Below are 121,064 nucleotides of genomic sequence, written 5' to 3'. Positions count from 1 at the left end.
ATTTCTATAATTATTCAGAAGTAGCTTCTTCTGGAAAGAGGCTTAAGATTGAGATAATATAAGAAGATGAAATAAAAACAAAAAGAAATAAAAAAAAAAAATAAAAAAAAAAAAAAAAAGAAGTAGCATTGAAATTGACTAAAAACTCAATTAATGATAAACAAAAAAATACCAACATCCTTGCATTTTTCCTGTTTTATAAGATACCCCTAAAGAAATTTGACCTAATTTTAGAAGCTGAGAGTTTGACATTTTCTCATTAATTTTAAGTGTTAACTTTAGGACTGTCAATAAAAACTTCTCTCCTTCAAGACATTAGGGAACAAAAGCCAAGAAAGAGGATGTCATTAGCTGATGGTAGTCAAGCTTTAATTTCTGCCTCAGGAGGTGAATTATGGAAATATGCTTTAATTCATTAAACACAAGTATAAAATATTTGAAATGCATTTTATTTTTGAGACAGGCTCTCTCTCTGTTGCTGACATAGAGTGCGGTGGCGTTATCATAGCTCACTGCAACCTCAAATTCCTGGACTCAAGCGATCTTCCTGTTTCAGCCTCCCCAGAAGCTATGACTATAGGCGTGAGCCTGGCTAATTTTTCTATTTTTTGTAGAGATGAGGTCTTCCTCTTGCTCAGGCTGGTCTCTAACTCCCAACCTGAAGCGATCCTCCTGCCTCGGCCTCCCAAAGTGCCAGGATTATAGATGTGAGCCACCGAACCTGGCCTTGAAGTGCATAAAGGATATTTATAAATACTTCAATACTTTCCTTGGTATTAGAACAGAATATATTAAATAGAATTTTGCAATTATGGTTCCTGAGACCTGTTACTATTTTAAAATAGCATCCCCAAATAGGTAACATGTTTAATGTATAAATAGCTCTACCTTTAGACAGAATGCATTTCAAGAGTATATTAACATTGATTTCCAGAAGGTAAAGTGTTATATTTTTTAATTATTCATATAGCCTAGGAAATCATTAGCCTGTCTTTGATAATCTTTATTTTTAAGCTCCTTGCAGTTTTCCCAAGTTTTAGATTTTGCATTAAAATAAAACTGGGTTTCATCTCTGTATCCTTAGAGTATAGTAAGCCATAGAATGGATGTTCAGTTTATTGAGCTTAGTAAACCTTAAATCATTTATTTTTCTTTTCAAATAATCACTGAGTACTTTCTATGTTCTAGCCATTGTGCTTCATGTTGGGCTCCGAATGATAACTAATGTAGAATTATAACTCTGTAAATGCTCCAATGGAGTTTCACAGAGTTCCATGAGGGACTATGGTAAGGAGATCTGGTCTAAAGGACCAGGGAAAGCCCACCTAAATAGTGAAAAAGGAAATATAATACAGACTCATTTTTAAGAAAAAGTTAAAGTCCATACATTTTGTATTGAATGAAGCTTTGAGTTTTGCCAAGCAGTTCTGATATTTTTAGGGTTTGAATTTGTAATTAGTATGCTTACCATATGTAAAATAAATTGGTGACTTTCTTAAATATCTGTCTTTTTATAAATAGGACAGAAATAAGCTTTAGTTCTTTTAATGGCTAAAATTTTCAAATGACTGGCTATATGTAATATTCTGGCATTTGACAATGACTAGGAAAGTTTCTATTATTGCAGAAATAGACCGCAGAGTCTACCACACCTGTACAATAAATACTGGTGAAAAAATATTTTACCCTGTTTGTTGGGTCTTCATTAGGACTTGAAGAATAGAGCCAGCAATTCAGCTCACTTCAGCTTCTTTCATTTAACCAAAGCTAACATCATTTACCCACTTACTCCCTCCCCAATTGTTAAAGCTAATCATTACCTTTCTTCACAAAAGCATTTGTGTACAAGAAAATATCTCTTTTATTACTTCCTAGACAATATTGTTCCCGTCATGAGGGACAACCATTTACTGGAAGATGAATCAGTCATAGTGCCCACCAGATGGTGTGATGGATTTGGAAGGTGTGTGGCCCCCAGTGTTCCATATAGAGTCTACTCCATTTCCAAGGGCCTTCTATTCTGAGTCATTTATCTCATGTGGTTAGGTGGTGGTTGAACAAGGGCAGTCAACAGTTGAATGAGAGTAAGTACCACAGTAATATGTTCAAGAACAGGAAGAGTCTTGTAGCCACAAGCTACACCCATCAATGGGGATAAATCTCAAAAACATAGTGTTACAAACATCAAGTTACAAAAGATTAGAAATACTAGGATTCCAATTATATAAAGGTCAAAACAGGCAAAACTAAGGAGCATATTAAGATACACATATATAACACTATAGAGCTAATTAAGAAGATGACTAACATAAAATCAGGAGGGGAGGATATGGCAGTGGCAGAGTGGGGTCTGATTTGGAGGGGCCGGCAGTATACTTTAGTGATACGGGTAAAGTCCTCTTCTGAAGCTCTATAAAATTCTCCCTAAAATGCCTCCAGAAAAACCTGTTGATAGTGCCTTATGTATTACAAGGAAATATAACATCTTAACAGAATTTTAGTAGTTTTTCAAAAGTTAGGGAAAGGTATTTACAGAGTTTGGGGACATGGCTGGGTGATTTTTAAGGGAGGTAGTACAAGGTGGAGCTGGTTGGGATTAGGCAGAGTTTATAAAATAATAACTTAATAATGGTGGACAAACTGAGGCAAGTGTTTTGAAGCAAATTTTGATGCACAAGATGATTATCAGAAAATTACTAGTGAGCATGCTGTTTTAGTTGGCTTACAAGCTTATCTTCCTAGACAGGAATTCCTGGAATAAATACCTATTTTATTTTTATTTTTAGAGACAAGGTCTCCCTTTGTTGCCCAGGCTGAAGTGCTGTGGCGCTACCATACCTCACTGTAACCTCAAACTCACAGGCTTGAGGGATCCTCCAGCCTCAGTCTCCGAGTAGCTGCAATAACAGGCTCATGCCACTAAGCCTGGCTAATTTTTTAAAATTATTTTTTTGTAGAGAGGAGGTCTCACCATGTTGCCCAGGCTGGTCTCAAACTCCTGGCCTCAAGCGATCTTCCTGCCTCAGCCTCCCAAAGTGTTAAGATTACAGGCGTGAGCCACCAACCCTGGCCAAACAGGTATTATCTTTGCTTGACTGCAGTATTGTTTAAAATAGGGACAAGAAATTCATTTTAGTTTTCAACTCTGTGGTGGGCTTATGTTTTTCATTTAATTATTCTTCTTTAAAGGTTCGTATATGTTATATACTCTTTTATATAGGCAATATATTTCAAAACACAATTTCTTTTTCTCTAGGAAAGCAATCAAACATTCAGTGAGAAATTTCTAGGCTGAAAACTGATAAACTATCCCCTTAAAAATCTAACATAACAATTTCTCCCTTTAATTGTAAATGGACTGTTCTTTAGGTTGAGCACAAGGCATAGTGATTGCCTCTGTGTTGAGGGCAGTTTTCCCACCAATGTGGGATTCTATGATGCATGGATTACAAGAGTTGTGGGACGGTTTTCCCTAGCCCTTTAGCCAACCTCTCTCTCATTAGTTGTCACCAGCCAGAAGCATCCTCTCTTGTTTATCACAGCGTACTATCTTATTTAATGCATTCTACAACATGTAAAAGGTTGGGAAGCCCTGGTTTAGGGGACCGTGTTTTATAGAAAATGACACTTTTTAAACACCAGAATCACATTTGGCCCAGTGGAATAATCATATTTTGAGAAACACACAGGGATGAAGAATCCCTGGGTAGAGCATATATTTGCTTATTTCTGAGTAAGCAGAACTGAATTCCAGTAAGTTAAATGAACCTCTAATAGAAATAGATCTCTAGGTCTTAGAGTTAGTGCTTTGAAGTTGCCTAAAGAAAACCAAAAACTTATCTTTTCTGAAGACACTCAGAAACAAAGGGAAGTCTCTCAAGAAATCACACTCTAAGTATTTATTTCAAACCAGTTCATTTATTTGTCTGAAATACATTTCTCCCTTTTGTACAATGATGAGAAAGACCAAAGTACAGTTAAAACCAACCAAACCAAAAACAGTAAAAATTCATACAAAATTCTATCTTGCTTTATTAGTAAAGACTTCAATACTAGCTCTTTGGCTTCTTTAAAATTTAAGTATAAAATTATAGAATTTTTTTTTAACAAGAAAACTTGTTCTCCATTTTAACAAACCCACAAAATTTGCCACCAATTCAGATGATGTAAACTTTGAGTTGTTTCCATAAGATCAGGCTTTGGGAGGTCAAGTGAAAAAATAATTTGTAGAAACCATTGATTAAAATAAATAATCATCAACCTCTGCTCATTACATCTAGGAGACAATGAGTTCACATTAAAAAAAATTATATTTGGGAAGTTATAAAATGTTTTATGTCATTAGATGCTGGCCTTGGTTCTCGATGACCACAGAACCACCGTTAGCAGCCCTGGACTGCATACTCTGGGCCTCTATCTTATGCAGACCACTGTTATTTTGGTTCTATTATATGCAGTCAAAAACTTAATCCTAATATACTATGGGTCACCCTCATGAATCCTTGCTACCATGTGGAATAGGTATCACAGTCATCCTTGTTTTTACAGTTGAAGAAACAAAGGCTCAGTGAGGCAAGTAATCACTTTGGAAAGAGCAAAGAGACATTGTAACATGAGGATTGGAAAGAGATTGAGGCCAAATCATAGAAGATCCTCAATGTCCTCTGAGCAGTGATGGAAATAATCAGTGTTCAAGAAAGGTTTTCCTTATAGTTCTATGAGGGATTGAGTAAACTGTGATCAATTAAGAAATTAAGTTAATCTAAGCACGAAACAAGTGTAAGTAGAAAGAAGAGAATAGATGAGAACCTACAGTCAGATAAAAGTGAAAAGACTTTGTAATTCATTGAATGTGAGGTGGGAGTCAAGATGAATTATTTTTTGGAGCACTTTATGTAACAAGAAAAGATGTCTAATAGGACTTAGTGCTGAGTTTTGTACTTTGAAACTGTATCAATTACATGAGCCTGGCACAGTGGCATATGCCTGTACATCTCACCTTACTTGGGAGGCTCAAGTGGAAGGATTGTTTGAACCCAGGAGTTTGAGACTAGCCTGGGCAAAATGGTGAGACCCCCATCTCTTAAAAAAAAAAAAAAGTATATATATAAAATAAATTATAATACTTATATTAACATTGAACATTTGTAGAATTAAGTGCTATATTCGTCAGTAAACTTCCATAGATGTAACTTGCTTCCTTTGGTATTAAGCATGCCTGGGCATGGGCCCTGCCTGACTTTTGGCCACAATTGTCTTGTACCAACTTTGACCAGTGGCTATCTCTTATTATGCTTCCTGTTGTCTCATACTTTTCTCTCTCACCTTCCTTGATAAGATAACTTACATTTGCAAATTTATCCCTGCTGTGTAATCTAGCCCCTGCTTGGCCCTGAGTCTGAATATTTAGCCAGGACTACATCAGTAATCTTATTAAGGTAGATAGCTTCAGATACAGAATTTTGACCAGGTGATAATAAGGAGGTATACCTAGATCTAAGCAGAAAAAAATCTAAAGCTTGGCATGGTCAGAGGGGCAACTCATAATAGCAACTGCTAGACCTATGTGTGGGTGGTGGGAGGAAGCACGAGGGCAGGCAGAGAAGCCTGCAGTCCTGAAGTCTGTGAAAGAGGATTTGTGGTAGGAAGATCAGTGATTGAGTCTTAGTCTAGTAATTTATCAGTCGTGTGACTTAGGGCAAGACTCTTTGATCAACATTCTTATTTATAAAATGGGTATAAATACCTTCAATGTGAAATTGCCAATTAGTAGGGGCTCCATGAATGTTTGTTGAATCTGAATTTCTTATTCTGACCAACTGGCTATCAACTTGAACCAAAATGGATCACAGCAACCAAAGACAAAAAAATTAGATAAAATTCCAATAAATAAATGCAAACATCCTATGTTCTTAGATAAGATTAAATATCATAAACATGTCAGTTCTTATCAAATTATGTGAGTGCAAATTTAGTAAAAATGCTAAGAGAATAGCTTTTGGATTTGGAAAAATACTTAGGAAGAACAAATAGGTGGAGATATATAACAAGATTCTGCAAAAGGAGAGCAGGGGATTGGTGAGGGAGAAAGGTGGTGAGGAAAAGCTCTAACAAATATTAAAACAAAAAACTACAATAATTAAATGAGTGAATAGGCACAGAAAACTTCAACAATATATCCTAGAAGTAGACCCTACTAGTTAGGAAAAATCCAGTGATTGAAAAAAATAATAACCATAAATCAGATTCAACTCATGAGTGTGGAATATGACAATTTGAAAAAAATCTAATGTCTCCCTTCATATCAGATGCAGCTATAAAAATATATATAATAAAACCAGAAGAAAATAGAGCAAAATTTATTAAATTATTAAATCAGACTGATTAAATTTTGAAGGGATAGAAGAGATCACAAAGGTAAAGGTAAACCCTGAAAGATCTGATTAAAGAAAAAAGCTTTTGTAAGCTAAACAAAAACAAACAAAAACCTCTAACCAAAATTGCAAGGCAAATATATTAGAAAAAATATTGCAGCCAAAATGACAAAGTATCAGTGCTACTTTATAATTCAAGGCTCATACAAATGGAAAAAAAAAAAACCCTAAGCAAATTCCTTGAGTTTATTATATTGGTACTTTGAGGGTCTATATAAGTAAGTTTGACAAAATTAATTAAAACCATTTGATAATTACAGGTTTGGATTTTTAGGTTAATTATCTTTTTTCTTTTTTTTTCTTTTCTTCTTCCACTTTGGCCAGATTTTCTTTTCTTTTCAGGTTAATATCTTGTATCTGAAGATATAAACATTTGCAGTAAAAATGAACCAGTAAGTAAGGCAAAGACAAAATGGATCAACTTTGGTCATTAGATGTTTTTTTATAAATATGTATATATTGTTCAGTAATTAAAAGTGAAAAAGTCTTTTTGGCTATTATAGGAGGCACATATATACATCACGTATATTCTGGCCTGTAGTATTTGCCTTAAGTAAGTTTATGAAAGATTAGTATGGGAAGCAAAGTCTCAAGAAGGTGACCTGTTCAGGAATTTTCTGCACTAGCTATGCAGAGGAGCCAGATAACTAGCACTGCTCTGGCATTAATTCCAGGAATCACTAGCGGCAGCGGGGTGTCACCAATCCTAACATGAGCACAGATGCTTCATGACAAACATTTCTGGCATGTTCAATGGCATAATGTTCTGGCACTGTAGTTTGAATGACATTAATTTATTAAATAAATTATATATATACACACACACATACACACACACACACACAGAAGTAAACAAAAAGTTCACAGTAGTATAAAAAGTTTCAAGAAATACTAGGGAAGTGTATAATTGCTAAAAGATCTATTTATACATTGAAAGTTTATTTTGCTCCTAAATTTGACATGGCTAATTAAATAAATTCCCAAAGCAGTCTACAATTCTTCCTTCTCTCTCTGCCTCCACACATCCTGCAGTGGGCAGCATTGACAAATTAATTGGCAAATGACTGAATGAAAGCAAAATATGGTCCTTTAGAAAAGTTTTTTATTTCCTTGGCACACAGACATAACTGACATTTGTGCACTACAGAGAGCAGCCTAAGACATATCAGAAATGTATTACAATTCACATGTTACAATATTGATAAACATGATGACAGATCTGATGTTTCCCCAATTATCTTTGAAAACTTATTTACTATTAAAATACCACAGCATACTAGTTAAACTGGCAAGGTTACTTCTCATTTTAAAGGGTAAGATTGATTTGGATCAGTCAAAAACCAATGCACAGACCACTGTCGAAATGTAATATAATACCTTATCTAGCATCACTCAAGAATGAAGCATTCTACCTTAAATGTGTTTTAGTCAAATAATAGTTTTTTCCTTCTAAAGTCTAAAATTGCTATTTTAACTACTCTGGATGGACTAATGTGTAACATGCCTTCTTAAACTTTAAAACAGACCATGCAGAGTGTAACAATGTTCTTTTATTAATATTCCTCATTAGGAATACAAAACACTTAGTTTTCTAGTGTAACCAAATATCCTAAAAGTTTACCAAGGTGGGTCTTTGCCCTACTATGGATAACCCAATATGGCTATATTTTTAAAACTGTCAACTTGTTAATTATCTTTTTGGTCACATTTAATTGTCAGCTATTAGTTCTTGCTTTCATTAAATATGTTTTCTGTTACTGTTCTCACTCCCTTTAATATAAAAGTTAGGGTACAGCAACAAAATAGGTAAACCTTTGATGAACTAATGGTTCTCTCAAGGAAGGTCATTCCTTTTGCCTCTACAGTTTACAGAAGGTTATATATTGAGCAAGGAAGGAACTGCAGAAGGGAAATTTGGAAAGCAATGTGTTTACAGATAGTGATCAGATTACTATCACAACTGTCCTTAAATTTGTAGGATTTCATCTGCTTTAGGTTGGGAAACCAGAAAACTAAGCTAGTTAAAACTACTTCTAAAGTAAGATCAGCTTTGGAGAAGGGTGGGCAAGTAATGTTACAGCAAATTGCAGGAGCTTTCAAGCATGAGTATTTGACAGCTGAAGTATTTATATATATTTGCTGCACACAAGTTTCAGTTTGCTTGTTTTTCGTTTTTCTTTTTATTTCTCAGCCATAGTTAAGGGTTTTGGCATGTGATCTCTCACTAAGAAAAGTGCTACTGTACCATTATTTTATTAGCTATAAATAAACCACTGAATAATATTAAATAGTAATGAAAGGAGTTTTGCAACTACTTTCTTCCAACTGAAAGTATAATGATCAAATTTAAGTGTTTTCTTGAGGGAAAAAACAGTAAAAAAAAACCCCCAAAACAAAGACTTCCGTCTAGGAAATAAGTAGTACTATTCAAAAATGTCAACTCATATAAATGTTAGAAACCTTATTCCTTTTGTGACCTTTTCAGATTTAATTTAAGGTATCTTAACATGTCCCTGGTGGGCTAATGGTTAGGACGCAGTGCTCTCACCACTGTGGCCTAGGCTTTTTCATTAAAAAAACCTGAGTAACTTTTCAATAATTTTATTGAATTCAAGATAATGATTGAACTTATATCTATATTTTTATTTTTATTAAGATTGTTCTCAGTGTTAAACCTGTAAATGTAGGTTTTCGTTAATAGGAAACCAGTATCTACTATGATCTATCAATAGATTTTTTTGTACACAAACTAAAGATAATTTAGTTAAGTTTTTAGAAAATTAATATAACAGTTTTTCTTTAAAGTTCTAATAATTTCCACTTTAAAAATGTAAACTATCTCATATAAGGAAACTAGAACTCAAGACTAATGAAACAAAACCATTTTTAGGAAATTTCCTAATGCTTTGCATTTTTTTCCATATAGCCTCTGTATCATTAGCATAGTAAATTATGTTAAATATCCTGTTGGCATTCATTATGTTAAAAAAAATATTACTATATCAGTGAAAAAAATAAAAGCACAGTTTGAACATCTGTGCTCCATTTATGAACATATATATTGTAGGTGGAAACTTCCATCATTCAATATTCATTAAATATTTATTGAATGCAGTAAGCAAAGTGCATTGTATACTTAGTAAATGGTGAGAACATTAATGAGCTACAGCCTATTCAGTATGTATTGTTACTGAAGATAATATATATCACAATTTAAAGATAACTTTCTATTTCATTATTGCATTTTCATATTTTATTTTCACTTATGTACAAATAGATGATTTTTCCTTTTCAAACTCTGAATTTCTAGGCATTTGAAGAATACATACTGAACTCAAAACATTCCATTAGTAATTATAATGTTTCTTTTTGATTCAAATAGAAAGCTACCTCTGTACACTTTTTAAAAAAATCCCAAAAAACAGAAAAATCAATGCTTTTACAATCTTACCTAATTGGGCATCAATATTATAATAGATGAGATTTTTAAAATGACTTGAGCCTGTGCATATAAGACATTTATGTTATGACCTTGTATTCCATAATACAAGTGATTGTATACTTAATAAATATCCATGAACTAATTATAAATCATAAAGTGTCTCAAGAACAGTAGCAATTGACCAGGCTTGTGTTTCACAGCTAAAAGGACAGTATTGGCCATTCTCATTGGTCAATTCTGGAAGTCCTTTCCAAGGAGATCTGAAAGAAAGAAAGGACATTTTATAAGATATAATCTAACACATATTAACAAAATAGGCAAGACCTGGTGATTTTTACCTTCTAGTATAGAAAACAATCAGATATAATCATTTGCTAAATAAAACAATATGCTCAAGATGCACATATAAAGAATTTAGACTGAAATAATTCTCTCATATTCTATTTTTGGGATTTAAGACTTACAAAGGAATCCCTTCATGTATTAAAATAATAGAAGAAACCACCATTAAAAGCAATATATAAATATGGAGACAAATACCCTCTCAGCCATAATTTTATTCCCTTTGGAGTATGTTTATGAGACTAAAATTGTAATTAGGCAGACATTATGTGGAATCTTGATAAGACTGTAAAACTAAATGAAGTAATGAAGAAACACTAAGAACTATGATTAGGAAAAAAATGCTATTCTGGAGTACTTTCTACTTAAAAAGCCAATTAATTTCTCATTCTACTAAATAAATTTAGTATTTATTATGTTCTAATGCCAAGTACTTTATCTACAGTATCTCATTTAATGTTCCTAGTAACCCTATAATGTAGGTACCATAATTATTCCTATCTATAGAGAGGTAACGGAGATTTACAGAGGTCAAATAACTTGTTCCAAGTCTCCCTATCAGAATATAGCATTATTAGCATATCAAACTTATTCTTAATTTTGACATAATCCCTTAAATATGAAACATAAATTGATAAAAACCAAAAATACAGAAATCTGTAATGTTTCTTTTTTAAGTTGGGTTATGGGAACATATTTGTTTCATTATTATGCTATTTGTAACTCTGGGCTATGTAGCATATACCCTTCTGTAGTTTCCAAATATTTCATGGTAAAAATTGAAAAAAAATTCTACTGGATAAATATAGGATATTTTGGATAATAACTAATAACAATATCAGCTGGGTACCATATTTAAAAAAACTGTCATAGGCCAGGCACAGTGGCTCACATCTGTAATTCTAGCACTCTGGGAGGCTGAGGCGGGAGGATCACTCGAGGTCAGGAGTTCGAGACCAGCCTGAGCAAGAGTGAGACCCCATCTTTACTAAAAAATAGAAAGAAATTATCTGGACAACTAAAAATATATAGAAAAAATTAGCCAGGCATGGTGGCACATGCCTGTAGTCCCAGCTACTCGGGAGGCTGAGGCAGTAGGATTGCTTGAGCCCAGGAGTTTGAGGTTGCTGTGAGCTAGGCTGACGTCATGGCACTCTAGCCTGGGCAACGGACTGAGACTCTGTCTCCAAAAAAAAGAAAACTGTCATAGAGAAATGAAAAATATAGAAAACATTTGTTTCTAAGTATTCAAGCTACCTCAGACCAAAATGCCAAATTTCTGATGTTGGATACCTGGGTACTTGTAATGGGTTGAGTTGTGTCCCCCGCTTAGAATTCATATGTCGATGTCCTAACCCCCAGTACCTCAGAATATGAGCCTATTTGGAAATAGGGTCATTGCAGATGTAATTAGTTAAGATACGGTCATACTGGAGTAGGGTGGGCCCCAATCCAGTGTAAGCACTGTCCTTATAAACAGGAGAAATCTGGACACAGCATGCGCACAGAGGGGGCCACACGAAGATGGGAGTTTTGCTGCCACAGGCCACAGAACTACCAGCAGCAAGGAAAGAAGGCTGGGAGAGACCTTCTCTAGCACCTTCAGAGGGAGCACAGCCCTGCCTCTCCCTTGATTTCAGATTTCTGGCCTCCAGAACTGTGAGACAATATTTTGTTTAATGATTTCTGTTGTTTGTCACTCAGTTTGTGGTGCTTTGTTATGGCAGCCCTAGCAAACTAATGTTATGACCAAAATTAAGGAACAAAACAAGGTTACAAAACCACTAATATGATGCTCATAATTAGATCTGGACACAACAGACAGGAAACATACCCATACTGACATAAGGATTTCTCCATCCCTAAAGTCATTAGGTAGGACAGAGCAAGGTAGGTCACCACAACTGGGGAGGAGAGGAGGGAAGGGTAACAGGTAGTATGGAGTGGGATATCAGAGCCCAAGAGGTATGAGGAGGGAGTTCACACCAAGCACTAAGGGCGAGTGTGGTCCAGAGTAGGTAATCAGAGCCCCGGTGGCACAAGAAGGGCATCCGCCCATGGAGGTGGCCTAGTGTGGGGGATTAGGCCCAAATAAGCTGCACAGAGTTCATGTAATGGTGACAGCCCAGTGTGGGAAGTAGGCTACTCACTGTTGGAAAAGGGAATTACAATATGGGAAGGGAGAAATCGAATTAAATAGTGAGCAAAAGATTAGAACTGGTGTGAATTCAGGTTTTCAATATATAGAGAGAGACAGAACTACATAGAGATGAAGATATGCATGCAAGCATGTATCTATGTGTATGTATTATATATGTTCCTTAGCTCTACTGACTGGGGGGCATAGAATATGCCAAGTGCCCACATCTGGCTTCTAAATAATATTCTTCACTATAAAGAACCCCAGGGCTCCTTCTTGCCTCTGAGTTTTAAAAAACAGAAAGAAAAAGGAAAAAGAAAAAAAAAAAAAAAAAAAAAAAGAACCAGGGTTCCTTAGAGAATTGCCCAATTCTAGGGCTGTGGTTATGAAAGTAAAAGATAAACCTAGAACATCTTGCTGGGCCAGAAAGCAAGGACTTCTATATGTGACAAACAGGAAGTAGTGTGGACAGAATTTCTTTCCTGCCTGATACAATCAAAGAACTAGACAGGTTGAGTGTGGTGGCTCATACCTATAATCCCAGCATTTTGGGAGGCTGAAGTGGGGGGAATTGCTTGAGGCCATGAGTTTGAGACAAGCTTGGGCAACATAGCGAGACCCTATATCTACAAAATAGAAAAATTAGCTGGGTGTGGTGGCACACTCCCATAGCTATTTGGCGGCTGAGGCTGGAGAATTGCTTGAGTCCAGGAGTTTGAGGCTACAGTGAGCTATGATTGATTACACTGCTGTACTCCAGCCTGGACGACAGAGCAAGACCCTGTCTCAAAAAAAAAAAAAAAAAAAAAAAAAAAACCAAAACCAAACCAAACAAAAAAACCCCACTGGACAAAGCATATAAAGAAATAATTTTTAAGACATCAAATAGGCAATGAAGAAGAGTGATCCCTGAAACAACAAACAAATGAAGCAAGCCATATGATTGCTACACTTTTACTACCTTGAGAGAGTTTCCAGGATTTGGTACAGGGAGGGAAACGCAGATGGAGCCTCCTTGAGTTGAACTGAGAATCCAGGAAGACTAAGGCAGATACAATTTGTAGGACAGAGTTCTGGAGAAGAGGGAGCTGTGCCAAGAAAGAACTCTGAAGACATGGAAAGGGTCCCACTCAAGTATTTGTAGCGTACTGATTAGCGAATTCATAAGAGAGAACTACTCAAGAATGAAGAGAGAACCATCCAAAAGGATTAGAGGAAGCAGTACATGACACTTGCTTGTTCCCACTAGCCAGATTTGAAAACTTCTTAATTTTAGGGATATAGGGTAGAGAACTTAGATGGGTCTTGACTTATTAGTGGAGAATAATTAGTCCTAGACTATACACTGTTCTGGTCAGGCCTAACCAAGCTTAAAATCAAGACCTGAAAGGATCAAACTATTTCCAAGTAGTTTAACTGCATTCTAAAACAAATCTCAAGAGTATTTACAGAAATACAAAAACATCTAGCATCTAACAGGGTAAAATTCATATCTGGTGTCTAATAAAAAAATACTAGGCAAAGAAGCAGAAGAATGTGACCCATAATAAAGAGAATAAGCACAAGCAAAACCAATCCAGAAATGAATTAGTGGACAAGTACACCAAAATAGGTACTGGAACTATGTTCCATATGTTCTAAACATTAAGCAGAAATATGTTAGAGATGAAAAAGACCCAGATAAAACTTCAAGAAATGAAAACTACAATGTGTGAAATGAAAAACACACTGGCTGGAATTGATGGCAGATTAGACATAAGAATGACAGCAGATTTCTTGCCAAAAGAATGCAAGAACTTGAAAGCACAAAAAGAAACTCGTCAACCCTGCATTCCATACACAGTGGAATTATGTTAAAAATGAAGATAAAATAAAAACTTTTTACACTTACATTAATTGAAAGAATTCCTCATGAGCAGGCCCACACTACAAGACATGATAGAGGAAATCCTTTAGGAAGAAGGAAAATGATACCAGATGGAAATATGGATAATCATAAAGATATGAAAAGCACTGGAAATGGCAACTGAGTAACTACATAAGACTTTTTTCTGTATTATTTAAATATCCTTAAAAGATAACTGTGTGCTTAAACAAAAATAGCAAGATTCTAGTGGGGAGGTCATACCATATATAAAAGCAAGATGGATGACAAAAATAGCACAAAGTCCTCAAGGGCAGAAATGGAACTACACTATTTTAAGTTTCTCATACTATACTTGAGTTGGTATATTACTTGAAGGTAAAATATAAGGTAAAAATGTATACTATAAACCTAATGCAACCTTAAAAAAACAAAATAAAAATTATAGCTAATTAGCTAGGAAAGGAGATAAAATGGAGTAAAAAATATTCAAAAGAAGTACAAAAAGAGAAGAAGGCTAACAAAGAACAGATAGGATAAACAGAAAACAAACAGATTTAATTGTAAATGGTCTAAATGCTCCAAGGGCAGAGATCATCAGGCTGCATAAGAGAGCAAGACCCAATTATATGCTTCGGTGTATAAGAAACTCACTTTAAATACAAAGACACAAATAAGTTAAAAATAAAAAGATGGAAAAGTAGACACTATGGTAACAACTAATCAAAAGAAATCTGGAACGACTCTATTAATACCAAACATGGTAGATTTTAAAGCAGAGAAATATTACCAGTAATAAGGAAGGCCATTTTATACCAATAAAGGGGTCAATTCATTAAGAAAGCATAACCATAAACATTTATATACATAATATGGTTTCCAAAGACATGAGGCAAAAGTTAATATAACTGCATAGAGAAATAGACAATTATAGTAAGAGATTTCAATACTCCTCCACCTACAATTTATAGAACAAATAGGCAGAAAATTCCTAAGGAATTTGAACAACACTATACATCAACTTGACCCAATCGACATTTATGGAATATTCCACCCAATGACAGCAGGATACACATTCTTTTCAATTGCAAATAGGTTATCTACATAGAGCATATTCTGAGCCATAAAATAACTATCAATAAGTTGTTTATTGGATTAGAATCATACAAAGTATATTCCCTGACCATAATGGAGTTAATTTTGAAAACATTAACAGAACATCTCTGGAAAATTCATAAGTATTTGAAAACTAAATAACACTGTTTTAAATTACCTAAGGGTTAAAGAGGAAATAAAAAGTGAAAACAGTATTTTCAAGTAAATGAAAATAAAAACACAACATATCAGAATTTGTGGGATGCTACTAATTTAGTACTTGGTGGGGAATTTGTAGCATAAAGCACCTTTAGAAGACAAGCAAGGTATTAAATCAATGACCTCAATTTCTACCTTAAACTAGAAAATGAAGAACAAATTAAACCTAAAGTGAACAGAAGAAAGGGAATAATAAGGGGTGGAGTAGAAATTAATGACTAGAAAACAGAAAAACAACAGAGAAAAATCAATGAAACCAAAAGCTGGTTCTTTAAGAAGATAAACAAAATTGATAAAGTTCTAACCAAGCAGATTAGAGAAAAAGGAGAGAAAATACAAATTATCAATATCAAGAATGAGAATGGTAACGTCACTACAGATTCTATAGATAATTAAAAGACGTAATATTTCACTTTAGATAAAACCAGTTAATCGTTACAAGTATTTTTGATCTATCTTCTCACGTTCAACAGCAACTAATGAGATAATAGGATTCTCATTTCACAAATGAAATTCCAGGGAGATTAGATAACTTGCTTAAAGTCATATGTAAAGTAAGCAGCCAGGACAGAGTTTGATATCTAATCTGAACCGGAAGCTCACACCTGAAGCCACTATGCTATCAAAAGTAGCACAAAAGAGACTGTAATAAATAAAAATGGAAAGGCAGTTTTAGAAAAGATCGTGGAAACTAAGGTATGTGGATTTCTTTCTGTAGGCAATGGGGAATTACTGATGATTTCTAAAAATAAGATTAAAATTGTGAGAGTTATATTTCAACAAAATTAATCTGGTTTGGGGTAATATGACAAGGTGGATAGCAAGGACACTGAAGTATGAGGCTACTACCTACTCCAGAGAAAGGTTCTGAGTTACAAACTGGGAAGCGGGAACAGAAAAAAAAAAAGGCGAGCTGTTAGAAGGTAGCAGTGAGAGAATCAAGTCTTGACAACTTATCTGGATGTTCTGAGGAGGTAATGAAGAAAAATTATAAAGTTTGAGCTTGGAGAACATGAATAATGGCAATACTATAATAGAAATGGAAACTATAGTGAGAAAAAACGTGTGGGAAAATGAGTGATGGCAGAAGGACAGCTAATGGCAAGAAGTTCATTAGGTAGTTGAAAAGCAGAACTGAAGCTTGTGAAAGAATGTGAAACTATCTGAATAAGTGAAGATATGAAATATACAGGAGGAAATATAAAATAGAAAAGAAAGGAATATCAAGGACAGATTTTTGGAGAATGAACATATTTAGGTGTTAGGAAGATAAGCCAGAAAAACAGTAAAAAGAACACAGTCTGGGGAGCCAGATTGCCTGGAGTTTAGTAAGAGCTCTCCCAGATCACCTGCCGTTTGACTTTGTACAACTTGCTCAACCTTCTTAGATAATTAATGATAGCTCATATCTGAGTTGGCATCTTGCCCATGTTATATATATTAATATATTAATCCCCAAATCCTAGCTTATCCATTATACAGATGAGGAAACTGAGGCTTGGAGAAATAACTTTTCCATGGTCACATAAGATAAAAAATAGTATTAGCTATTTTACATAGTTATTTAGATTAAATGAGGGATTTTATATACATACATTTAGAACAATGCCTAGGACATAGTAAGGGCTCAATAAATATTATTTAGTATTATTATAGTTGTTACTGTTATTAGGTAAACAAGTGAAACCCAATGCTATAGACAGTATAAGGTTTTTCTGGAAAGCAGGAGAAACCAACAACGTCAAATACAATAGCCAGGTCAAAGAGGAGAATTAGAAGGAAGTTATGGGATCTTGGAAACAGAAGGGATCTTGTGGAAGGACTTCTCCTGAGTGGTGAGGGCAGAAGCAAGACTGAAGGTGGTAATGACTAAGTGAGTGGTCAGAAAGTAAAAGGAATTAGGAGGTCACTGCTATGGGAAGTTTGTGCTGGAAAGACAATGACAGGACAAGGTTTGAGATAGTAACAGTACAAAGGCCCATTTTAAGATGGGCCAACAAATATCTCTGTAGCTTAAGAAGGAAAGATCGAAAGAGGATAATTACTAAAGCAAGGTCAGTCATGGAACAGGTGTGAAGGGATGAGATCATAAGTAAAAGTGGAATGATCCCTGCAGTGCCAGATATTCATACTTTTCATGGTCAAAAAGAAAGAAAGAGAAAATAAATGCAAATAATGAGAAATACTACAGGGCAATGAAGAACATAATATAAGAAATGTTCACATCACATTGACTCAGATTCAATCTCTAGATGAGGTAGAAGAATCGTGGTAGGGTTGGGTTTTCTATGACTACATTTAAGCTAATGGAATCAAACTTTGATACAATATTCACAATGACAGAAGTCCCTTGTGTGCTTGCAAGACAGGAAATAAAATTTATTCTGCTTATGCATAATTACTCTGTACAATAAGACATAGATATATTTAGGTGTAATCTAGGATTTGAGAAAGTAAGATAGCCTTTGACTGAATTTGTACCATCTTATAAAGACACATAACTCTGACACTTGAGCTGCTAATAATTAGGACAAAGAAGGTGAGAGATGGTTCTTGAAATAAAAGGCAAACTCTGATATTTTAATTAAAGCATTTGTGAAGATTATTTGCTGATATATCTTTAAATCAATGAACTCAAAAGGCCCAGCCTGAGTACTTTTTTTTAATATCACCTTTACTAGTTTTATTTTTATTTTTTAAATTTAATTTTTTTTCCAAACTTGTGTGGGAGGGTGAGGTGTCTTCCAGTGAGCACCAGAAAATCTACTAGACAACTTCTAAAAGAGCTGTAATACTACTACTTTGATTTTTAAAAAATTTTTGAATTAAAAATTTTTTTCACATATTTATTTTTATATATTTTTTAAAGAGTACTTTTAATTTTTGTATCTATCCTGTGCTAACCATATCCAAAAATACCAGCTAAGTTTTAAAAAATCAAAGACTATTTCATATGTATAAGTCATACAATATCAAGTCTTCAACTTCAAATAAATAACCTGAATAGTAAGGGAAGGTGAAATTACAATGATAAAACTGGTTGTGTTAAAGAGTACAGGTTTCAAATTTCGTTGGGATACCTAGGGGATACAAAAATGAATCCTAGGAAATTTTATTTATCTAATATCTAATAAATTGACTAAACACTAGTTATGAAAATTACATGCCCCGATGACTTACCTCTCAAGATGAACATAATGTCGGGAAAGAACGTTTTTAACCAGAAATACAGTGTTTGCATTAGTTTCCGGACCCATTAATCTGGAAAAATATAATTTTGCACGAAGAAAATACCCAACAGGCCACAGCCACTCCTAAAAAGATGATTTAAAAGAAAAAAAAAAGAGATATGAATATCTAAAATTATTTGAAAAATAATTTAAAATGAAAACTCACAGGTAAGAAATTAAATTCTTACAGGTCCTTGGTGATAATTGAAGCCTTTAGCAAGATTGTAGTTGTCATTGTCTAAGGCATTGTCATAAATTCCACAGTAAACCATATCACTGCAAAATGATTGAAATTTAAGTTAAATAAAAGATCAGACATTATATAGAAAGCATTTGAAAAATTTCAATAGCAAAGGTAAGAGAAATAAATTATTTTGTCATACAATCTATAGAATAAGCTCAGCATTAGTACATGATCCATTTAAACTTCAATTAGTATATACTGAATTCAGAGGACTTTAACAATGTGTTAGGGAATGATTAACAAATACTGGCTAATGAAAAACAACATAAGATATTCAGACATCTTGCCCTCAATGAGTTAGCCTGACATTAAATATTGGTTGGTTTAAAGTCAATTATTTCACTAGATCTTTAATATATGCATAATAATTAAAATATACATAGAATGATTTTAATTAATAAACATGCTTCTCCATGAAGTTATTTTAAAATTAAAACTGATGTATTATCAGGTTACAAACAGCAACTTTGATACACACATTGTTATAATACACAGAATTTATAATATACATATAAACAATATTACAAACTTACTGCAACAGATTATACAAGACATTTATCTATACTCCATTTAATTAAATTGATACTTTTCTTTTTTTTTTTTTTGAGACAGAGTCTCACTTTGTTGCCCAGGCTAGAGTGAGTGCTGTGGCGTCAGCCTAGCTCACAGCAACCTCAAACTCCTGGGCTCAAGCGATCCTCCTGTCTCAGCCTCCCGAGTAGCTGGGACTACAGGCATGCGCCACTATGCCCGGCTAATTTTTCTATATATTTTTAGTTGTCCATATAATTTCTTTCTATTTTTAGTAGAGACAGGGTCTCGCTCTTGCTCAGGCTGGTCTCGAACTCCTGACCTTGAGCGATCCACCCGCCTCGGCCTCCCAGAGTGCTAGGATTACAGGCGTGAGCCACCGCGCCCGGCCGATACTTTTCTTTTTTTTAGTGAAGTAGAATTGGCTGCATGAGTAAGCTTTAACTGTAGGTTTCAGTTTTGACCAGTGGTTCTTAACTCCTCTGAAAATGTGGAGAACATCTCAGAATGTAGATAAGAATACACATACAAACGTTTGCATCTCAAGACCGAAATGTGTACTCAGTATAGTAGGAAAAGTCTACAAAGGTTGTGGGGGGTGGGGTCCTGATATCCATTGATGTAGAACAAATTGATGATGAATATCAAACTTTCAGGAAAAACAGCTGAAGAAAAACAGGTCATTAGAAACTCAAGAAAAAATGAATTGGAAAAGATAAGAAATATGGTATAAACACAATCATAAGATAAAAACAAAATTATTTTTTAAGTAAAAAGAGTGGTATAATTGCATAGAAAGGATGGAGAGGAATAGTGGTGAGGTGAGAAAGGAATTAAATCCTCATCTGTCATCACAAAAAGTAAACAAATAATGCCTAATATGTAAAAAAAATTGTAAAATAGCTGCATACACACATTTAGAAATATGGAAGGAACTTCTAGGAGAAATACCTTACAAAATAAAGATTGGCTCTGAGGAGTAGAATTTGGGGTGGGGAAATGCAGCAAGAAACAAATTTTTTATATAAGTTCTTCTAGGTATGTGCATGTAAGGTCCAAATTTATACAAAAGTGCACAGAAAAGACTGGGCAATAGGCCAGATGGTAGTGATGCTTATCTATGGATGAAGAGATTTTAAGAAATCGTACTTTTTTCTTTATCTACATCTGTACTTTCCAATGTATACAATAATCGTGTATTACTTTTACAATCAGAAAAAATAGGCATTAGAAAATATTCATTACATACTAGTTTTATAAACTTAAAATTCTTTCATTGATTATTAAATATAAAGCTAAAAGCATTTTGAATACTGATGCTTAACGAAGCTATAGAAGATGTTTTTGAAAACTCAGTTTGAATGCAATTTTAGAGATGTTATTGGTAAGCAAAAAAATTATGGTTGATGTCAATGTATTTGGATTAAATATAATATTAACAACATTCTTAATGCTTAAATTCCAACTTACTCTGGATCTAAAGTTTTCATGCCAAGGGGACCAAGCAATTTTTTCTCTGCAATCTCCAAAGCTTTCCATGCTTTTTCTACAGTAAAGAGCTCAGGGGCCTAATGAATGTTAAAACCAAATACACAAATGTTTAACATCACAGAAGAATTAGTTCCCACCCATACAAACTATTCATAAACTTGGAAAAGAATAAAAATTATTTAAAAATCCAGTGTGAGTCAGAATTTGAGTGCAGATGCCTAACCAGATCTAATCCTATGAGGCTTAGAAGCATGGTTCTTGGCCTTAGAAGTTAGGAAAGCTCCTAAACGTGATTATTTCCCTGTGTCACTTCAAGAAAGTTACCCAGCTCCAAAAGGAGGTTGCCACAGCCACACTGAAGGCAGAATATACCTAAACTTATCTAATTCATTCTTCAGAAGATTTACAATAGCTTTCTTTAAGCATATCTGGTGCCCATTTGTTGCTTTTAGGGTCATAATCAAATATAGAAGAACTTAGTCAACTAGTATTCATTTACTCCAATAGCATGAGTAAATTTACCTGTGATGTGGAGAAGGAGCGACAGTATTATTGACCAAGAACTTCCATTAATTTTAATGGTTAAATGAAATCAAATGCATACTGAACTGAAACTATCTTTGTGTACCTTTGCATTTTTCATTCCACTATAATTTATAGTTCTATGTTTAAAATTCTTGACAATGAGGAAACAGCTAGGTAGGCATGGAAGAACACAGGACTTCTCTATTTTACTGTCCTTATAGTTTATTTTTAGATTAAATTATAGATAAAAAATGAGAGAGTCTAGAATTCTTGGCTAGATAGAACTAATTACAGTAATACTACAAAGGAAACAGAATGTGAATTTAAGCTACCCACTTTAATTCACTAGTTCAGAGCTTTCCATCTAGCGTGCTGAGGCACTGTTTGTGGCACATGGGCTTGAAATACAGACACCCTCAGTTTTCAGGGCAGCCGAGTGAGGGCCTGGGGCTGACTGGAGCAGCTGGATCTGGCACAAGCAGCCTAGTCCATTCAGCCCAGTGTGCTCTAAAAATATCATTTTCTAAGTGTGCTATGATGTGAAAAAACATTGGGAAACACTTCATTAGTTATCATCCATTATTTTCTATTTTTTGGTGAATATTATAGGTTAAAGGTGATATGCACAATACTTTATTAATTAGAAAAGACTATATTACACTATCCGGTAAGCAATACACTACTTTTTAGTAATTAAGTGAATTTGAAAACAAGTGGGAATAAAGAACGAAGTAAAACTCTATCACAACATTTTTTGAAATTTAAAATTAACGAACAAATCACTTACCACAACCATTGCTATGGTAAAATTAGGCCTGAGCTGGTAGTCACACCAAGGACTTGAAGCTCCATAACTATCTTTGTATATGCCACGTTTGTGAACCAGATTTGGATGCTTTTCATTTAAATCTGAAGGGTCTTCTGAAACATGAAACAGCTTTTCAAAGTTGTCTTGTATTTTTCTGTTCCACTCATCATATGAGACAGTTACAATCTTTCCTGAAAAATAAGTTTTAAACATTCAAAGCAATTTACATACCTACTTACAGCCAAAGAGTAATATTTAATTAACTTATTTTTATCTACTATAATAGAAGGCAATAAATTACCTAGTTTTGAAAATGTAGCACATCTGAATTGAGATGTGCTATAAATGTAAAATATACATTGGATTTCAAGGACTTAGTACCACCCAAAAAGAATGTAATATAGATCATGAATCATTTTATATTGATTGTGTTGAAATAATATTTTACATGCATTGAGTTAAATATGTTCTAATTAATTTCACGTGTTTCTTTTTTGTTAGCTGTGGGTACTAGAAAATTTAAAATTATGTATGTGATTCACATTATACATATTGTACAGCACTGTTCTAGAAAATGATTTAAAGAAAAAAAACAGACATAAATATTTCAAAATTGCTCACAGAAGTGCAACTTGCTCATAGTCAAACTGAGGAAAAGGAGAAGCACAATAAAGGCAATAACTATGCTGCTTTTCTTATGTCAGTTCAAAGTTGCTATAAAACTGTGGTTAGAAACCAGATTTGTTACAATTTTTCATAATAATAATTAATGATTTTTCTTTCCTCTTCATCTCAAGGACTTTCTAATATTAGTTGATTGAATCAAATGATGATTACATAGGTTGTGAATATAGACAGTACATTTGAAGTTTCTTTGTAAATAAAATGAACAGCATACCATGTCTTTTAACTGTGACTTCATGATAAGGGAAAATATTTTTTTTGGATAACTCCAGCAACCAACGAACAGCAGATTTACTCAGGCCCACAATTTCCACAGCAGACCCATCTCTAAAATTAAAAAATAAATTTTATTTTCTAAGTTGAGTCATTTAAGCATTAAAGTGAATTCAGCAAACAATTTTGATGAATCACATAATTATTATATCATAAAACAACTCTCTCTCCAAGTAATCCTCACTTTATAAGAATGTATATTGTATAATATAAGAAATCTCTCCTCTTACTGTTTTGCCATTGTCTACCTTCCTAACGTCTTTAAAAAATTCTATGATGTAGAATGGCGATTATGGAGTAAAAGGAGATGGCAGTTGGAAAAAGGTGGGAGTAGCCGACAGAGAATCCTGAGAGCACTAGAGAAAAGACAGTAAACCTGGTATATAGGGCTGGAGAAAGCCAGGGGAGGCGGGGACATTAATTTGTTTATTTTCTAAATTTTTTATTTTTTTGTCTTAGTGGTTTCTTGGTACAGAGACATTAATTTGAAACCTCATTTTTAAGGAAAATAAAAGGGAAGTACAAGATCTAATAATGTACCAAAATAAACAGGGTTTTAAAATAATTTGCAAAGCCTGTAGATAATCATTTTTTGGACAATTCCAACTGAAGATAAAATTTAGAATAAGAAAGTAGCTTCTCAGCTTAATATACAGTATCAGAAGCTGTTTTCTGATAGCTTCTGATACTATATCAGAAAATAGCTTCTGATACTGTATTAAGCATTTAAAATCATAACAATAAAAACCTCTTAAATGACAAATGCTAGGAAAAAAATTAGGGGGAAAAAGGTTCAAGAAGTGAAAGGATTTCATAAAAGAACAATTGGTTGTTTTCCATGTTTGCATAATGAAATGTTTACATTGAAAGCTGTTCAAGTTAAGAAAATGTCTTGGCTGGGTGCAGTGGCTCACACTTGTAATTCTAGCACTTTGGGAGGCTGAGGTGGGAGGATCGCTTGAGGCCAGGAATTCAAGACCAGCCTGGACAACATGAGACTCTGCCTCTATAAAAAATAAAAAAATTATTCGGCATTGTGGTGGGTGTTTGTAGTCTTAACTACTTGGGAGGCTGAGGTGGGAGGATCCTTTGAGCCCAGAAGTTAAGGCTATAGCAAACTATGATTGTGCTACTATACTCTAGCCCAGGCTACTGAGTTAGAAACTGTCTCTTTAAAAAAAAAAAAAAAGAAAGAAAATGTCTTAACTACTGGGATAATGAATTATAAGACTTTCTTTTGAGGTGCTTATAGAGAATCAACCCATGAGAACTTCCAGGAGAGAACAGATAGCTTTACTTGGTAACTTATACCAGGAGGACTGTGTCTGTATAATGAGGGAGAGGAAGGGATGAGGGGAAGGGGAAGTAGGAGGGAGGTAGGGAGATTCTGATTTAATGTGGAGAGTTTATGGATAATAGAAGATAAGATTACACAAGTATGTGTTTTTTAAAAAGGGCCTAATTATATATGTGCTATAAAATAAACAACACTACCTTGGAGTGGCTGGGATTCCTCTGTTTCTAGCTCTGTCACTTTCTCCCATTTTATCCATCCATGTGCCACAATTTAAGCGATTTCCTCCATAAACAAATCCTGTTTCTTCATCAACCCCTGCAGTTATATTAAAACCTAAAAAAGCAAAATAAAACATTTATGAAATAAAATGTTTTATAATAAGTATATGTTATGTATATTTTACCACATGGTAATCTCATTTCTCAAATATACTCTAGCGAAATCTTTATTTATGTGCAGATGGAGATGTGTACAAGGGTATTTATTGCCACATTGCTTGCATTAACAAAAATTAAACTGCTCACTAGAAGAATGGATAAACACTGTGGCTTATTCATACAATGGTAAACTCTTTATACCATTTAAAATTAATGAACTGGATTTACATGTTCCAAAATGAATAAATCTCCAAAGCAAAATGATTGACTAAACAAGTTGCAAAAGGATATGTATAATAAGATATCTTTTTTGTAAATGCTTAGTTATGGATAATACTAATATATACAACTATGTATGTTTACATGGCTAGATCTAATATATTTGTGCAGAATTTTAAAACAAATTCATTATATATAGTATATATATTATGTATACTATGTATACTGAATATATACTACATAATTTATAAGTAATTTACACATATGCAAACACACATAAATACATAAAGTATTATACAAAAACTTCTGGTTATGGACAAGGGGAGAAGACTCATTTCTCCCTGTTCTTCCTAAGTACAACAAAATCCTGAGTGTAATACAACAGACTATCATAAGAGGACTCTAAATGTGTAAAGAGGAAGGCAGATTGGCTAAAAATGTCAAGACTTGAGGAATGACAGGCTGGTGAGTTCTCTGGTTTTTTTTTTTTTTTTTATTCCCCTATATCCCAGTTTGGATGAGATGTTGCCCTGGAGAAGCAACCCACAACCTCCAACAGGTGCTGACAAAAAGCTCTAAGAAAAACTTACTTACCTCGAAAGGAAAGTAGTACCCCAACCACACAGAGACTTTTATGATAACACCCACCCTATCCCAGCCAAATACCATGTGTGTTCACACTCTCTGGAATGTCAGTGGAGACTGAGTGCAAGTTGGGACTCATGTCCCCCACCTGGTGGTGGCAGATGGCCCAGGGCAGTGCTCCCCTCCCTTACTGGTGTGGTACCAGAAGAGACCAAGTAGCAGGTGGCCCTGGGGCAGTATGGCAGTAGCATGCAGCCCAGTGTGGTGTTTCCCTCCTCTGCTGATGTGATGTTAGCAGAGACTGGGGAGTATGGAATTCCACCTGCACCCGGTGAGAGCAAGTAGTTTAGAACAGTGTTCCCCTCTCCTGCCAGCATGTTGTCAGCAGAGACTAAGAGGAAAGTCTGAACTTCCATGCTCTCTCCAGCAATGACACAGGGGTGTTGCTCACCCTCTGTGGTTAAATGTTTTCTGACAAGCATGGCAAGACTATTCATTGAGGAAAGGACTATCTTTTCAGCAAATGGTGCTGGGAAAACTGGATATCCACATGCAAAAAAATGAAATTGGACTTACATCATAGACAAAAATTAGCTCAAAATGTATCAAAGACCTAAATGTAAGAGCTAAAACTATAAAATTCTTAGACAAAAATACAGGGAAAATCTTCATGACATTGGATTTGGCAAAGATTTCTTGCATATGGCACAAAAGGCACAGGCAATAAAAGAAAAAATAGATAAACTGGATTTCATCAAGATTAGAAACTTTTGTATGTCAGGGGACACTTTCAAGCCAGTGAAAAGACAACCCCACAGCATGGGAGAAAATATTTGCAAACCACAGCTAATAAAAGTTTAAAATCTAGAATACACAAAGAACCCTACAACTCAACAAGAAAAACCCAAACAACCCTGTTTAAAAATGGGCAAAGGACGTGAATAGACCTTTCTCCAAAGAAGATACACATGTGACTAATAAGCACATGAAAAGATGCTCACCAACACTGATCATTAGGGAAATGCAAATCAGAACCCTGAGATACTACTGCATACACATTAGGATGGCTACTATCAAAAAACCAGCAAATAGTAAGTATTGGTGAGGATGTGGCAAAATGGAACCCTTGTGTGCTGTTGGTGGGAATGCAAAATGGTGCAGCCACTGTGGACAGTTCCCCAAAAAGGTCAACAAAGAATTATCATGTGTTATAGTAATTCTACTTCTAGGTATACCCAAAAGAACTGAAAGCAGGGACTCAAACAGACATTTGTACACCAATGTTCATAGCAGCATTATTCATAATAGCTGAAAGGTTAAAAACAACCCAAATGTCCACTGACGAATAGATACACAAAATGTGGCATATGCATACAATGGAATATTCAGCCTTAAAAAGGAATGAAATTATCATATATATGATAAGGGTTTAATATCCAGAATATAAGGAACCTCTACAACTCAATAACCAAAAAACCAAATGACCCAATTAAAAAATGGGCAAAAAACTTGAATAGATAATTCTCCAAAGAAGACGTATAATTGGCAAACAAGCATATAAAAAGAAGCTCAACACTGCTAATCATTAGGGAAATGCAAATCAAAACCATAATGAGATATCATTGCACATTCACTAGGATCATTACTAGCAAAAGAACAGAAAATGACAAGTATTGATGAGGATACATAGAAACTGGAACCCTTGCGCACACTGGTGGGGATATAAATGGTGTAGCCATTATGGAAAACATTATAGAGGTTCCTCAAAAAATAAGAAATAGAATTACCAGATCTAGAAATTCCACTTCTGGATATATACCCAAAAGAACTGAAAACAGGATCTTAAAGAGATATTTGCATACCCATATTCACTTATTATTCACAAGAGCCAAGAGGCGAAGTGATCCAAATGTCTATTGACAAATGAATGGATAAAGAAAATGTAGTATACACACAATGGAATGTTATGCAGCCTTACAAAAAAGGAAATTCTGTCATATGCTACTCTGTGGATGAAGCTCAGCATTATGCCAAATGAAATAAATCAGTCACAAAAGGACAAATACTGTATGATTTTACTCATTTGAAGTATATAAAGTTGTCAAAATCATAGAAAGAGAAAGTAGAAAAGTGGTTGTCAGGGACTAGGAGGAGTGGGGAGGGAGGAGGAACTAGTGTTTAATGGGTATAGAGTTTGTTTTGCAAGATGAAAAAGTTCTAGAGATCAGTTGCATAACTATGTGAATATACTTAACACTACTGAACTTAAAAATGGTTAAGATGGTGAAATTAATGTTATGTGTTTTTTCTCACAATAAAAAAAGACTTAAAAAAGAGAAATGAAATTCTGACGTATGCTACAACATGGCTGAACCTTCAAAGAATTATTCTAAGAATGTATATAACTATTATTTATCAATAAAAAAAAATTCAGAAAGAAATTATACTAAGTGAAATAAGCCAGATCCCAAAGGGCAAATATTTATAATTCCACTTATGTGAGGTACCTAGAATGGTCAAATTAACAGAGAGAGAAAGTGGAACGGTGGTCACCAGGGGCTGCGAGAGGGGATAATGAGGAGTTACTGTTTACTAGGTAGAGTTTCAGTTTGGGAGGATGACAAAGTTCTGGAGATGGATAGTGATGATGGCTGCAAAAAAAATGTGAATGTGCTTAAAGCAACTAAATTTGTACACTTAAAAATGGTCAATTTTATAGTAAAATGATAAACATACATATGTATATTTTACCACAATAAAAAAATACCCTCAGTAGTCAAAAAACCAGTATTCTAATTAGAAAATGGGCAAAAGACATGAACTGACATTTCAGGAAAGGGGGGGGGGATGGATGGGAAATAAGCACCTGAAAAGATATTCAACACCATTAGCTATTAGAGAAATGCAAATTAAAACCACAATGTGTAGTGGTCTATGCAACTCACAAAACAGCTTAAAAAAATGTGGTAACACCAAAAACTGTTGAGATGTGGAGAAACTGGATCTCTCCAGTATGCTGGTGGGAATTTAAAATGGTGCAACCTCTCTGGAATAGTTGGTAGTTTCTTATAAAATAAAACATGTACTTATTATATGACCCAATCATATTCTTGGGCATTTATCTCAGAGAAATGAAAACCCACGTGTCACACAAAAACCTGTATATGAATGCTCATAGTACCTTTATTTATGTTAATATTAACCAAAAATGGAAACAACCTGAATGTCCTTCAGTGGATGAATTTGGTTAAATAAACTCTGGTATATGCATAAAAAGGAATAAACTATTGACACATGCAGCAACTTGGATGATCTCAAGGGCATTATGCTCAGTGAAAAAAACCAATCTCAAAAAGTTATATACTGTATGATTCCATTTATATTACATTCTCAAAATGATAAAACTATAGAGATGCAGAACAGATTAGCAGTTGCCAGAGACCAGGGGGTAGAGGTGAAATAGGTAGGTATGACTATAAAGGGGTACACAAAGATATTTGTGATGATAGACCAGTTCTGTATCTTGATTGTGGCCATAGGGTCAAATTGCATGGAACTACACACGCACACACAAACAAGTTAATGTAAAAACTGGTGAAAACTGAAAACACCATACTAATGTTAATTTCCTGATTTTGATACTGTACCACAGTTATATACAGTACCTCCATTCGAAGAAGCTGGGTGAAAGGTTCAAGATACTCTATGTATCATTTTTGCAACCTCTTATGAGTCTCTAATTCTTTCAGAATTATGAAGTTAAAAAAAAACTACAGGCACATAAAATGAGACATGCTTTACAAAATAAATATACAACAAACCCACTGGAATGGTTCTCTAAGGAGAATGGGGAATAAAATGAAATAAATTATTATGAGCTTTGTATTGGCTGGTGATGAGAGTGTGTCATAAGCTGAGGAATATGATGACCTCAAGAGTTAAAGCATATTTAATTCCATATATAAATAATCTTTTTAACAAAAAGTACTTCATAAGAGCCTAGGCTATAGAGACAGAGAGACCATGGATGAAATCCTACCTCTGCCACTTAGTAGCTGTGTGACTCTGAGCAAGCTACTCTGCCTCAGTCTTTTCATTTAGTAAAAATGGAAACAATATAAGTCATTCTCAATGTTCTTGGGAATGTTAAATGGGAATAACACAGGCAAAGTAGTTATGACAATGCCTAGCACCTAGCACTCAGTTAATGGCAATTATTATGATTATAAATGCAACTACCAAAATTACTTTTCAAACTGGTTAAGAAAAGATAAGAAATTTTATCTTTCCTCTAGAAATTATAAACTGAGATCAGGAATGGTTAATCTTTTTCACTGTTATATCCCGAGGGTTTGCACACAAATAAATACTTATCAAGTAAACAAATAATCACAAATCTTTAGAATGTAGTTAAATTTATGTACCTTCATCCTTCATGTTTCGATCTATCTGTGGACCAGCATTCCTTTCTCGGAACTGTATCCCCTGCATGTGTCTTTGCATAGTTTCCTGTATTACTTCAAACAATGGTTGATCCTGTTTGAGATATAATAGATGTTATCTCTGTTAGAAATTACATTTTTCTTATCTTCCCCAAATCCTACAACTGAAGTGATATGAAAATATATATTTTCCTTTGGAGGGAAAAATAAGCATCAGGATGTGGCTGAGGAAAGAAGCAGCTCCTATACGCCACATGATACAGTTTGGCATACGAATATTTAACATCAATAGTTTTGGCTATTCATGTCTATGACGTGAAATAATTTATAATTTTGCTGATACATAAAAACCAATCTAGTGAGCTTATATAGTTTCTATTAGAGTTAACTGTTCAGCTAATAAATGAACCTACCTTGTCAAAATGCTGAACCCATTTTAAATTGGCATTGCTATTCTTACTCTTACTCATCTGCATCTATAGGTAATGGAGATAAACTGTGTGTGAAAGGGGTATCTCAAATTTGAGGATCTATGATGACTTTGGAAAATATCCCCAGTGAATGCAGAGTCCGTCAGTCATTTTCTTTACCCAAATAATTAATAAATGTGATATTCAGGATGACATATAGGGAAATATATAATTATATTCTAAAAAGTAAGGTAAAGAATGTTAAATAAAAGTAAAATGTTTAGAGCCCTTATACATTTATTATGTCTCATTTAAAAAAAATTTTGAATAAAATGAAAACTCTATCATATAAAAATTCTACTAGTAATTATAAAATTATGAAGCTATGGAAAATTTTCTTGGACAAACTGTGAGAAAACAAATAGTTATATATAAAATAAATATTTGTCTGATAGCATGAGCCAATATTCACTATAGCTGAAATGTCAGTCAATAATAGAAGACAGGTAAAAAAATTTTTTTGGATAAATGTTTTTTGAATACTTCATGAGATAAATAAACATCATGGGGACACAGGTATATGCTAACCTTGAAGAGGTTCACATAGATATTATACCATCCCCCCACAGTCATATATACCAAACAAACTATAATACAAAGACAGACCATGAATGGAAAAAGTACAGTATCATTGTACATTCTTGATTAAGGAACAAAACACTAAAAAATGTGTCCATTCTTCACTGTTCATAAGAAAAGCTCTAAACTCTCTGGACTGTTAGTCAAGGCTCTCCATAACCTGCTTCACCCTTTTACCCTTTCCACTATCTCTCACTACCCTGCAGGTGACCTAAACACAAAGCCAAAGCAGGCTGTGTGGTATGTCCTCTAAACTGTGCTTCAGTCTATTATGTACTTTATTATTCCATCCATCTTTTATGTTTCTCCACAACTTCCCCCATCTCTCCTGAAATCCCACTTACCTTTTAAGGCTCATTTAAGTAAACTTTTAGGTACTTTCCAAAGTTCTCCCTGAGACCCACCTCCTAGATTTCTCCCTCCCTTTTAAGCAACTACATAGGACTTCCTCTGTACCTTTTTGCAATGATCACATTTATGTACACATCATCTCTTTTACCATGTTGCAAGCTCTTTAGGCAAGGAGCAAGTCTTATCTCTGCAATCTCTAATAGTACTAGCAGGTGCTAAATAAATACCAACATTTGAATAATTCTTAGATTAGGATTCTTAATTATATTCATTTTTATGTTAGAAGCTAAAAGTTATTTTTCAGGAAAAGGTTATTTGAAGAAATGATCTTTACCAGTGTGCCAGCAGGCAAAGGAACAGAGTCATCTGTAGGATACATTCTGGATACTGGGCACTTGAGAATGTCTAGACCATTTGGAACCATTTTACAGTAATCCTGGATACACTGTAGCCACCACCACACAGCATCCCGGCAATTGTATCTGGCGTAAGTTCCTTCACCGAGGAGATTAGGAATGAGACCATGCCTCAGGGTACCAGCAAATGCTAAAATAATATTCCTAAAATAACAGAATAAGGTGGATCACTTGAAATGAAAACAAACACTTAAAAAATAAAAGACAAAAGCTAGTCACTACTTGGACTGGCTTATACTTATATATACTTATAGATGCATTTTCTCTCCTGCCCTATTTCTTTATATTTTCATGCAGAAAGTTATCATAATATGATAGAACAAGCACTGAACTAAAGTCAGAAACCCTGATTCTAGCCTAGGATTTTTCTCTAACAACCTGTGTAACTTAACCTCTCTGGTACAGTTTTTTTCATCTGTGGAGTGAGGTACTGGACTCTACTTTCGAAATCTGTGGTATTTCAACATCTAAGTAACTACTAAATATGAACTTTATTATTTTAAATAGAAGAAACCAAGAGCAAAACAAACACAAGAAAACAAATTGGTAGAAGCTGACCTTGAAAAACATAATTCATGTTTAAAAACTAGTAGAAGATAGCTTATCTCTGAAAGTGTTATTCTACTATTATATACTAAATGACAACTTATTTTGTAAGAGAGCATGGCATTTTAGAAAGAGCATGAGATCAAGAAATAAGAAGGCTGAAGTCTAAATCCTAGCTTTTCCATCTCAATAACCTTGGAAAAGTCATTTAAAATGTCTAGACCTTACTGCTTTTTGGTTAAACTATTCCGAAATTTTATTAATTTCATGTCTCAGCTTAATACCTTTCTTTTAAATAATAGTGCACCAGGAAACTCTGTTTTCTAAAGTAGAAAAGTGTTAGTATGAACAGTGATACTTCCAATTAAAAAAAGGTCCAAGTGCTACCAATCTTAACTATCTGGAACAATGTTATACACTTGAGTTAAAAGCCCCTCTGATTCATGAATACCTCTGTATAGGGAGGAAGCAGAACCCTCTGTGGTAGAGATACGTGTCCATCAAAATGGGTTTCCTGTATTTCCTAACCAAACTTAACAGTTAGTTGTGCCAAGTGACTGTATTCTAAGCAACAGAATGAGAATAGAACTGATACATGTTTAAGTGTAGGGAAAATAGATATGTTTCCCCAGGCTGTTTCCCTCTCTGCCAGCTGCCTGGAGAGGACTCAGAAGCCATGGAAGATGATAGATCCTCAAGATAGAAGGACCCTATATCCCTGAATCACTATGTGGAAAGTCACCTACTGACTCCAGCAAGAAATAAATTTTGTTTGTAAAAAGCCATTGAAATTTAAGTGTTTATAATTTATAGCAGCTAACACTACCTTAACAAATACATTATCCTCTGGGAATCATCGAGATCAGGGGTAGGCAAACGTTTTCTATAATGGGTCATACAGTAAATATTTTAGGCTTTGTGGACCATATATGGTCTCTGTCACATCTTCTTTTTAATGATCCTTTAAATAGGTAAAAGCTGTTCTTTGCTCACAGGTTATACAAAACAGGTGACCCATGATCTAGATAGACATATGTAAAGCTAAGAAGCAGAAATTTGGTAGTGCATAGAAGTGATAAATGGGAGCCCCCTAGAGTAGTATTCTGAAACTTTAGCCTTAGTCTGCTGATAACCATCTGGAGACCTTGTGAATACACAGATTTCTGCCCACCAATCCCACCCACACATTCCCAGGATTGGATTCAGGAGGTCTGGCATAAGGACTAAAAATCTGCATTTCTAACAAGTTCTCAGGTGATGGTGACACTATTGATTTGTGGAACACACTTTGAGTGGCACTGCTGTAGAGCTTTTCAACCTCTGATAAATTCATTCATACTATTGTGACACAAGAGAACACCATTTTAAGTCTAGAAAACATAAAGCTAGAGCTTACAAGGTCTGACAACAAATAGAAGAAAGCTTGATATTATAATTCTTTCTAAAGACTCAAAGAGCTAGCAGTGGCTTCATTATAGAAGGCATAAAATGGTTATAAAATTTTAGTTTTATTGAAATAGTTAGCCAATGCTAAAGATAACCTGACCTGTAATGTGAAGAACTAGAACTTAGTAACTTTAAAGATTTTCATCCTTTTGAAATTCTATGATCTTACTAAGTAAACATAAAATAAAAACACCTAAAGAAAACATACCTTCCAAATGTTGTTGAGAATAGATGGGTAAGAAGGAAAGTTTGAAGACCATGTAAAAAACATTTAGACATGAACTTGGCATTGGAATACTTTAGAAGGTCTCCTACCTGGCCTCTAAATAGCGTCCAGTAATCAGCAGTGTGCCTCTAAGTGCAATGAAAGTATCCCTTCCCCAGCAGCGGAAAAGACCAGAAGAAAAATGAGGTAACCCTAACAGAAAACACAACAAAGTATATGTTAATTGTAATAATACACACAAATTTATGAACTCTATTACTATAGAAATAGTTGCTCTAAACCTGGAGTACGAGGGTAAGTTTTAAGAAGTCTGCAACCCCCCTAATTTTTTTTTTTTTTTTTTTTTTTTTGAGACAGAGTCTCACTCTGTTGCCCAGGCTAGAGTGAGTGCCGTGGCGTTAGCCTAGCTCACAGCAACCTCAAACTCCTGAGCTCAAGCGATCCTCCTGTCTCAGCCTCCCGAGTAGCTGGGACTACAGGCATGTGCCACCATGCCCGGCTAATTTTTTCTATATATATTTTTAGTTGTCCATATAATTTCTTTCTATTTTTAGTAGAGATGGGGTCTCGCTCTTGCTCAGGCTGGTCTCGAACTCCTGAACTCAAACGATCCGCCCACCTCGGCCTCCCAGAGTGCTAGGATTACAGGCGTGAGCCACCGCGCCCGGCCTTTTTTTTTTTTTTTTTTTTTGAGACAAGGTCTCACTCTATTGCCTGGGCTAGAGTGCAGTGGTGTTTTCACAGCTCACCACCACCTCAAACTCCTGGGCTCAAGTGATCCTCCTGCCTCAGCCTTCCAAAAGTAGCTGGGAGTGTAGGTGTGCACCACCATGCCAGGCTAATTTTTCTATTTTTTTTTTTTTTTTTTTTTTTTGTAGAAATAGGGTCTCGCCATGTAGCTCAAGCTGGTCTGGAACTCCTGGCCTCAAGTGATCCTTCCGCCTCAGCCTCTGAAAGTGCTAGGATTACAGGAGTGTGCCACCACACCCAGCTAACCCCCTAAAAATAACTACAAAATGCATGATTATACTTACCTCAACTTTCGTGCAGTGAGATTCCATAGTCTTATCAGTTTCTTAAAGGAATCCCAAAAGAGATTAAGAACCAGTGCTAGAGAGCATGCTTATCTAAATTGATGTGTGAAAACACAGGTAAACTTTCTTTTATAAACTAAATTTAAAGATTAAAATCAGAGATCAAATATTTAACATATAAACACTCAATATTAATTATGTATTTAAAAAGATTCCACCCTGAATTTAAGGATGATGAATAAGTCTAAACATGAAAAGATTACCTTAATGATACTTAATTAAATATGTCTATTAATCTATCACTCTAGAGTCAAAACATTTACTACCAAATGTTCCATTAATTTAAAACGGGGGGCCGGGCGCGGTGGCTCACGCCTGTAATCCTAGCACTCTGGGAGGCCGAGGTGGGCAGATCGTTTGAGCTCAGGAGTTCAAGACCAGCCTGAGCAAGAGCGAGACCCCATCTCTACTAAAAATAGAAAGAAATTATATGGACAGCTAAAAATCTATATAGAAAATTAGCCGGGCATGGTGGTGCATGCCTGTAGTCCCAGCTACTCGGGAGGCTGAGACAGGAGGATCGCTTGAGCCCAGGAGTTTGAGGTTGCTGTGAGCTAGGCTGACGCCACGGCACTCACTCTAGCCTGGGCAACAGAGTGAGACTCTGTCTCAAAAAAAAAAAAAAAAAAAGAAAAAAAAAAAAAAAAGAATAAAACGGGGGTGGGGAACCTGTGGCCTTAAGGCCACATGTGGCTTTCTAGGTCAAGTGTGGCCTTTTGACTGAATCGAAATTTTACACAGAACAAATCCTTTCATTTTTATTAATACATTTTTGTTCATCTTTCATATTTTTATTTTATTTTTAAAATGAATGTATTTAAAATACCAAAGAATAAAATAAGTTTCAACAAAATAATCCTCCCAGATTCTCTGGCACAATTAGAACATTAGGAAGCCACTAGGGCTAAATTGATTTAGTTCTAACTTCTGCCTGACTGGTGCCACTACTGCAGGAGGCTGGTTGGCAAGAGTTTCGGGGGATTGAGTTCACCAGTCTGTTATCAGCTTTTGACCATAGTGCACTGTTTCTGTTTGAAGTGGAATTTGTGAATAGTTGCACAGCTCTACAGTATTTTTTACTTCTGTCTACTTAGCAGCCCATCATGTCAAAGAAGACCAAGAGAATGCTGAAGGAAGAAAACAGATTTTTAAATGAGGATTGGGAATTGCAATATTATCTTGTTTCTGCTAAAGATAAGATGACTTGCTTGCTTTGTGATACTGCAATATCAACATTAAAGAAATTCAATGCTCATCAGCATTATAACACTCATAAGGAACACAAATATTTTAAATTAGAGTGAGAGGTGCAAAAGGTTACAATGCAGAAATTAAAAAATGAAAAGCAAAAGCAAAGACAATTCTTTCAAACAGCAATAAGACCTGGAAATAATGGCAGTGGAGCAACTTATAAAGTAGTTTATATACTTGGGGAAAAAAGAAAAGCCATTCAGGGATGCAGAAACTGTGAAAGAATGCATTGTTGAAGTTGTAGGATGCTTAGGGCCCAATAATGTGCCTCTTTCAGGGAAAACCATAAGTGATTGACAGCATGAATTTGCCTCAACAGAACAACTTCATGCAATACTTCAAATGGAAAATATATATTATTCAATCACTTTGGATGAATCAACTGATACTACTGACTCGGAACAGGTTTTATACTTCATTCAGGACATAACAGAAGATTTTCTTTGCTATGAAGAGTTATTGGCTTTGGGCACTCTTGTGAACAGAACATGGGGAATAGATATCTTCAACAACTTTCAAGATAAATGGCATGAAGTTGGACTGAATTTGGTAAATTTAGTGAGCATATTAGGTCATTGAATATGAAAGGTCCAATTTTGAATCAAAAGTGTAGTTTATTGTATCTCAAACAAGAAGCAGTACAATTAAAGGGTGCGCCTAAACTATTGATGCAGTTTTGCCATCTTAACATTAGTAGCTTGTTTATGCCAGCAGCAAAGAAGCCTAGAGAGCAAGTGGCAATGAAATTGCAAAAGGTGTTTTCCACAGCTTGTTGAGAATGGAATATTTTTCCTTATAAGAAGTGGTCCAAAGCCTGGAAGAAGTGGTAGTCAGTTGGTGTAAGGTCTAGTAAATACAGTGGATTTCAGGGAGTTTCCAAGTTCAGCTTCTGCAGTTTGAGTAGCATTGTTGGTGCAATGTGTGGTCGAGCTGTCCTGCAAGAGGATTGGACTTTCTCTATTGATTAATTTTGGCTACTTAATTGTAGCACCCTTATCACTTCATCCAGCTGGTTGTAGTAGACATCTGCTGTAATGGACTGACTAGGTTTCATGACCCTGTAGTGAATAATACCAGTGCTGGACCACCAAATAGAAACTATTGGCTTTTTTTGATGAATATTGTTTTGGACTGTGTTTAGGTACTTTATCTTTATCCAACCATTGTGCTACATGCTTTCGATTGTAAAAAAGAATCCATTTTTCATCACACATAACACTAGGGTGTGTGTTCACCTTTATGTCGTGACAGCAAAGAAAGGCAAGCTTTGAGATAATTTCTCTTCTGACATTTGTTTAACTCATGCGGAACCCATGTATCCAGCTTCTTTATCTTGCTGATTTGTTTCAAATGGTCCAATATTGTTGGAATAGTAATGTTAAACCTTGCTGCTAATTCATGCATAGGTTCAGATGGATTTGCTTCCACTATAGCTTTCAGTTCATCATTATCCACTTTGGTGTCAAGTCACCCAAACAGCTCATTTTCAAGATTAAAATCACAAGAATGGAACTTCTCAAACCAATGTACTGTGCATGCATTAACCACATCCTTCCCAAACACTTAGTTGATATTTTGAGCTGTCTGCGCTGCTGCGTTGGTTCCATGACAGAACTCACATTAGAAAATAACGCGAAATTTTGACTTATCCATCATACCATAAAAACTGCTCTAAAAAATTTTGAAAGATAATCACAAGCCAAAACAAGCATTTGAAAGACTGAGCATGTACCTTCACAATAAAAATAAAACAAGAAGTGTCAAAGTGAAATGTCAAAGACATTAACTGTCAAACTTAGTACTTAAGGAAATTGGACATTTCATGCTTAATAACCTAATATATACAGACAGTACACCTTTCATGACAGAAAACATGAAGGATTTATTGCACAGATTTTAAAAAAGGTATTAACAGATCCAGATGCTCTCATTTCTTTTCATTGTATTTTGCATCAGCAAAATCTCTGTGCTAAAGCTGCTTATGTGACACTTTGCAACAAGTTATAAATATTGTTAACTATATTCCTGCAAATGCAACACAGCATCATCCTCAGTTTTGTAACATGCTAAAGCTGAACCATGAGGTATTCAGTGTGGATTTGCCTAACGTTCTAAAGTGTGTTGGCTATTGCAGGGATAGGTGTTAGCCAAAAGTTTACCTCTGTGAGAGCAGACAGTTAAATTATATGAAGAACAGAATCAACAGTGTGAATTATTGAAAGATGATTTCTATAGGAATGCAGCATTTCTAACATCATGTCAAATAAAATGACTTTAATATTTCTTTGCAAGGTAAAACTAAATCTATATATATGTGGCAAAAAAATCCAAGCATTTAAAAAAAAAACATTTTCAAAACATTTCTTGAAAGGGAAATTTAGGATGAACATTTTCCATAGTTAGCAAAGATCACTGATAAGCAGGATGATATATGCAAATCATTTGAAGAATCTGTAGCTGTTATAGACCTATTAATTTGAGAATACAAAGTAAGGTTCACTGACTTTGAGAATCATGACATCACACTCAAATTAGCATTTCAGCCTCACCTAGTTGATATCACCAAGGCACCTAAAGAACTACAGACAGACTTGATTGAGCTCTCAGTAGATGACATTTTAAAGTCATTGTCTGATGCTAAGAAAGATCCAGTTGAAATATGGGAAAATGCTGTAGAATACCCATGCCTGTGGCAACATGTCCCCAAAATGCTTTCTTGCTTTTCAACCCCTTATTGCCGTGAATCTACCTTCTCCTACCTGACGCAAATCAAGATGCCCTTAAGGTCACAAATGACTGATACCCATCTGGAGGATAAACTGAAACTGTGGACCTCCATGCTGCAGCCAAATATTCAAATGCTTTCCAACAAAAAGCAGACACAACAAAATCATTAAAAGGTCAGTTAATTTTAAAATTAACAAATAGTTTTCATTTTTTGAAAGTATTAAGTACATAGTAGTTAGATTTTTACAAAATAGTGTACATTTTAAGTATATCTAATTGAAGTTTCTCAAATGAGGCCTTATTTGATTACATCTAAATAAATACAGCCTTTCAACATGAAAAGGTTCCCCAACCCAATTTAAAACATTTTAAAGTGTTATATGTTGTATACAATATATATAGTTTTTGTCAATTAAAAATGCTATACTGTCTTAGAAACAGTTTTGCAAAGAAACAAGGATTTCATGTACCAAATAACTTCACAGGTAACTGCAACCTTTATGAATGAGATAAAATAGGGTAATCAATGGATAAACTCTAAAGTTTTATTTTTAGATTGAGTTTGGTTTCTTGTAAAACATTAAAGAAATACAACTGTTATATATATTTGTACTAAAAACAATAGTCATAGGAAAGTAAAGCAAAGGAAATCAGGATTTCACTCACAAAAAGAATTATGCTGGGGCCAGGCGCGGTGGCTCACGCCTATAATCCTAGCACTCTGGGAGGCCAAGGTGGGAGGATTGCTTGAGCTCAGGAGTTCAAGACCAGCCTGAGCAAGAGTGAGACCCCGTCTCTACTACAAATAGAAAGAAATTAGCCTAACAACTAAAAACAGAAAAAATTAGCTGGGCATGGTGGCACATGCCTGTAGTCCCAGTTACTCGGGAGGCTGAGGCAGGAGAATCGCTTGAGCCCGGGAGTTTGAGGTTGCTGTGAGCTAGGCTGATGCCACGGCACTCTCTAGCCCAGGCAAGAGAGTGAGACTCTGTCTCAAAAAAAAAAAAAAAAAAAAAAAGGGTGAGTTTGAATTGGTATGTCCTAAAATACAAGTAGTCAGTCTTTGTTAAAAAGCCAAAACTATAAAATCTCTAGCACTAATATGTGGAAATGTTTGTATTAACTTTTTGACCTCTAAGAGTATACAACTTGTAGATCACATATCTTTTAAGTGGTTCCTACCTTGCCAATTATTATAAAAGTTTATAATTATAAATTTATTTTTTACAATACTCCTACCAAAGTAAGGCATTCCTGGTCATTTAAAACAGCATACCAAAAAGCCTGTGTGTAAATCTGAATATAGTTCTATTTTTCGCAAGTAATAGAGTAGACAAAACTGTCCCTTAAGATGCTAGAAGCACATACCAGAACTTCAATTCATATTTATTTATCAACTTTTTTTTAGTTGCTATTTTTGTTTTATATTGTATCTGTTATGTAAGTATATCAGGTATCATAGCTTGCATCAGTATATCATTTATAAACATGTACATTTTGGGGGTATTTAGCAGCAGTGCTGCACAATCGAAAGGTCAAGATCACTATTTTATGTAATAGGCTTTTAAAAAGCAGGCTTTTTTTTTTAGACAGAGTCTTGCTTTGTTGCCCAGGCTAGAGTGAGTGCCGTGGCATCAGCCTAGCTCACAGCAACCTCAAACTCCTGGGCTTAAGCAATCCTACTGCCTCAGCCTCCCAAGTAGCTGGGACTACAGGCATGCACTACCATGCCCAGCTAATTTTTTCTATATATATTTTTAGTTGGCCAGATAATTTCTTTCTATTTTTAGTAGAGACGGGGTCTCGCTCTTGCTCAGGCTGGTCTCAAACTCCTGACCTCGAGCGATCCACCTGCCTCGGCCTCCCAGAGTGCTAGGAAAAAGCAGGCTTTAAAACCAAATTTTCAGCCAGATGTGATGGCTCACACCTGTAATCCCAGCGCTCTGGGAGGTCTGGGCAGGTGGATAAGTTGAGGCCAGGAGTTCGAGACCAGCTTGGGCAACATAGTGAAACCCCATCTCTACAAAAAATAAAAAATTAGCTGGGCATGGTGGCACATGCCTGTAGTCCCAGATACTCAGGAGCTGAGGTTACAGTTAGCTATGATTGCATGACTGCAATCCAGCCTGGGCAACAGGGTGAGACCACATCTTTAAAAACAAAACACTGAATTCTTCACATCGATGTTTTTTTTCCACAATAGCCCAGGTCTGTTTCATGAGCATATACATGTATTCAGAGGAGAACAATAGGTATCAGAGGGAGATCAAACAGTCAAGTGAAAATCTAAAATACAATTAAAGAATTAAAATAGAGTTTTATGAATGTTTTATGATCATTCCAAATGAAAAGGTAATTTCTAGTTTAGTTGTTGGGTACCACTAAGTCTTTTTATCTGGTCTAAGCAGGTACAAATTTAAGGCTAAACGGGATCACATAGATAATACTATTACTTTCTTCCTGCAATTTGATTATTTTTTGGTTTAGTTTGGAAAGTTCTAAATTTCAGTGGCCTTGAATACTAAGTACTTTCTAGAAATATGCTTGAAATTTTTTAAAAAGAAAACAAAAGCCTGTCCTTTAGTCTATTTTGCTTACTTGGATTTGTTACCTGATTCAGATTTTAAATCTACTGGGAGGAAAGGATGCCAATAAATACAGTTGAAAGAATTTGATTGGAATTAGACACATAATAAAAATTATTTAACATTTGCTTTATGTTTTGTAACTTGTAGAGGACCTTTACATGATCTCTTGGTAATTACAAGGTTGGGCTTATATTTAAAAATTGGGGAAAAATACAGGCGAAAGAGTAGTACAATAATTTTGATTTAAAAAAATAGAAAATGCCAAGAGTTGGAAAACATAGAAACATTCAGAAGAAAAGAATTAACCAGCCACAATAAAAAAACACACATAAATCCCTGGTGCACAGTTTTAATTAAATAGTAAGAATGGTTATTATTTTTAGAGTGAATATCTATGAAATTTACTAAGCAGTAACATAAAATCTTGGACATCATAGGCTTTTAACAAGTAATCATTTTCCCTTACCTTGTCTTCTGTGCATATTATTGACTTATACATTTTAACCCTGTACATGATTTCTTACCTGCAGCTAGAGAAACACAACATTGCTCCTTTTCTTTTGTGATCTCATTTAGCCTATATGGTACATCCATAAGTGACGGTGAAAGAAGTGGCAGAGAAGGGACTCTTCCTACTCCACACATTTGAACTGAACCCAGTGAAAGGTGTTTCACGAAGGTTGAACCATTCTGAACAAAGCTGTAACAAAAGTGATGGAGTTTAAAATATTACTTGTAGAAATACAAAACTTTTTAGCAGTTTTATTTTACTTGGTTTCTTTTCCTCAAATGATTTTTCTACACAAATGTGTAACAATGGTAATATTAGTTGAAAAAAACTTTCAATTTGGTTAGATTTCAAAAGTACTTTCATTTCACCCATGATTTTAGCTGGCTTTAAGTCTATGGATTGTTGTAAAACAAATGGTAAAGTTAAGTTTTGTTCTTTCTGAAATTATACCCTAATTAATTTGGTGGCTCTCACTGGTATACTTCAACTGGTGGTTTCATTTTAGGGAAATTCATCATTAAAGGCAAATTTCGTTATAATAATAGCAGAATATTTTTTTCTCTTAATTGATGAAAAATTAGATGAAGAATTGTGCATATTCTAAAAATTGTATCAACTTAAAAAGTTAGTGAATAGAAACAAATAAGATAAAACAATTTAATTTTCCTATTTACATGTTTTATTAGCTTTTAGAACAGATTTTAATGTCTAAATTTATTTTTGTATGCTATAGACTCAGGATGCTAATAAATTTACTATATACTTAAAAACTTTTTCAGCTCTATGAATCTATGGCAATTCCTCATGTTTTAATCTTTTAAGAGCATGTATAAAGCGACTCTGTATATAGTTTCTACACAAACATGACTATATATTCAAGCTTTGCTGGATATACCTTGACATCTGCTTCCACGCCACATCCAGAAGAGTGGTATATGCACCAATTAGTATAGCATCAAAGTAACATGGGATAAGATAACGTGGGATCTGCTTCAGGTAGAAGAACATAGCCTGCAACCATTTACCAACCTGTTATAAAAATAATTTTAAAAGTTAATTTGGTATGTGTACAGGCTAGGTGTGTTTTAAAAGGTAAATCTAAACATGCAACTTTACTACCTAGTAATCTTATCAACCAAATTTCCATTTATTAGAACTGAAAGATGATGAAGAAAGGAGAAAAATGGTTCAGGTTAGAAAATAAGATAAATATTATATATAACATGGTAATATAATTCCTATTATGCCCTTGAATTTTTTTGGACTAGAATATTGCTCCACTTACTTCAGCAATAGTTCCTGATCGTGAAATAAGCCGGCTGCTGACATAGTCAATCATCCAATCTCCAGATCTCAAATTATCACAAAAAGGATGCCCCAAGTCATTCTTCGGTCTTATTTCTGCCAATACGGACATCAATCCTGAAAATTAGAGACAAGTCATGCTGTGGTATTGGGAGTCAATTTGTTCCCAAAGCTTCTAGTCTCTACTCTTCTAGTCTCTATTCCAGTGATTTGGGGTGAACACATAGAGGCAGATACAAGAGCTGCATAGTCCACAATGGCGCTTAACATGGTTGGAGATAATTGTGACAGTACTAGCTTGAACCAGGATACAAAGCCATATTGAAGGGGACTACTGTCACAAGAGCTATGCAGAGCTTTCCAAGATTCATAACTTTTAGGACTGGGCTTATTCTTTTGGATTTTAATGTTATATAATATTCAAAGGTAACTGGCATGGTTTCCCTGCCCTGAGGCATCTAGGAAAAGAGAATTGATAAATCTGTGTCTTTTCATGTTGAAAAGTGGTAGATTCACTAATACTCAGGCAAGATTTAAGGAAATCATAGAATTGGGTTTCAGAGAGGGCAAGAACATCTATGGTGATAAGAATAAAATCTGCTTTGGAAGGAATCTTTGAAATATAACAGGAGGTAATTAGAAGTAAACAAAGTATCAAAATGAGGTATGTAGGCATATCTTCAATCCTTACAGTCCTCAATTAGAAGCATAAGAATTCCTATGCATACCTAGATTTTATTATTTCAATGACATACCAATAGTACTTCTTTCATCATTCAATAAAATAATAATTTCTACCTTTACAAAATTATATGGCTTCACTGACTTCATTTTGACTGAATTTATTTATTTAGAATTTAATGAATTTTACTATTTATGTAGCATCTTTTGAGAAATTAAAAAAACATACATTTAAGATTAAGTTCTTTCCCTCAAGGGACTTACAATCTTCTTTGGGAAATAAAGCTTAAAACATAAAAAAACTGGAAAACAGTATAAAATAATGTTCTACATAAATGTTAGCATTTTTATGGAAGGCAAGTAATGCTTAGTAAATGTTAGTTCCACTGTTGAATAATGGAACATCATGATGAAAACAATGTTTTAGAAAACAGATCTGATGACGACCAATAGAATGGAATAATTTGTGGAAGAGGTAACAAGAGTTAGAAAACCGTTTAGTTTATTTTGTAGACAGGACTTAGTCCTAGAACAGGATGATAACTGTGAAAATAAAAAGGATATGGTATACCAAAGAAAATAGAAGAAAGAATCCATGAATCATAATTACTGATTCAATACTGAAGATGAAGGGGGAAGACCCAAAAATGGATTCCTGGATTCCAAAACATCTAAATATACATTATTATAAGAAGTAGGGAAGTAAATTTTGTTTAGAGGAGAGAAAGGTCAATGAAGTGGTTAAGTTTGATTTAATCTGAGGCTGCTATTAACAGCCTGCAGGAAATATTCTGTGGGCTGTTGAAAATATTAAACTATCAGAGGGAAAAGGAATTGCTATAAAGTAAAAAATCAGGTAAAAAGAATGGGAAGAATCATTTCATTAGGAGGATAAACAGAAACAGTAAAGAACCAGACTTAACTTTAAGAAGACAGGCTAGAAAAGGAGCTAACAAAAGTGTGGTCTTTTCAGTCAAGTAGAAGAAGGAGTTCAATAGCACAAAGTGAAAATGGAGTAGATAATTGCTTAAAACTGGTAATATGTACACTTCTTTATCACTCACAGCACAAAACATTTTGTGTTAAAAATGAGGGTGTTTTTGGCTGGGTGCAGTGGCTCATGCCTGTAATCCTAGCACTCTGGGAGGCCAAGGCAGGCAGATCACTTGAATCAGGAGTTCAAGACCAGCCTGGGCAAGAGTGAGACCCTGTCTCTACTGAAAATAGAAAAAATTAGCTGGGCGTGGTGGCATGTGCCCATAATCACAGCTACTAAGGAGGCTGAGGCAGGAGAATCGCTTGAGCCCAGGAGTTTGAGGTTGCTGTGAGCTAGGCTGATGCCACAGCACTATAGCCTGGGCAACAGAGTGAGACTCTGTCTCAAAAAAAAAAAAAAAAAAAAAAAAAGGATGTTTTAGAAAAACAAATGGTCCTAAGTACAAAAAGAATCTCAAAAAAGTTTATTGAGAGCTTATGTGCTTAGTGTTGTAGGAGGTATAAAAGCTAAAAAACAAGAACCACAACAAAGATAAAACTTACATTCTTCTTTTTCAAGGTATAATCTACTTAGTGGAGTTTCAAAGCTAATAATTTCCAAGTCCCTAGTAGGAACTAGGTGCTAAGTGGTTTACATGTGTTAACTCCTTTAATCCTAACCATAATCCCTTGTGGTAGGAACTATTATCTCCATTTTACAGATGAGGAAACTGAGCCATGGAGAGTTTAACTACTCCAAGGTTATACAACTAGTCGGTGTAACCTAGGGAGTCTGGTTTTAAAGCCTGTTTCTTAACTGCAATGATAAGAATCACGAAAAATTATACTAAATATCAAAATAAGGTGATTTATTTCAAGGGTCAAGTAAGAGGTATAGAAAAAAACAGAATGGGTGTCTGGAGGACAAAGAAGTTACTATAAAAAGAAATAGTTAAGAAAGGTTTTATGGAATATCTATGCATTAAATTGGCCCTTAAAGATGAACTAGATGGACAGAAAAATAAGGAGTTAAAAAAAGAGGCATGATAAGTGGAAAACTTCATGAACCAGGAACACAGGTGTGATAAAGCAAATTTCTTAGATAAATATTTAGGAAAACATTACCAACCAGATGGATTCAATGGAGAGTTAAGTATTTAGTTCCTTTAACTCATGTTACAACTACTCTAATTACATATTTTACTGTAAGTTCTCTTTATAGGATAAAACAAATATGCAGCAAAAAATTTCCAGTTAGATGAAAAAAAAAAGATGAGTGTATTATATTTACAATCTAGTCCCATTTCGGGTCCAAACATGCATATTCTGTTTCTTGTTATATACAATAAACCAGATCAAGAAACATTAAGGTCAAAGTATACATAAAGAGCTATAAATGACCTTAATGGATGACACAGAACTAGTAATTCTAGGTAACACGGACTGATTACTTTGTGCCACATTCTGTTTTTAGTGCTTTACTTGAATGGTCTCATTTAATCCTCACAAAAGCCTTCTCAATTAGGCTAATAATACTATTATAGTATACTAGTATTATTAATACTATTCACATGTTATAGAGGCAGAAATTGAGGCACAAAGAGGTTATGTTACTTGCCAAAGGTCAATCAATGAGTAGGAGGCAGAACTATAATTTGAACCCAAGCAGTCACACTCTGAGCCCATACTGTTATTTCTATAAAGAAGATACCAGAAGACCCTAAAAGAAAAACACAAAGCTTAGCAATCCTTCTACTTGCTTACCTTGAAGACCTGCATATTTAAGGGCTGACCAGTTTGGGATGGTGTAGCACCCTCCACCATCTTCCTGTTCTTCTGATTCACATCGGTAAAGTATCTGATTTAGCTCACCCAAAGTTAATTTAGAGGCAATACTAAGAATTGGAAATAAAGATAAGTGGTTAAATATACTGAAATTTCACTTGCTATCAATAGAAACAAAATAAGAAAATCTGAATTATGATTATAAAATAACTAGCAATGTTTTAGGAACTCAGCATTCAAATACACATATACAACATACATTATAAATAATAATTAGTGGGCCAAACATGCCAAAAATTCAATTAGAAGTAACATTACTCCCAAACCAAGGAATTAATCAAGTGTCAAATTTTATTTTTTTATTTTAATTTTTTTTAGAGACAGGGTTTCACTCTATTGCCCAGGCTGCAGTGCAGTGGCACAATCATTACTATAGCCTTGAACTCCTGGGCTCAAGTGATCTCCCTGCCTCAACCTTCTGAGTAACTGTGATTACAAGTGTACACACCAGGCCTGGCCATTTTTTTTTTTTTTAGGATAATATGAATGATTTTATTTAAAATCTTTCTATATGTTTCTATAAAATTATTTTCATATTTAATAAAAACATTTATTTTTAATTTCAGGATATTATGGGGGTACAAACATTTTGGTTACATGTTATGACTTTGCCACACCCAAACCATGATTTGAGACGTGCCCTTCCCCGCCTACAACGCTCACCGTGTCCATTAGTTGTGAGTTTACCCACCCCTACCCCCCTGCCCTGAAAGAATATTACTACTGTGTGAGCACCTTACTGTTGATCAGTCAGTGCCAGTTTGATGGCAAGTACATGTGGTGTATGTTTTTCCATTCTTGTGATACCTCACTTTGAAGGATGGGCTCAAGCTCTATCCAGGAAAATATAAGAGGTGCTAGATCACCGTCATTGTTTTATAATTGAGTAGTATTCCATTGTATACATATACCATATTTTATTAATCCACTCATGGATTGACAGGCACTTGGGTTGTTTCCACATCCTTGCTATAGTGAATTGTGCTGCTATAAACATTCGAGTGCAGATGTCTTTATTATAGAATGACTTTTGTTCCTTCGGGTAGGTGAGGCCTGGCTATGTTTTAAAATTTTTTGTAGAGATAGGGTCTCACTATGTTGCCCAGGCTGGTTTTGAATTCCTGGCCTCAAGCATTCCTCCCCCACTTTGGCTTCCTGAAGTGCTGGGATTACCGGTGTGAGCCATGACACCTGGACAAGTGCCAAATTTTATTGATTAGAAGTACACTGGAAAAATCTTTTGGTTGCTGTACCTTTTATCTTGTATTTAAAAAAAAAATCTTTCTAGGCCGGGCGAAGTGGCTCACGCCTGTAATCCTAGCACTCTGGGAGGCCGAGGTGGGTGGATCGCTCAAGGTCAGGAGTTCATGACCAGCCTGAGCAAGAGCGAGACCCCGTCTCTACTAAAAATAGATAGAAATTATCTGGCCAACTAAAATATATATAAAAAAAAATTAGCCGGGCATGGTGGCACATGCCTGTAGTCCCAGCTACTCGGGAGGCTGAGGCAGTAGGATCGCTTAAGCCCAGGAGTCTGAGGTTGCTGTGAGCTAGGCTGATGCCACGGCACTCACTCTAGCCCAGGCAACAAAGCGAGACACCGTCTTAAAAAAAAAAAAAAAAATCTTTCTATTTCGGACTTAGTTTTTTCCCTCCTTTGTATTCTCTAAAATGAGACATCAAGAACTTTTTATGCTAGTTCTCTTAAACTCAAAATACTTACAAAAGGGCCAGTAAAGGGATAATCAAAAGTCAAAGTTAACCACCTAAGAAATCATATGGTCTCTGCCTTTGTATTCCCCTCCCAGTCCCTTCTCTCCTCTTCTAAGGTTGCAATGCCTCTCAGTTTTCTTGAATAAGAAACCAGGATTTTCTCAGATAAAAATGCTTCTTGATAATGGTCAGAGGGAAGTAACTACTATGTTGATTTCCCTTTCTTTAGTTAGGAGTGAGATCGTATAACTGACCACACCTGAACAGAACTGAAACTGTATTTTCTTGTGCTTCTAGCTGCTCAGGACATTTCATTTTATGTAACTGCCATTTTATGTGAACACATATACTCTTGTATTTTCTTCTTTTTCTCTTAGTTCCATCTCTGCCTGAAAATTGTTGTCAGCTGTGCTTTGTTCCCACCATCTTAGCCTTGCTCCTTACAGCTACACTCCAGTAGTCTGAGTCACGCCTGAGTTAGATCAATCAGCAGCCTCAGTACCAATGCAATTCTACGTCAATATTTTCAACATGTGGCCAATGGACTCCTTGTATAGAAATTATCTGGGGAGCTTATTAAACTGCAGATTTCTTGGCCTTGCCCCAAGATAATCTGAGGTCTGAGGAGGAATGTGCATTTTATAAGCATTCCATAGAAACACAAAACTGCTCCATCACAGATTTTTGTTAGAATAAAACTATTTACTAAGAATAGTTTGAATTAAGAGTTAATATCCTTAACAACAAAAGGTCTTCTCTTACGTTCTCCTGGATATAGTTGGAACCCATTGTATTAAGTTAGGTATCCGAAGAATGGAAAAATAAGCACCACATGTACTCACGATCAAACTGGTTTCACTGATCATTACTTAAGAGCACATTCAGGAATAACATTAATAGGGTGTCGGGCAGATGTAGGGGGGAGGGGATGGGTGTATACATACGTAATGAGTGCGATGCACACTGCCTAGGGGATGGACACGTTTGAAGTTCTGAATCGGGGTGTGAGGGGCAAGGGTAATATATGTAACCTAAACTTTTGTACCCCCACAATATGCTGCAATAATAATAAAAATAAAAAAAAAGGTCTTATAAAACAAAAAAATTGAACACAATAGAAAAATGGGCCAATACATAAAATGACACAACAAATAAATACAAATGGCCAATAAAAATTTTTTAGCTTAACTAATAAAGTAAATTAAATGTGATATTATAATTTTAAAATGTTTTATATTTACCGATTTGATTATTATTTTTTTTTTTTTGAGACAGAGTCTCACTCTGTTGCCCGGGCTAGAGTGAGTGCCGTGGCGTCAGCCTAGCTCACAGCAACCTCAAACTCCTGGGCTTAAGCGATCCTCCTGCCTCAGCCTCCCGAGTAGCTGGGACTACAGGCATGAGCCACCATGCCCAGCTAATTTTTTTGTATATATATATTTTAGTTGTCCATATAATTTCTTTCTATTTTTAGTAGAGACGGGGTCTCACTCTTGCTCAGGCTGGTCTCGAACTCCTGACCTCGAGCGATCCACCCGCCTCGGCCTCCCAGAGTGCTAGGATTACAGGTGTGAGCCACCGAGCCCGGCCCCGATTTGATTATTAATAATTAATATCAATCATTAAATACCAAACACTTTCTAAGTGTTTTACTTAATTGTCACAACTCTGTGTGAGAGGTACTATAATTTCATCTATTATAGCTTGCCCAAGGTCTTACTTCTTATAGCTAATAAGAGCCTGATATTGAATTCAAACCCAGGGTAATATTAAGATATTTATACATATATATACTGGTTTTTGTCTATGGCTCCTGGCTCATAACTCCAATAGTTCTTGTTATAATTTTGGGGCATCTTAGGCCTCAGGAGCAGACCTCAGAAACTAAATCTCTCCCTCTGACCTGTTGTCCTCCTTTCACCTGCCCAAGGCAAGACTCTAATCTAATTGTGGGTCAAAAGACCCTCATTTCAGAGAGGGTCCTGCCCCATACCCTCTCTAGGTAGGAATACCCTCTCTCAGGAAGGAATGCTGCATAGAGAGGCCAGGAAGAATCTAAACAGACAGGCCTTCCTGGGTTTAGATCTTGCGCTTTTTGTCCAATCACGTTTCTGCATGGTTGTCAATCATGCCTAGGTAATGAAGCCTCCATAAAACCCCAAAAGGACAGGGTTCAGAGAGCTTCTGGATAGTTGAACACATGGAGGTTCCTGGAGGATGTTGCACCCAGGGAGGGTATGGAAGCTCTATGCCCTTTTCCTCATACCTCATCCTGTGCATTGCTTCATCTGCATCCTTTGTAATATCCTTTAAAACTGTGGTCCCCAACCCCCGAGGCCATGGCCCATTACTGGGCAGTGCATCACCACCTGGGCTCTGCACCACACCCACCTGCCACGACGCTCCCACCCCCATCCACAATCCATGGAAAAATTGTCTTTCCTGGTGCCAAAAAAGCTAGGGACTGCTGCTTTAAAATAAACCGGTAAATGTCTTTCCCTGAGTTCTGTCAGCTGCTCCAACAAATTAACTGAACCCAAACAGGGGGTCGTAGAACCCCAACTTGCAGCAGGTCAGTCAGAAATTCCAGAGGCCCAGACTTGCGACTGGTATCCGAAGCGGGGGCAGACATGGGGACTGAGCCCTCACTCTGTAGGATCTGATGCTATCTCCAGGTAGACAGTGTTGGAACCGAATTACAGGACACCCAGCTGGTATCTGTTGTTTGATGTGCACAGAAAAATCATGTCACAGAAACCTTCTTCGGTATTTTTTTTTTTTTTGAGACAGAGTCTCACAGTCTTGCCTGGGCTAGAGTGCCCTGGCATCAGCCTAGCTCACAGCAACCTAAAACTCCAAGCGATCCTCCTGCCTCAGCCTCCCGGGTAGCTGGGACTACAGCCACTCGCCACCATGTCTGAATAATTTTTTCTATTTTTAGTTGTTTGGCTAATTTCTTTCTATTTATAGTAGAGATGGGGCCTCACTCTTGCTGGTCTCGAACTCCTAAGCTCAAGCAATCCTCCCACCTCGGCCTCCCAGAGTGCTAGGATTATAGGCGTGAGCCACCACGCCCGGCCTCTTCTTCAGTATTGATTGTCATGGTTTGAGAGCAGAGGAAGAAAAACCAGTTTGAGTTTTTCCAAAACACCCACATAGTCTGGTTCTATACTCTGTGCTTTTAAATACTACCTCACATAATAACATATACTCAGTATTGGTAAGGTGGAAACTCTTTATATAGAGCTGAAAGTATCAATTAATATAATCTCTCTGGAGGGAATCAGTATGTATAAAAGCCTCAAATATATGGATGTAGTCTAACCAAAAAATTCCATTTCTGGAAATTTTTCCTAGTACTAATGATAGCAAACATATATCCAGCACTTACTATGTGCCAGGTATTGTGTTAAGTGATTTATATGTGTTATCCTATTTAATCCATACAAAACCTAAGAGGTAGTTACTATTATAAGGCTCATTTTCAGATGTAAAACTGAGATGAAGAAAGTTCTAAATAACTTGTCCAAGATCATACTGACTGTGGTGAGGATGAAGTTAAACCCATGTCTAAACTTTAAAACCCACACACTGTGGTACTATGTAGTACCACCTAGTAAGGGAATAATTAAAGATTTATGCAAAGATGAATGTTCAAAAAATGGAGATTGATTAAATAAATTATGGTATAGCCATATAGTAGAATATGTTAATAATTTAAAAAAATGATATGGTAAAAGGTATGATGTCAGATAGTTCAGAGAAGTTGTGTGTGTGTGTGTGTGTGTGTGTGTGTGTATGCATGTAGGCATTCATGTATTCATATCTATAAAAGAGACTGCACATGCACGGGAGAGCACACATCTGAGCACACACAAAAATGATAAAGCAATAGGGTAAAATGTTAACAATAGGTGATGCTGACATTGCTGGTCATTGGACTATACTTTCAGAAACAAGGATATAGAGCACCCTTAAAACTGCTTAAATCAGTCTACTGGTAATTTATCAGTTATTAAAGTGGCAAATCGCTATAAAATAAGGCATACTTACGAAGCAAAAGGAATTTTTAATATAGGATTTGAGTTGTCAACAGCAAGGCTCCCAGATTTAAAGTGAGGACTGAACTGTGTCAGATGATTTCGAAGAATTCCAACAGCAACTTGCGCATGTGGATCAAGACTAACTCTGAAAACATTAATTAAAAATGATTAATTTTTAGGAGTAATTTATTCAAAGTTAACAGGATATGGAAACTATTTTAAATATAAGTAAAATCAATAGTTTCAACTCTAATTAACATACCTGAATATTATAACACTTCCTGGAGACAAGTTTTCAAATTCTATTTCTTGAACATATTCATTCGGCCCTTTTGTGGTAACTCCAGCTTGTTTAACAATTTTACTTTCATTAAGCTTGAAAAAAATTAAATTAAAAAAATTGATTCAACAAATAATTCTTATGTCCTTAAAATATTAAACATAGTAGTAAGCTGAGAGTCCCAAATACCTGAATATGTTCTCTAATTTCTACTGTGATATTTGGCATTCCATTGATTGAATTCTCATCCTTCCTATAAGGATTTGTATTTCTCTCAATAGTTCTAGCTTCAAGAACTATTTCTTCAATTTTGCCTAGGAATATATAAAAATTATAACAAAATTTTATATGGAACCACCTGAAATTAGGAATTGCTAACATGGTTTAAAATCATTTCACTTAGAGTTGAAAATAAACTATCAATTAAAAAAAACCCAAAACAGTCTGAAAGTAGATGATTCTATCCAAGATGTATTTTTCATATAAACTTCTTAAGAAAAAAACAACAACTTAATTGACAAAGCGTTATTTGAAAAGAGATCTTAACAACTAATAATGGCTTAGCTCTGGGGAACAATCTATAATCTTCCTAATTTTGAGCATAGACAAGTAAATTGTTTGAAAGGCTTACATTTTTAAAAAACTAGACTATTTCAGAAATATAAAAAGTAAAGAAAAATTTTTTAAAAACACAGGTCCTGCTACCTAAGAAAAATTTACAAATGCAAGTGAAGATCCTGAGTACCCTTTCTTCTCCTTGAGAGGTACTGCTACTTACAATTTAGTGTTCATTACTCCTGGCATTTTATTACATATAAATATTATATTCTTAAACAGCATATAATATTATTTTCCATATTTCCAAGTTGTATTAAAATGAATTCAAGTTATATACATTTTTCTGCAACTTGCTTTCTACTGGTCAACACTGTATTTTTTAGATTCATTCACATTGTTACATTAACTCTAGCACATTTATTTCAAATGCCAAATAATATTCTACTATATGAATATACCCAAATGCATTCATTCTATTAAAATTGTCTCTAATTTTTTTCTATTATAAATAATGTTGCAGTAAATAGTCTTATGCATAACTTCAAATGGAAATGTATGAGAATTTTTTCAGATATATACCTAGTAGTAGACTTGCTGGGTCAAAGAATATACAAAATTTGAACTTTGCTATTTAAATAACTTAAGCTTAAACTATTAATCTGGAAATAAGTAATAGTACCTTTTGATCCAGAAATTCTACCTCTTGAAATATACACTAAGAAGACTGTTCAAAATAAAATATTCTTAGTGTATAGTCAAAAATGAAATAAAGAACACTAACATACTAAAGAATATTAAAAATGGAATGCTAACATAACAAAATATGAGATATTTAACATAATGAAAATCATAATTTTGTGGATTGACAATTGGAAATTGTTTTAAGACTGATCAATGACCAAATAAAACCTGAGATAATACTGTAATCTTTTTTTTTTTTTTTTGAGACGGAGTCTCACTCTGTCACCCGGGCTACAGTGCAATGGCATCATTGTAGTTCACTATAACCTCCAACCCCTGGGCTCAAGTGATCCCCCTGCCTCAGGCTGCCAGAGTAGCTGGGACTAGAGGGTGCATGCCACCACATCCGGCTAATTTTTAAATTTTTTTAGAGACGGGGTCTTGCTCTTGTTCAGGCTGGTCTCGAACTCCTGAGCTCAAGCGATCCTCCCGCCTCGGCCTCCCACAGTGTTAGGATTACAGGCATGAGCCACTGTAATCTTCAGCCAATATTGTAATCTTCATTCACTCAATCAATCAATAAACTTGGACAGTTGCTGCATGCACAAGCACAGGCTATATATTATATATAATAGTAAGGAAATAAAATATACACATATCTAGAAAAAAAATCAAGCAATAATATGGATATATTTCAGGCACATATTTTGTAACTGTTAAACACGTGACATAGACTATAATTGCTATATAGTCAAAAGAGAGAGATAGATCACTGAGTACTTATAGAAGGCTTCTCAAAGCAGGTGAAACTTTAGTCCTTGAAAGATGTAAACAATTGATATACAGATGGAAGAAAGACTACCTGGGAAGCAGTGAAAATATCTATTTGGCTGAAATGGTGGAGTGGCATAGGACTAGGAGGGTAGATGAGGATGGATTATGAAAAGCCTTAAACGCATGGTTAGAATATTTTCCATCTTAATTTATATATATGCATACACATACACAAATACACACCTATACACATACATATATGCATATACAAATATACAAATAAATATACATATATTGTCCTGAGCATAAGAGAAATACATATTAATCTTATAAAAACTAGGAAATGTATTAAGATATAAACGAAAATATTTCACAACTCAAAAAATGTTAACATTTGAGAGTATTTCTGTCCAGGTTTTGTTCCTTGCAGTAAAAATATAAGTTACCAAAAATTTCTAATTCTTTTTTTCAACTATGTCCACACTTGTACTGTGTTATAATATATATGACACATAACCATGATTTAAAGTAACATTATATTAATATAATTTAATATAATGATATGCTATAATTATAATAATTTTTAGAGTGCTTTACCAGGGATGCACATTTGAGGCACTTCCTTGCTATAAAATGAAGTCTTAGGATTTCTGAAAGCAGTTCTAGATACAGCAACAACAGACTGATGGATACTAGGTGAGTGCCTTGTTACTGCCACTATGTCTTCATCAACTTGATCCACATATACCTGAGAAATAGAAACAGTAACTAGGTTAAGGCTCAAACTGGAAACTTGTGCTCAGATTGGAAAGATTTATTCTGAAATTGGACCTTAAGAAACAAATTTATGAAATTTAGTTTTCTTGCCTGAATAAAACCCTTGGCTCCAAGCTCCTGATGAAGTTTATTGATAGCACACCTGGCTGCAATAATGCCACTTTGGAAATTAACTTCACCTGTGTTTGATGGCAATGCTCCAGGATTCCACTTAGTGTAAAATCGTTCTTCAGAAACCACTGAAATCTGAACAAAGGTAAAATTTAGCCACGTATACATTTTAACTACAATGAGAGCTTTTGATAAAAGTGTTCAAAGTTGTTAGCCATGTAGATTTTAAAAAACAATACATAAACAAACCTGATGAGGTACTAATTCATCATAGCCTTTCGTACTTCCACTAGCACAACATGCCATGGAAACAATTGTTGAACTTGGAAGAGCATCGTATGCTGATCTGTGCTAGAAAGCAACAACAAGGCAAAAGTTTACTTTCTTTCACATGCAAAGTGCCATTCTATAGCATAATGAAGTAAAAAGATAATTACATAAATATATTTTATAAGGTACGTTAATTTGTTTTTAAACAAAACATTATAAAAACTATGTGCTACAATCACTTATAAATCTAAGCATTATTTTGAAGTATATGGATATTATTGCCACTAATTATCAGAGAACTAAATATTAAAACATTTAGCAAAATAAGTACATACATGAAGATGATTAGATGCTTACCACAATAGGACACTCGTTGTCATGGGTGATGTCCATAAACAGGGCGTGTGCGATAGCGGGCATTAAAGGCCTCAAACAGGGCTGAACAAAGGATCCAACAGGTTCTCCCCCATATCGGTAAACTAATCTGCCCTCTTCATGACTATTATAGGCACTCATAGCCTCTGCAGAGCATTACAGAATATTTTAACAATCTCGTTATTTATGTCCAAGAAGAGGTGAGATTTCTTATTATGACTGATTTTCACAATAAAGACCACATCATTGTTATCAAAAATGAAAGTGCTTTCAGCATTTAAACAAATGTCCATTAGTTTAAGTGACAAAAAAGTCTTCCTATAACTTAACTGGAGAAATGGCACATGTAAGCAAAAGGGAACGTATGTTGTTTATTAGGATGTAAGATATACAAAATCCATCATGAAAAATTTAAAGAGTACATCACATATCCGGGTAGGAGATGAAAAACAGATTTGCATATTTTCAACAATTAAAAAAATGGCTTTATGTTTGAGTCATCAGTTCATCCCACTGATCTTTCAATTTGAAATGAGGTATCTTACACCAAAGTAGAGATTTTTACTGATAACAATAGGCAGCATTTTATTAGAAAACTTCATATATACTATTTCAGAGAACATTAACTGTGTTAAAAATTATTAAGCATTGCATATAAAGCTATAAAATGCCTTTTAATCTATTTAAACAAAAGCTAAAGTTTTAGATGGGAAATACATTCCAACAAGCCTACCTCTTATTAAGGAACTAATGCCCAGTCTAGTAACAAAGATATTGTCCAGATCTTCGCTTCCTGTGAACAGTTCAGCTACTACATATAAATTGGGTTGCAATTTCCTAGCAGCATCCAACATGTACTGCAAAAAGCATAGACATAAATGTAACAGAAAGAGAAAAGTAAGATAGGGGAAAAGGAAGGAGACAAAACTGGCATGGTTTTGACAGGAAAATATGTATCAAGACAAAATGGAAATTCAAGAATTTCCAAATATATTTCATTATGCATATGTAAAAAAACATCAAACACACCAATATGCATAGGAAACAATAGAATTTGTAAAGAGAATACAACAGTTCAAACAGTTAAAAAGGAAGATGAGATTTTACAAAGATATAGAGACACAAAGGGAAAAGAGGAAAAATGTTTAGTGTCATATTTAAAAATGTAAACCATACCACTGCAATTCTGTCAGGCTTTCCTTCTGTTTTTTGTTTGATTTTAATACCTCTAATCAGACTGTTAATTTCCAGGAGGTTGACTAAGTCATTATTGATAAATTCTCTGCTGGTGAATTATTTAGCTGTTGCAACGATTAAGTCTGACCAGACTGAAGCCAGCTTTTCCCACAGATAATGAACTCTTAAACTCTTACACCTTGCAGTTTTCACTGGTGTAATTTATGTTTAACACTGGTGCTACCTATCTAGCTGATAATCAGAAAATATTGGTTTATAATCAGGAATCAGGTTGGTTCCAAATTTTTTTAACATAACATTCACACACAGATTAATAAAATATAATAATTAATAAAATAAAATATAAAATAAAATAAAATAGCTAGTTGAAATTCAACTAGCTAACAAGTAGAATCCTGAAAAATTTTGTAATTTAAAATTAAGCAAATTAAGTTTTAACATTCTTTTTTTACCATAATGTTATAACAATCTTACAAGTACATATTTCCTTTGTTGTTGCTAAAGGCACAATAAAAATAAACCCTGCCATCTTCTGGAGCTAAACAGTGTTTTACCAGCTTAACTAATGTTCATTAAATCCCTTCAAATCAAATCAATTTTTCATCACAGGACTTGAAATATGTATATTATAATACTGCTTTAATATTATAGAAGTAGAAATTTTTCAGATAAGCACACATTTCCAAAGAACACCTAAGTGACATTTGTTACTAGGAAGTTGGATGAAATTATGTTTATTTACAAAGTTTTATTAGGTAGAAGTTACTATAAGTACTGGCATTGTTCAAACGTTACTATAAAAAGCCCAAAAAGGAATAGACAACATTTATGTGTACACTTATATTTTTATAAATAATTAATAAAAATTGAATCAATGAGGCTAAAACTGGCTTCAATATGCTATAATGTTAGTGTTTAAATAATTACTATAGGCCAGTGCAGTGGCTCACGCCTGTAATCCTAGCACTCTGGGAGGCCGAAGCATGAGGATTGCTTGAGGCCAGGAGTTGAGACCAGCCTGAGCAGAAGTGAGACCCCATCACTACAAAAATAGAAAAATTAGCCAGGCGTGGTGGCACGTGCCTGTAGTCCTAGCTATTCAGGAGACTGAGGCAGGAGAATCACTTGAGCCCAGGAGTTTGAGGTTGCAGTGAGCTATGACGATGCCACTGTACTCTAGCCCAGGTGACAGAGCGAGAGACTGTCTCAAAAAAAAAAAGAACACCATATATAATAAGCTATTCAACTTCACAGTTGTTACTAATATATGTTGAAAGCAACCTAAAAATTAGATAAATTAATATTTTATATATCATCAGTAGGCAATATGGTTGTGCTATATATTATCAAAGACAATATGATCAACTTCCCTAAATTAAAAAATTAACTTGTTAAATATTTTATAGCCCAGTATTCTACAATAACTGTATCAAAAGATTGTTAAAGTTATGTAAATTATGCAAACATTAAATATTACTACCAAAACAATACTGGCATACAACTAGAAAAGGAAATATGTATCTGAATAACCTACTTAGGGAAAGCTAGGAAAGAATATTGAATTCTTTTCCTTATGTAGATGAACTATTTTTCTGTACCTCAGCAACATGAAGAGGTGTTGAGTGGCAGTTATCAAGACGTACTCCCTGGAAATACGTCGCAGTTAGTTCAGTATATTTTCTCATGTGTCCCCAGAGATAAGGACAGTCCTCTGGTTTATTCCCATAGCGTAATTTAACACTGTCTCCCCAGCAAATTAGTTCTCTCCTTAAATAAACATCTGAACCTGTTAAGAAAGGAAATGGCTTTCAATGGTTCAAGAAATAAAATGAAAACAATTGCTTCGAGGAATTGTTGTTTTTAAGTTGCTTTTATCATTTCTTTCACGAATGATACACTGGTTAAAATTATATCTAAAATGATATGGGATAAAGTTTTAAAAAATTAATATTAATACATTTCTCACACCTATTTTGTGAAAATTCTAGTTTAGAGTCTCTTCTAAAAATGAGTGAATAATTTCAAAAATCCAAGTTGCTTCTTAAGGGAAAAAAAGAAATGGTAATATCATAGGCCTTTTAAAGCTATAGTTCTACCAAAAACATTTAAAGCTTCATCTCTACCTTTCTACCCATTTTTGGCAATAGGTTACATTAATTCCAGGGCATACAGCAGAATGGCTTTTTTCATTTAGAATGGCTACAAAAAAGAGGACAGAGATACTTAAACCCAAAATTATATTATGAAAATAAAGAGCATAAGATTTCTGAATTAACTTTAATGTCACTAAAATAGACTTCTCAGTCTGAAATGGTAAAAAATGTATCAATGGGTCCTCTGCAAAATTCTTCCTGGCAGTGAAAGAGCTTTAGAAAAACAAGACGCTAACAGTAAGTGAGGGAAACCTAAAAACAATTATTTTCTAGTTTAATTGCCACTCAAATATCTTAATACCTCTGGCCAATGAGTGAAAATATCTCTTATGGCAATATAACTGTAATAGCAGTGATTTCAAACGTCTTTTTAAAAAAGCAAGAGAATAATATTTTGCCCAAATAAAAGCTACACAGACCCACAATATATAAAACAGATACATAAAAGCTATTCTGTTTGAGAAGATAAGAGTTAGGAAATAGGGCAAAGGAAAGGAAAAATGAACCCTATCCTTTTTGTCAACTCTTTTTCTCCTCTCAGACTGCATGTACTTCTGGTAGCTCTATGATGAAGCGGTTTAAAAACCACTAGACTAGCGGGAGCAAAAAATCAATAAAACATATTTTGAGCTTGCCATGAACTCCTTTCATTTCCATAGTAAAGTTAAAAAATGATGTACCTGGTTCAGCAAAGTTTCTAAGAGGATCATCTCCCATTACCCATCCATTATGTGCCATCAGAAAACAAGCTTTATTTGGAAGATGAATCATAGATTCTTCTGTTGAGAAAGCCACTTCTTCAAAGGGGAAAGTAAAATACCTATGGAGATACAATTAAATATTAAATCCATAGAGAGAAACAACTTGGAGAGAATTTGATTTAGCAACATTAAAATTAAACTTACTCCTTAATAAATAAAATTAGTTTGACACCATTTACAGGAAATAAACTTCAATATAGAACAAAAATCTTCAGTAGACTTTTTGAGTAAATCTAGGAGGATTTCAGGAATGGAGAGTTAACATTATAGCATATCCAACTAACATTTTAAATAATATTTAAAACCTCATAAAATTATAAGAAAATCACTGAGTTATTTATGTTATTAATACTTTGTAAAGGCTTTTACTGCACTCTAATTGTCCAGTCTATGCTACATGTTACCTATAAAGTAACATGCTCAATAAATGCTTGCTCAATTTGATTAACATTAAATTTATTACTATGTATACAGTCCTCCAGAAATATTAATGTAAATAAAAACTATAAATGGCTTCATACTAATGGTAGTTTCTCTAACTAAAGATTTGCTTAACATAATTAAGACTACTTCCAAATAAAAACTTTTATCTCAATTTAAGAAATGTACTAAAGTCACACATTAAAGAAAACATTTAGGTTAATTTGAAAAGTTAAATACAGTTTTCAATTATTAACCATCAATGAGAAGAAAACAAAAATGGAATACCTGGTAACTAAAGGATGTTTTCTAGTGACAGGTCCTAGTTTAGGACCATGGCCAGCTAGTCGTTCATAAAACACATTTCCCAAAAGGCAATTAACTGCCTGGAAAACATTAAATTATGTTACATCATCATCGACAACAAAATAGCATTAAGACTCAAAAAGACAGCAGTTCAAAATAGGTAAACCTGTTCCTGATGATAGTTCACGAGTCGAAGCTTCTCTGAATTTAATTCCTCAATTCTCTTACGAAACCAATTACAGCATTCTTCAATTGCAGCTGGCCCATTGCTAGAGCAGACAGAGCAACACAAACTTATTATATAATGGTTTTACAAATTTTACATTTCAAAATTTTCTTAAATAGGTCAAAGACACCTTAAATATATTGTCAGGATCTTAATTATGGCCAAAGTTTTCCAATTATAAAATTTTAACATACATGTATAGGAACATGGTCTGGCACACAGAAAAAGTAAGAAAATGTCATGTGTTGAAGAAGTAGAATTATGGTACATTATTTTATTTCATTTTCTATTAAGAGTTTTAATAAGTAATAAGAAAATCATACTAGCCATAAAGGTTTATAAGTAATATGATTCTTTATTTCACAAGAAAAAATAAATAACATACTCATGTGGTATGAAAGTCGCTAGGGCAATGTTCATATCTACAGTACAGCCAAGCCGTCTATATTCAGGATCCTGAATAATCTTAAGATGTTGGTTCGGATCAGACTTGGTTACCCTCCTATTTTCTGAAAGAAAGAAAAGATATCTTAAATGCAAATATCCACAAGCAGATTATAACTGTCACTGCTTTCAAAGTTTTAGCCTACAATTTTTCATAGAAAATAAGACAAATAGGCCGGGCGCGGTGGCTCACGCCTGTAATCCTAGCACTCTGGGAGGCCGAGGCGGGTGGATCGCTCAAGGTCAGGAGTTCGAGACCAGCCTGAGCAAGAGCGAGACCCCGTCTCTACTAAAAATAGAAAGAAATTATCTGGCCAACTAAAATATATATAGAAAAAATTAGCCGGGCATGGTGGCGCATGCCTGTAGTCCCAGCTACTCGGGAGGCTGAGGCAAGAGGATCGCTTAAGCCCAGGAGTTTGAGGTTGCTGTGAGCTAGGCTGACGCCACGGCACTCACTCTAGCCCGGGCAACAAAGTGACACTCTGTCTCCAAAAAAAAAAAAGAAAAAGAAAATAAGACAAATATTTATTTCATAAGCATCCTTTCTACCTCCCCTGCCCATCCTCCTGCACATCACCACAAATGCACACACATACACGGGGTGGGGCAGTGGGGTGGAGGTGAGGGGGAAAGATAAATACAGGGAGAGACAAAATAACATCGTAAAAGAAAATACACAAGGATTCCTATCAGTTCAACCCCAGCCCCACTTTTCTGCCTCAGTCAGCATTTTCTTATTCCATCCTTTTTTTAAGGCATTTATTTAAGACTTTGGTGGCAAACATTTTCTTCTCAGTTGCTACCAAATATTCTAACCCTAGGAGTTCTTTTTCCTCAAAGATTGCTTTCTATTCTAAAGTAAGTCTTAGTAACAATCTGACTTTCTTTGCATTCTCTGAAAGATGCACACACAAGTTTGTTTTTACACTTTTTCCCCCTTTGACAACAACCATATTCCTTAGGTAATAATTTAAAAATTTAAAAGAAAGTAAATGGTTTGGGGGGAATTTTCATTCTTTTCTGGGAACTTGTTTTGCATTGGTGCAGGATTGCCTCCACCGAACTTGATTTTATATTAACTAATTAGTTTATATCTGGCTTATTCTAAAGACTTTGAATGGCTTATAAAAACAGTAACAAAATAATAAAATAGAAATAGATTCTTAAAAATCCAGATTCTAAGGTTCATCTGGAAGAGGAAATATATGAAAACTAAGAGATGTTTGAAAAAGAGAAAAAACTATACCATCAGCATAAATTAATAAATAGTTTTTAGCATTGGTAGAATAAAAGATCACTGGAAGAGCACAGATATCAGGCCAATGTCTATTTAGCATACGAGTACATACTACAAAGTATTATGGTAGTACTTCAGTGAAAAAGGATGGATTATCAATTCAACATCATTGTTTGAATAAAAATAAAATTAAATGCCTTCTTTAAATAATATAAAAAATAAATTTTAGGTATATTAAATGCTCAAATGTAAAAATATAAATAAGATTACTAGAAGAAAATAGAATGCTGATGGAAGGTCTTTTCTAAGCATAATGTAAAATCAGAAGCCATAAAAGAAAAGATTGACAAATTTGACTATATTAAAAAAAAAGTAGCACCAGAAACAAGAGTGAAAAGATCAACAGCATACTAAGAGAATATATTTGAAGGCCAGTATAATAAGGAATCATCAATAATAATAAACCAATATGAAAAAGACAAATAGCCCAATAGATGGGGACAAAAGATTAACGGGCAATTCATGGAAGAAATATAAATGGCTAATTAACATGTAAAAAGATACTTCATTAATAAGCAAGGAAATGTAAATTAAAATAAGGTAAGTTTTGCCTGACTGGCAAAGATTATAAAGATTAATGGTATCTAATGTTGATGAGGCTGTTAGTGATAATGTTAAGTTACTATAACTTGTTGTGAAAGCAATTTGACATATTTGAAATTTGTATACCCTTTGACCCAGTAATTCCATGTCTGACAATTTAGTCTACAGATTTGCTCACATTAGCAAGTAAACATAACATGTGCAAGGATATATTTTCTACAGCACTGGTTTTAAGAATATAAGTTCCACTAGGGCAAGGACTTTTGTTATGTTCACTACTGAATCCTCATGCCTTGGAAGGGTGTCTAGCACACAGTAGGTGGTTCAATAAATATGCATTGAATGAATATAAATGAATGAATGATGTAACAACAGGAAATAAGCTATCAAAAAGGCTACTTAAATAACTTCAAGTATTTTAAAACTGTATTGCTATGTAGGGCTAAAAGAAATAATTAGCTGTAATAAATGTATATTGTCAACTAAAAGAACAAGTTGTTAAACAGTCTATGTTAAACAGTCTTATTTGCATGTGTACCAAATAGATACAAAACTTATGCATATAACTTATGTATTTAGAATGACATAAAACTGTATAAAAAATTTGAATTTCTTGCGAAAACAGTCTGAAAAGAAACACAAGAAACTATTAATTAGTACTTCCCTCCAAGAAGTGGTTTAGGGAATAGGAAATCACACATTCTATTTTATCATATTTTGAACTGTTTAGTTTTTTGTTATAATAAGCATATATTATTGCATATAAATAATATAGCTTATAAATATCAGAGGGAAGGGAAGACAGAGGCCCTTTAGTAAAATGAAACATGAAGGAAAGTTAATATCAAAAATCCCTGTATTAAGGTGTTACACAATTGCTAAAGTTGATGTGTGAATCTGACTCTCAGCTTTTTGGACCTCAAGTCATACTGACTTCTACTTCAAAGGCAGTATTTCTGGGTCCTCCTCTAGTTCTATTTTCTGCATGAGAAAAAAAAATTCCTTATTTTAAGAGCCCGCAAAAGATCCTCACTGCTAAGCTGTCTTATACTAATTACAGATATATTCTTTATAATCCTTTCTAATTTGTCTCCTAAAAACCCTAATTTCCCTTTTAGCAGGTTTTTCCCATCCTACTTTTCTGGGGGGCACACTAATTAACTTCTTGATTAGTTATGTCCTCAACTCAAGATTCATTTCTTTACCTTTTGTTACCAGCTAATATCTGGTTTCGGTCTCACTAGTGGTTACGTCACTGTGATAGGGGGCACTATCAGCTAGAAGCCCCTCTACAGCACTTACGATTCTTACTAACAGGCAGCAGAAAACTATAACATCTCTCAGTTTCAAAGCCTGTTCTGAGCTTTTCTCAGCTGAAGTAACCTGTTCTACCTCCCTCCTATTCATATGTTTAACAAATATATACTGAGTTTCACTTACTGTTGGTTCTGAGCATTCTGCTAAAGAACCAACAGTAAGATACAGTCTCCAAGGGAAAATAATTGTGTTATGTATTATTATGACTTCTCCTTTAGATGTTTCTGCTCTCAGCTTCCAGAATCATAGTTTCAAAATATAAAAAGTAACATAAATATCATATAATATACTTAATAATGATGTTAACCAAGAGAAGAGTTAACCCTTTAGGAGTACTATTAAATTTAAAATTGACAGGAACATTCTAGTGTATACACTTTACCTTGTGTAAGAAGTCCTCTAAATTGTTCAACTGCTTTGTAAACATCTACTTGGAAAAATTCCCAGAGTTGAATCTTCGGAAAAATATCCTCCCAAATTATTTTTCGAATGCACTGAAAAATTTCAATAGTTAAAAAAATATATATTTAAAATCTTTTCACCATATACTGTTTACCATATTAAAATACTAAATAATTTTTGACCATATATTTAATTTGTACTTTAGAAATTTTGTTATTCTGCTTTAGTGTGGTACTCCTCTATACATACTGACATTCATGTGTTGATCATTTTCAATCAAAGCAGGTATTCCTTTTCCTTTGTATTTTCCTTCTGCAACATCACAGGAGAAATGCCAAAGAGCTCTGTCTAAGACCCAGGCAGGTTTTAAGTGTGGAGAATTCACAAGATTATATGCACATTCTGGATGTTCCTGGAGCCATTTACTATTAGCAGCTTAAAGAAAAAAGAAACACAAAGGAATATCTCATAATTAAATTGAAATTGTACCTATGTTAAGTTTAAAAGTGAAATAAAATATCAACACCTACCACTCATTTCTTTTTATAGGAAACATCAATATTTTATAATGATACTGCCATATCAAAAAAATTTTCTTTGGTTATGGTTATCCTATTATCGACTTCATCATACTTTATTTTGTTTTGAGAATGAGTCTCGCTCTGTTGCCCTGGCCAGAGTGCAGTGGTGTTGTCACAGCTCACCGCAACCTCAGACTCCTGGACTTGAGCAATCGATCCTCCTGTCTCAGCTTCCTCAGTAGCTGGGACTACAGGCATGCATTACCACACCTGGCTAATTTTTCTATTTTTTGTAGAGACAAGGTCTCACTCTTGCTCAGGATGGTCTCGAACTCCTGACCTTAAGCAATCCACCTGCCTTGGCCTCCCAAAGTGCTAAAATTATAGGCATGAACCATTGTGCCCACCCTCTTTTATTTTTTAACTTTAATTCTGCTTAGAAAATACCATAGAACAAAAATCAGTTCTCTCTTAGGTAACTCCTTTGTACAGCCAATCCTAAAGGGTTAATAAGATATGTTGTTTTGATAAGACTGATAATGTGAGGCTAAGAAATTGCTGAAAGAAATATACTCAAAGTATAAGGGTGTATCTCATATCTTATTATCCATCTGTATCAGTAAGTCCAGGAATCAGGATCAGGAGTTCAGCAAAGTATTTCAAATATTTATGACATTAAAAATAATGTGTTTTAATTTTTTAAATAAACACAAGTTATACACAATTTGTTTGATGTCTAAAATGGATGAATGCCCTCTGAATTCATATTGCATGAGTCATTAGTGTCCATGAAATAAAAAGTATAACAATTATTGAATATCTACCACATACCAGTTGTTCTAATCAGTTAAATGCACTAATTTATCATTCCTCATTTCCTATCACGTAAAGTAAGTCACGCTATTATGTTCCTTTAACAAATGAGGAAGTGAAGCACAGACAGACAAATAACTCAGCCAAAGTCATACAGCCAGAAATTAACTTGGGCAAGTCTCTCTTCAGAATCTGCCATGTTAACCACTTTGCTCTGTTACTGAGATGAATATGTTCATGCCTCATTTACTCAGAGCTGAGGACTGTTATAGTCTTAGAGTCATTATTATTTATAGTTTCAGTCATTTATTTAGTAAATAATTTATTTAGTATTTATACTCATATTAAGTCTTCCAATGAAGAAAGGATACATAAAGAGCAGAGATGTTATAATAAAGGTTAAATTGATAATTCTTCAAATTTGCATCAAGATAGCTCCCCCTAGATTCATCAACATATTGAAGGAAATTCAAGGTACTTGTTAAAAAAATAAAATGTAGTGATGAAAATATCCAATTAGGATTTTCACTAATGAAGAATAAATACTAAGTCTACCCCAATTTCTTAATAAATTTTTAAATAAATCCTAAAACTATTTCTTTTCGCAACATTTTGAAACATAAATCAATTACAAAATGAAAGAATGCTAAACATTAGGTAATGAAAGTATCTTTTCTAATTCTACATGAAAGAGGAGTCAACCTGAAACTATGTTTTAACATACATCAAAATTAAAAACTAAACATGGACTTCTGGAGTGGCACAGTAAGGAATTCAGAAAACACTGTCCCCGGCAAAACAGACTGGTGAAAATTCTAAAAAACAATCGTTTAAAGTCTCTAGACACTGTCCTAGGGCATTTAGCATATGGAAAAAAATTTATTCAAGATAAGAACAGCAGAGTCTGTGGCATTTGAACCAAGATCTGCTCCAGGGAGATTGGGTTTCCAGTATTTTTGGCCTGCCGCAACTGGGGTAGCAGTAGGGGCTGGGCAGAGGAAGGAAGCTGTGATTTTTCTCTGCCCGCCAACCTGGAATAGAACTCCTATGACATAGGGCTGGCAGTAATGAAAAACCCTAGCAGCTGCCCTTCCCAGAAGGAAACTATAACCTCAGACTGGAGTTACAGGGAGATAGAGTCGCCATCTTGTCCACACCTGCCAGGAGTAGAGGCCCTGGAATAGAGCTTCTATAACGGAGATGTTTGGGTAGGATAATGGAGCAGGTCTTGGTCAAATGCCACAGACTCTTGCTGTTCTAATCAAGATTTAGTAGATTTTCTTTAGATTTTCATGTTTCTCCATATGCCAAATGTTTAGGACAATCTCTAGGAACTTTAAATGGTTGTTTTAAAACAATTTTCACCAAATTATGGTTGTTTTGCTAGGTAGAGGGTATGTAAAGTTCTCATGTCACCATTCTGGACGTTGATTTCCCCTAGATAATAACTTTTTAAATGAAAACCTGTTTCACAGAAAGGACATTATGATTTGCATTTCCAAGTAAGGCTGCGGCAAAGTTCATTTCTTTTATATTGCAGAGAATCTTTTGAATGCTTCAGAAATATAGTCTGGTAGAGGCTATATCCCAATTTTTTTTTTTTTTTTTTTTTTTGAGATAGGGTCTCGCTGTTGCTAAGTGGAGTGCAGTGGCACAATCATAGCTCACTGCAACCTTATACTCCTGGGCTCAAGTAATCCTCCTGCCTCAGTCTCCCAAGTTGCTAGGACTATAGGTATGCACCATCATGCCCAGATAATTTTTTCTTATTTTTTGTAGAGGTGGGTCTCCCTATATTCCCCAGGCTGGTCTCAAATTCCTGGCCTCAAATAATCCTCTTGCATTGGCCTCCCAAAGTGCTAGAATTACGGGCGTGAGCCACCAGGCAGGGCCTGTATCTCAATTTTTATTCTCCCTGTCTTTCTTTAGTAATAAAAATCCCAAGGTTAAGCTGTACACATGGCTGACAAACTAAAGACTACATTGAAAGTTTCCTTTATAGATAGGTGTAGCAAGAGACAAACTCCCATCTGATGCAATGTGATCAGGAGTAATATATACATACCATTTCATGCCCTTAAAAGGCATGACTTTCCTTTCTTTATTTCCACTGGAGAATATAAGAGGAGCTGGAGCAGCCATATTTGATTAAGAGTTGGAAGCAAAGTGTTGGAGACAGCAGGGCAACATTGGAGAAAGAACCTAGTTTCCTATCACCATTGAGCTACTACTCAAGTCCTGGAATGCCTATCTAATCCTTTATAAGAAATAAATATAATTTTATGTTTAAGTAACTATATTTTTCTGTTACAGTTGCGTAAGTCATACGCTAACTCATAATTTATAACTAATACAATACCATTTTATGGTTTGACATATTCAATGTAATATGATAGAAGTCAAAGTAATTGTCAATACTACAAAATTATGAAGTAAAGAATACTGAGTTCATGGATATTACAAAGTTTTCACTATAGACTTTGAAGCTTGGTTTCTAGATGCACGTAGAAATACCAAATTTTAGTATGTACCTATTTCTTTACCTAACTTTGATTGTTTGCCATTGTTGTTGGAGATTATCATCTATATTGATGAACTGTATCTATGAGCTTTTAAGTATCTTCATAGTTCCTATGGTTACTTAGAACTATTTTATGAAACAGCAGATATTTCTTTTAAATGTTTGTGCCACCCAGAATTCTTGTTCTTTACACATGCAAATCAGTGGTTTCCGGACTTTTCTACACTGTGGCACACACACAAGATAATATTTGTAAGGTACACGGGGTTAAACTGAAAGCTGGTCATGGCCAGAGGCTTTACCAAGGCAGGTCTAGCTGCTCTGACAGGTGAGGGGAGCAATCATCTCCTCAGGGATCCTTAGTTGGGAAAATCTGATATATTTTATAGAATTGTGTATCACTAAGGAATCTCAGGAACTAAAGTAGGCTAATTTATAACAAGCTCCTTTAACATGTAAAAGATATAATTTCCAGATTTAACTTCTGAGAGTGTACCAATAATTTTTTCTCTAAATAACAGAAGTCATTCAGTTTCTTCATATATGCTATAGTACCAGAGCTCCTGCTGTATACGATTCATTTGTTAGCCTGAAAGTATTAAGATAGTAGTCCCTCTTATCCATGGAGGATATGTTCCAAGGCCACCAGTGGATGTCTGAGACCATGGATAGTACTGAACTCTCTGTATACTATGTTTTTTTGATCTGATAACCAAGGTGGCCACTAAGTTCATAAAGTAGCATATACAGAGTGGATATGCTAGACAAAGAATGAACTTTGATGATCCCAGTGGGACAGAGCAAGCAGCACAAAATTTTATCATGCTACTCAGTTCGGCCTGTAATTTAAAATGTATATATTGTTTATTTCTGGAATTTTCTATTTAATATTTTCATACTGTGGTTGACTACATACCCGTAGTCAGAGAAAGTACATACCCTTAAACCAGAGAAAGTGAAACCACAGGTAAGGGGGCACTATAGCACTCTAAGTTGAAATATGTGATCATTATGTCCTATCTAGGATCATGCAAAATACTTATAAATTGACTATATCCTCAACAAACACCGATTTCTTTGAAAGAAAAAAGGTGATACTATATAAAGTAACTTTTTAAATTGAAGGACACCTAATTATCATTTGTGTTTTTAAAATTTATGTTATATAAAACATTAAGGAATGAAACAATTAGAATATAATATTCTCATCAAAATTAATGAAGGTAGTTAATGAAGCTCATACCAGTATGATTGTAGACAACGTCAGTAATACAAAGAATATTCCATTCCTTTTTCAATTTTTCCACTAGCTGTCCAACATCAGTCCATGTGTACTTTTTATTAGGTCTTGAAAAGTCAGGATTTAATTCTAACTGGTTGGCAAGAGAATAGCATGACCTAGATAGTCCAAGAGTCTGCAATGGGGTGAAATGAATCATATTGTAACCTGCAAAGCAAGAAGACAAAGACCACTGTAAGAAAAAAACAAACAAGACCAACACAAAACTAAGAAAAATGTAAATTTAAACTTTCTTAATTATAAATAGCACGGCAACCATCCTACTGGAAAGGGAGTCAAAGACTTGTGTTCAATCCTAGCTATACCACAAGAGACTTTTAAGCAAGTATTTTTAAATCTTTCAGGATATCAGTGTCCTCATACACAAGATAGGGATAATGAGATAATGTATTTGAAAAAAGTCACACGCAGTGCCTAGTTGTTATTAAGGGTTCAATTTATAGTTGCTGAATGGATATAATTTACATGCAGAAAATATATCCCATGCAAGTATACGTCGACACATCATTCTCCTACTTTTAATGTTCCATGGTCCTTGTATTCTGTTTTAGTTACATCAGTGAACTTCTTATTCCTTTCTTCATATACTATTTAACTTTAAAGTAGAATGTTAATATTACCCGTAAGTGCAAAATACAACTTAAGTTTCATTTTATTCTTGGTACGTATGGCAGCACTTGCCTTCCACATGGAAGATGGTTAATCAATGTTCACTGAATTAAAATTACATATAATGGTAACATTATTTTCCTACACATTTTAATAGTTCATTTTTAATTTTTCTATGTCAAAATAAAGTCTCAGAAATGATAATGATTTCATTTTATCATAGAGTTCCTGCATTAAGGTAAATCATGTAATTTGCCAGTTTTATAAGTTAAAAATGGTCAATTATCAAAATTTCATATGCTTCTATTTATATTATTAAGTATATTCAGAAACAAAATTAAAAGTAGAAGCAACACCTTTGAAATCTATATCAGAGAGGATAATTAATTTTTAAAAAGAAGAAAAGAAAAATAAAGAAAGATGACATTACCTGATTCTTTTGCAACCCTAAGTCTGCTTTCCCATTCATCAAAAGGTCCCAAACACTTAGCTAAAAATGTCTGGAGAGTAACACAGTCCAGGGGTAACACATGATTATCAGCACCAACATGTAAAATGGGATCCACAACTATGTAACCTCCACCACTTTTCTCATTTCTAAGGAAAAAAAAAAACAAATCAAAAACTTTTCAATTAATAATAGGAAAAAAAATCCTCATCTAACATAGCCTGATTCTAACTGGAAGATTAACTGTCCCATTAAAAAATACATTTATTTCTAAAACATAAAATCATTTAAAAAGTTGTAATAAAACTTAACGGAAAAGCCACTTTTACCCTTTCCCAATCTCTGCATAATTACATAATATAATATACCTAATATCCAATAATATCATTTTAATGAAAAATAAGTATACTCAAATCTTATCAGTGATAACAAGGGCACTCAAATAAACAGCATCTTATAATCAGGTTGCATGAAAAGACTACAGTATTAAGCTGTTACTTAAAATAAATTTACATAATACTTTGTTTTGAATCTGCAATGGGTGATACAATTACCTCCTAGAGATTGAAGAACCATATTCTACTTGCCTTTCCAGTAAGCTCTGTAAAAATTGTACTGCCATGGTTCATACAGTACTTTTTAAAAGTTAGGTAACCTGAGGTTATAGAACACATTTTTGTCCCACATACAGAACACCTGACTTACCCTTGAAGGAAATAATACTGAAATGAACCAGACTGTTGCAGATTAAGTTTACAGTATTTATCAGAATCATCTTCTCTTTCTGTTGGATTTTCCCAACCCAGGGAATGGAATTTTTCTCGATTAAATGTTTCTCCAGGAAATGGGTAATTTGTATACACAGTAACCGCTTTTCCCTGTAAAGTTGGGCCCAGTCGGAACTGTAGTTCAAACCCTAAACAAAAAGCACATTTTAATAAACTCATTGTAGGACTTAAATTACTACATTAAAAAACAGATGTCTTATTTAAAGTTTCATAAAAAACTTTGATTATTTTTCAATTATGTTTAAAATAACTCCACATACCTAACGCTCTTTTGGAACTACTTTGTATTCTAATTTAGCTGAATTTTATGTAAGTACCACGCACTAACACATTGTGCCACTGTGAAGCTGAATTTTATATTTTAACAAGTATAGTAAACATCATAGAACTGTCTTCTCTGTAATGTCCCCTTCTCCTTTCCTTGGAAACTGATTCCTATTCACATGGCCACTTTGGGATATGCAAATTCTTACATGACCCCATTTACCATCATTTCTCACTCCTGCCCCTAGAGGTGGGCATCTGAGCAGAGCCCTTCTCTAGCAATTTTCTAACTGCATCAGAGAAAGCAAGTTTCTCTATGGTGTCAGAGTATGTGGTAGTATGTAAAACTGGGAGGTATCTTGGGACAATCATCTCACCATACAGAGAAAGCTAGTCTTCAGTGAGAGAATTCTATCTTTAGAGAGGCAGAATTCAGACTTGTAACAGGAGTCCTGGAGGCATCTGAGCCCCTGACTGGTGTCTGCTCAAATCTAGTGGTGTGCTAAAAGAGGTTTAACAACTGGCTGGGGTGGTGGAAGCTCTGATTTGTAGTGTATGCTGACCACCTGGTGGAAATAATTCCAACATGGACAATCTTAAACTACCAACATGACATAATTGAAAGTGGAATTGGGAAGAGATGTACATAATCAGCTCTTGTGAACCAGCACAAGTTGCCTCCGACACATTACTTCCTATATCCCTATTCTTCATGGTTTAGTTATTAAAGGCTTTCCTGGAATCCTGAGAGCCAATACATCCCCATCTTTGCCCAAGTTAGGTTATTCCTGTTAAAACACATGAGACTTGTGTACTATGATACAAGTATTTTACCATAAGAAGAAAAAAAATAATAAGCACATTATAGCTAAAACTATACTGTGAAAGAAAAGTTTTGGTTGGTTTAAGTAAGACTTTGAACCTTCTTTATAATTATTAAAATGTTTGCTTAATACTTTAGTATGAAAAAAATTTTTTTAAAAATGTAAAAATTCTGACTATAGTTAAATTTATTAGCTATATAGGGCATATAACTTTTACACAAGAATGTAACTTTCAATTAATGATGGGTGATAATAACTAATGAAGGCAGAAAAATTTAGTTCTGCTGAGAATAATCTTTAATGCTTAAGGAGCTTTTTTGAGAAGAAAGGAACCATACTAATATTTATAATGCTTGATTTATTAAATATCCAACAAAATAATACAAATTATGCACTGAGTGCCTACCATGTAATAGGCAACATAATAGAAAACAATTCCTGCCCTTGTGGAGCTTGAGTTCTAAACGGAGAAGGCAGCCATTAAACAGCGAACACAACAAATAAACAAGAAAAAATAATATGTCAGGAAAGAGCAAATGCTAGGGGAAAAAAGAAAAATCAGAGTTGGGTAAGGAAAATAGGGGAGAGGGGAGGTGGTAAGGAGGTGGTAAGGATCTTAAACAGCATGGTAATTGAAAATCTGAAAGGCCGGGCATGGTGGCTCACGCCTGTAATCCCAGCACTCTGGGAGGCCGAGGCGGGTGGATCGCTCGAGGTCAGGAGTTCGAGACCAGCCTGAGCAAGAGTGAGACCCTGTCTCTACTAAAAATAGAAAGAAATTACATGGACAACTAAAATATATATATACAAAAAATTAGCCGGGCACGGTGGCGCATGCCTGTAGTCCCAGCTACTCGGGAGGCTGAGGCAGGAGGATCGCTTAAGCCCTAAGGAGTTTGAGGTTGCTGTGAGCTAGACTGACGCCACGGCACTCACTCTAGCCCGGGCAACAGAGTGAGACTCTGTCTCAAAAAAAAAAAAAAAAAAAAAAAAAGAAAATCTGAAGGCCTTGGGATAAGTGAGGTAGTTAGCCACACGGCTATCATGGCCACCTAGGAAAAGCATTGACCATGTGAAGAGAACAGAGAAGACAAAGGACATATGGTAGAAGCACATCCAGGATCCAGATGTGGTTCCGGAGATAACAAGAAGCTCAGTACAGCTGGATTGGAATAAGCTGAGGAAAGAGTAGTAGGAGGTGAGGAAATGAAGATAACAAGGGAACCAGATCATATGGAACCTTGTAGACCAGCAGTCCCCAACCTTTTTGGCACCAGGGACCAGTTTCATGGAAGATAATTTTTCCACGGACAGGGGTGAGGGGAGGCTGAGGCAGCAGAGCTCTGCAACCTGGTCCATAACAGGCCACTGACCAGTACCGGGTCCACGACCTGGGGTTTGGGAACCGCAGTTGTAGACCATTGTAAGTATTTTGGCTTCTCTGATTGAAATGAGGAGCTAGTGAGCAGTTTAGAGCAAAGGAGTGACATAACCTAATTTATGTATTAAAAATGTCACTCTGGGCCAGGCATGGTGGCTCACTTCTGTAATCTCAGAGACTTAGGAGGCTGAAGCAGGAGGATAGCATAAGGCTAGGAATCTGAGACCAGCCTGGGCAACACAGCAGGACCTTGTCTCTAAAAAATCAATAATAATATTAGCAATAAGAAGAAAAATTAGCTGGGCATGGTAGAGGGTGCCTGCAGTCTCAGCTATACGGGAGGCTGAGGCAGGAGGATTGCTTGAGCAACCAAGGCTGCAGTGAGCTATGATCATGCCACTACACTCCAGCCTAAGTGACAGACTGAGACCCTGTCTCTAAAAAGAAAAACAATAAATACAATTACTCTGAAAAGAAAAAAAGGAAAAAAAAATCACTCTGGAGATATCTGCTTCTGGCCATGATAGAGTAACTGGTACTAAACTTACTGCTGAAAAACTAGGAGAAATATATGAAACAACTGTTTCAGAAGTAGGTAGTAAAGGACTGTGATCCTTGAGAGAAGGGTGATCGTTAAAACTCGCTAGTGTTCAGAGTGAGGGAACTTTCTGGAATGTGCACAGGGAGCAAGAACAGTGGTCCCACTTAGTTGAGGAGACAGATTAAGATTTGGAGAAGTTGAGAAGAACTCAATTTTAAGGGCAGAGTATGGGAGAGATGAGAGCTATGCAAAGAAAGAGCTCCAGAAATTTACCTAGGATCACGATGGGTTTGTCTGAACGCTAAGCTGTACATGAGTAGGGTTTGACTCCATGAGCCAAGCAAAGAACAACTACTGAAAATTGTAAGGTGAAAAATTCTGAGAGTTCACTTAGGCCTGGGAACCATCTGATTTTTGACTAGTCAGGGTGAATTATACATTGTTGAATTCTTGAAGTATTCAGCAGAGAACCTAGAAGAGTCATGCCTTAAGTAGTAGGACCAAAGTAGGCCTAGAGTTAAAACTACTACAAATGTATCCTATAAAAGCTTAAAAACAAGCCTCAAAATGATTAAGCTGATACACAGATAATATAAATTGCTGCTAAAATAAAACTCACTACTCCTTTAAAGCAAGACAACAAAATTCAAAGATAAAATAACAGACTATTCATGATCTCTACCATCCAATAAGAAACTGATAAACAGAAAGAGGAGGTGAGGCAGTTGACCACACAGATATCTGGGGAAGAGCATTCCACACAGAGGAGACAGAAGATGTAAAGGACTTGAGACTTTTACTTCTGACAAAGATGGAATAAGAAGGACTGGATTTATCCTTCTCCCTTAAAAGAATGAGAGAAAAAATAAACAAACAAAATATATGAAATTATGGTTTTCAAGACCGTAGACATCAGGCAACAAAGAACAGCGATCCCTGAGAGATAGCAACAAGGTAATCCCTACATTTGCCCCTGACTCCTACCTTGAGAGGGTTTCCAGGTTGAGGTATAGGGAGGAGGAACCTAGGCAGAGCCCAGACAACTCCCTAAACTAAGAAGATGGAATTAAAAGTCCACAGAGATCAAGGTGGCTAGAGACTACAGATGAGACAGATGAGAGCAGTGAGGAGGAGAAAGCTGCATAGAAAGAGAACTCCACAGATCTGCAGAAAGCCTCCCTTGTGTGTTCAACAGAATACCAATGAGCGCATGTCTGTGAGGAAAATAACCGAGACCAGGAACAGTGCTTGTTCTTATCCACTAGATTAGAAAAACTCATAATTCATGGAAGGATTTGATAGAAAATTCAGAAGAGTCTTGCCTCAGTAGTGGGAAATAAGCCCTAGACAGAGCATAGTTCTAGACTAGCTTAATAAATCATAAAAATAAGACCCAAAACAAACTACCTCCAAGTAGCTTAACTTCATTCCAGAACAAAGACTACAAACATTTATAAGAGTCCAAAAATACCCAGCACCTAACAAGGTAAAATTCATAATGTCTAGCATGTGAACAAAGATTACCAGATATACAAAGAAGCACAAAAGCACAACCAATAAAAATTGACCTGGAAATAACAGTTGTTAGGATTAGCTGATAAAAATATCAAACAGTTATTGTAACTGTTTTCCATACATTCAAAAAGTTAAATAGAGATATGGAAATAATAATTAAAAAAGATCCATTCTTCTACAATATTAAAACAAAACAAACTGAAAAATTCCAAAGGTCCAAATCAAACTTCCAGAAATGAAAACCACAATGTTTGAGATGAAAAATATACAAGATGGGAGTTAATGGGTGGTGAGATATGGCAGAAAAAAAGATTAGTAAATCTGAAGACATAGCAATAGAAACTATGCAAAATGAAAAAAAGGGAGAAAAAAAAGAATCTAAAATATTGAAAGAGCATCAGTGACTTGTGGAACAATTCAAGTGGCCTGGTAATTAGAGTCCACAAAAGAGAGAAGAGAGATGAGAACTTAAAAATTATGTGAAGAAAAACTGGGTGAAAACTTTCCAAATCTGATAGAAACAACAAACCTAAAGATCCAAGAAGTTCAATAAATGCCCAAAACAAGTAACATGAAGAAAATTATATCAAGGAACATAAAAATCAAATTGCTCAAGACCTGTGACAAAGAGAATATCTTACAAATAGCTAGAGGAAAAAGACACAGTATATACAGAAGAACAAAGTAAAGATGACAGCAGATTTCTCATGGGAAACAATATGCAAGCAAGAAGACAGTGGGAGCAACATCTTTAAAAGTACTCAAAGATTAAAACTGTCAGCCTAGAATTCTATACCTGGAGAAAATATATTTCAAAAACAAAGGTTATTAGAGTTAGGTTTTTCACTGTCAGAGAAAGATGTTACAAATAAGCAAGGGAGTAAAGCTACAATAGGCCCTGTTGTATTGGATATGAATCAGAGATAACAGTATGAACTGCTCTTTATTTATACATAAAAAAGTCAGTTTGGTTCAAGGCAAATCCTGAAACTGGGAGCATGTAGATGTGTTCTAGTCATGTCTAAAATCGCTCTTTGGTAGAAGTAAATCCCCCATAGTAATGTTCAACAGGTGGTAAATTCTTCTATGTCACAGTATTTAATATTGAGTAAAATATTCTCTGTGAAGAAAGATTTCAGTAAAAGACATTAAGAGAACGCTAAACCTTTCCAATTTACTCTATTCCAATTAAATACTTATATAATTGCCAAGAGAAATATGAATGGTCTGTTTTGTATACTATAATACAATATGGATGATATGAGGAAGGAGAAGTTCTAAGCATTCCTAAAAAAAATTATCTACTGATAATACTATTAACCCCTCTTGGACTGGACCAAAGTATGCATATAAACTTATTCACATTAAATGACTTTAGCAAGCATGAAACAAATTATGCAAATGAAGTTAACTAACTAAGCAAAATTCTAGACACTCACTTTTTACTTCTCATACTGTACAGTAAAACTAAGAATTTCTTTTCCAAGAAAATCTTGCACAAATTTTTCTATACAGTAATTTGGTATTAATATATCAAGTGTTCATATTTTTTTACCTAATAATTTTAAGTAGACATGTTTTTTGAGGAAATAATCAGTGATGTAAACATAGATTATGTATAATGATGTTCATCACAGCCGCATTTATTGTAATTAGATAAACTGACAATCTAAATATCTAATGATTGGGAATGATTAAATAAATTATGGTACATCTGTAAGCTGGGATATTATAAAGCCATTATAAATCATGTCATCAAAAGATATTTAAAAGCATTAAATAAGCACTTCTAACTTACTCTATTTTGTTACACTTCATACATCTAGACCTTTGAAAATCTTTTCTGGAAAAACGTATGGCTGAAACATGGCAGTAAGCAGGAAAGAGAATATACACACCATGACAATACTACAAGTAGGGGGAAAAAAGCAGGTTACAAAATTGTTTAGAAAGTATAATACCAATTGTCTTTAAATAAAAAGCATAGAAAAAAATTTTGTATACATTTTTGTAATGGGGAAAATCATTTTAAAATTAGAGCTACAATGAAAAAGGAATAGACTGAGAAATAATTGCACCAAGAATTAAAACTTGAATGCTTAGTGGCTGCAAAAAACATAAATATCTACATCTTTATAAGAATAATTAAATGTATGATCAGGAAAAATGGCATCATTTTGAACAAGTACAAATATCAGAGATTAGCTGTCTGGGCATATTTGTACAACCTGTCCCCTGTTAAGCTTATACAAATATTGTTTTTATAGTTACACAAGTGTTCAGAGAATTTGTTGTACAAAGGTTAAAACTCATCTAAAATCTCTAAAACAGTATTTGTATCAGTGGTCTACCTTCAGGAAAAAAAGATAAGCATTTTCAAAATATGATATTTATTTATATAATGTCCATGGTAAGGTATTCTAATAGATGTATAAATTATAAAACAAAAATAAAGGGATAAGATGTAAATGAAATAACATTTTACATAACTAATTTTATTGATTAATGAATGGAAAAATTCTGTTAACTCTCACTAAAAATATTGATAATATCTATCAGTGAAAGCAATGTGATTAAATAAATTTCATTATTTTTTTTTTTTTTTTTTTTTTTGAGACAGAGTCTCACTCTGTTGCCCAGGCTAGAGTGAGTGCCGTGGCGTCAGCCTAGCTCACAGCAACCTCAAACTCCTGAGCTCAAGCGATCCTCCTGTCTCAGCCTCCCGAGTAGCTGGGACTACAGGCATGCGCCACTATGCCCGGCTAATTTTTTCTATATATATTTTTAGCTGTCCATATAATTTCTTTCTATTTTTAGTAGAGGTGGGGTCTCGCTCTTGCTCAGGCTGGTCTCGAACTCCTGAGCTCAAACGATCCGCCCACCTCGGCCTCCCAGAGTGCTAGGATTACAGGCGTGAGCCACCGCGCCCGGCCAAATTTCATTATTTTTAAAAGTCTTGGTTTAATATTTTATGATAAAATAATTCAGATTCTAGGTTCTCTTTATTTTTTTTTTTTTTTTTTTTTTTTTTTTTTTTTTTTTTTTGTTGAGACAGAGTCTCACTTTGTTGCCCAGGCTAGAGTGAGTGCCGTGGCGTCAGCTTAGCTCACAGCAACCTCAGACTCCTCGGCTTAAGCGATCCTACTGCCTCAGCCTCCCGAGTAGCTGGGACTACAGGCATGCGCCACTATGCCCGGCTAATTTTTTCTATATAGATTTTTAGGTGTCCATATAATGTCTTTCAATTTTTAGTAGAGACGGGGTCTCGCTCAGGCTGGTCTCGAACTCCTGACCTTGAGCAATCCACCCGCCTCGGCCTCCCAGAGTGCTAGGATTACAGGCGTGAGCCACCGCGCCCGGCCGGTTCTCTTTATTTTTGATAATTAGTTTTAATGGCCTCAGAGATGCAAAAATATTATAAAAAGATATCCAAATCCAAATGAAAGAAGATCTTGGTGGTTATATTTATTAAACCATGATATTAATTTTCAACCCCATTCACCAATTATATAAAGATTTTTGCTGAAATGTGGCTAGTAAGTTTTTCCTGATATCTAGCAATTGTTTTTATAAGGTAATACATGCTCCCTATTTATATATTAAACAGATTATTTGAAAACCAACTGAAATCCTCTACTTCAGTGGGGAGATTTTAAACAGACTAGAAAAAACTGTTACTGGGTTTTTAAAGTGGGCTGATATTCATTTCTATGAGTAAATTTATATAATGATAAAAGCATTTCTAGAAATACATATTCAAATGCTTTCGCTATAGCAAGGATCAGCAAATTATACCCAGCCCAACACCTGTTTCTGTAAGTAAAGTTTTATTGGAACAGAGCCACACTCATTCATTTATGTATTGCCAAACTGCTTTCATGCAATAATGGCAGAGTTGAGTAGCTACAATAGGGAGTACATGTGCATGACCTGCAAAGCTGAAAAGATTTGCTATCTGAACTGTTACAGGAAAAAATGTGCCAAGCTCTGCTCCACAGCATCCCTTTCCTTCAAAAAAGCAGTTAACTTTCTCACTCATGTTTACCTTAGAGAGTCAAATTAAGTGTTTTTATTTTTTTCTAAAAATATTCTCTAAGCATCATACTATCGAAGACTACTTGTCATTACTGAAAAGGACAAATCTCAAAGACTTTCTAACTCATCTTTAAGTTTAACAACTTCTGTGATGTAAAAGAAATGTTCATAGTTACTCTACCTCTCTTTACAAATTATTATAAATTATTATATATATTATTATATACATACATACAAATTATTATATATATTATTATTATATGGCCTGGTGCTGTGGCTCATGCCTGTAATCCCAGCACTTTGGGAGGCCAAGGCAGTAGGATTGCTTGAGGCCAGGAGTCTCTCTTAAAAAAGAAAAAGAAAAAAAAAGGCTATTACTTAAGTTAATATAACCTGTGTATCTATTTAACATAGCTTAGGTAAAAGTGCAATTCATGGCAACATAATTCAAACAAACAAATGAAGATGTGACCGTCAACCCCTTTTAGACCTACAACCTCCACTCTTTCCTCAGAGTATGTCTTTTTTGTGTATAACTCATCTGACATACAGAGAGCATTAATGTCAATTCATATGTTAGCAAAATTAAATTACTTTAAAAAAACTAAAATAGGTAGAAAGAAAGACTCTATATTTTCTTTCTATATCCCAACCAATAGATCAGTGCATACCCTCATGGGTATATAGCCACTCTGTAGACCTCAAATCCAAATCACTGAAATTAAAATTTTTATATACAGTAAATGAAATATCATAATACCTAGAGCACGTCAGATTCCATAATTAATCACTCAGTTTGCTAAAATTAGCTTAGGTCATAGCAGTACATGATGTGGCTATCTTATTCCTCATACTAACACTAGGAATATTTTACTTGGATTAGCCATATACCTCTTGCAGGTAACTAGCAAGATGAGTGATTAAACTATTGTGAACAAAAATTTTCTATCTTCTTCCTTCCACTCAATTTATAGAAACCCAAGTTTCTAATCAAAGAACCTTTATATATAAACATTTTCTTAAAAGAATAACAAAAATTGTAAATTTGCCCAACGTATTATAAAAGATAGAAGAATTCCAGATTTGGGAAATACTGATTTTGTTGATTATTCTGCCACTAAATGAGAGAGGAAATACAGGAAAAGGCTCTGATTTGGCTAGAAAAGAGAATTATTTAGTCTTGTACTTGTTTTTTTTTTTTTTGAGACAGAGTCTGGCTTTGTTGCCCGGCTAGAGTGCCATGGCGTCAGCCTAGCTCACAGCAACCTCAAACTCCTGGGCTCGAGCAATCCTCCTGCCTAAGCCTCCCGAACAGCTGAGACTACAGGCATGTGCCACCATGCCCGGCTAATTTTTTCAATATATATATATTTTTAGCTGTCCATATAATTTCTATTTTTTGTAGAGATGGGGTCTCGCTCTTGCTCAGGCTGGTCTCGAACTCCTGAGCTCAAACAATCCGCCCACCTCAGCCTCCCAGTTGTACTTGTTGATTTAGAAGAATCCATAGAGATATGAGTCTTGAAAATGAGATGGAATTATTTAATAGGGAAAAGACAGAAGGAAAGAAAAATGAAGAATTTTGTGACCAATTAAATATGAAAGAACCAAAAATTCCCAGAGTTTTTCTTCACATTCAATTTGGTCACTACGTCTGAATTTTAAAATGTCTCATACTCTTTTTCAACTTTTATGTCATTAAATCCTTATCATTAACCAGATTTTAAAATAGCTTTCTCAATAATTTGTCTCCAATGTCTCTTCTTTTCAATGCATCTTTTACATTACAAGTTATCTAAAATAATATGATCACATAATTACTGTAAAAAAAAAGTGACATATCCCCATTCATAGCATTTGGATGAATTTACTGGTTTTAACCACAGAGTCAACCACATCATTTTTAGTTCATAAACCCTTCACAGTTCCCTCTTCAAATAGCTTAGCTGAATTTACAATTTTTGCTAGTTTTAATTGGAGTTTTAGTAATCAATCAGCAAATATTTATTAACTGTTGTACGCTGGACTAGGTTTGTAAGACTGTTCCTATCTTCACAGATCTTAAACTCTAGTTTGATACTGTAAGACTAACAAGCTTTTTGACATTGCTTCATTATTCAGCACTTAATTGTTAGATCACTGTGTAATCTAAAATCAAAGAGAGAAGATATTGAAAAATTAAGGAAATACTTCACAGAGGAGGTGGAATTTTAGCTGAAAGTTGAAAGGCAGACAACACACAGAACGATAGTAAAAGGGGTTTAATAAATACAGAGGAATCTGACAGGAGTAGGGGTGTAAGGACAGGCCTGAGAAAAATCACTGGGGAGGGAATTAACAGGAATGAATGGGGTAACTGTCAAGACGTAAGACACTAATGAGGGAGAACAATGAGATAGAATCTTAACTAGGGAAGGTGGAGTCCCATTATAGAATGTCTTGGAAGCCAGACAGAGGTGTTTAAATTCGATTTAATAGATACCAATTAATAAAAAGGGAATAGATTGCATAAGATTATTTTGGCATCTATATTTGGACATATGGAATAGACAGAGACAGACAAGCAGAGATATTTGGAAAGAAATTACAGAGCTTAATGAGAGATTACAATTAAAGAGAAGGAATCATCAAAGAATATAAGGTTTCTAGCCTGGGAAACTATAAAAATGGAGACATCACTAAAATGAACAGGAAAGCTGAGAAATAAAGGATTGCGAATGGGGAGGGGATGATTTTAGCCATGTTAGATTTAAGCATATATAAGTGGAGCTATCCTAAGGCTGTTCTATAGCGTAATATCAGGTTGAAGCCAAGATCCAGGGTAGAAATACATAGGTAGAGTGATCTATCAATGCCTTATATTTATTTAGGGCTTTATCACTATACAGCCATATATTATTAATTTTGAGCCTCAAAACCCAGGAAGGTAGAAGAGCAGAAATTACTACTTGCATTTCACAAATAAAGAAACTGATGCTCAGAATTAATGTAACTTGCCCAAAGTCAAATGGTTTGTTAGCAGCAGAGTCAGGAAAATCCTGGTTTCTACCCTTGTCATACTCTACAAACTTCCAAAAAGGAAGCAAAGCTCAAGGCCCTTCTTTCAAAAGTAGTCATCAGCATAGAGGCAACAAGTAAGATGTTGAGAATGTATAATTCTTTGAGGGCAGGAGAATAGAAAAAGAAAGGATTCCTAGCAGATACCCATAATTAATCAAAATGTGGAAGGAAGAGAGCCCAGTAAGAGGTACCAAGTTGACAGGAATACTCAACAGGGAAGGGGGGGGAAAAAAATCAAAACCAGAAAAGTGCAGAGTCAGGAAAGCCAAAAATGGAATAAGTACTCAGTGATTTTAAATGCCAAACAAAGCTGGAAGAAGATGAGGATCTGGCATGGAGGTAACACATTTGATGGTTGGAATTTTTTTCAAAAATTTAACTCTTAAAATATTAGAGAAATAAAAAAAATTCCTTCAAAATGTTTATGACTATCAACTGGCATTTGGTACATCAAAAAGAGGGACTGTATTTTATTTTTCATACTTTTAACTTCTATTTTATAAGTTATATTCACAGAAAATAAGTGGTTTTTCAATGTTGAAAAATTACAAAATCTAAGAAAATAAAGCATCTATTAATTAGTCAAATACTAATCAAATAATAGAAATTAATTAATCAAATAGAAATTTATTTCATCCTTTAAATCACAGCTCAAATATATTTCACCATAACCTGATCAGTTATTTCACTTTTTACTTGGCAAGAAAATATTTTCAGCTTTTACCTTCTCCATAGTTGAGAGCCTTTTATAAACATAAACAATAGTTTATATTTTTTGCTGTAATCTGTATTACCAATTAGAAGATTCAGTAAAGGAAAAGAGTGAAAGCTATAAAAAAGCAAAACTATAGATATATGGAAAGCAAAATTACATATGAAGTAATTTACCAAGCTTTAGTAATAAATGTTGTTACATGGTCAGTCTTCTGATCATATATCTTTTTTCTTTCTTAAGTGGAGTTAGCATGCAAAGAAAAGTGAACTATTTTATCCTTGTCCTAATACGACAGATATAAAATATCTTCAACTCATATCAACCTTTATTAGTGACATTTACAAAACACAGCGCTGTCTTTGCACTCATCAAGTTTTAGAAAGATCCTTGGAAATTATATCTTAAAGTTTTAAAAAATTTAATAGGACTGTCAATGAATTAAAAATTTAAAAGACACAAACAAGCAAATCAAACCACTTGCTACTGACCTTGTTCAAGTCTGAAGAGGGTCTTTTCCAGCTTTTCCATTTCGTTTAGAAGTAAAATTCGAATCTGTTTACCGTGTCCCATTTTGGCTTCTAGAGGATTTGAAACCTTTCAGAAGAATTAAAAGAACTCCAAAGTGGAATGAGTTACCCCTACAAAACAAAAAGCAATTAAGATAAAGAAAACAATTATTACCTTAAACTCCCCAGAGCTGACAGTGGCACTTACATGGTCTGTGTTTTAACCCTAGCAGAGTAATGAAAAAGAATGAATCTTATAAATAAGATCGGAGAAGGCCAATAAATAGGTGTTTCCTCCCTTCCAGCACAATGAGTGAGACCTAAGCAAATACTGTATACAGATGTTTACAATTAAAAAACAAAACAAAAAAACCTAAAGCATGCTCAAGAGAAACAATACATTAGCAAAGCCCGCAGTTGGGGGGAAATTCCTAGCCCCACGGCAAAAGGCTCTGAAGACTCCTAATGGCACTTATGCTTACAAGAGCTTAGTCTGCTCAAAGATAACAGGTGGGAGATCTCCCCATTCCCAAATTCGGGTTGGAAGCCACCAATGGGGAGATGAGAACAGAGGGAAGCAGTTGTTGCCCCTGGAATAGCTGCCGTAGCCAGAGGATGTACGGAGAGAGCTATAGATAGAAAGAATGCATTTCCCCGCGAGGCCAGGGGCATTCCTCGCACTTACGCCGAGCAAGTTATCCGTGCGGCTTCTGGGACACTGCAGGACCTGCGACGCTAGTCTTAGGGGCGGAGGAGGGGACGGGAAGGAAAGCAAAAGGGGAAAGGCTGGCTGTCCACCCGCGGAGAGAAGCCGCAGCCTAAGGAGGGCCGGGCGCCGTGAAGGGCAAAGGGAGGGGCTGCGGCGGCCGGGACAGCGCCGGGGCGGCCGTGTGAGGGGCAAGGACCTTCCCGGCGACTCCGCCTCGCGCTGGTCCCCGAGGAGACCCTAGACCTCCTAGGGGGCGGAACGCGGGCTCGCTCAGGTGGGAGCGGACCGGTCCCCTTGCCCTCTTCCGGGCGGCTCGGACCCGCTCGCGCCGACCGCTAATCTCGCGAGAGCGTGGGCGCCGCAGAGTCTTAGGCGCCGGGTCCGGGCCTGGGAGGCAGCTGTGGCCGATTCCGAGATCCTCCCTCTGTTCTTGCCACAGGGAAGGTGCGGCGGCCGGGGTGCGCCTCTCCTTTGACAGCCTGTGAGCTCACGGTTGCAAGTTAAAATCCTGCGATGCCAGGCTGCCAGCTAGGTTGAGCTGCGCAGCATGATCTTTTTGTGGAAAGGGCTGAATGACATGAGGCCCTCCAGACCCCCAAGTGCGGCCCCTCGACCGAATCCAAAACTTCACATTTATTCTGTAAAATTTGGATTCAGTCAAAAGGCTGCACTCAAGGATCCAGAAGGCCACAGGTGGCTCCAAGGCCACAAGTTCCCCACCCCTCTGAGTGCTAACAGACAGGGCACATGCTCCTGAATGCAGACCCAGAGGACTAGGTACGTGAAGTGTGGCCAGTCTACAAACAATACAGAGTGCAAATACCACCGTTATTTACAGCATCTAGTCGTACCTAATGTACACTGGATAGACCTGAAGATCGTCTGAGATTAAGCTGCACTTATTTTAAGTCAGTAATTCAGGACTCTGCGGCTGCCTAAGGAGATTTTATGACTGAGGGAAAAGGAAAACCTATCCTTCAGGGTTCTTGGAGGGCACCTAATGATCATGAGAAAACGGACAGGAGGACCAGGGGCGGTGGCTCACGCCTATATTCCAGCACTTTGGGAGGCTGAGGCAGGAGGATCACTTGATAGAATTTCTAGATCAGCCTGAGCAACATAGCTGGAGACCACATCTCTAAAGACAAGAGATTTAAAAATTAGCGGAGGGTAGCGGTGCGCGCCAAACTGTGCGCTATTGGAGAGGCTGAGGCAGGAGGATCGAAGAAAATGGACCAAAGGTTTGGGTTAAGTTAGTAGAGTGTGTAGAAGAATCTAGCTTTCTTTATCGTGGAGTTGCTGTAGGTCCAAGAAGAATAATGGGTTTTAAAAAACATACTGAAATATTTGTTTGTTTAAGTAGACTTTGAAAATAGCTAGTTGCACATGGTCCAAAACTGAGTTCGGGAACCCAGAGTTCATTTATGATCACCTACTGTATGCCAGGAAGATAGGTGCTGGGAATGCAGCAATAAAACAGCTACTGCCCTCGTGAACTCCTACAGTTTATTGGTGGCAGGCAGATAAACAAATTATATAGGATAGTAAAATGTTGTAAGAAATAAAGCAGGGAAAGGGGAAAGTGTAGAAGAGTCAGCAGAGGGAGACTGACAATTCTAAATACCATGTAAATACCATCACCAGTAAAGTGATGTCAAACTGAGAGAAGGAAGAAGTTGTCCAGGGTAGAGGGTTACATGTAGAGAGAGATACAGGATATGCAAGGCCATGAGGTAGGAACATAGGCTGTGAATTAAAGAAGGCCACTGCAGCCTAGTGGAGAAGAGAGTGGTACGAGATTAGAACAGACAGATGATGTGGGGTGGGCAGCCAGATCTTCTAAGGTTTTGTAGGCCATTGCAAGGAGTTTTACTTTTTACTGTGGGAAGGCTTTTACTTGTTACTGTGGGGAAAAGAGCCATTGGAGGATTTCAAACAGAGTGACATATTTTGATTGACCTTTTAAAAGGATTAATCTGCAACTTGTTGAGAAATAGCTGAATAAACTGTAGAGTGTAGCAAGGAGACCAGTTAGAAAGCTGTTTTAGTCAGCCGAGCAAGAGAAAGTAATTTGTGAGTGTGTGTCTGTTTTGGGGAAAAGGTATTGCTATGAAAGTGGTGACAAGTTACTGAATTATGGATGTATTTTGAAGGCAGAGCCTATAGGGTTTGCTAGTGTAGAGAAAGGAGTCAAGGATGATTCCAGGGTTTTAGTCTGAGCAACTAGAAAGTACTGTTGCATAGAAATATTAAGTGCTACATAGGTAATTTAAAATTTTTACGTAGCCATATTTAAAAAAAGGTTAAATTAATTTTAGTAATATAATTTATTTAACTCAATATATCTAAGATATTATTTCAACATATAATCAATATAAAAAGTTATTAATGAGATATTTTACATTCTTTTTTCATGCTATCTTCAAAATCTGTGTGTATTTTACACTTTTAGCATTTCTCAATTTTGACAACTACATTTCAAGTGCTCAACAGCTTCATGTGGCTAGTGGCTGCCATACGCACAGTACAGAAGAAATTGCCACATACTAAGAGAGAAAGAAAAAGGGAACAAGTAGGATTGGAGGGTGAAAATCAGAAGTTTGTTGGTGGACACGGAAAATTTGAGCTAACTGTTAGACATCCTAGTGGATTTAGCATTTGTAGCCCTGGTATCCAAAGAGGTGTTTTTCAAATTGTGCATTGTAACCAATTGGAGGATCATAAAATCAATTTATTAGTTGTAACCAGAAATTTTTAAAATAAAAAGGATTCGAATGGATTACATCTAGTAAAAGTATTATTTCATAAAACTTTTATTTTTGTTACTTATTTTTTGATGTACTGAGTCATACGTTCCTCTGGGAGTTCATGGTTAAAAACAAGATTGAAAGCTACTGCTCTAGAACACATGCTGCATAGAACCATAATTCATGATTATGAAATGGTATCTAAGGTTGAATCCCAGCTCTGCCACTAACCGTCAAGTTTTGAAAGGTACTCAACCTCTTCGTGCTTTGATTTTTCCAAAAGTAATATGAGGATAAAAATATTATCTACTGTTAATTAAGTGAGGGCTTAAAACTGTGCCTGATATATACCAAGTACTGGTATAAAGATAAATGTTAGCAGAGTGGAACCCTAACTATGTTGTGAAACACAGATCGTGTTTATGTTTGTCTTCAGGCATTGCTTTTTCATACTCTATTCTACTTTCAGACGTTCCTGTGGCCATCTCTTCACACTGCCCTCCTGTTGATCACTGTTCTCCAGGGCTTCAAAATTTGCCTTTCCTGCTGTTCTTCCTCCCCAATAAAACTCTCACTTTATTGCCCAACGTTTCAGCTACATATAAGGAGTAAAACAGATGGATGACATGAATTCCTTTAGCAATAATTTATTCTTCCACAAATGCTTGACTTTTAAAAGAAGCTTTTTTAACAAAGCTTCTTTTAAAACTTTAAACTTTAAAAGATCCAAGTGATCTTAATCTTGGAGATTTCATAGTGTGAAAGAAGTGAATAATGTTAAGTAATGGAACCATTTTTTAATATGATGTCCCTCTAAGATTAATTTTACAAGCCACATAGTATCCTTTTTAAAAAGTAAAGTCACACTAGTGTGCTATTTATGAAGTTCTGGAATGCCAGTGAATTTTCAGTCTAGGGCTATAGTGGTGCCATGTGCAGCCTTCATTTTGGCACACATTTGTCTTGTGCCTGTCCTGTGCATGACAGTGAGCTATATATACACAATCATCTCATGCTGTAGTTGTCAGGAGAAGACTCTCCTTGGAACATCTGATGGATAGCCTCAACTATTTGACAGTGACCCTGGTGTTTCCTGAAACATGGATGTTAACACACTTGGGGAGTGGGATAAGGGCTCTGGTCAGAAGAAGCTTTTTTCAGGTTTGTGTATGGATATGTATGTTTTCTGAAAAGAAAGGAGTTATTTTGGGTATTAATTACAGTTAGGTTCTAATCCTGTGATCTTCTGGATTTGAAATGGGCGATACTTCCTTATTTGGTTTTTATACTTGTCAGCATTTTCTGTGTATTTTATTTTATAGTAATATATAATGACATTACTATAATGTCATAATTTTATTTTGTGGAATTGTGTTTTCAAAATCTCTTCTAAATTGAACAATTTATTATGTATTTTTGAAATACCCAGACATAGCCAGTGAAGAGAAAAAGGGAAGATAGCAAAAGAAATAGAGTTGAAGTCAGAGAAGTAGAGGACCAGAATATAATGATATAGAGGTATGGAAAATTAGAGAGAGATTTTTCAAAAAGGAGATAGTACAACTTAAAGAAAATGGGCTTTGGAGATAAACCTTGGATTAATTTTAATCTCTCAGAATCACAGTTGATTTACCCATAAAATGATGAGAACAACACCTTATTTGCAGGGTCAGTATGAAGATTAGATGAAACAAAGAAAGCATTTGAAGTGTCTATTATAGCACTTAGCATATTGATTGGCTTTTAATATAAATGACAGCATAAAAAAAGAACAGATGATGTTTAGTTGTCCTTGCTGGGTCAACGATGGTAGTCAGACAATTCAGATGAAGAGGCTCCCAGGGCATGACAGAGGCAAAAGGTTTCAGAAGGTTTCTTACTCTATGAAGAGGTGATGTAAAGGTAAATTCAGAAAGCAAGTCATAACCCAATGTTTCAGCCCAAATCACAGAAAAAAGAAAAGGCAGAGCCTAAAAATAAAATAAGGATTAGTGAGTATATGATAAATATTTGTTAGAAATTTATTGAGATATACATATATAGAGATAAAAATGTATTTCTATTCAAAACAAAACTAAACTAAAACTTGGGCTCTTAGAACTTGCACAGGAAAAGTCATTTTAAAAGTTCCTAAGCATTGATATAACAAATTAGCTAAAAATATTTTGTGGAATGCTTAGAAATCATGACAGGAGGAAACTCCAGAGAGATTTTTGGTGATGATCTTTTTTTTTTTCCTTAGAGTGGATCTTTTCAAATGTTCTTTGGCCTCAAATCTGCTTGTATCTCATTAACCAAAACATAGTTACAATGTACACATAAATGTAACCTTTATCTAGGCTAAAACCCAAGTTTTGTTACTAAGGAAAGAGAATGGATTTTGGCAGACTGCTAGTACTGTCTGCCACAGTTTGCATGATACTTTATTTTAAATTTTAATTGTTATCAAAGTGATACAATTTGCAACATGAGGGTAGAAGGCTCTAGGAGGAATGTCTGGGCGACAGAGAGGAGAAAGTGATTATTAATGTGTTTGACCACATTGAAAAAATAAAAAGTCCTGTTGGAGAATGCAGCTTTAGATCTGTTAGCAAAATAAGCTTGCTGAAACTAAACTCTGGAACTGGGCCAGATTACCCTCCCAGTCACAGAAGACCTGGGAGAATCATGCTTGCTGCATGCTCCCTCCCAAAAGGAAGGAGAACAGAGGTGAGCCAAACTCACAGTTATTCTTTCCAAATTTATCAACCAAATAAGTAAATCACTCTGCTTCCTCAGGAATGGAGCAAGTTAAGGAGCAAAGAAAAGCCAGGATATTGTTTAGGGAAGCTTTCTCTTCAAAGAAAACAGGAATTAGGGAAAGACATTTTCCTCAGACGTTATGTAAGTCATTTAACTTCTTTTATACCTTAGTTCCTTGGCTGTTATTTATCTTCCAAGGATCACAAAAATAAAATGTCTGAAATATTTTGAAAATTAATACATGCTATATAAATAGTTAAGGACAGCTAATACTTAATGAGCATCTAAAAGGTGCCAGGTCCTATATATTAATACTAAGCCCATTACTATGCTAACTCAGTTGTTAAAACAACAATATTATTACTTGCAATTTAAAGATAAGGAAAATGAATTTCCAAGATTAAGTAACTTGTGAAAGTTGTCACATGGCAAACAAAGTGGATGAATGTGACTTGAATTGCATTCTCAGTGATTCCATTTGGTAAACTCTGTATCTGAGGGCATTGACTTTGTTCCCATGGCCTGGTAATCAATAAGGGATTTATAAATTGAACTGTAATGTTGTTGACTTTATATATGATTGTAACAACAATGTTTTCTTGCTTTGAGAGATATTCTGGCTCATCTAAGAGTCAATCATCTCAAGACATAGCCTTCAGGAAATCTCTGCCTGTCTTGTCCTCCCTCCTGTGGGGCTAGGTACTCTTTTAAGCGCCTTTGTTGTATTTTATGTTGTATGATGTATAAAAACTGTTTTTTAAATTTTCTCCCTGTCCAACTAGAGTCCTTGAGACAGGCACTGTATTTTCTGTCTCTGGATGGCAGAGTTATAAAATCACACTTTTTGGATATATTAAGAAAAGTATATTTTATTCTTGAAAGCTTCTTTGATCTACTTTATCATTCCCCAACTTCTGGGCAGGCCTGGGAAAACAAAAATAATTTTAGTCTAATATGTTTTAAAACTAATTCTGATCCAATGATTTAAATAATCTCTTTAACCTCGTCTCTTTGAAATATTTATCTATTTTGTTTTGATGCCCTGTTCTCTCTCTGCTTCATTCCAAGATGGTATCTGGCACAACAAACAGGTTCTCACATGAACTGATTGCATTGTGGAGGTTGAACTCTGTGACTGGGACTGGTCATTGTGCAGGGGTTGGTATCACCTAAAATATATCTGTCAAGTCCTGTTTCTGGTTATCCTATTGGCACAAGCTACTGATGTCTGGTCTGTAGCTGATAACTTCCTGATCATTCTTTCTTGGCTTCTTCAGAGTTTAAAGGTGCCCCCACAATCCCTGCTGCTATTTTGGCCTTTCTTGAGTTCCCACTTTCACCGAAGACCCCTCTGAGTATCTGAAATGTTCTCCACATGGTCCAAGGCCCAAGACACCCATTCATAAGCCTTTGCTAAAGTCCTCTCACTTCTGCCATGGTGGATTTGTGAAATGTGTGCCAAGAATGAAAATCAGGTCCTGCCTGTAACTGATATCCTTGTTTTACCCTCTTAACCATCCTGGGACCCCCCTTTTGGGACTGCTCACCCTCTTTTTGCCTAGCATAGCTCTCTATAACCAGAGTTCAGAACAGGGAGCAGAACAAAAAGCCCTCTATACATTCAACAAATTCTGTATCTACCATGTACTAGGTACTGTTCTATGCACTGGGGGTATAGTAAGAAATAAAATGCACAAAAGTCCTTGCACACATGGAGTTCATAACCTAGGAATCCCCTCAACCTGTCCAACTTGCTTCTATCAGGACACATCAGACCGTTTCTTTCACCTCCCTCTTTCTATGTTTTTTTTTTTTTTTTTGTCTTCACAATCCCTCAAGCCCTCTCTCAAGAGAATGGGTTCCCCTTCCTTTCAGGGACTAGTCCATTAGACTCCATCCCTAATCTGTTAAACGAGAGATAAAAGAACTTAGAGATTTTTTTTTCTTGCTCAAAAATGCCTATAGTCTTGCTGCAAAATTTTATTTTGAATATGAGATGTTAAATATTAATTTTTTTCTCTATGCATTTATTATGTAACAATCCAAGTCCCCTACTGAAGCAGATGGGTGTCAGCCTGAATGGAGAAAGTCTGGTATGTTGCAAAGGCAAATAAGAAAGGTACATTAATATCTTTAAAAATATTAACTTTATTGCATTAGGATCTCCATTGCCTGGTGTAGTGCCTGGCACTTATAGGCATTTAATAATGCCTATAAGAATGAAGAAAGATGGAAGGATTGAATAAATGAATAAATTATGTTATAATATCTATACTTTTGTTTCTGGTTTAGTGAATAATTTATGTAGACTAACTTTTTTAACATCTTAAATTTTTTTCCTTGTTATTCTTTTTTCTCTTTTGTGTAAGCAGTTGACTATTTCTTGGAACAAGGCTTCCAGAACTAAAACACTAAGCTACATTTCTTTATTTCTTTATTCTCCCTAATTTAAAAAATTGTGATAAACTATACATAACATAAAATTTACAATTTTAACCATTTTTAATTGCAGGGTTTTTTTTTTTTTTTTTTTTTTTTTTTTTACAGGGGAGAGCATGAACACAGTCTCCTACTACCACAAATTATGCAGTTGAGTTTCCCACATTTGGGGAAATTGTAGGGAGTGCACCCAGAGTGCAATTGATAAGCCTCACCCTGGGTAAAACATCTTCATGATCATGGTATTTCCCCTGCCAGGTTAGTATAATTGCACATTTTTTTATTCAGAGACTCAGAAGGGGGAGGATGGGAGGGGATGGGAGGGATGAAAAGTTACCTGTTGGGTACAATGTACACTGTTCAGGTGACAAATACACTAAAAGCTCAGACTTCATTGCTACATAATTCATCCATGTGAGAATAAAACCACTTGTACCTCCTAAATCTATTGAAAAATAAGTAAATAAATTCATATTGTTGGACCATCATCACCACCATCTCTCCAGAGCTCTTTTCATTTTGCAAACTCTATCTTCATTAAATAATAGCTGCCATTCCCCACTCACCTTCTAAACTCCTGGCAACCACCATTCTACTTTCTATCTCTATGATTTTGACTACTGTAGGTACCTGATGTAAAAGGAATCATACAGTATTTTCTTATTACTGACTTATTTCAACTTAGTATAGTGTTGAGGTTCATCCATATTTTAGCATGTGACAAAATGTCCTTTTTTAAAGTGTGCATAATGTTCCATTTTACACACACACACACACACACACACACACACAATTTTCTTTACCTTTCTGAAGTGTTACAGGACAGGTTAAAGGGCTTGCATTTGCTGTATCTCATGGCAGTATGGTAAGCCTGTGGCTAGCATAGTATTAACCATGCTGCATTTACTGTCTTTTCAAAAGCAGCACTCTTCTCATTAAATTTGGTTAGTTTTTTTATTTTCTAAATTTTGTATAGGAATTGATTTGACAGCTGATTTCTTTGCCCAGCTCAGAAGGGTAGAAAACAAACAAACCTCTCAGAATGGAAGAATTTGTAATAATGGATTAGGTATCCTGACCTAAGAGTTATATGTCAGTCTTTCCTACCAGAGAGTGAGCTCATTGAGAGGAGATAATATTTTTTCCCCTGAATCCTGAATGCCTAGAACAGTGACCATTGTATTATAAACACTAAATAATATCTTGAGGAAACAAAGAACAATAGTGTATCCCCTACCCTTTCTCCTCTTTCTTTTCCCTAAGAGAAAGTTCATCAAACTCAATAACTTCTATATGATTTACTGTGAATTATAAATATGAATGTATCTGAGTTCTGCAAATAGTGCAAAAGTGAGCAATAGTGTCATTTGACTCAGTACGGTTGAACTGAAAGGTTTAGAGTTTGGTATTAAGAGAAGATTGTACTCTTTTTTACCATGTCATTATTGATTGCTTTTTCTTTTCAAAGCTATAAGACTCATACATTATTCAATTCTCAATTTTTAAGTTGACAGATTGTCTGAGGGTAGATAGCCAAACAGTAATATAAAGCCAGAATTGGAAAATAAAGGTACTTTTACTAATCCCTCAAAGTAAGTATTTTATATGGATCCTCACATAGTACATTGTGTGAAAATAAAATTTGTTGCAGTACAATGCACAAGTGATATCCCCTCTATAGATTCTCAGTTTGATGACCAACACAACCTAATTTACCAGAGCACTTGACAGAAGTATTCCACTGCCGATAAAGTATACTCAGAGGAAAGGTCAACAGTATAACTACAAAGGCCAATCTATTTTAACTACCTAAGGTTTAAAAAAAGCCCTCTTCTCAATTTACAGTGACTTTGGGAGTCATTTTCCTGCTTACACAGTGGTAAAGGGTTTGTATATCTTAAATACAACATAGTGAAAAATCAACAGAACACTAAATTAAATTAATCAGCACTTTGGAAAGTTTATTTCATGAGCCTACATGTCCTATCATGGCAAATGCTTACTTCATTAGTAATGTAGAAAAATACTAATAAGGTTTAATTTTCTTTGTGTAGAGATTCAAACATAAGAGAGTTACATTTAAAAAATATATAAGGCTTAGATTTGGTAATAATGGTATTAATATTTTTGAAGTGCAGATGTATGAAATATACACTAAATTCAGAACCAGTTCAAAATTTAGCCTTTGAACTGATTTTGTAAATCATGCCACATTTGTTTAATATATTCTCTAGGATCCACCTTGACTTCTTTCTATCCTTCTCAAGGCAAGATTTGATATTGCAAAATAAAACTTAAACTTAAAAGATAATGAAAACTTGAAGTACTTTCTAGTTCTTTCATGTTTTAATAGTAACATTAAAATCAAACTGTCAAACAACAGTCTTGTGTTCATAATTCCGTACTGTTTAGGAGGCATGGTGACATAAACAGAAGAACACTGAAGTACATATCAGAAAAGATGCTAGCATTCTTCTACAGTATTTTCTTAATACAAAAAAAGAAAAAATGATTGCAGACCCTGCTGAGCCACTAACCAGCCATTCTCAGGGCCCTCCTTTTTTGTCAATATAATGATCTCTAATGTAGGATGCATAAATAGGAGAAAATCTGCATCAGGAGTGGAATGTACAGTGAGATAATATCTATACTTCAGAAAGCAGAAGAATTTCTGCTAGGCACAGTGGCGATGATACTGCACTTTTGGGCAACCTAACTCATGAGATAGTTGCGTGCTGGGCAGAATGTCAAGGAAGCCCTGGCGTGCCCTCCCTGGCATGCCCTTCCTCAACAAGGTAAGTAGGCTTGGGAAGAGAAAAACCTTTGGGGATGTTGAGCCTCCCACCAGGTCTCTCTCCCATAGAATTTGCAGGAATTCCAGGGGTCCTTTGTGGGTTCCAACAATGTCAGAGGGAGTTCTGATCCTTAGTCCATCCTTAGCGCATTGTACTTTCTGCTACATAGTACTCCTATTAGGAGCTGGTGCTCCATCATGGATCAGACAATTCTCCAAGTAAGCTTGAGGATACTCTTTGCAGCTGTCTTCTCCACTATTTGGAGGCCCAGCCACAGGAGCACTCACACCACCACTCTCAAAGCTGTAATGTTTAATTCCAGCCCCCCATCTCTTCATTTGAGGTACCATGAGCTTGGATAAAAATGGAATCTCTCAGCAACTGAGACATATTTAATGAAATAATGTGATGTTTTGGTGTGTGAATCTTATGGAACCAATTATACATTTTATATGTACAAGGTATTATGGAATTAAATAAAAATGAAGGGAATAGATTAGGCCATATGACTAATCTGTTTTTATAGTATAAAACAGCACAATTTCAGAGACAGCATGGATTCCATCCAGGCCGGCATGAAATAAGCAAGGATTCAATCTGATTGGGTGATTAACAGTAGCCTTAAATTGAACTACTTTTAGTTGAATGACAGCATCTGTGTTCTTGGGTTAGAGTTGGACCACAGGTAGTAGATACAAATAGCTCCTACAGGCTGGGCATGATGGCTCACGCCTGTATTCCTAGCACTCTGGGAGGCCAAGATGGGAGGATCTCTTGAGCTCAGGAGTTCGAGATCAGACTGAGACCTGATCAAGAGCAAGACCCCATCTCCACTAAAATAGAAAATATTAGCTGGGTGTGGTGGCACATGCCTGTAGTTCCTGCTACTCAGGAGGCTGAGGCAGTAGGATCACTTAAGCCTGGGAGTTTGGGGTTGCTTTGAGCTAGACTGATGCTACCGTACTCTACTTGAGGTGACGGAGTGACACTCTGTCTCATAAAAAAAAAACCCAACCGAACAAAAAACTAAAACAACAACAAAAAAACTATTACTATGAAAGTGGAGAGAAAAAAAAAAAACCCCAAAAATGAAATAGCTCCTACAGTGAGGAGGTTGGGAGAAGGGGCTACAAGGATTAGGCATAGTATTAGGGCCCCAGAAATTGTATTGTCTAGGATCCCACCAGGCTCTAATCTTAGTTGCAGAATTGGAACACAAATCAGGCCTGGGGTAGTGGCTCAGTCTAAAAGATTGGGGCAACATAGTGGGAATTGGGCTTGGGATTTGGGAAAGAGACTGCTGCTATTTAATAAGCTTGGGAATGTCCGTGAGATGTGAAACATAGGAAAAACAGGCTAATTCTAGATTCTTAAATATATTCGGGGTATGGTTCTCATTGTCAGGGCTCCAGCTGCTGATCATACATCTTTAGCTCTCCCTGTTGGACAGAGCATAAGTGGGCAGGGAGTAAGAAACTGTGCTCTTCGGGCATTTGAGCACATGATTCAACTTATAAGGCATGTGCTTTACCTGAGACTTAAATGAGATGCTCTGCCCAAGTAAGTTCACAAATTTACAGCTGTGAAGTTCCCATACATTACCTGTGTAAAATATGTGCCACTGCATTTTATAATAATCCTCATGTGTGTTTCCATGGGATGTTATCAGGTGAACATATACTGCTTTATCAGTGCTTCTAGGACTATCTGCAAAATAGCACAGGTATTCTCATAACAACGTTAAGTCAGTAAGTTTGATTGGCACAAAGCAAAAATGAATTCAATGACTCATTGGTAATGGTAGCAAACTCTGTTTTCCCATGCCACCATTTCCTAATCTTGTGCAGGTCTGTACGTTTCTATGGAGAATAAATATGTGGAGAGTTTCTATTTGGGTTCTGTGGATGCTATGTTAAGTCAGGAGTCATCAGTACTTTGCTATTCAAGGTGTGATCCAAGGACCAGCAGCACTGGCATCATCTGGAGCATGTTGGAAATGCAGAATCTCAAGCCTAATGCTAGACCTGCTGAATCAGAGTCTGCATTTTGGCAAGATCTCCAGGTAATTTGCAAGTACATTCAAGTTTGAGAAGCACGAGGCATGCCTTTGTGCCTCAAGTTCGTGCCTCCATTATTAGGGACTTGTACTTCCTACTTCTACTTCCTACTTTCCTAAGGTCTGCAGGCCATCAGATAGGCCAATTCAGTTGAACATTTTTTAAATTCTAAAACCTATTACTGTGTGTCCTAAGCTGTCCCTTATTTTGTCTGAGAAGCAGGGCTTCTTTTCTTTTGCATTCCCCGTATTTTTTACCTCTTTCTCCTTGATAATTTTTGTTTTTGGAGGCAAAGCATTACCTCTACTTTCAGGGGACATATTTGCTCTGTGATCAACCTGCAGACTTTTTTCCATGACATCTCCCTCGACAACGTTGATGTACAGAGGCTCTATTTACTATTGAATTCCATCATAAAAGGTAAGTTGTCTTTAATTTAAATATTGTGCATTTTTAAGGTAGCTTTAGAGTACTTCTTAAATTAAAAATGCCACAGACAGAGACTACTCGTTAGCTTTCTCTGTCAAGTTCAACTTTTTTTTTTTTAATTACAGAATATTACGGGGTACAAACATTTTGGTTACAAGTAATGCCTTTGTTTTGTTTGACTTTTCATAACATTATAGAAATCTTGCACCTTAGAAATTTCATCTTTCCCAGAAGTAGCTATGTTTTTTGTGTCTTAGCCATAGGTCTTCTGTTATTTTATTCTACAACTCTAAGCCAATTAAGGGAAAAAATCTTTATTAGACATTTTCTCCTCTCTGTTTTCTTAGCTTTGTTTTCTATTTTTTCTCATCTTTTTTATAAAAGGAAAAATCCTCATGGTACATGTTGCCATTTTGAAATTTAAGTATTTATGTATGTACTACTTTTGCTTGTGTGTCAGAAGTCACATTTAGAAATACTCTGTAAGTTAAGCTTAAACTATTTTAGTTGGTAAGTGCCAACAACATTATGGTTTATTTCATAAGAACCTCTTCATTTTGAAGCCATATCCTCTGTTTCTTCATTCTAAAACCCACACAGGATGATGAAGAAATAAAGTGAGGGGAGTATTCTAAAAGATACTTTGGTAAGCTATTCTAAATGTCATTTATTGAATAATATATAGAATTTCATAACACAGCGGGTAGCATAGTCTGAAAGAGGAACTTGCTCTTGGCTATCCGAACCAATGGGCCATCTGGAACCAGGAATTACCCTTCAACCAGTGGGAGAAACCACCCTTGAACTCAGCTTCCTAAAAAGCTGATGACATTATTTCTCTCTTGCAGAAACTACAATTCCCATGGTCCCTTCTGTCCTTAGGTGCTGGACAGCTAGCTTTCAGTTACCTTCTCTAACTAGCTAGTCTGAAAATCGGACTGCCTAACATTCAAGTTGTCTGATTACCTCTTCTGATAAAGTTACTATCACGCTTGCCTATAAGAAAGCAGCCGGGTGGGGTCTCTTCCCTGGAATACCTGACTGAGTCTCCACAGATGGTCTTGGCCCCAGCATACCTCTTCGTGGGAACAATGGGAGAATCAAAGGACCTGTGACTTCCTTGTTGCTAACTCCTGGAGTTTGCCTATTTCTTAACCCTTAAAATGTTATATTGTAAAATTCTCCGTGAGTGATGGTGAACCTCAGGAGGTCACCACAAAGGGACCCATTTTGCACAGCTCCTTTATTGATGATAAAGTTTTGTCTTGCATAGTACCTCCAGTACCCCATCATTAATTAGCCTTGGGACAGTTCACTTAACTGCTCCATATCTCAGTTTGCATATTTGTAACATGGATTGAAGTCACTAGCCATATTCATATTTTGCCTTGGATAAAATGTACTCTTGTATTTGTTAATTCATGCATTCTTCCAATCCAGCTGTCTCCTTTATCTATATTTCTCCTTGCTCAGCTAAAATTCCATGATATATTTTCAATGCTAATATCCCCTCTGTCTCTTTTGTGACATCTGCCAAGAACTGCAGCCATGGATAAACCAAACTGCTTTCTCTGTATCTGTGCCAGAGCAACCAAGCACTGATGGAGAGAGTTCCACAATAGGGCATGTTCATGTCACCAAAAAGTAATGAAAACAACTTCAAATGGGTCTTTAACACTGTCCAATAATCCTAAAACGATTCTCGAACGTCTCTCCCACTTTCTATAATTATTTCACACCTCTTCACGCCTTCTTCCTCTCATCCCCTGTGATTCTCAGAAGATGACCTTGACTCTTCTTTTAGAGTTGTCTCCCTTATCCTTGGGGAATACGTATCAAGACCCCCAGTGGCTGCCTGAAACCATAGATAGTACCAAACCATATATACACTAGGGAGTTCTTTGTTTTGTTTTTGTTTTAGAGACAGGGTCTGTCACCCAGGCTAGAGTGCAGTGGTGCAATCACAGCTCACTGCAGCCTCGAACTCCTGGGCTTGATTGATCCTCCCATTTCAGCCTACCAATTAGCTGGGATTATAGGTGTGAGCCACTGTGCCCAGCCCCCAGCCAATGTTGGTTTGTTTTTTTTGTTTTTTTTGTTTTTTTTTTTTTGAGACAGAGTCTCGCTCTTCCCTGGGCTAGAGTGCCATGGCATCAGCCTAGCTCACAGCAACCTCAAACTCCCGGGCTCAAGCAATCCTACTGCCTCAGCCTCCCGAGTAGCTGGGACTACAGGCATGCGCCACCATGCCCGGCTAATTTTTTCTATATATTTTTAGTTGGCCAGATAATTTCTTTCAATTTTTAGTAGAGAGGGGGGTCTCGCTCTTGCTCAGGCTGGTCTTGAACTCCTGAGCTCAAATGATCCACCCGCCTCTGCCTCTCAGAGTGCTAGGATTACAGGCGTGAGCCACCGCGCCTGGCCAGCCAATGTTGTTTTGATCTGATAAGCCCAACAGCTACTAAGTGACTAACAGATGGGAAGCGTATTCAGTGTGGATACACTGGACAAAGGGATGATTCATGTCCAGGGCTGGACCACGTAAGATTTCATCATGCTACTCAGAATGGAGTGCAATTTAAAACTTACAAATTATTTCTGAAATTTTCCATTTAATATTTTTAGACCATGGTTGACCTTGGGTAACTGAAACCAGGGAAAGTGAAACCATGGAAAAGAAGAGACTACTGTATAGAGAAAAAAAAGGAAGACATTAAATGCAAACTCCATCACCTGTCTTATTTTCAACGCTCAACCCTTGCTGCATCTCTATCCCTGCTGTTCTGTTGCCTTTCTGCTACAATATAGGTGTAATTAGGGCTAAATCTTTTGGTGCTTTGATTTTTATCCATACTCACCTTCTCAAAGACATGAGTTATGAAAGCTTTAATCTGTATATCCAAACTCTCCCTCAATTGCAGCTTTTAAAAACAGCTTAATATTCTCCTAATTAAGAGAAAGAGAGAAGGAAAAGTCTCACTTGATTCCCTCATTCTCTTCTAGTGACTGCCCTATTTCTTCCTCTTTACAGACAAATTTTTCAGAAGTAATCGATACTTGCTGTTCCTGTTTCTTCCCCCCTACTTATTTCTAAACCCTCTCCAATCTAACTTCTGCCTACATTACTCTATGTCAGGGTTTCTTAACCTCAGCACTATTGGGGTTTTAGGCTGGCTAATTCTTTTTTGTGTGGAGTACCATCCTGTGTGTTTTAGGATATTTAGCAGCATCCATATCCTTTATCCACTAGATGCCAGTAGCAGCCCTCTATCCTCAATTGTGGCCACCAAAAATATCTTCAGACATTGCCAAATGACCCCTGCAGGGCAAAATCACCCTTGGTGGAGAACAATTGCTCTATCTCCATGGCTTCTGCTAAGGTCACTAATAACTTTCACGATGTTGAATTTCATTTCTCATCTAACTAGATATCTCACTGGCATCTGACATTATTAACCTTTCCCTTCTTGAAACATTTTTCTTTTGTCTCCTATGACAACATTCTCTTAATTTTCCTCTTACTTCTCTCTTGCTTTAAAAAATTTTCCTTTTCAGGTTCATCCTCTGCCAATTGACATTTAAATGTTGATATTCTCTTCTTACTCTGCTCTCTTTCTGCTGAATGCCATCCATATCCAAGACTTTAATTTCCATCTTTATATTTCTGCTTCCAGCTGTGATGGACTGGCTGAAGCGTGGGGAGCAGGCTAACCCTTCCCACCAACAGCAATAAAAAAGCTGGGTACAATAGTTTATCCATACCTTGTGAGTCTTTATCCCTATTTGATAGCCTTCCCTTTTAGAGAGAAAAAAAACCAACTTCTAAATCTACCTTTTGAAGTAGAAAATTAGATCTTAATCAGAATAATACAGACAAGATGAAAACAATATTACTTGAACTAGCCTAGAAGGGCCTGAATGATCTGCTTCCACCCCTACCTCCTACACCTCTCTGCCCTCCTTAGCCTCATCCTGTACCTTCATCCCTCTTGTATTCCTACTCTAGGCAACATGCCTTGGTTCAGTCCTTTGTCCTCACCATGGTACTCCACAGGGCTTTTTTTTTACCTGTTGATCCCTCCGCAGAGAGTGCTCTTCTTACCCTTCTCTGCCTACTTAATTCATCCTTAATATCTCAACTCAGGCAGACTTCCTCAGAGAAGCCTTCCCTGACCTTCTTGACCAGGTCCAGTACCCCGCTCTAGGGGTGTTTAAAGGCCTGTGTATATCTCCTGCGTACTGCATAGCACAGTAGCAGTTTTACATTCACTTTAGTGCGGTAGTAGAGTACAGTTGAGTGATTCAGTTCAGGGATTTTGGAGTCAAGACTTCTTGGCTTGGAATCTTGGCTCTTAACTTTGTGGTGCCTCAGTTTGCGCATCTTTAAAATGGGAATAGTAATAGAACTTACCTTTAAGGGTTGTTGTGAGTCTTAAATGATTTGGTGTACATACAATGCTTACAATAGTGCCTGGAGCATGGTAAGCACTATGTGTCGGCTGCAATTTTTAAAAATTTAATTATCACCTGTCTCTTCCACTGTTTTTGCTTACCATTTTATTCTCTGTGCCAACACAGTCCATGACACAGTGGGCAGAATAATGTATAAAGTGTTTGGAAAAAATAAATGCTATACAAATGCAAAGCACATTTAAAAAACTACAGATCATTTGTGTAGATAAAAAAGTAGAAATTCTGTCTGCATTGTGTTTTTATTTTTTTAATGTTTAATTTTTATGTATTTATTTGCATTATGTTTTTAAAATGAGTCTACTATACTCCCTATTTTACTTGTACAACCTTGCCATGGTCACTGTTTTCATTTGCACAACTTATGCTAGGAAATAGTGACTTCCTAACTCTGGGAGAATTCAAACAATATTTTATATTGGTTGAGTTTATTATAAGAGAATCAATGGTCAGAGTCTGAGTTGAAGTGCTACAAATTTGAAGAATATATTCAAATTCAAATTTCTGTATTAAATACATAAAAAGTAGATATAATTTTACATAACAGAGAATGAAAAAAACATTTTTGTCTTGAAGGTTCAGGATTATATATATGTCAATGAACCATTTTAGTTCTTAAAATATCACAGAAGATCTTATAAATAAACCTGCAAGAACTCAATTTTATGATGACAAGATACCAAATAAATATAAATCTGATAAGCGAACCTGGCTCTGCAAGCATGCATATAAGAATATTTATCTGGCACTGAGGTTACTGGGTTCTTTGAATCACTATGAATTATTTGACACTAACAATTTGACAACTACCCTGACACATCTAAAGCCTAGAAGAAATATTGATAAAATAGTATAGTAATATTCATATTAGTCAGCTCAGGCTGCCTTAACCAAACATCACAGACTGCATAACAGGCTTAAACAACAGAAAATGACAAAATCCATAGGCACAGTGGAATATTTCAACATATATCTCACAATTAATGATAGGTTAAGCAGACAATATATTAGTAAAGATATAGAAGATTTGAACAATGCAAGTAACTGTATGGATTCAGGCTCAGTAGAGAGGACAATATAGGCTCAGAGAACAAGACATCCAACCACTAAGAGATAATGTTGTTTCTCCTTTCCCCTTGCCCAAGTTCTCTTTCACAGTTACCCACCTACCAAAAGAAGGGAATGCTTCTTATCTATCCCAAATATTCTATGATGCATTGCCCTGGGGTATAAAAACTTCAAAGGAACAATCAAAATCTTGGGGTTGGAGAAGCCTCTTTTAATCATAGAGTATCAACACTTCTAGGCCAATGTTTTTCCCTGTCTGGTGTGTGTGTCTGTTAAGGGTGAGACATGATATTAGAAATGGGGTAATTTGACTCTTAGAGAATGTTCTGAATTCAGTAGTATGGTATAGTTGGAGTGATGACAATTTTTGTTTGACTACCTTATCTCCCAGACTCCCACTCTTGCCAAATAGTGAGTTACACTTGAGGGCATCACGTCAGAGCAACATACTCACTTGGGTGGATGAGAAAGCAGGGCAGGAAGAACCTGGCCAAGCTGACTCAGGTGCTATCACAGTAGCCTTGTCAGTCAGAGGGCTTGCCCTGGCAAGAAGCACTTCCTGTCTCCAAGAAGCACTCCTGGCAAGAAGCACTTCCTGACTAGAAACTGGAAGGAAATGATAGCTGTGCCTTAACTAGTAATTACCAATAATGATGAAACAGAAAGATCAATAATAAAAAGAAAATACATCACCTATGTATGTATTACAATACATATATAAAACTATGTAATAAAAAGTAATAAAAGTAATAAAAGTCTCAATTATCTTCCTATTTTTTATAGAAAATGATGTAAAAAGGCACTGTCATTTGATGAAGTAATTAAAGTATCCAGCCAAAAACTCTAAAATTAACAATATTGTTATATCATTTTTCTGGGTTCTATGATGTTTTTGGAATTTCTTTTAAAAATCTGTAATTTGGGATTTTGTTCTTATAGTAAATATTTACTTTCATGTCTAATTTGTTATTTATAACGTTGTGTTTTTTTCCTTTAAGAGGCCTGCACTTCAAATTTCATAGCCTTCTGGCTAAATAAAACTTAAACCATTATTGGGCCTGATACCTTTATTTTCTCACTCTTTCTCTTTGTCTGTTTTTCTTATGATTGCTTTTCATGATCTTAAATAAATCAGGGTCTACATTAATATATATGGGATGTGGGACAAAATATTAAAAAACTACAACCCACAATACAGTACCCTAAACTTTAGAAAATCAGCTTTTTAAAAGTAAGATTGGCCAGGCGCCGTGGCTCACGCCTGTAATCCTAGCACTCTGGGAGGCCGAGGTGGGTGGATTGCTTGAGGTCAGGAGTTCGAGACCAGCCCGAGCAAGAGTGAGACCCCCGTCTCTTCTAAAAACAAAAAAAAATTAGCCGAGTGTGGTGGTGTGCACCTGTAGTCCCAGCTACTTGGGAGGCTGAGGCAGGAAGATCTCTTGAGCCCAGGAGTTTGAGGTTGTTGTGAGCTAGGCTGATGCCATGGCACTCTAGCCTGGACAACAGAGTGAGACTCTGTCTCCAAAAAAAAAAATTAATAAAGTAAAAAACAATAAAATTAAGATTGATTCCTCCCTCTCAGATGTTAGTATGTTATTCTAATTATGAAATATAAAATACGTAATCATTTTAAATCATGAAAAGAAAATTTTAATATATTCTTGTAACACAATTCTCAGTTGTTTGTTCTGTTCTTCTTGTATATGATTCCCTTTCAAAACATGTAATGATGACCTAAGTTTGAAATTTGTCCCAAATATGTAGCCTTTGTTCACAGTTAAGAAAAATATACAAATTCAGGATTTCTAATTCAAGAGATCATATTTACATTGGTTTCTTCTGATTTTAGTACTGTAAGAAGGTGAAGGAGAAATAGTCAAATTAATAGTCATTTGGTAAGTCGATATAACCATTCTTTTTTTTTTTTAGAGACAAGGTCTCTCTTTGTGCTATGTCACCCCAGGCTGGAGTGCAGTGGGGTGATCATAGCTCACTGTAGCCTCAAATGCCTGGGCTCAAGAGATCTTCCTGCTTCAGCCTCCCAAGTAGCTGGGACCAAAGGCATGCACCACCATGCCTGGCTAATTTTTAAATTTTTTGTAGAGACGGGGGTCTTGCTATATTGCCCAGGCTCGTCTCAAACTCCTGGCCTTAAGCGATCCTCTACCTTGACCTCCCAAAGTGCTGAGATTACAGACATGAGCCATCGTGCCCTGCCTAGTTTTTTATTTTTATCTTTTTGAGACAGGATCTCACTCTGTCACCCAGACTGGAGTGCAGTGGCACAATCATAGCTCACTGCAGCCTCAAACTCCTGGGATCAAGTGATCCTCCCACCTCAGCCTCCCGAATAGTTGAGACTACAGGTGTGTTCCACCATGCCTGGCTGATATAACCTTTCTTGTATACTTCCCAGAAACTCTGAAAATGAATGATTTAAATGAGAGAGAAATAAACTCATTTGTAAGTCAGGTGGCTTCCAATTCATTGCTTGTATCAGAATCTAAGTTGGACCTCAATAGATTGTCATCTAAATAGATAATTAAAAACAATTTTTACAATTGATCATTATATGTTCTTTGGCATTTAACTTAGAAAGAGTTTAAAGAATCGATGTTGCTAACAAAACTTCCAATCTCATTTACTTATGTATGAGAAGAAGGTATTTTAGTGCTATAAATATAAATGAAAAACAGCAATAGGTAAATCCTAACTCATTCTATAATAGCAATAAGATAATATTAACCTATGGCTAAAGAAACTTTTTAGCTGTCTAAACATACTAAAAAAATATTAGGTGGTTAGCTTGGAGAATTTGTGAAGGATACAAGAGTTTTCAAATTACTTTTAAGGAAGCACAGCAAAAATGTTTGGAGAAAACTAATCTAGACAAATAAAAATGGGAAACTATATAAATCAATCATGCAACACCCTTAAAGGAGACTGGCCATCTATTTTTAACTGTCCTGTTGGCAGACGTGAGCAGACAGCTGTATCAAATGGTTGGAGGCTGCCTGAGGTGTGGAAGAACACTATGTTGGCTGAGTTATTTTTAGTTTTGAAGCCCTCCTTTCAAACTTTCTTATTTAAAAAGAAAATACTTGAGGTGAACACTGTTAGAGTGTGGGGTGGAAATAGCTCCCATTAGTGCTGCAGAACACAGAGCATTGAGGTCTACAAGCCTATATTGATAACAATTCTGTTCTATTTCCCTCAATGACCTCCTTTTGTTTGTCCAAGAATCCTCGTGTACTTATTATCAGTGCTTAGGAGCAAGTGAGGACAGTGTGGGTGTGATTGATCCAGACTGCCTGATGCTAGCTTGTTGAAAAGTCTGAGCTGGAGATGCCTTGTCCCCAGTTTGGAGTATCTTTGCTGATTCCTCTGCTTCCGGCAGGGCTGCCTAGGGTGCTGGAGCACCAGCAATAGTTGATTTTGGGGGACAGACAGTCTCATTTTCCTGGTATTACTCATAGTGAAAAAAGGTCTTTTCAAACTGATCATAGCTCCGGACTCATTGCTCTTTTCATTTCTTCCCCCAACTACTTTCTCAGGATTTGAATCTATTAGATCTATCCAGAGAGCAGGTTCAGTTTAAATTCTGGAGTCCACCACTTCATGGACTTTCTGTTGCAGTAAGCCTGGGCCTCTAAAGATTAGACTTCAGTAAAAAAAAAAATTGTTTACATATCGTGCAGTGACTTCTCCTGAGTACGTATTTGTCCCCGGGTAGGCTGGTTTAGGGCAGATTCCATCATACACTGCCTCATGGACCAAAAAAAGAAAAAAATAAAAAAAAAAAAAATAAAAAATAAAAAAAAAATAAAAAATAAAAAAATCACAGTTTTCCCTCCGTTTTTGCCGTTCTGAGACTTAATGCTGGCCATTGGTCCCCTCTTTATGCTTTCATGATAACTTTATTTCAGAAAACTCATTGACTTTCAAATATGACTAGCCTAAATCTACACAGTCCAAGCTTCCTAACACTAAATCTTAGAGAAAAATGGGGTAGCATATTGGTTTCCTCTCTTGAGGAAGGTCTCAAGTTTCCTGAAGCAAAATGTCTCTCCCTGAGGATATACTAGGAGGAGAGGCTGACTTTGAATGAATTATCACATACCTGTTCTCCAGAACTGAGGGTGTACTGACCTTACAGATGCATACGTAAGAAGAGCTATTTGGTTGACTCTGCAGAACAAAAATCAAACAACAACAAAACAAAAAACCCTACCACCACCACAAAAGGAAAAAAAAAAATCCCAAAGTTATCTTTCTTTTCTTTCTTTTTTTTTTTTTGAAACTTCAAAACAAGTTTTATTTGGGAAGAGTTTCTCATTTTGTTAAAGCTACAAACAAGTTCTTTCACAATTACAATTCTAGAGAACTAGTAGTTTCTGAGATACCAGTGATTAAATGTATGTTTCAAAATTAATAACAAAGCCAAACCCACACCAAAATACTAGTTACTTCCCTTTCCTTCCAATAATCAGACAGAAAGGAAAACATGAGTTGCCATATAGGGAGATAAACTTGCTGTTCTGAACCCTCAGCTGTGCATAACTCTTAGAATTTCCTGGCATCTGCTGCCACCATGTGGTTATTTATATTTATTGAATTCAAACGTGTCTCCCTTTTGAGGCTGGTACTAAGCCAAAATACAAAGAATGCTAAATTTGTTTTAGTGTCCTTCAGCTCTGATTGTCCCCTAAATCCCTCTGAGTTCCCTGTGCTCTCAGACTCACAACCAGATTTCACTATTAAATACTTTTCTCTTCTCCTATGTTATATTCTGCTAAAACATGCTGCTCATACCCCAATGACTTTTAGAGTTTTTGATGAACCAGTTTGAGGCAGAGAGATTCTAAAATGGTCCCCATATGTGCCTGTCTCCTGATATTCATATCTTGTGTAATCCCTTCACCTGAGTGTGGTTGGGACCTGTGACTAGCTTCTAACCAATAGAATACGGCAGAGATGATGGGACGTCATGTCCATAATTATGTTGCATAGAATGGTAACTTCCGTATTGCTAGCACATTCTGTTGCTTGCCTTCTGGGCTTGCATGCATGAAGCAAGCAGCCATGCTAGGGAGGCTCAGTGAAAAAGAACTGAAGGTGGCTACTGGCTGTCAGCCAGCAAGGAACTGAGGCCCTCGGTCCAACAGGGCATGGGGAATTGCATGTTGCTAACAACCACACGAACTTGGAAGCAGATCACTCTCCAGTTGAGTTCCCAGCCCTGGCCAACCCTTTCATTGCAGCCTCATGAGAGATACTGAAGCAGAGGACTCTGTTAACCTGTGCCCAGATTCCATCAGTTCATACAGACAATCCCTAACTTACAATGGTTTGATTTATAATTTTTTGACTTTATGACGTATGCAAGTGGTGAGTATTCAGCAGAAACCACTTTGAATTTTGATCTTTTCCTGGGCTAACAATATGTGGTACGATACTCTCTCTGGATGCTGGCCAGTGGCAGTGAGACGCAGCTCCTGGTCAGCCACGAGATCTCAAGGGTAAACAAGCTGTGCTCTACAGTTACTGTGTTGCCCAGTGATTTTGCCCACCTGTAGGTTAACGTAAGGATTCTGAGCACATGCAAGTAGGTGAGGCTGAGCTACGATGTTTGGTAGGTTAGATGCATTACATGCATTTTTGATGTACAATATTTTTAACTTACAATGGATTTATCAGACGTAATCCTATCATAGGTAGAGGAGGATTTGTAAGTGTGTTGTTTCAGCCAGTAAATGTGTGGTAATTTGTTATGCAGCAATAGATAACTGAAAATAGATAACACACAACTCTTCAGTTTTACTTACGTCACTCACCTCTTTCTAGCTGAAATGTAAGTCCCTGGACACTGCTCTTGAAAATAAATATAATTGACAAACACCATTCTGTGTTCAGAATTGTCTCTCCTCTCCCACTAGGGCTGCTACTGAATCACTTATTAAGCCTAATTCCTTTAGGATAAGTTTTCTTTCAGGTGGTATCTCAGCTTTTCATACTAAGAAAGTTCTGTGGGGCTTGCTTATGTAATTAATATGCTTGGATAGTCTTGAACCCAGCAGTGGGCAAAACTTAACCTAAAGCTGAAACCTCAGACCTTGTCAGATAGTTTATCATTTCTAGTTGCATCACATTATTGCAGCTACAGTTATCGTGACTGATGTGAAACTTCATTCTTAATTTATGGACATGCTTCATTCCTATGGAACATTTGGATAAGAGCATCAAAGTGGTGCTAAAAGTCAGGGGTGGGGACAGGGAGTGACTCCCCTTATCACTGACCATCAACTTGATACCAAAATTCAACCAGGAGTTTTAAAACTACATCAAATTCAATACATGATCTTGGAGAGCCAGTTGTGCTGTGTCAATGGCATGCTTCTGACAAACCATCTGATAAATATAGGGGAAGTTAACCTCGAGTGATTATGAACTAAGCTGCTCCTAGTGATTAACACTGGCTTTTCTCATACCATATCTATTAGTTTATTCATTTCAGAGTTTTGTAGGAGTTTGCCATGAAACTCTGCTTTTTCTGGAATTTAATTTACTCTTCTTTTTGAAAACCAGAATAGCATTTACTCAGCTCTGGTTCATAGGCTTAAATGTTAATATATTTAAACTCGAGGAATGCCCATATATTATCTATTAGGTATAATTGAAGCAAGCTTGGCTGTAAAACACACTCAATTTCAAACAAAAAGGCTGTGGGTAAAGGGAGGAAGATAGTTCTGTGCAGTTCCATGCAGAATAGATCAGTCTATAGAAATAACCCTCCTGATGGGTAACGTGTTGCCAAAGTATAGTATGCTGCAATTTTTTGACCCTAGACTATTCCTGAACATGAACGTGCCCATACTGCATCTTCTGATACTTCAGTCTTTATCTCCCACCCCTCTCCCCCATCTTGGTTTTGGAATCTCAACACAAAGCAACCTCCATTGTCCAACAGAGGAGGAATAAAAGACTTAGACCAGAAGCAATATTTGAATTCAGATGAAGTGCCAGGGTGGTTCCAAAAAATCATTTGGGTCATGACAACCCTAGCCAATAAATGAGAGAAGAGAAATAAGATCAAGTATCCCAGAGAAGAAGCTTAGAATGAGTTAAAAAAGTTATCAAGTCTCCAGTGTTTCTGTAGAGCAGTAGGGAGGCAGACCAAGATATACAAACTGGGCCAAAAAAACTGGAACAGAGGCTAGCACAGCCAGATTACTTATGGAAATGCATATGCCCAGGTCACGCTGGATATTAAACCTAGATCTAGATCCTACTTACTTGGTGAGGCTGAGCTCTCATTTTGTTCCTGCTGTTCTTTATTATCCTCGTAGAAAGATGGAACTTGGGTAAACTCTTGGAGCACTAAGACAGACATATGAAGGCAAAATTAGGAGCGAGAGGAGGGGCAAAGCCTGACCTATCAGAAGACTAAGCGTGTGCAAGTTTATGTGGAGGAATAGTTGGCTTTAAGGTTGCTGATTGGAGGAAGTAGACATATTGATTATCAATTAGTTAATTAATTAATTAGTCCAACAATCCCTTTATGTTTACTAAGCAGAGGGATCATAAGGTCTAGTAAGATACAGATCTGGCCCATAGTGATCTTATAGCCTTAAGTGGAAAGTAGATAAACATAATTAATCAATTGAGGGGGTGATAATGGAGCTGTGTGTTGAAGAACAGGAAGGATTGGTTAGATAAGGATTTGGAGAGAACACAGAGGAAATGTCAGGTGGGACAGTCTGGAGATGTGAAGCTGCCTGAAACATCTAGGGCACTGCAAAAGGTTTTGAAAGGTGGGAGCAAAGAAAGTGTGTGTGGAAGTGGCACATGATGCCAGAGAGGTAAGCAGGAATTATTTTCTAAAGGGTTTTGACTGATACATTATAGAGCTTGGACTGGATCAGGAAAACAAAAGATTTTAAATATGTAAGCATTTTAAACAGGCAAAGAGTTTAACCAGAGAAATTATATGTTGATTTGTGTTTTAGAAAGATACATCAAAACCAGTGTCGTATATGGATCAGAAGGGACAATATTAGAGGTAGGGAGACAAGTTAGGGACAAGAAGCAATGAGGGCCTGAATTAAGATAGTAGCAGCAGGGCTAGAAAAATGTGGAAGAATATGAACAATTATGGAGGTGGCATCCACAAGAATTGATGATCAGTAAAATGTGGAGGGTAAGTGAAAGGAGAAGAGTATGATCAACACTAGGTTTCTAGCTTGGGGAATGAATGGGTGGTTGGGGAAACAGATTTGAGAGGGGAAGTCTAAGGAACATCAATATTTAAACCCTAAACTTTAAGAGTATTAGTAGAAGTCCATGTAGGAGCCTTGATATAGGATGTCAGAGCCATTGTAAGAAAGCTAGGAGAAAGTGGAGTCACAGAAGCTAAGAAAGTAAGTATCAAGAAACATGGAATGATCAATAGTATCCAAAGTCACAGAGAAATCAAGTAAGATGAAAGAAAGTTATCTATTGAGTTAGAGGAAGGCTGTGAGTGGAGCAGGTTTGGAGGTGAAGGAGATGAAGAGCTCCATTTTGGACATGATGAGGTTGAGATGTTTATTAGAGGTGATGGAACATATAAGTAGAGAGTTCAGCAGAGAGATTGGGGCTAAAGATATAACTTATAAAGATAGTTGTGGACATACAGCTTTGTTTAAAGTAATGAGATTAAATATAACTTTCAATGGCGTGTAGGAAGAGAAGATGTCTAAGGACTAAAACCTTAGGTATTCTAATATGAAGAGATCATAGAAAAAGTGGAGGATCCAGCAAAGGAGAACAAGAAAGATGAACCAGTGTAGTAAGGAAAACCACAGTGTGTGGTGTCCTGGGAGTCAAATGATGTATATCAAGGAATAGAAGGTGATCAATGGTGTCAAATCCTCCTAATATGTCAAGCAAGATGAGGAATTCAGATTTAACAAAATAGAAGACATTGTGACCTAGACCAAAGGAGTTTCCATGAAATGGTGAGGACAGATGCCTGTTTGGGTGGATTTAACTGAGAATGGGAAGAACTGGAGTCAGGGAGTATGGTGGTTAATTTTATGTGTCAACTTGACTGGTCTATGGGATACCTAGATATTTGGCTAACCATTATTCTGAGTGTCTGTGAGGGTGTTCCTGGATGAGATTAACATTTGAATTGGTAGACTGAATAAAGAAGATTGTCTTCTTCAATGTGCTGGGTCTCATCCAATCAACTGAAGGCCTGAATAGAACAGAGAATTAAGACAAGATTCTCTCTCTGCCTGATTATCTTTGAGTTGGGATCAGACTTCTCTTGCCTTTGGACTCGGACTAGAACTCATACCATTGGCTCTCCTAGGTGTCCAGCTTGCTAATCTTGGGATTTCTAAGCCTCCATAATCACATGACCTGATTCCTTATAATAAGTCTTTTTATCTCTCTCTCTCTCTATCTCTCTATCTATATCTGTCATTGGTTCTGTTTCTCTGGAGAACCCAAACTAATACAGATTTCGGTACTGAGAAGAGGGGTGCTGCTGTAACAAACACCTAAACATGTGGAAGTGGCTTTGGAACTGGGTATTGTGTAGAGGCTAGAAGAGTTTTGAGGTGAATGCTAGAAATATAGGCATTAAGGACAATTCTGGTGAGGTCTCAGATGGTAATAAAGAATGTGTTATAGGAAACTGGAGGAGAGGCAATCCTTATTATAAGTGACAAAGAATTTTATTGAGTTGTGTTTGTGTTCTAGTGTTTTCTGGAAAGTAGAACTTGTGAGTGATGAAATTGGATATTTAGAGGAGAATATTTCCAAGCAAGGTGTTGAAGAAGTATCTTGATTTCTCCTGACTGCTTATAGTAAAATAAGGAGAGGAGAGAGATGAACTGAAGAAAAAATTGTTAAGCAAAAAGGAACAAGAGTTGAAGATTTGGAAAATTCAGCCTATCCATATTGCAAAAAATGCAAAACCATGTTCTGAAGAGAACTCAAATGTAGTTGGACTATCACTTCATACAGAGTTCATGAGATTGTAGGAGCAAAAACATTGCCAGTTTGAACTGAGGGGGTGCAGGTGGGACAAAATGAAGGAAGAATATTGGACTTTTTGGGTTTGACAGGATGGGATGATAGAGCCATTCAGTTGCATGCCCTGTTCTTTGAGAAGAGGGGAAAATGACCTTGAAGGTGATTCAGAGATCATCAGGGCCACCATCTCAGTTTAAACAGGCCAGACAGCATCTGACCAAAGCCCTGGGGCCAGGACCTCCCTACAGAGCTGTGGGGCCAGGACCACCCTGTAGAGCCTTGTGGGCATTACTCTCTCACCCCCATACTCCCAGGTCTAGAAGGCAGAGCATGGAGCCAAAGAAGATTATTTTTGAGCTTAAGATCTGATGGAATTCACCTTATTAGGTTTTTTTGCTTTTCTTGTTTTTATTTATTTATTTATTTATTTATTTGAGACAGAGTCTCACTCTGTCGCCCTGGGTAGAGTGCAGTGGCATCATCATAGCTCAAACTCCTGGGCTTAAGTGATCCTCTTGTCTCAGCCTCCCAAATAGCTGGGACTACAGAGACAACACCCAACTAATTCTTCTATTTTTTTCAGTAGAGACTATTTTTTCTGTTTTCAGTAGAGACGGGGTCCCAGTCTTGCTCAGGATGATATAGAACTCCTGAGCTCAAGCAATCCTCCCTCCTAGGCTTCCCAGAGTGCTAAGATTACAAGCATGAGCCACTGCCTGGCCCACCTTGTTAGGTTTCAAACTTGCTTGAGACCAATTATGTTTCCTTCCTTCCTATTTCTTCCTGTTGGAATAAGAATGTCTATCCTATGCTTGTCCCATCATTGTGTGGAAGCACATAACTTGTTTGATTTCATAGGTTCACAGCTGGAGAGGAATTTTGCTTCAGAATGAATCATACCTCGAGTCTCACCTATAGCTGATTTAGATGATTTTTAAGTGAGACTTTGGACTTTAGACTTTAGAGTTGATACTGGACTGAGTTAAGACTTTTGGTACATCAATGTGGAATGAATATATTTTGCATACAAGGACATGAATTTTGGGCGGCCAGAGGTGGAATGTTATGGGCTGAATATTTGTGTACCCCCAAATTCATATGTTAAAGCCCTCACCTCCAACGTGATGGTATTTGGAGATGGGGTCTTTGGGAAGTGATTAGAGTTAGATTAGTTTATGAATGTTGACCCTTATGATGGGGTTAGTAGATTTTCGGGAAAAGAAAGAGAGAAAGATCTCTCTAGCATGTGCAGAGAAAATGCTGTGTGAAGACATAGAGAGAAGGTAGCCATCTGCAAGCCAAGAAGAGTACCCTCACCAGCAACCAAATCAGCACCTTTATCTTGGACTTCCCAGACTTCAGATCTGTGAGAAATTAATATCTGTTGTTTTAAGCCACCCAACCAATGGTAGTTTGTTATGGCAGCCAGAGCAGGCTAATACAGGGAGTATAGGCAGAGGAAATGGAATGACGAAAATCTGTTAAGATGGGAGAAATATTAATAGTTGCATGCTTATTTGCCAAGCCTGGAGAGAGTGAACCAAGCACTTCTCTCAGTGGATCACTCTTGTAGCTAGGCACAGTGAAAACAAGACTGACAATGGTTCTGCTCTCCTGAAGCTTACATTTTAATAGAAGCATGGTGCGTATGCGTGTAAGGGAGACAGTCAATGAACAAATAAGTTTAAATCTGAGTAATTTTCCTGAACCAGGCCATTTGTTCCATATACCTTTTAAAGGTCTTGCCTTCTACCTCTACAGCATATATTCAACAGTCTTTTTAAGGCACCTCTGTTTGAATCTATCACTGACAACTGCTCTGTTAAGAACAACTTTATGAACCGAGGAAAACCAAGGCTTCTGGTGAAGGACTGAAGGTACCTGGGGCCTGGGATACAAAGGCTGTTCTCTTCATCTCTCTTCTTCCTTTTTTCTCCCCTGATTGTGTTTGTTTTAGTCTCTCCATTTTCAAAATCATTCTCTTCAGTGGAGAAAAAGTAAAATAGATGTTGAGATGTTCTGTTTTCCACTGCCATTTTTTAGTTTACCACTAGCCTCTTTTACTCAGATTATATCTTCCTCATTTTTGTACTTTAAGCATTCCTCATTAATCTTCTTAGCATGTTGAAATACTTCATTTAATTCTAGACTTTAGTGTCTCTCATGAGTCTTATGATTTGGTGTCATTCTTTTATAGTCATCTGTTTCAAATTTGTCTCATTGGAGAGCTCCCTTGGTAGCCAAATTCTGTTGTTTGGATGCAGCATTAGTTTAGGGGCTAGGCAAACCTGCACAACCCCCCCCCCCCCCCCCCCGCAAAATACAAGAGGGAATTTTACTTCTCTTTTACACAACAGTACACAGGCAACCCAAAGCCCATTAGTGGTTTTGCTTCCCAAGATCATCTAAGGGCCAAGCATTTTCCATCTCTCATATTCCACTGGCAAGAATTTAATCATATCATCTGGATGCAAGCGAGGCTGAGAAGTGCAGTTTTTGATGAGCTGGCATTTGCCCTGCAGAAAAAGGGGAAGAGGCTCTAGTACTGAAAGGAAGAAGACAAGAATGAGTACTGGGGAAAATTAACGACCTGTGTCACAGATGCTTCTTCCTCTTTTTTATTGAGTTACATTTGATTATGTCTTCAGAATTTGGCTTTTGGGAGTCTCTCAACTTACATTTATAACACCTACTATGTGTCAGGCCCTGGTGTTGGAGTTGAGGATGCAACAGAGAGCCCAAAAATAAAACCCTGAGAGGAGAAGCTGTAGCTCCTGCTCCTGAAGGGCATCTCTGAGCCCTGCTGGCCTTCTGGCCCCTCTACCCATCTATCGGAGAGTCCTGCTGATGGCACTCAGCTCCTGGCACTGGGTGGGCAGCAACTCTGGGTTCCTGGTGACACTCAGCTCCTCGCACTGGGTGGGCTGCAACTCTGGGTTCCTGGTGGCAGTGGTAGTAGGTCTTTGTAATCTGGCTGTCTCAAGACTTGGCTGCAGCTTGGAGTTCACACAGAACTTCTGCTAGGAGCTAACTCACTCCCAGCTTACATTCTTCAACCTGGCCTAGAGGCTGCACTTGAAATTTTTCCATGTCTACTTTGTGCCTTCAGTGATACTCAAAGTTCACCTGCAGGTTCGTGTTTAGATCTATTGATTAACTTTTTGGTATTTGGAAACTAGCAGGATGGCTGGGCTGATTCTCCAACAGGTCACGCATTCTAAAGAAAAGCTGGTCTAACAACAAGTCCTGTCTTTTCAAACAGAGGCCCTGTCGGACTTTCCACTGTCTCATTCTTAAGTTGCAACAAGCAGCCAAATCCCCTGACATTTTTTGCAATAATCCTACAATATGAACAACAACAACAAAACTAAAATAAAATGAAAAAGCTGACTCCTGAGGAAATACATAATTCATAGAACAGAAAAGTGTAAAAACAAAACAAAACCCCTCAAAATTCAGAAAAATTTAAGAAAGTATTAGATCCATAAGACAAAGATAATAAGCACTTTAGGATATAGCAGAGTTTACAATGCAATAAAAAAAAGAGAGGGAAAGGCAACTAAAATCTTTAGGAAAAAAAACTAGAAGAAACTCCTGTTCTAAACGAAGCCAATCTAAAATAGGAAATCAGGCCGGGCGCGGTGGCTCACGCCTGTAATCCTAGCACTCTGGGAGGCCAAGGAAGGAGGATTGTTTGAGCTCAGGAGTTTGAGACCAGCCTGGGCAAGAGCGAGACCCCATCTCTACTAAAAATAGAAAGAAATTATCTGGACAGCTAAAAATTTATATAGAAAAATTAGCCATGCATGGTGGCACATGCCTGTAGTCCCAGCTACTCGGGAGGCTGAGGCAGTTTGATACCTTGATCCCAGGAGTTTGAGGTTGCTGTGAGCTAGGCTGATGCCATGGCACTCTAGCCCGAGCCACAGAGTGAGACTCTGTCTCAAAAAAAAAAAAAAAAAAAAAGGGAATCAGTATACTTAAAGAAAAATGGAATGGATTCTAAGCAATAACTGGAATGAGTAAGAAAACTGAACAATATTAAGGCTGTTGTGTGGAATATGTATATTTCTTCATTCCACAAGAGAGAAAAGATTATAAGAAACTCCAAGGCAAAACAAAAAAACATTAAACAGTGTAGGAAAGGCATGTTCTAAAAATGGAGGAACCCAAAATATGGCCTGGTTTCAACAACTGGTGGGGATGTAAGAAAGAGAACCCATTTTGTACATTGTCATATGAGTGGCACTGTAAGACTTTGGAGTTACAGATTAAAAAATCAATTTTGATTTCTCAGTGAACAGTATTAAAATAATCAATAATCATAACATAAATGTTGTTTGTAGTTTTAACTTTGAAATCAATTTATAGGCAAAACAGAGAAGATATAATTATGGTAAGAGAATGGAATGTAAATGTTATCCACCTTGTGGGAGTTATTGACAGAAGATGGGAAGGGAATGTAAATAGAATGTTCGAGGTTCTATTCTCCTAATCTTATATAGAAAAAAATTCAAGGATAGTATCTATATTTGAGACAATTAGAAAGAAGTTTGGGTGTTATATTAAGTCATAAAAGTAGCCAGGGCAGGAACTAAAAATATTGATATGACCATACAGAGGGTAGAAGTGAGCAGAGTAGTTAGCAGGTGAATGAAAACTGCCTCAAGGTTTATATCCAAGAACAGTGGGAAAAGTATATTATTAAGAGAAGTGGAAGTAACCACCAGAACAGACATACGTAAAAGATTTGCCTCTGGGTTTGAGGACTGAGGGAAGATGACAGAGGAACATGGAACAATTGCTTTTCATTATATGTCCTTCTGTATTATTTGATTTAAAAAAAACTATGTGCATGTTTTGTTTTGATAAAATTGTTAAAGATTAAATATTTATTTTATGTTATTTTATTTTTATTTTTAGAGACAGAGTCTCACTCTGTTGCCCAGGCTGGAGCCCAGTGGCATAATCACGGCTCATTATAATCTCAACTCCTGGGCTCAAGTGATCTTCCTGCCTTAGGCTCCTGAATAGCTGGGGCTTTAGGTGTGTACCACCACACTCAGTTAATTTTTTTATTTTTTGGTAGTGACAGTGTCTTGCTATGTTGCCCAGGCTTATCTCAAACTTCTGGCCTAAAGCAGTCTTCCCACCTTGGCCTCTCAAAGTGCTGGGATTACTGGATGAGCCACCACCCCTGACTTAAATATGCATTTTAACAAACAACTTGCTGCAATTAGAATAGTGTCTCTCTCTCTCTCTTCTTCTCTCTCAATAACCTACTTACAAAGAGCTTTTCTTGGGGTAGGTGGTACAGGCAGATAAACTCTGAGTTAAAACTATACCTCTTGCCTGCCATCATTTCTGCAATACTGAATTAATATCCTTAAATATTATTGAGTGATGTCACATGAAGTATGATTTTCTTAACTATTAAGTTCTCTCACATGCTAGTTGGAATGAAAAATGGTGCAGTCATTTTGGAAAACAATATTGTAGTTTCTTAAAATGTTAAACATAATTTATAATCCCACTCTTAGGTATTTACTCAAAAAGAATAAAAACATTTATACAGGCCAGGTGCGGTGGCTCACGCCTGTAATCCTAGCACTCTGGGAGGCCGAGGTGGGTGGATCGTTTGAGCTCAGGAGTTCGAGACCAGCCTGAGCAAGAGCGAGACCCCATCTCTACTAAAAATAGAAAGAAATTATATGGACAGCTAAAAATATATAGAAAAAATTAGCCGGGCATGGTGGTGCATGCCTGTAGTCCCAGCTACTCGGGAGGCTGAGACAGGAGGATCGCTTGAGCTCAGGAGTTTGAGGTTGCTGTGAGCTAGG

General features: G+C 36.0%; 1 protein-coding gene and 2 non-coding genes across 3 annotated transcripts; all 3 read right to left on the bottom strand.

The window, feature by feature from the left end:
• Window positions 1-9,281: 9,281 nt before the first annotated feature.
• Window positions 9,282-86,770, bottom strand: AGL (amylo-alpha-1,6-glucosidase and 4-alpha-glucanotransferase). Its single transcript, XM_069480201.1, has 34 exons — window positions 86,431-86,770; window positions 85,728-85,877; window positions 72,822-73,032; window positions 72,099-72,265; window positions 71,003-71,206; window positions 66,158-66,339; window positions 65,885-65,996; window positions 62,284-62,407; window positions 61,839-61,941; window positions 61,655-61,752; window positions 60,866-61,005; window positions 59,631-59,818; window positions 57,569-57,692; window positions 56,818-56,981; window positions 56,440-56,541; window positions 56,170-56,325; window positions 55,900-56,050; window positions 53,479-53,603; window positions 53,272-53,384; window positions 53,020-53,154; window positions 47,173-47,303; window positions 43,733-43,869; window positions 43,343-43,476; window positions 42,461-42,636; window positions 34,366-34,468; window positions 31,977-32,202; window positions 30,225-30,336; window positions 24,817-24,952; window positions 23,264-23,376; window positions 22,345-22,556; window positions 21,012-21,109; window positions 18,955-19,042; window positions 18,717-18,850; window positions 9,282-10,136 (listed from the first exon to the last, which is right to left on the bottom strand). The coding sequence occupies exons 2-34, from the start codon at window positions 85,807-85,809 to the stop codon at window positions 10,019-10,021; spliced, it is 4,599 nt and encodes a 1,532-aa protein (XP_069336302.1). The 5' UTR covers window positions 85,810-85,877; window positions 86,431-86,770; the 3' UTR covers window positions 9,282-10,018.
• On the bottom strand, window positions 18,273-18,333 carry LOC138391136 (U7 small nuclear RNA). Its single transcript, XR_011234755.1, has one exon. It is a non-coding gene; the product is annotated as a U7 small nuclear RNA (small nuclear RNA).
• Window positions 86,771-94,487: 7,717 nt separating the features above from the next.
• Window positions 94,488-94,648, bottom strand: LOC138390940 (U1 spliceosomal RNA). Its single transcript, XR_011234608.1, has one exon. It is a non-coding gene; the product is annotated as a U1 spliceosomal RNA (small nuclear RNA).
• Window positions 94,649-121,064: the final 26,416 nt, after the last annotated feature.

This window comes from Eulemur rufifrons, chromosome 8 (genome assembly GCF_041146395.1).
Source record: "Eulemur rufifrons isolate Redbay chromosome 8, OSU_ERuf_1, whole genome shotgun sequence".
Classification (NCBI taxonomy): Eukaryota; Metazoa; Chordata; class Mammalia; order Primates; family Lemuridae; genus Eulemur; species Eulemur rufifrons.
Note: the sequence above shows the minus strand (reverse complement) of the source record. Positions and strands in the feature narration are given on the sequence as shown.

Coding starts and splice junctions, on each gene's coding strand:
- AGL (XM_069480201.1), bottom strand. CDS start 85,809: ATGGGACACGGTAAACAGATTCGAATTTTACTTCTAAACGAAATGGAA. Junction 61,942..62,283: donor GCGACTTTCATACCACATGA/GTATGTTATTTA, acceptor TGTCTGCTCTAG/CAATGGGCCAGCTGCAATTG. Junction 42,637..43,342: donor GCGTGGAAGCAGATGTCAAG/GTATATCCAGCA, acceptor CTTTTGTTACAG/CTTTGTTCAGAATGGTTCAA.